The sequence below is a fragment of the Esox lucius genome, chromosome 11 (assembly GCF_011004845.1).
Source record: "Esox lucius isolate fEsoLuc1 chromosome 11, fEsoLuc1.pri, whole genome shotgun sequence".
Taxonomy (NCBI): Eukaryota; Metazoa; Chordata; class Actinopteri; order Esociformes; family Esocidae; genus Esox; species Esox lucius.
In genome coordinates this window covers 44,606,805-44,749,177 of record NC_047579.1, presented here as the reverse complement: position 1 = coordinate 44,749,177, position 142,373 = coordinate 44,606,805, and the positions used below count along the sequence as shown (strand labels likewise).

The 142,373-nt window shown below is 39.7% G+C and overlaps 10 protein-coding genes across 26 annotated transcripts in view; 6 read left to right on the top strand and 4 right to left on the bottom strand.

The window, feature by feature from the left end:
* Nucleotides 1–8,966, top strand: part of kdm8 (lysine (K)-specific demethylase 8) — a 12,385-nt gene extending 3,419 nt beyond the window's left edge. Inside the window, exons 1-8 of one of the 4 annotated variants that reach the window (XM_020050624.2) lie at nt 4,858–5,052; nt 5,192–5,650; nt 5,824–5,990; nt 6,076–6,205; nt 6,326–6,373; nt 8,151–8,300; nt 8,399–8,491; nt 8,686–8,966. In XM_020050624.2, coding sequence (XP_019906183.2) covers nt 5,201–5,650; nt 5,824–5,990; nt 6,076–6,205; nt 6,326–6,373; nt 8,151–8,300; nt 8,399–8,491; nt 8,686–8,850 — 1,203 coding nt within the window. In that variant the 5' untranslated portion in view covers nt 4,858–5,052; nt 5,192–5,200 and the 3' untranslated portion in view covers nt 8,851–8,966. Of the gene's footprint in view, nt 1–4,857; nt 5,053–5,191; nt 5,651–5,823; nt 5,991–6,075; nt 6,206–6,325; nt 6,374–8,150; nt 8,301–8,398; nt 8,492–8,680 lie in introns of those variants that run through there. The other 3 variants (XM_010874911.3, XM_010874909.3, XM_010874912.3) reach the window with 3 other exon arrangements.
* Nucleotides 8,967–11,451: 2,485 nt separating this feature from the next.
* On the bottom strand, nt 11,452–18,815 carry nsmce1 (NSE1 homolog, SMC5-SMC6 complex component). 2 transcript variants are annotated; one of them, XM_010874913.4, is made up of 8 exons: nt 18,679–18,815; nt 15,374–15,504; nt 14,812–14,933; nt 14,613–14,690; nt 14,287–14,433; nt 14,083–14,199; nt 13,391–13,517; nt 11,452–11,755 (listed from the first exon to the last, which is right to left on the bottom strand). In XM_010874913.4, the coding sequence occupies exons 2-8, from the start codon at nt 15,489–15,491 to the stop codon at nt 11,652–11,654; spliced, it is 813 nt and encodes a 270-aa protein (XP_010873215.1). In that variant the 5' UTR covers nt 15,492–15,504; nt 18,679–18,815; the 3' UTR covers nt 11,452–11,651. The 2 variants fall into 2 exon arrangements, with proteins under 2 accessions (XP_010873215.1, XP_019906199.1); XM_020050640.2 differs by lacking the exon at nt 14,812–14,933 and having other exon boundaries at nt 18,679–18,814.
* Nucleotides 18,816–41,619: 22,804 nt separating this feature from the next.
* Nucleotides 41,620–50,029, top strand: il4r.1 (interleukin 4 receptor, tandem duplicate 1). 4 transcript variants are annotated; one of them, XM_013135937.4, is made up of 10 exons: nt 41,620–41,749; nt 42,133–42,234; nt 46,377–46,497; nt 46,593–46,759; nt 46,876–47,021; nt 47,113–47,257; nt 47,354–47,447; nt 47,573–47,651; nt 47,763–47,842; nt 47,971–50,029. In XM_013135937.4, exons 2-10 carry the CDS (start codon nt 42,177–42,179, stop codon nt 48,989–48,991), a joined length of 1,911 nt encoding a protein of 636 aa, XP_012991391.3. In that variant the 5' UTR covers nt 41,620–41,749; nt 42,133–42,176; the 3' UTR covers nt 48,992–50,029. The 4 variants fall into 4 exon arrangements, with proteins under 4 accessions (XP_012991391.3, XP_012991390.3, XP_019906879.3 ...); XM_013135936.4 differs by having other exon boundaries at nt 46,590–46,759; XM_020051320.3 differs by lacking the exons at nt 41,620–41,749; nt 46,377–46,497 and having other exon boundaries at nt 42,149–42,234; nt 46,590–46,759.
* Nucleotides 50,030–55,031: 5,002 nt separating this feature from the next.
* LOC114840419 lies at nt 55,032–61,947 on the top strand. Of its 5 annotated transcripts, none has more exons than XM_029123781.2 (10): nt 55,032–55,246; nt 55,631–55,732; nt 58,182–58,302; nt 58,398–58,564; nt 58,681–58,826; nt 58,918–59,062; nt 59,159–59,252; nt 59,375–59,453; nt 59,565–59,644; nt 59,773–61,947. In XM_029123781.2, exons 1-10 carry the CDS (start codon nt 55,162–55,164, stop codon nt 60,797–60,799), a joined length of 2,046 nt encoding a protein of 681 aa, XP_028979614.2. In that variant the 5' UTR covers nt 55,032–55,161; the 3' UTR covers nt 60,800–61,947. The 5 variants fall into 5 exon arrangements, with proteins under 5 accessions (XP_028979614.2, XP_028979613.2, XP_028979615.2 ...); XM_029123780.2 differs by having other exon boundaries at nt 58,395–58,564; XM_029123782.2 differs by lacking the exon at nt 55,631–55,732 and having other exon boundaries at nt 55,033–55,246; nt 58,395–58,564.
* Nucleotides 61,948–65,230: 3,283 nt separating this feature from the next.
* LOC105013234 (UNC93-like protein MFSD11) lies at nt 65,231–72,958 on the bottom strand. Its single transcript, XM_010874618.5, has 13 exons — nt 72,513–72,958; nt 71,850–71,905; nt 71,642–71,749; nt 71,442–71,521; nt 69,388–69,484; nt 69,239–69,297; nt 68,889–69,036; nt 68,698–68,747; nt 68,478–68,543; nt 68,269–68,394; nt 67,987–68,161; nt 67,734–67,869; nt 65,231–66,336 (listed from the first exon to the last, which is right to left on the bottom strand). Exons 1-13 carry the CDS (start codon nt 72,600–72,602, stop codon nt 66,187–66,189), a joined length of 1,341 nt encoding a protein of 446 aa, XP_010872920.1. The 5' UTR covers nt 72,603–72,958; the 3' UTR covers nt 65,231–66,186.
* Nucleotides 72,959–73,028: 70 nt separating this feature from the next.
* On the top strand, nt 73,029–77,098 carry ubfd1 (ubiquitin family domain containing 1). 2 transcript variants are annotated; one of them, XM_020051246.2, is made up of 7 exons: nt 73,029–73,223; nt 74,029–74,316; nt 74,410–74,618; nt 74,739–74,804; nt 75,011–75,116; nt 75,203–75,285; nt 76,545–77,098. In XM_020051246.2, exons 1-7 carry the CDS (start codon nt 73,160–73,162, stop codon nt 76,653–76,655), a joined length of 927 nt encoding a protein of 308 aa, XP_019906805.1. In that variant the 5' UTR covers nt 73,029–73,159; the 3' UTR covers nt 76,656–77,098. The 2 variants fall into 2 exon arrangements, with proteins under 2 accessions (XP_019906805.1, XP_010872919.1); XM_010874617.4 differs by lacking the exon at nt 73,029–73,223 and adding an exon at nt 73,230–73,309.
* Nucleotides 77,099–80,412: 3,314 nt separating this feature from the next.
* snn (stannin) lies at nt 80,413–90,547 on the top strand. 3 transcript variants are annotated; one of them, XM_013136117.3, is made up of 3 exons: nt 80,413–80,848; nt 80,938–81,059; nt 89,690–89,804. In XM_013136117.3, the coding sequence occupies exons 1-3, from the start codon at nt 80,554–80,556 to the stop codon at nt 89,750–89,752; spliced, it is 480 nt and encodes a 159-aa protein (XP_012991571.1). In that variant the 5' UTR covers nt 80,413–80,553; the 3' UTR covers nt 89,753–89,804. The 3 variants fall into 3 exon arrangements, with proteins under 3 accessions (XP_012991571.1, XP_010872918.1, XP_034151222.1); XM_010874616.4 differs by lacking the exons at nt 80,413–80,848; nt 80,938–81,059 and adding an exon at nt 88,727–89,236 and having other exon boundaries at nt 89,690–90,547; XM_034295331.1 differs by lacking the exons at nt 80,413–80,848; nt 80,938–81,059 and adding an exon at nt 88,727–89,168 and having other exon boundaries at nt 89,690–90,541.
* On the bottom strand, nt 85,191–88,601 carry litaf (lipopolysaccharide-induced TNF factor). Its single transcript, XM_010874615.3, has 4 exons — nt 88,479–88,601; nt 87,553–87,765; nt 87,076–87,232; nt 85,191–86,968 (listed from the first exon to the last, which is right to left on the bottom strand). Exons 2-4 carry the CDS (start codon nt 87,749–87,751, stop codon nt 86,860–86,862), a joined length of 465 nt encoding a protein of 154 aa, XP_010872917.1. The 5' UTR covers nt 87,752–87,765; nt 88,479–88,601; the 3' UTR covers nt 85,191–86,859.
* A 4,441-nt stretch (nt 90,548–94,988) lies between the features above and the next one.
* zc3h7a (zinc finger CCCH-type containing 7A) lies at nt 94,989–104,973 on the bottom strand. Of its 3 annotated transcripts, none has more exons than XM_010874613.4 (23): nt 104,846–104,973; nt 103,939–104,034; nt 102,471–102,510; nt 102,163–102,366; nt 101,668–101,826; nt 101,484–101,564; nt 101,351–101,404; nt 101,215–101,251; nt 100,761–101,125; nt 100,129–100,405; nt 99,942–99,967; nt 99,689–99,830; nt 99,264–99,422; nt 98,974–99,179; nt 98,193–98,293; nt 97,126–97,307; nt 96,941–97,014; nt 96,714–96,850; nt 96,523–96,628; nt 96,297–96,405; nt 96,073–96,206; nt 95,808–95,971; nt 94,989–95,720 (listed from the first exon to the last, which is right to left on the bottom strand). In XM_010874613.4, the coding sequence occupies exons 2-23, from the start codon at nt 104,004–104,006 to the stop codon at nt 95,531–95,533; spliced, it is 3,015 nt and encodes a 1,004-aa protein (XP_010872915.1). In that variant the 5' UTR covers nt 104,007–104,034; nt 104,846–104,973; the 3' UTR covers nt 94,989–95,530. The 3 variants fall into 3 exon arrangements, with proteins under 3 accessions (XP_010872915.1, XP_010872916.1, XP_019906789.1); XM_010874614.3 differs by having other exon boundaries at nt 100,162–100,405; XM_020051230.2 differs by having other exon boundaries at nt 104,868–104,973.
* A 9,846-nt stretch (nt 104,974–114,819) lies between these two features.
* zgc:92162 (PLA2c domain-containing protein) lies at nt 114,820–119,790 on the top strand. Its single transcript, XM_010874610.3, has 4 exons — nt 114,820–114,916; nt 115,505–115,673; nt 116,805–116,911; nt 119,619–119,790. The coding sequence occupies exons 1-4, from the start codon at nt 114,880–114,882 to the stop codon at nt 119,765–119,767; spliced, it is 462 nt and encodes a 153-aa protein (XP_010872912.2). The 5' UTR covers nt 114,820–114,879; the 3' UTR covers nt 119,768–119,790.
* The last annotated feature ends 22,583 nt before the right edge of the window (nt 119,791–142,373 follow it).

The following is a 142,373-nucleotide window of genomic DNA, read 5'->3' as shown; positions in this document are numbered from 1 at the left end:
GTAAAGTCTTCTGAGGATGGTAGTGGCTGTCACATCCACCCCTGCTTCCTGGAGAGTGTTCCACATCTGTCGGGTAGTTGTTATTTTTATTTTTCATTATGGTGAGTTTCATTATGGCCACAGGCTAGCTCTTGATTGCTCATGAGTGCGTTCCCTTTTTATGTTCAATACCTTTGTTTTAGTAAGCCTAAGTTCGTGATAGATTATACTAACATTTTTTTCATTGACACCTATTTTGTCTCAAGGTGACATTAGATTAGATTCAACTTTGTCATTGAACAGTACAAGTACAGTACAATTAAATGCAGTTAGCTGTGCAATTATTGCAAAATGTATTACATATGGCAATTTTAAATGTGCTTTGGAATATTTAAAATGTACAGGTATTAAGTATAATGTATGTGCAAGTGAGAAATAGTTGCGGCAATTACAGTGGCATTTCTAAATGTGGGCAAGTTTAAGGTGCAAGTTTAAGTTTTAAGATCCAAGTCGGCATGTGCAAATGAAATGCATGAATAGCAGCAATGACACGTAAGTGTAAAACCTTATCAGACTTGTAAGTTAGTGACAGAGTCCAGCAGTACAAAGGGTGGGCATAGTTAGTGATGGAAAGTTTCAGAATTCATCAGGGTTAAAGCAGATGGAAAGAAATTGTTCCTGAGCCTGCTGGTGTGAGAACAGAGAGACCTGTACTGCCTGCCAGATGGGAGGAGGGCAAACAGTTTTTAGGCATGGGTGTGAAGAGTCCCTGTTGATGCCGGGCGCCCTGCGCAGACACCACTTGACACCGACATATACCAATAGCAGACATATTCCAAATGCAAACCCAAGCCTATAGTCCAGACCAGACATTGACAGCTCTCTTATGACTAAACAAATAATATAATGGAACACACATGATCAACCAAAAACACATATCAAGCAACTGTCCCAGGATTGCCCTTAAATAGGATTATTTATAGGAAGTGTGTCATAAGGTGATCCAGTGGTGTAGGCTGTTACCACAGTTGCAAATTTGCTGCTACAGCATTGGTTCAATTTTGGCCAATTGTTCTTAGAGTAAAAACTCCTTCTGCACTGTATCTTACAAAGTATAAAAATGCAAAATGCAATCGCAATTTATTATGAAGAGTCTTTCGTATAACAGTTGATTATTTCAGTTTCATTACGTGGATCCACGGGAACAATCACTTTTACAAAACCGAGTATAAGTCCAGAGACCCACAGAGTAATGTCATAACAATTGTTCTGATCATACATTATTACTTTCACCTCTTTATACCCCTCCTTGTCAGCTCCCAAAAATATTATCTCTTCAGCTATGAGATGCATAAAAAAACACGTTGTCATACTAATCGGAAAACAAGATAGAAACCTACATTGTCATGGCAACCATAGTTCTAGATCAGGGTTAACAGACCTCCTGGTCTCTGTCCGGCCCAAATGGAAGGATACAGAGGAGACGCAAGCAACTTCACCTTGGAGCCATCTGAACAGGGCCGTAGATAAGAGAGGTTTGAGGCCTGGCACCTTCGGATGTGTCCATAATCACTTCTAAGAACAGTGCGTAGTGACCTAGGTCTTCTTCTATATGTAGCAACCATAAACAGTCTAAAGCAAATTCAGGCCTAATCTAAAACAGTCCATTTATTACAGTTAATTTGCAGAATAATGGATAAATTAGGATATGGTAATAAATTAATCCTTTACAAAATCATAGCTGAGATTCTATCATTTAAACTCATAATAAGTTTATATTTAAATATAAATCTTTGGACTATTAGAACAAAATAAAATGAATGCTTCCCTGTCCCAATAATTACATAAGGCACTGCCAGTTAAACATTTTCATGAGCTTATATCCAACTGTCATGCCCTATCAGAACCAAAATGTAAAATACAGGGTTTTATCACTCTTTGATTTGCTTTTCAAATAATTTGTTGGTCTGTATGTATCTCTACTGTGATGGCAATTTCTAAAGTCCAAACAATTTATGAAAATGGTAGGTAAGACAGAGGAAAACTCAATTGCACAATAAGCAGTTTTATTCTTGCAAGGAGACAGGTTAACAAGTTACAGTGAATAATCTCTCAATTAATACAGGACGATCAACAGTATTTAAAGAGGGAAAAAGGGGTGTGGTAATATACTATCTGACCTAATTCAATAGAACACATTCCCTTTGTTCTATTACTACCTAGGCTTCACACAAGGGGCAAGCTGTCCTCCCACACATGGGTAACCTTTTCAACTCTAAGGTCTTACAGCATCCGGACAGACAATAGAATGAGTTATACAGATGCACAGATTAATGAGTAACCTCATAATCTGCCGATACCAGTCAATGATGCCCCCTAGGCAAATACCAGATCCCTCACTCCCACATTCCTTTTCTGATTTGAACATGGGTATTCAGACTCTAATCAGTAACAATACATCGGTTAGAGACATTTCCCGGACACTACTCAACATTGAAACAATGGTGTAAAAGTCTATGATTTTTACAATCATAGTCAAGTTAGTTAAATGGCTAGGGATAAGGGACAATTTACTTGCAGTAATTTCTCACAAAAAACAAGTATCTAATTTTGCATCGTATGCCTGCCAACCCATTCAATGGATTTTTAAAGCACAGCTTTCAATGTGGAAAAGTTATGTAATGCTGAAAAAAACCTGGTGGAACATCTTGGAACTAATTAGGTTAATTAGCAACAGGTCAGTAACATGATTGGGTATAAAAAGAGAATCCCATAGAGGATGAGTCTTTCAGAAATAAAGATGGGAGGGGTTCACCAATCTGTGGAAGACTGCGCTGGCTAATAGTGCAATAATTGTAAGTTTCTCAATGTAAAATTGCAAAGAGTTTGGGGATATCATCATCCCTTAGAGATAGGGTGAGAAGCTCGGTCACCCGGGAGGAGCTCAGAGTAGAGCCGCTGCTCCTCCACATCGAGAGGGGTCAGCTGAGGTGGCTTGGGCATCTGTTTCGGATGCCTCCGGAACGCCTTCCTGGGAAGGTGTTCCGGTCCCGTCCCACCGGGAAGAGACCCCGGGGAAGACCTAGGACACGCTGGAGGGACTATGTCTCCCGGCTGGCCTGGGAACGCCTCGGTGTCCCCCCGGAAGAGCTGGAGGAAGTGTCTGGGGAGAGGGAAGTCTGGGCATCCCTGCTTAGACTGCTGCCCCCACGACCCGGCCCCGGATAAGCGGAAGATGATGCTATCATCCAGGGTACATAATATCACTAAAATATTCAGAGAATCTTGAAGAATTTCTCTTCATAAGGGACGAGGCCGAAAACCAACATTATAAAAAGACAGTTCTGTAGTGGGCGTCACTGCATGGGCTCTGAAACCCTTCTGAAAACCACTGTCTGTGAACACCGAATGTTGCAGCATCCACAAATGCTAATTAAAACTCTACCTTGCAAAGAAGAAACCATATATCTTAAGATTGACTGAGGTGAAGTGGAAAACCGTAAGCGGAGCCGGCCAAGAAGAGTGAATGTCTCTTGCCGCGTTTCCACTGGTGCCAAACACTGAGCGGAGCCCACTCATATAACCGGAATTATCTCATATAACCGCCGTTCTCTGGCCTCACGGGTCCTTTATAGGGGCAGGCGTGCCCTGATTGCCTGTTGCATCTTGCATAATGAGTTTTCAGTATGGTCGCTGACGCGTCCAGGGTAAACCTCTATGAGCTAAAGCCCCTCTAAGGGGCAGAGCTCCACAACATATAACCTATAACAACACAAAATTACCTCAGAATTCTCCCAAAACCTTCTATTAAAGGTAGATCGTTTTGACAAAATGCGTATTAAACTAGTTGCAGTGTCACAAGTGTAGGTGGAGAAGGAGCCGGTCGCACGAGTTTGAGGAAGAAATTATTTATTAAGTTCAAACGCCATATTGTAAACAAACTGAGCATGGCTTTATTGTTTATTTTACTACCAGAAAAACATCACCTTCTATTATTCGTAACCGGAAAACCAAATTGCGTTGATAGTTTACTCCTCCCTCCCCACGTGAGCCCCTCCTTAAGTCCTTGGTACCAAATGTATAGTGGAAACAGAAAAGCCAACATTAGCATAAAGCACCGGTGTAGCCCTGGTACCGGGGTAAAGCAACATACTGGCATACTAGCGTACTATATACAAAACCGTACGAACTTCATAATCATCCGCGAAGTACATACTTGTAGTATGTGATCTGAGATTCAGCCAATCCTTTTGATTTCCTCGTCGTTCACATAGTGTAGTTACCCTACGTGGGCCGGAGCCTGCTGGTTTTCTGTTTTACCTCATCATTAATAGGACCCACCTGGTGTCTTAAGTCTAAGTCCCTGATTAGAGGGTTACAATGAAAAAATGGAATTGGAATTTGAATATCCCTGGCGTAGTGGCTATTCAACTGTTATTGTATGGACGACCATCTACAGCAGTGTTTCTCCACCCTGCTTCTGGGCACCCCCCTGCCCTGCATGGACTGCCCTGGACAAGCTCTGTGGTCTTTTAGGAACATCCACAAGCTTTAATATTTTTACCCCGGTTCAATTCTCCTCTCATACGTTCCAATTTTTGACTCTGAGAAATATTTATCCTCTCAAAACTTTTCGGCCGTCGCACAATATATCCAATCTGTTATACCATGAATCTCATATTTAAAATGATAATTGTAGTATGAGACCCTTTTATATTGTTATAGTTTTCTAAAGAAACAAACCAGCCGTGGAGTGATTGAAGTCATTATTTTCATTATAGTTACATGTATAGTTATTAGCTAGCCATCTACAGTAATCTTTGTACAAGAGCACACTTTAGTTCCGCTAATGAACGTTCTGTTGTCCACGTTATTTCAGCAAAAATGTAATGGCTGAGAGAAGTTACATTCCCGCTGTTTAAATGGCGTAATGGTTAAAGACACAGTCTGCCACATAGAAAACTGTGGATCGAAACCAGGCAGGGACAACAACATTCATCCCTTCTAATCACAGGCTGGTTGAGCTAGGCTTGCCTGGTTCCATTTCTGGTTTCAAAAGACATTCTAACTCCTGTGAGTCATCACATTACATAACCACAGTTCATTGATATTATGAGTGCTATAACTTACCATTTTGCCTACTTTGCAAGAGGAAAAACAAATGTTAATACATTTTTATTGGTTGGATCCCACTGTTCTTTTTTTTCCACAGCATTTGCCTATGGCTGGACTGTGGTCTGCTATCTTTGCTGCTTTACCTGTGACAGAGGCAGACTTTCCACTTGACTTCAGCGAAAAAATTGAGCCCAGTTTGGTGGAGGTGCTGAAGCAATGCAGGCAGCAGCTCTACAGTGGACGCTGCCAGTGGATGCAAGATGCCCAGATTATTTTAGACTTTTCCTGGGAGAAGCTCAACACAGGAACTTGGCGTGATGTTGACAAGGAGTGGAGGTGTGTGTACTCATATGGTTGTCTGTTCAAAGTGGCATCCCTGTGCCGTGAGGATGCCTCAGCAGTTAAAGTGCAGGAAGCCATACGGACTTGTGACATGGGTCTTCTAATGGGAGCGTCCATCATGGACAATGTTTTACAACGAATTATAAGGATCCTGCAAAACAAAGTCTGGAAGAGCCACTACAAAGAGGATCCCAATGAAGGCGTTAGTCCTAAGGTGAGTCAGACAGCTGTGTGTATGTTATGGCCTATTGCTGTATAACCAGTCTGAGTCTGTCCCATGTCATAATGCTATTAGAGGCTGCATATATTTTGTGATTCTTGTTTTGCAACACAGACAGTGTTGTTAGCCTATCCTAATATGATTAAAATGTATTATCTCATCAACAGAAATTGAAAGTAGACTGTGACCCTGTGATCAAGCAGGCTCTGGCAGTACCACGGATACGCTGTCCGTCATTGGAGAGGTTCAAGAACGATTACTTGGATACCCAAAAGCCAGTCATATTAGAGGGTATTATAGATCACTGGCCAGCCTTTAAGAACCACCCTTGGAGGTACTTATTACATTTTTTGGGTCTCATTCATAGTCCGTTACCCTTCCATTCTTACTGCTAATTCAGTTCTGTGTTCTTGGCCAAGCTTGGAATACCTGCAAACTGTTGCTGGTTGTCGGACTGTACCTGTTGAAGTGGGTTCAAGATATACTGACGAGAATTGGTCACAGACACTACTAACTATCAATGAATTCATTGATCAATATATTGTCAAGGTAAGTCATTTTTTTTTATCACCCATTGTTTTTCCAATCATTGAAGTAAAATGTTCCGCCAAAAAAAAGGCAATAATGAAAGCACTTCTCTCAATGTCTATCACTCTCTCTATCACACAGAACACAACAGATTTGGGATATCTTGCTCAACATCAGTTATTTGATCAGGTTAGTCATTTCCCTATCCTCTTTTTACAGGACACATTTGGTTTGGTTTATGGCCTATAAAAATATGGAAAGCCAGTAAAATTATTCTTGTTGGTCACATTGTCCGGATAAAAAAAATAAATATATATATTGCAGTTATGAAAACTTCCAAACTACTTGCAATGTTGGCTCATATGCAGACAAACTATGCAGATTTCAGTGGCCTATCAAAAGTTACGTGACACAAACAGATAAATTGGCATTGTGTTACTATTGTTAATGGTAAATGTCTGCTTATGCTTTTGTAGATTTTTCTATAAACATCTTTGTTCTCTGGAACCCTCAATATGCTCCCCTCTTGTGGATACACACTGCTCAAAAATGGAACACATAATCATCACAGTACAACACCAAGTCAGTTAAACTTCAGGGATATCAATCTGTCCAGTTAGGAAGCATAAGCAAGTGTGAATCAATGTGACCTGTTTTGGTGCAAATGAAAGTGACAATAAGTGCACTGGAGAGGCAACAGCAAGACACTCACATTATTGAGTCACATGAGTTGCTGTGATGAAATATACACAACTTGGAACAGTCTGATTTCAATTGTTTACTTAGATTTTCCATTGACTGTTATGTTATTTTGTTCTCAACGAGATACACAATGTGTAGTAAATATTTACTGCATTTTCCAATGTGTCTCAATGAACGAGTGTTCCCTTACTTTTTTTGACCAGTGTACTACTTGGTGGACACTGGTAATAGTGCAACAACACTTGTCAGAAACAAAGGTGTTCAGAGTCCCCTGCACAAAAATAGTTTCCGTCCCAGCGTGTCCTTTTTTTTTTGGTCTCAGACACTTAATATATTACTACAACCTACAAAAAGATATGACCAAATTCAATGTTAAATATGCAAAAATTATTTAAAATATTTTAGTTTCCACATGGAAATTGTGTTATTCAAAAGTACAACAATATCATATTGTTTATTACTATATTAGATAGAAATTCTAAGTAATCAAGTAACTTAGTTAAGGCCTTTGACTGTGTTTCTGCTCTGCTCACTTGTACTGGATGTGCCTACAGCAAATAGGTATAGCTTTGGGTAACTTCAAGGGCTGTAGACATCTTATGCCGAAGTTCGCAGAGCAGCTGGTGAGACAAGTAGACTAACCATGCAGAGGGGGACACAGTGGGCTGTACTGAATGTAAATAGGCCTGAGCTTAATTTTCAACAGGGAGCTCTTGACCTGACTGCTGAGTGTTTTTAACTGCTCCAGGTTTTAATCTTAAGCAAGCAGGTTTATATAGCACAGTTCATACATAGATGCAATTCAATGTGCTTTACATGGAAAAATATAAAAATGCAATAGAATTAAAACAGATTTTTACAATTCTCTAACCCGGCTGTCTCCAGGGGGAATGTACATGAACTTCAACACCCCAGTATCTCAGTCCTCGCACTCCAGTGCTAGGATGAAACTGTCCGTCCCTTTGTGAGATAATCTTTGCATCAGTGTCTTACTTGGTTCTCACCAGGGGGACATTTATGCCATGTCTGTACATGCATTTTGACTGTTTACTGAACTACCCCAGTATCTCAATCCTCACACTCCAGCGCTTGAATAAAATTTTACTTGTGAAAATAATCTACAGTCTCTGTGCCTTTCCCATTTAGTGATTTCCACAACAAGCACTATACAAGTATGTTACAGTGGCTCTGCACAGGGTCCAAATGAAGCCCAGACTACTTACCAGGGACAAAACTGTATTTTGTCAATGTAATCTTTTCCAAGATCCCTGAGCTGAGAGATGACATTCTTATCCCTGACTACTGTTGTCTTGGTGATGGAGATGAAGATGACATCACAATCAACGCTTGGTTTGGGCCAGGAGGTACAGTGTCTCCCCTTCATCACGATCCTCAACTGAACTTCCTGGCACAGGTAAGTTTAATTCACATTCACCAAGATCAGCCTCGTTGAAATGTGGACCCTGTCTAGAGATGTTTTGGTGATTGTGTGGTTTTCCCATTGTGTTACAGGTGGTTGGTAGAAAGTACATCCGTCTGTACTCCCCTGAAGACACTGATAAACTCTACCCTCACCAATCACAGCTCCTAAACAACACTAGTCAGGTAAGGATGAGTTAGAAAATTGCTTTTTTGGCACTTAAGAATGTTCAGTTTTTTCATCCCTGCACTTCCAATCACCTTAAGCAACAAGTCTTCTATGTAAAAAAATATTGAGCATCTAATTAATCTACTTAATCCTTTAAATGTTACATGCTTTGAATGGGAGACATTTTCTCAAACACCTTTCTTCAGTGCAGGTGGAGGTGGAGAGTCCAGACATAGAAAAGTTCCCAGAGTTTGTGAACGCTCCTTACCTAGAGTGTGTCCTGCAGCCTGGGGATGTCCTGTTTATCCCAGTCAAGCACTGGCATTATGTGCGTTCTTTGGAGCTCAGCTTTTCTGTAAGCTTCTGGTGGTCATGATTCATAGTAACATATCCGGAGACCGGGTGTTTTTACAATCCTGTGCCCACATTTTTTGTAACTTTTGTTTGAATGTAGTATTTTTTTAAACTATAAATAAACATCATCTTCTTATAGATGTTTGCACCCGTTAATAAAATTAGAAATTTTATTAGAAACTCAGGAGATGATTGGCTTAATGGTTAAATCTACATGACGAACTTTAGCAGTACTCAGTGTAGGGTAAAATTCAGTTGGTGGTACAATAACCTAAAAGGGTTGGAAACCACTGGCCTAGGTGGATATGTGCCAAAATATTTAACAGGCCAGTTTGTTAGGTACACTCATCAAGGAAGTAGCCTGGATTATTCAAGGCGTGGATTCTTGGAGTCAGATTCCACACAGGTGTTCAACGCAGGTGCAACATCTACTCGCAGTTGCTGCAGATTGGACAACGGTACATGCAGCAACAGCTTTGTCTATCTCATTGCAAAGGTCATCCATTACGTTGAGGTCTGGGGACTGTGCAGGTCACTCAAACTGTACCACGATACATTGGACCATACATTTTGTCCATTGACTATAATTTAACTGGAGCTGCTTCTTGTTTTTTGGATCAGACCAGTGTGGTTGTCTGCTGCAGTAGTCCATCTGTGACGAAAACCAGCGAGCTGGGTATTCAAAGATGCTGTTCTTCACACTACTGTTGCACTGCGTTATTTGCCTGTTTATGGCCCACCTGTCACAATATGTTTTATACATGACTGCTGCTGACTAGATATTTTCTGTTTAACCATTCTCAACACTAGGCTGTCCATTAAAACCCCATGAGGGTATTCTAATGTAGGTTAACCGGTACGTATGTTACGGATGATCATATAATGCTCAAAGACACTTGTTTTGCCCATTCTAAAGTTTAGTCCAACAGTAATGGAATGCCTCTGCTTGTCAGCCTGCTTTATATGGCAAGACACGGCCCAGTTATTCGTTCTATGTAAAAGCAATTCATTTTCCATGAATAGGGTGGTGGACTTAATAAACTGGCAACTGAGTTCATATTCACAGGCTACTGACATCACACACAAAGGTTTTACCTGACCAACTTCCAATCAATACTGATATAAAAAATACAATTCAAAGGGGCAGGTCAAGCCATACTATGGACATGGTAAAACAACTGTATGTTGTTGTTGGGACTTACTTTAGCTCCTTGAAAATAGTTATTGTATGGAAGATAAGTGTGAGTCAAAGTTGGTGTAGTGTCTGTAGTTTGAATGGTTCAAGAGAAAGAGACTCTTCATACCCCATTAATGTCATTTTTTTTTAAGTAGAAAAGACATCAAAGTTTAATAAGTGTTATAAAGTTTGAACAGCGTCTTTAGCTATTGGTCCAAATAAGATCTATGCATTTGGAAGATTTAAACTGCAACCTTCTGCTACGCAAGCCCCAGTAAGAAGGATGTTGAAGTTTTAAGAAATTATAAAAGATATAATTAGAATGCCAAGAATTTACTCCCAATGCCCCATAAAGATACAAACAAAAAACAATTTTAAGTTTGCAAATTTATTTAAAACATCAAATGTAAAAATTTACCGTAATGCCCTGTTTAAAACCTGCATTGTGTATAAACCGCACCATTCATTTTGTAGCTTTGTGTTTATACAAAGCCAAGTATTAATCGCACCTATTAATCACATTTGCCCAGAGAATTATGACTTTGGTCAGGGAGGTGCCCAAGAACCCAATGGCTACTCAAACAGAGCGTCAGAGTTTCTCTGCAGAGATGGGCGAACCTGCAAGAAGGAAACCCGTATCTGCAGCATTCTATCAATCAGGCCTTTATGGTAGAGCAGCTGGATGGAAGTCACACCTGAGTAAAAGGTATACGACATCCTCCCTTGAGTTTGCCAAACGGCATTTAAAGGACAGAGAGCATGAGGAAAAGCACACAAGACCTCAGACTAGGGTGAAGATTCATCTTTCAGCAGGAAAATTATCCAAAGCACCCAGCCAAGACATTGCTGGAGTGGCTTTAGGCTAAGTGTGTAAATGTCCTTGGGTGGTCCAGTGAAAGCTCAAACTTGAACCCCTCTGAATATCTGTGGTGAAACCAAAAGATAACAGTACCCCAGTGCTCTCCATCCAACCTGACAAACCTTGACAAGACCTGAAGGATGAATGGTAGAAACCTAAATCCAGGTGTACAAAGATGGCAGAGGCATACCCAAGACTTGAAGCAGTGACTTTCAATAAATTGGAACAAACTTCTAAGAACGTGTTTCCACTTCAGCATTAAGGTGTAATGTGTACACTGATGGCAAAAAAAATCATTCTACATTTACTCTATGGCCAAAAGTGGTCTGAATACTTTCCAAAGCCACTGTACTCAGAGATTAGGTAATTTTCAAAATGTATTAACATATGACTTTGTTCAATAAAGTAATATGTTAATACATTAATAATCTAATAAACTGCATGTACTAATGACAGGAAACAGTTTTCCATTTAAATTAATGGTCTGAAAGAATGAGTCAAGTTGTTTCCACCTTTCGCCAAACTGCTACCCTAAAAAGCCCATAGTAATCATGAATGTAACCATGAGTAAAGGTCAGGAGACAACCGACATTTCATTAAAATGTATTACTCTGACAGAATCAAACAATAGCATTTGACATACATTTATTACAACATATTAAATTATAAAAAAATATTACATTTGAGTTAAATGTTGATGATAAACTATACATTTTAAGGACAAAAGCTGTACTGAAAGTTCTGAGAGCAACACAGTAGTTTATTGAATGCACCGTGGGATATGAGTTTAAGACCTCCTGGTCTTCCTGCTCTGACCCGTAGCTCTAGGGGTGGGTGTTGTTTTTTCCGTGGCAGCTGACTGGCTCTGAGAGGATGGGGGTCTATAAACCTCTGTTGGCAAGATAAGGAAAGATTTAGTCATATGATTAGCGAAAGTAGGTAACGTTTTATTTTTGCTAAAACATTTGAAAGTGATAGCTTTGACTGAGCTGAACAAACGCTGCCTATTCTTTAGTTGCAGGATGGCCAAGAGACCCGTATAAAATGAAGAGTAGACTGAAGTGGGTGGAGTAAGGTGTAGTTTGAGCATCGCATGAAGGATCGGCATAGGCAGTTTCATGCAATATGTTGCATGGAATCAATGTGTGCAATAAGGTAATATGATTTTGAAAGTACAGTTTAAACGCTGTACTCCACATAGTCAATTCATATTATTGGCGCCATTGATAAAGATGAGCCAAAAGGCTGTATACAATAAACACAGGTCATGAGCTATATTGTAATTTTCCCAAAAGGGGATAACAGCATTGAACCTTAACAATCATTTATTCTGCGAATGGACAACACTTTTGTTTTCAATACTTGCGGGGACCCTTTAACGGTTAACCTTCAATTCTTGTGGTCAATCAAATGTTTATTTATGGATTTTAGGGTGCTTAGGGCCAAAATCTTACTTTTTGGCTAAAATCTTACTTGGTAGAGTTCATGATGCACTTTACTTTAGGAATGTCCCATGGACGAGTGAAAGCAAAAGATCCCAACATGTTAAGTTATTTTCTGCTTATTCACACTGATCTGCATGTAACCCATCCCCTGGTATATGTGGCCACAATTGTTTCTCCATGTCATTCAACAAATGCGAACACCTGGATTTTGCTGAAAGCCATCGGCACTTCAGTTGGATCCACCATCATATTTGACTGTAGGTGTGCCCCATTAAATCCCCCTTTGCACAACTGTTTGTGTGCCCCATTAAATCCCCCTTTGCACAACTGTTTGTGTGCCCCATTAAATCCCCCTTTGCACAACTGTTTGTGTGCCCCCATTAAATCCCCCTTTGCACAACTGTTTGTGTGCCCCCATTAAATCCCCCTTTGCACAACTGTTTGTGTGCCCCATTAAATCCCCCTTTGCACAACTGTTTGTGTGCCCCATTAAATCCCCCTTTGCACAACTGTTTGTGTGCCCCATTAAATCCCCCTTTGCACAACTGTTTGTGTGCCCCCATTAAATCCCCCTTTGCACAACTGTTTGTGTGCCCCCATTAAATCCCCCTTTGCACAACTGTTTGTGTGCCCCCATTAAATCCCCCTTTGCACAACTGTTTGTGTGCCCCATTAAATCCCCCTTTGCACAACTGTTTGTGTGCCCCCATTAAATCCCCCTTAGCACAACTGTTTGTGTGCCCCCATTAAATCCCCCTTTGCACAACTGTTTGTGTGCCCCCATTAAATCCCCCTTTGCACAAGTGTTGGTGTGCCCCCATTAAATCCCCCTTTGCACAACTGTTTGTGTGCCCCCATTAAATCCCCCTTTGCACAAGTGTTGGTGTGCCCCCATTAACTACCCCTTGGCACTATTGTTGGTGTGCTCCTTTAAATCTCCATTTGCAATACTTTTCTAATGCAAGAAAATATGGAAAAAAAGTTAGAAGTTGAATACTTTTCAAAGGCACAATGTGTACACAGGTTTTTAAGTAATAATGTAACCACTAATGTTGCAATTCTTTCAGCAGTGTAAGGTTACCTGGGATCTCATGTGGCCAGAAGTCTTCACAGGAAGGGCATCGTGGATCAGTCCTTCCTTTGAAGTATCTGGCAACACAATGTGTGTGGATTTTAATACCACAAGTAGGATTTTCACACATCTGGCACTAAGGGCAAAAAGATAAACAGATTATTACAAAAATGAAGCATGAAACCAAATGCTTTGGCTATTAACAGTGGGCTACATCACATATGAAACCTATTTTATTAGGGAACATATTTTAATAGAAACATTAAGCAAGTCCATGATTATTGAAAATGTCATAAAAAACATTGAACATGCAACCAATGTTGCCTCATATTTTTTGGGGTTACTGAGCAAATGGCGGGTTTCCAGAGAGAAAACCTTGAAGTTGTGAAAATTGTGTTCAACTTCCAGCACGCAATTACAGTGAACACAAACGATGAACCCAATTGAAGTTTCTGTTTATGCAATTGTGGCTATCTGATTATAATTTAGGCCTTTTAGTCTGCCTGACAAACAAAACCAATGGAGCAAATCAACATTTAGCATTTTCATATGGAAAGAGATATATATTTTGAATAATGTAGCCTTTCTGTGGTGTTCAATGCAGGCCTACATTCAATCAAATGTTTTTACATTGGACTCTGACATTTGCCTCTGTCTGATTTAGCCATTAGGTGGGCAAATCTTTTTTTTTTTTTTTTTACCTGTAAGGCAACATTGTGACAGATATGGCAGACCTTGACCTGGTCTTGGTAAATCCTCCGAATGTATGGTTCCATCTCCATTATACAGCGAGTGGAGAGTGAGTATTCACCTTGTTTCTAAAGAAAGAAAACACAGATTGTAAATGTATCAGTGACCGTGTCAAAGCATTTCCAGACAGTATAGCATGTGCCCAAAGACTGTACCTCAATGAGCCACTTATCCTGAACAAGCCTGTTCAGTACGTGTTCGGTTTCTTTTTTCTTTAGCTTCTTAGTTTGGAGACTGTCGGCACAGTTGAGAATGTCCGTAGATGAGGCAGTTCCATTATCAGAGTCCACAATGAGATCCATCTAAAATCATACCAGGTGTTACTGATATGATCATAACTGAGCTGGCCATGAAATTCCAAGTTAGGAAACGAGGAGTTTGTATGTCAGATGCACACATACATAACACAACCTCTTTTGGCTCAACAGTGCTACTTTTTGGCCAGAAATCACAGAATGCATCTTTAAAAAACAGCACTCACAGTTTTTCTGAACAACTCCAACTCGTTGTCAGCATAATCAGCAGACATTCTGGTCACATCCGTTTCAGCCATGTTCACCTAAACGGGAGAATAGAACCACAGCAGGAAATAACAGTAGAGAACTAAGGTTAACAAACGAATCATGATTAGTCAGAGTAGTAAATGAGCTAAAAAGAATAATTTGATTAGTGTTACAAACCAAAGCATAGTACTGAAGACCATCCTCCTCAGACAGCCCTTTTCTTATTTGCATGAACATGGGCTGCAGTTGGGCATTGATAACCTCAATGAATTCATCCAGTTTATCAGGAGTATACTGTGCTGTATAAAAGAGGTAATTGTGGGCAAGTGACCCTAAGACATTATATGCTGATTTCCTGAACCTAGATGGAGACAACATTTTAAATTTTAATCAACCAGCAGTCTTGTCCATGACTAACAGTTAGTGACTAGTAAGCTAGGTCCTTGCCATGCTATAACTCAAACATTCATAACATATTTAAATACTGTAGCTTTTCATAAAACATCATTCTTTCTGATTTTAAAGTGAAGCCAGTTTGCCTACACTAGTCACCTTTCAAAACCATTATAGGGTTAATATTGCCTGGTTAGCTTAGTCCTAGAGTAGAAAAAACAGAACATTTAATATAGAAATGTAATTGCGTCTGGGAGACCCAAAGTTTATTGTGCCTAAGGTTTGCCATTCAGACATTTTTTCCTTGGGAAAAACAATTTGAAGAATGTAGGTATGCTATTCTCACCCCCATGTGTCTCACAGCAATGACGATGTAGAGCCCTTGCTTTGTCACCATCAACAATCCCATTAGCCATCATAGTTTGCAGGAACCTTTTATGGCTTTCACCCAGTGGTCGAGCCATGACAGGCCAGCCCCTGAAATATAGTCAACACCAATTTTGAAAATCAGCATTTGACTAAATTCACTGGACGTAGTTGACCAAGATTAGCAACTTTCTGGGCAAAGGTTCACACTGTAAAGAGTAACAACATGACGATGTCCCAGAAAAGGGTAAGGACTCCAATATTAAATTGCTCACTTTACTCATAACCCATCAACTGTTATTTTATTTGGTACTTATTTCCAAATGCTTAGTTGGTCATTTTGAACATTCTTCCATGCAGTCCCAATCAAAAAACAACATCATACTCAAAAACGCATTTATCCAAAATATATGTTACAATATAACAGTTGACTGACATGTACATTTTCGAGAGGCTATTGGTCTTTTTTAACGTGTGAAATGGTGTTCTTTAACATGTAGCTTTTTGACACGCATTGACCCATTTTCAGAAAGTCAACTAGTTAGTTGACTAGTTAATGGAAACTCTGGGTTTAATATACATTTCCCATTAATGATATTCTAACTAACATTTGCATGTCACTAATAGTCATCAGGATCACAGTTGAAAAACTGTTTCACAGATTAATTTTTGTTTGGGTTAGAAGTTAATGTATAGCAACGTATTCTGTTCAGAGGAAGGGAGATCCAGTTGTTAAATGTTTCTTTTTTTAATTATGATACATTTTTGATCATTGAATTACTTTATTCTGAGATGAATGGGCTAATGACTAAATCTGTTTTTGAAATTATTCAGAATAATTCCGAAAAATCTCGCTTAGAAAAAGAAAATACTGTATGTTGATGTTCATTTACCATAAACTATAGTTGACAAAAGTATTTTGGCTACATAGTACAGCCGTTTTTGTGACTTTTACACCCGTTATTACTCTAAAAATACATGATGAAAATATGTTTTGGGGAGTATGCCTAGACCCCCCAAAACGAGGCTTAGCCCCCCACTACAGTACGTACTTTACCATCATACTTGTACGTAGTATACGATTTGAGATTCAGCCATAATCTATGTCAATTAACTATTGCATTTTGAAAACAATGAAAGTGGTAAGACATGCTTTTTTAACTTGTTTATTTTCATTTGCATGTTCTTTGGAACTACATTAAAACACGTCAATTCATGCTTGGTCACAATGACAAAAAAAAAGTCTGAATTTATGTTTTCTGAACACAGACAGGACAAAAGTAATGAGAGTTTTTGGGGGATTCTGTTTCCGCCTTTTGGACATTCCTTGAAACACAGCTAAATTAAGCTTGAACGTTAGCCAGCGGGGGAACAGGCTAGTTCAGATGTACAGGTGCTGGTCATAAAATTTGAATATCATCAAAAAGTAAATTTATTTCAGTAATTCCATTCAAAATGTGATACTTGTATAATGTAAACATTCATTCCACACAGACTGATATATTTCAAGTGTTCATTTCTTCTAATTTTGATGATTATAACTGACAACTAATGAAACTATCTCTGAAAATTAGAATATTGTGAAAAGGTTCAATATTGAAGACACCTGGTGCCACACTCTAATCAGCTAATTAACCCAAAACACCTGCAAATGCCTTTAAATGGTCTCTCAGTCTAGTTCTGTAGGCAACACAATCATGGGGAAGACTGCTGACTTGACAGCTGTCCAAAAGATGACCATTGACACCTTGCACAAGGAGGGCAAGACACAAAAGGTCATAGCTAAAGAGGCTTGCTGTTCACAGAGCTCTGTGTCCAAGCACATTAATAGAGAGTCGAAGGGAAGGAAAAGATGTGGTAGAAAAAGTGTACGAGCAATAGGGATAACCACACCCTGGAGAGGATTGTGAAATAAAACCCATTCGAAAATGTGGGGGAGATTCACAAAGAATGGACTGCAGCTGGAGTCTGTGCTTCAAGAACCACCACGCACAGACGTATGCAAGACATGGGTTTCAGCTGTCGTATTCCTTGTGCCAAGCCACTCTTGAACAAGACACAGCGTCAGAAGCGTCTCGCCTGGGCTAAAGACAAAAAAGACTGGACTGCTGCTGAGTTATGTTCTCTGATTAAAGTACACTTTTCATTTCCTTTGGAAATCAAGGTCCCAGAGTCTGGAGGAAGAGAGGACAGGCACAGAATCCATTTTGCTTGAAGTCCAGTGTAAAGTTTCCACAGTCAGTAATGGTTTGGGGTGTCATGTCATCTGCTGGTGTTGGTCCACTGTGTTTTCTGAGTTCCAAGATCAACGCAGCCATCTACCAGGATGTTTTAGAGTGCTTCCTGCTGCTGACCAACTTTATGGAGATGCAGATTTCATTTTCCAACAGGACTTGGCACCTGCACACAGTGCCAAAGCTACCAGTACCTGGTTTAAGGACCATGGTATCCCTGTTCTTAATTGGCCAGCAAACTCACCTGACCTTAACCCTATAGAAAATCTATGGGGTATTGTGAAGAGGAAGATGCGATACGCCAGACCCAACAATGCAGAAGAGCTGAAGGCCACTATCAGAGCAACCTGGGCTCTCATAACACCTGAGCAGTGCCACAGACTGATTGATTCCATGCCACACCGCATTGCTGCAGTAATTCAGGCCAAATGAGCCCCAACTAAGTATTGAGTGCTGTACATGCTCATGCTTTTCATGTTCATACTTTTCAGTTGGCCAACATTTCTAAAAATATTTTTTTTGTATTGGTCTTAAGTAATATTCTAAGTTTCGGATATACTGAATTTGGGATTTTCATTAGTTGTCAGTTATAATCATCACACTTAAAAGAAAAACTTTTGAAATATCAGTCTGTGTGTAATGAATGAATATAGTATACAAGTTTCACTTTTTAAATGGAATTACAGAAATAAATCTACTTTTTTGATGATATTCTAATTTTATGACCAGCACCTGTATTACGTTACCTTAGTTAGTGAGCGGGGACTCCTATAAGCCACAGTAATGGAACGGAACTCTCACTTAAATTAGCCAGACTTACATTAGCCTGGATTTTCCTTTGGACAGTTTCCGTTAAATAAATATAAAATAAAACATCCATAACAAAGGGTCAGAGTGGACGTGGATCTAGTCGTCAGCTATAACAGTACTGTACAACAACAGTACAGTAACAGAACGAAAGTCTTATGTTCCGGCTAAAAACAAGCGTAGCTACATTAAATTAATACAATATGTTTGTTTTTTTAAGCTTCCAAAAAATGCACCCACTTACCAGCCAAGTCAGTCCGTGGTCTGTTTTGTTATGATTATGCCTGCTCTTTTGCTTTTGTAGCACGTTAGCCAGTGAGCTAACTAAGTAGCTCTGTTCTAGTGGGTTTGAGCCTGGATAACTTGCGCGCGCATACGTAAACCTTTTCCGCCTCAAACAGACGCAATATCCGTTGTAGTGTTCAGATTGACTACTAGGCAGGCATAGACCCAAAACTCAAGAAAAATCTATTCATAGAAAATAACTTGGCAGACCACCAGTTGATGGGTTTTTGCATTGGGATATGCTTATTTGACCTGAAAAGGATTGAGTAACTAATGGCAGAGTAGCTGCTTGACACAGTCTAACCTTATTGGTCACTGTCCAACAAGATTCCCAGTAATATAGGTAACAAGGAACGTTTTTATATTAAATATCTCAGGTTCAAATGCGATTTGATGCATGTTTTAAACCCCAAGGAGGTCACTAGTAATGGGCATTCCCAGTTTTTACAATGAGCCGGCTCTTATGGCTCATTTCACCTGAAAGAGATGTCTTATTTGGCTCTGAAATTGCTCTTTGTTTGAAATGCTTAAAAATAACCCCAACACAATGAAAGGTGCAAATCACAAATGTTAAGGTAAAAAATAAACCACATTTGTCTTAGAATGTAGGGGTGGAATTAACTGTATGCTAGAATGAGGACAGGACCTTGGGGTCAGTAGGCCCTGTCTGTAGCATAGGTCGACATGTGGCCATAAAATAAGGTCATTTAGGCATCAAATGTATCAATGTGCACAGCTGCCAGAATGGTTCTTGGTAAAGTTGTTTGTCGCTTTCCTGGTCCTTGAATCAGAACAGAAACACATATAGTAGAACAGTCAGGGGGTCCATGAACTATGACCAAGAACTATAACATTTGTGGTTATGACGGTGATAGAACAGTAATGATGTCATAGAGCTCCTATACATCAGAATGGATCAATTTGGCAGCCATCTTACCTGGGACCTGGTAGAAGTGGCATATTAAGTTCAGTTATATTTCCTTATTATTATTATTATATAAATAGCCACTGTCATGCATAGCATAATGCATAAAATGACTCGTTTTCAGAATATTAACAAAGAAATCATTGTAAAAAGTGTTCAATAATTTAATGGTGATATGAAACCAGAACAACATTACAATGGTGTGGAAACCAAATAAAGACCCACAAAGTAGAACTTAAATAGGTATAGTAAACAGGAACACAGGTGAGTGCAATTACTACAAACTGGGGTCCATGCTCTTAATGTGGGAGAAGTGGGCGTTGACTCTCACTGGCATAGCGAGCCATGTAGTTAAGCCCAAAATTAGAATACATTTTTTTGATTTATAAGGAACTTTTAAATGGCCAATATATAAGTGTCATCCGGCTGGAAATGACATGAGTGAAAAAGTAATTAGAGTCCATAGAGACAGAGCTGTTGTACTCAAGGGCGGTCTCGGTCTCGAGTCCGGTGTTGAGACAACTTTTTGAGGATCTTGGTCTTGTCTCGGTTGCATTTGTACTCGGTCTTGACTTGGTCTCGGACTGTTAGGACTCGTAAATTCTTCCCGAGACCAGTCGAGAGCAGCCTGTAATAATCAGCCAAAATTATCCAAATATCCCCCTCGATATTCATGAAAGGCCAATTTGTCGTTTATGAATTAAACCAATCTCTCTTGAAATCCATGTCATGGTTTAACCTTTACCTTTATGCTGGAGTCATGTGAGTGAATTTGAAGCGGGAGATGCGATCTCAGACATACCTGACTTCGCCTTATATATGGATGGTAAATATCCACATTTCACTTGCATTTTGACTTAGTTTTATTTGTTCGAAATTTGATTGGAATACAATACAACTGGGATGGATGGATGGATGGATGGACTTTAGACAAGCATAGAGACTAAAGCATATTGACCTAGTGCTAATATCCCGAACAGGCTAGCTAGAACAGCCTCCAACGGTAACTGCAGTAGCTAGCCATGTTGGGATATTAACCCTTGTATTATGTTAACATTTTGGTTAAACTCTTTATGTTAGCGGTTTAAATTTACAACCCAGTACATATTATTGATATTTTTGCCCCCAACAAATGTTTGACATCCGTAACCAACCCATTACAAATCATAACATGTACTAGTTTTATTTTATTATGTAGTCAATTAAGACCATATTTACCATATGACGGACACTCGTTTTTTATCCCAAAAACAGAAATGTATCTCTATTTGCTATGATGGACATAATTAACCTAGGGTGACCACATTTTCAAACCCCCAAACCTGGACCCTTACCGCACGTTAATGTTGGTCATCATGTGTGCTTCTGGTTGGTAGAGCTGGGGGGCGCTCTGAGCTTTGGTGAGAATTTTTGCTTTGCTACGCGGTTCTATACAGTTGTTTGTTTGGCTCCGACTCGTATGTGGAACATTTCATTATTATTATTATTTTAAGTGTGGTGAAAACCGGGGGGCAATTTGGTAGTGAATATCTGAATCCGGGACACAGTGTTTTACAAATATTTGTCTGGACCCGGGACACCCTGCTTGAAACCGGGACAATCCCGGGGAAACCGGGACGTCTGTGCACCCTAAATGTTCTAGACAATTTCCTGCTTACTAATACGTCAAGATATTATGATCATAGTGACATCAATGTTTCAGGTCAAAACATGTTACACACAAATCGAAAGTTAGGGAATCAGGCTCAAGTGACAAGGTTGCATGGCATATTTCTATCCCTGACTTGGTATCCCACAAGCTAGCTGCTGATTAATTTTTTTTACTGTAGTCTGCAAAATAACATATGGACAGGGTCCTTAGCAAGCCCTATAAGTGATATCACCAGAGGAATATTATGAACAAAGGCTTCCCATCCAGAAAAGTTCAGTTCCAATAGTAACCGATAATAATAGCTTGTGTTTGTGAAAGGTGAAGGGTGATTTAACTTTGAGTGTATGTGATGGTAGACATTACAAAGTGTCTCAGTGGGTGAAATATCTCTAACGTGACAATGCTTTACGTCATACGACCTGGTAAAGAAGTACTGCAACAAACACTTACCATGGCAGGCATAGTTTGCATGTGCAGTGTGTGTGTGAGGTGTATTAAGACAGTTTCTGTCTTAGTTCCCCTATATCTGCACTCAGTAGGATTTTCAACAAGCATTTTCATTGATTTGCCATCACCAGGTCATTTTGACCCTAACATTACAAATGTAACTAGGCCCTTAAAAATTTTAAATTTGGTCGCCTTTCGTTTTATATGTTAATGAAAACAAACCTGAGGATATCATCAGGTTTCATGCAGATCAAAATAACCTAAACAGACCTATCAAAGTCTTAAAACGGGTCAATTTGACCCTAACTTAACTTAAGGGTTAACAGTTAGAGGCCAGTATGTCAAAAGTCCAATCCATCCCAGCTGTCAGATAGCTTGTTGTTCCATTTGTTCTTTGAATTGAGTTACTAAACGCTGGCTATCTTGGATTGCTCTGAAATTGTGGTATTTTTTTCCTCCATAACTTTCTTCTTTTTCTTTGTTTTGGGATGGTGTTGTCATTTTATTTTGCCACAGTGCACGACTGATCATGAAGAAGATAGACAGCGGCTGATATCTGAAACTGCTAAAAGTTACTGGAAACATTAGGCATTATTAACCGAGTAATAGTTTATTCAGGAGACCACCTTGGCAGTAATAGAGCAGACATTTCCATTTTATGGTAATGTTCACTATGTATGTCTTATTGTATTATATCACTCATTTAGCAATGAGTCTGAACCGGAAGCAGAGTGTCAGAGAGATGAGAGGGTCAGTAGGGTGGATGCTGAGGTGAGTGATAACAAGGATACTACAGAATAGACCTCTGGCCTAAAATATGTTGTTCTCCATGTGGCTAAGTTATGCATGTGACTTAATTCTACATAACAAAAATTTGCACAAAACTGCAATTGCTCCCACTTCGCTGCCAACTATTACTGAATCTCTTTGCTCTGCTGATGCTTCTCGGCGTCTCCATGACAACGCTTGTTTACCTCTGGCTCGTCCCCCTGAGCCTTCGCTTTCTAACGGTGAGAATTCTGCTTCTGTTGTACAGCTCGGTGGCCTAGCAGGTAGCGCTCCCATCTCCCAATCGGGAACACTAGGTTTACATCCCAACACCTACACTCCTTTCTTTACGTTCCCTGCCCCCCATGGGCCGTGTGATGTCTGTTTAACAAACAAAGCTGATGTTTGTTAACGTAGTCATAGAGCACCTTTAACTAACTGCAGTAGCTAGTTCGCTAGGTATACTTTAAAAGAACTTGCGCTACCTGGAGTGGTTAGATAGGTATACTATAATGTAGGCTACATGACTAAATTAGAAAAAAGCTAAATTGGAAAATTGCTAGATAAGAAAAATGAAAGTATAATTAACATCAATGATTACAATATTTCTAAATAGCAATAACTACTACTGTAGGCTAACCACAGTAGCAGAAGAGTACTGGTGAAAACTCAGACACAACTAAATCAGAATTAAACTGGACTAAAATAAAAGTACTATATTGCTACCGGTCATGTCTGTTAAGATACTGTAAACTCCTGACTATTTAGGAGTACAAACTATAACAAACATGAAATGGCGGGACGCTCGAGCTGTGGCACAATTTGTGTACGCATTCCATCTAGTAATGTGGGAAATTATATAATTATTTGAACTGAGCTGAATTACAGAGATTGGGAAATTCTTGTTTCTCTAAAAAACTTTAGGTGAACTTTGAAATATTTGGAATACATGGTTTCCAATATGATGGCATTGTAAGCAAAGTTGTAGCAACAAAAATAGGAGTTACTATTTCCTGTTTTTAGTTAAATAAGATCATTTTCAAACTGGTAGTAATGAACAGGGGTGTAAAAAGTACAAAGTCGAAATACTCGGCTGTGTTCACCAGTTTTGGGAAGTTCCTAAAGAAGGGTTAAATGACCATGTCAACAGAGTTCATAACTCATCAGTGTCCTTAATTGATCATTTACACTCTTAGCATAGCATCATCTTCCGCTTATCCGGGGCCGGGTCGCGGGGGCAGCAGTCTAAGCAGTGATGCCCAGACTTCCCTCTCCCCAGACACTTCCTCCAGCTCTTCCGGGGGGACACCGAGGCGTTCCCAGGCCAGCCGGGAGACATAGTCCCTCCAGCGTGTCCTAGGTCTTCCCCGGGGTCTCTTCCCGGTGGGACGGGACCGGAAACACCTTCCCAGGAAGGCGTTCCGGAGGCATCCGAAACAGATGCCCAAGCCACCTCAGCTGACCCCTCTCGATGTGACCCCTCCTCCTCCACATTTACACTCTTCCTTTTTATTTAATTGATCACTAGTTAGTTTTGAACTCCCTTTACATGGTTATTTAGATCTTAATTAGATACTTCCCAAAAGTGGTGAACACAGCCGAACCCAGTTGAGTACTTTTACTTTGTACTTTTTACACCTCTGGGAATGAAACACAGAAATCCTTCACAACCTGCATAATTAATAATATTCCCGCAGGAGTCCTGCAGAGCGAAATCCTGCAAGATTTTAAAGTTCCCGCAGGAATGAAATCAGACCTGCAGAAATCCTTCAAATCCTGCATACTTCAGAATATTCCTGCAGGATGTTAAGAGTGCCTGAAGGATTTAGATGACCAGTGTGCTGTAGTGCATCATAGTCTAAGAGTGTTTTTTTCTTTCAGCGCATAAAGCATTTTAGTGAAAAGCTATACAAATAAATAAAATAATACAATCCAATAAGACAATACATTATGCCAATTGATTGATCAACGTTAGAACTACACATTTAGTTAAAATTGTAAACATTTGTTTTGTATTTGTCTTATTACAGTCAACTGCAAATGTGTAAAATAAGATTAGCAAACAAATGCATTCAACATTATGAGCTGTTTCCTTGTTCCTTTTCCAAGATGATACGAAAAACTTTATAGTCTACTTCCCATTTGTTTGGCTGTAAACAATGTTCCCTTGTAAACCGGGGATGTCTTTGAGATAGACACAGGAAGAATGGATGTTTGTACAATCTTATTAGTTGAACTTCATTTGAAATCCCTAACACTTCCCGGACGCATTGCAATCTGTTTCTCTGTCTCTTACCGCCCACCTGGCTGTCAGTACTGGGTCTGTAAAAGCATAGCCCACTTCACTACCAATGTCAACAAAAGACCTGACTGTCCCAACACACCCATCATGGGTAACCACAAAATGGTTTATTTGCTTGGATAGGGTGTTTTTCTTTTTAAGTGAATGTGATTCCCATTAACAATAGCTTTTTGGTGAAAGTTACATGTTTCTTGGTAAATAATGCCAGACTCCGCAAGAAGGAAAGCCTCTTGGTGTTGGTTTCCTTACAACTGGACAACCTTGGAAGAACTACCCATTTTTGTCGCATTTCTTGGTGAGTTTGTAGCCTCTTAGCATTTCCTCTACAAATATTTTACTTGCTTGGTTTGAGTCTGTGTTGTATGAAAGAGCTAATAATCTTGGGATTTGTTGGTAGATCGTCAACATTTTCCATACAGCTGTTGCAAACCTCAACACAAAATCAGACAATATCCAGGCAATATCATCAGAAGTAAAATGATCTTTCAACGGAGAGTAGGTACCCTGTACAAGCAGTAAGAAATGTTCCAGGTATTGTCTAGGTAGAATACCATTCAGACAAGGGAGACTGTAAAATATCAGGAAGTGTCGAAACTCTGAGGCTTTCCAATATTTCAGTATATTGATTGACCGTGGAAGTCGTCACATTCAATGGGGCTTTAATTGCTAGCAATCTTTTGTTTATGCAATCTACTGTATGTTTCTTCCAATGAACCAGGGCTCAAGGTGGTATTTGGATTCAAACCACAATGCTGTCATTTGCTGACATACACCAAGTAAAATGGCATGCATGTAATCATAGAAAAAATCCAACATTCATGTTAAAACATGTAACATTAAGGGAGAAGGGCCCTTCACACCATGTATAATGTTTCTGGATTGTACGGCCTCTTCAGCCTCTATGCTGTGTTTTCTGTCTGTGAGTAGCTCTGGTTCCTTCTGATGGGAATACATTCTTGTGAACCTGTTGCCTTTTTCCACAACTTAACCCTTATGACAGCACCATTTGCACACATGTTCTCCATTGAATTCCTTAGTATTCTGAACTTTGCAGCGAGCAACAGAGTAAGTTATACAAAGTAAATTGTCAACAGTTCTCTTTGTTGCTGTCCCATTCAGCTGGCATGCCAAGCCTTAGTTTTCCCGCAGTAAACATTCATCCACAAAGGGTTGCAGGAAGGAATTCATTTATGGGCATGTAGGCCCAAATCACAATCCTCCAAGAATGATGTGCTTAGCTTTGAATTTTGGAGGAAGTTCATTTATATTTACTTCCAGTCACTTTCATGGTCAAACGTTTCATGAAAGTGACTGGTAAACTAAATCAGGATCATTAAGGGGCATCTACTGACTTGTAGAATGCACCATCGTAAATGTAATGTATACTGTTTGGGTCGATCTTGGATCTGGTATATTTATAGCCTAATGTTTCACAGAATTTGGGGTCTGTTAACTTGGTTGTTAACAACCTGTAGTTGTTTTGTCAGTGACAATTTCATGAAGACTGATCCACTCCTTACATCCCCTGGGCTATTTCCGCATAACATGCAGCAATCTGGAACTTCACCACCTAATAAGTACTTGCATGTTAGGCATGTATACTGCACTTCAAAAGTGTCATTAATATGAAAACATTTCATGAATCTGTACAGGCTTCTGGGGACACCATTTGTTCCCTCTGGGCAATGAAGGTTTAGTTGTAACAAGTCATCAAGAGCCAACTTAGTGGTTGTATGTCTTAGACCAAAGTTTAATAAGGAAAGTAGAGACTCATCCTCATTTATCTAAGCATCTGGATATATTTTTACAGAAGACTAAGGTTAGCGTCCAGGGAATCCACCTTGCTCCACGTCACTCTCAGAATCGGCTTCCTAGCGGGAGATGAAAAACCACTATTGAAAAAACCTATAACAGTTTAAAGTGACTTTGGTGTACGTACGTCATTAGATTGCCTGCTGTGTTGGCTTACCTGAGGAGACGAATGTGGGCGTCCAGAGGATCCACCTTGCTTGACGTCACTCGGAATCAGCTTCCTAGTGGGAGAGGAAAAACCGCTATGGAAAAAGGGTTACGATAATTTTTCAGGACGCCACGGTTGTCACTAAGCCTCTGTGAAATACTTACTCTTAACCATCATTTATATTTCCTCGTCCTTTTCAGACCTATTGAAAAACAGACAAGGGTCAGAAATAAGTGATTTTCAATCAGTTTCTATAATTATTTTATTCATAGGCCTACTGTTTATATCAACAGCAACATGGCATTGTAATATCAGCCACTGTGCATGCTCAGTCTATTTTCAATATCCGAGAATATTGTGAAGTGTCACAGAACCTCAGACATTTCCTAATATCCTATTGTCTCTCCCCATCAGACCGACCTTACAATGTGGGCACTTATTGAATGGTGTCAGGAGGGCTCCCCTTTGAAAATAATACATGCAAAGTATATTTTACAAAAAAAGTGGGTTATCCAAGACACATTACAGAATAGAGATTGTTTGATATGTAGGACTAAATGTGCCATAATATGAAATAAATATATATAAGTGGGACTTTCAGTAAGGTTGAGGTGATCCCATTCCATTATGTCCGTGCACACTGAAAACACTAGGAAATTGACACTCTACACTACTCTGCAACCAGCAATCCTGATCTATGATCATAATGATCACACATGAACATTCCAGATTATGTCTTTTAATGTACATTAGAATATTCCTTTGTATCATTCACATGCATACTACACTCATATTGTATCTACAATATTCAATACTTCTACCCATATTGTTCATATTCCTCATCCTACTCTTTTACATTGTATATTTTTGCTATATTTTTTACTTTATATATTTCAGAATTCTTACTACGTAGATGTTTGAACTTGAAGTACACTAGTTGAAAAACGTGTAATAACCCAGAGTAATATCTGACTAGGAGTAATCGCGAGATTGCCAGGTTAACAGATACACATATTGAATGTGTTTTAGACAACATTTGCAGGGACAATAACCTTGGATGACAAGATATGAAATACTTCAATTTCATTCTACTCAATGTTATGCCACGAACAATATGACTGATAGTTTTTCTCTGTAAAACATGCAAGGCATTTCTCCGAAATCACAAAGCACATCTTGCTCTCTTTCTAAACAAATTAGCTTAATATATTGGGCTAGTTTTTGGAGTTGATGGAGAAAATTTGCAGTATTAAGCCTATTCAAATGTGTAGTTTCTAGGAGGCACCACAATTAGAGAAGGGGTGCATATGAACATAATACAGTAGGTTCAAGCAGGCCTATTCAGTTAGGCCTCTTGCCTTGTCCTCCAACATTGACAACTGACCAACAGTAGCAACCGGTCAATAAATGATAACAATATTTCAGTTGCACAACGCAACCCTGCACGCTTGTTTTGCCTGCATAAATGGTGACTAAAACGCAGTAATCCTGTAGCCCAACTCGCGGAGAGTAGAAGGGAAAAGCGGCTCTCTCGTTTCAGTAGGCTCTCTCGTCAGCGGCTGCTCTGGAAACAGCATGTCAGATTGCTTAGGTCAATGTCTACTTGTATTCTGCCTGCTACATTAAGGCCTATTTTTTTTTTGGAGGGGGTGTCGGGAGTAATGTGTTATTATGAATGTTAAGTTCAATTATAACGGGAAGGGAACAATGTGACTTGAGTTGTGTGTTTTTTGTACAGCCTGCGCAACCTGGCCCAACCTGTTTAACACCTTGCGTCTATATTTTATCGCCAACGAAAAACATTGCTACGGTGAATTCTTTATCTTTATGGACGTTTACAAACGACTCTAACTTGTCAAGGCTTACGCCTACTATTGAGCTATAGAATGGAGCTCGCAGCTGGGCACAACCAAGACACAAACACTTCTCCGGTCCTCCACTTGATCATGCGGTTGCTGCAATGAAAGTAACAGAAAGCAGGCCACATGCAAACGAAATACATTTTCTGGTTAAAGAATTCTCAAAGCAACCCAAATGTGTATCATAACGGACAAGGAAACAATGGAACTTTATCGTGTGCTACTGATTGACAGCACTCATGGGATAGTTTGCACTCAAGTGTCCAATCACAGTGTTCAAGCAATAAACCACTGCAGTCCAATGAGGACAGCTCTATCAAATGGGTTAGGTCATTGCATTTGGACGATGTACAACTTCACACCATCCAAATGAAATGTCTATTTAATTTGGAAGACACATAAGTGTACACAATGCAAATGTAATGTGTATTTATTTATTTAAGTTGTGATGGTAATTCTATCGATCGACACTCTTAAAGGAGTAAGAAACAGAGACAAAAGTCTCTTGGCACAATTAACAGTTAAAATTATTTGCAAATAAGAGAGACGCGTCAAACGCTTACCAACATAATCGTCCGAGGAGTCTCTGCCGTAAGACATGAACAATCCGTATTTATTTCAAATGTTAGATGGAGTGTGGTAAGTTGTTGCCCATCTGTCTTGTGTAACATTTAAAACATTTTTATCGTATCTTGTTACGTCCTCTGTGTACAGTCTCTTTTGTGTGTACTGTCTCTGTGTGTGCTGTCTCTTCTCTGTACCCTCCCCAGATGCGGTAAGTTGCTGCTGATGATGTGGGCGTGGCCATCGATCTCCACCAGCCAATCCTGAATTACTCACCGCCCTATAAAGTCCTTAGTTTGTGTTTGGTTAGCTTGGCATTTTGTTCCAGAGAGTGAGAGATCTTATGTATTAGAATCAGAGTTTGTGTTAGGGTTAGAGTAGGTTAGATTGATTGTTTGTGTGAGTGGAAGAGAGGTGTTTATACCTGTGTATGTGTAAACATTGTCCTTATCCCAGACCTCTATGGAGTAGGGTAAAGAAGACACCCTGAGGTTTACATATACCCATAGGTAACCTGCTGTTATACACAATAGGTTAGACGCCAGCAGCTGTTGCCCAGTGGTTTTTGTAGCAGACAATAGATGCCCTGGTGAGTTTATACAGATAAGGAGATAAAGAGTAACCATTTCATCAGCTGATACCAGTCAATGATTACCCTACTCCTACCCCTTTCACCTGCTGCCCTCCTTCCCTTGTTTAGCTGTGTTGTTTTGTTATCCATTATATCATTTTTACATACATAGACAATAAAACCTCCTTTTCTATCCTGGTTAAAGCTGAAGACATCAAAACCCGAAACCTTGGTATAAGTTTTGATACGTTGTTGGCCTGTGGCAGAGGAGGAAAGTCATGGTCGACCATGGTAAAATTTTGGGCATGAAGTGTTTATTCCAATTATTGTATCCCATCATGATATTTTTGTAATATTTTATTACTGGTATCTCAACATTTAGTTTTTGTGTTTATGTTGTACAGTGGGGCAAAAAAGTATTTAGTCAGCCACCAATTGTGCAAGTTCTTGAAATAAAGTATTTAGTCAGCCACCAATTGTGCAAGTTCTTGAAATAAAGTATTTAGTCAGCCACCAATTGTGCAAGTTCTCCCACTTAAAAAGATGAGGGAGGACTGTTATTTTCATCATAGGTACACTTCAACTATGAGACAAGATGAGAAAAGAAAATCACTTTGTAGGATTTTTTATTAATTTATTGGTAAATTCCTCTGTAAAATAAGTATTTGGTCACCTACAAACAAGCAAGATTTCTGGCTCTCACAGACCTGGCTCTAACTTCTTCTTTAAGAGGCTCCTCTGTCCTCCACTCGTTACCTGTATTAATGGCACCTGTTTCAACTTATCAGTATAAAAGACACCTGTCCACAACCTGAAACAGTCACACTCCAAACTCCACTATGGCCAAGACCAAAGAGCTGTCAAAGGACACCAGAAACAAAATTGTAGACCTGAACCAGGCTGGGAAGACTGAATCTGCAATAGGTAAGCAGCTTGGTGTGAAGAAATCAATTGTGGGAGCAATTATAAGAAAATGGAAGACATACAAGACCACTGATAATCTCCCTCGATCCGGGGCTCCAAGCAAGATCTCACCCTTGGGGAACCTAGTTAATGACCTGCAGAGAGCTGGGACCAAAGTAACAAAGGCTATCATCAGTAACACACTACCCCGCCAGGGACTCAAATCCTGCAGTGCCAGACGTGTCCCCCTGCTTAAGCCAGTACATGTCCAGGCCTGTCTGAGGTTTGCTAGAGAGCATTTGGATGATCCAGAAGAGGATTGGGAGAATGTCATATGGTCAGATTAAACCAAAATTGAACTTGTCGTGTTTGGTGGAGAAAGAATGCTGAGTTGCATCCAAAGAACACCATACCTACTGGGAAGCATGGGGGTGGAAACATCATGCTTTGGGGCTGTTTTTCTGCAAAGGGACCAGGACGACTGATTCGTGTAAAGGAAAGAATGAATGGGGCCATGTTTCATGAGATTTTGAGTGAAAACCTCCTTCCATCAGCAAAGGCATTGAAGATGAACCGTGGCTGGGTCTTTCAGTATGACAATGAACACACCGCCCGGGCAACGAAGGAGTGGCTTCGTAAGAAGCATTTCAAGGTCCTGGAGTGGCCTAGCCAGTCACCAGATCTCAACCCCATAGAAAATCTTTGGAGGGAGTTGAAAGTCTATGTTGCCCAGCGACAGCCCCAAAACATCACTGCTCTAGAGGAGATCTGCATGAAGGAATGGGCCAAAATACCAGCAACAGTGTGTGAAAACCTTGTGAAGACTTACAGAAAACATTTGACCTCTGTTATTGCCAACAAAGGGTATATAAAGTACTGAGATGAACTTTTGTTATTGACCAAATGCTTATTTTCCAGCATAATTTACCAATAAATTCATAAAAAATCCTACAATGTGATTTTCTGGATTTCTTTTCCTCATTTTGTCTCTCATAGTTGAAGTGTACCTATGATGAAAATTACAGGCCTCTCTCATCTTTTTAAGTGGGAGAATATGCACAATTGGTGGCTGACTAAATACTTTTTTGCCCCACTGTAATTGTAGATATTGTGCAAGGAAAATTTGAGGGGATACCAAGCAAGGTGATCCGAGCTTCACTCAGAAAGAAAATGAATGATGAGCATAAACGCCGCTTGATGTGAACAATACAATTAAAATAATATACAGAGAAGAACATTACCACCAAGATACAGTGGATATTACAAAAATGTAAAAGAAGAAAGGGAAAAAACCTGAGGCACTCCCACAATAAGTATAAAAGACCTGTATTAAACACTGGCTACATGTCTGTTTCGACTACAAAATCTTCATCAAGGCATAAGGCTTTTTATACTTATCGTGGAGTGCCCCAGATTTTTTCAAATTGTTAATATATAATTTCATTGATTGAAAAAGTAATTGAAATATTTTTCAAATATATTTCACCCCAAACTTATTTTGAAATAAATATACAAGCCTACTTGTTCTGAATAGCCCCTTCAGTAAATCTTCATATGGCATATGTATGCACCAAGTTTGTTTATTTTAAAAGAGGACTATGAAAAAAAAATAACACTGAATTATTGCTCAAGAGAGTAAATGCCATTACAATTTTTTACTATTAGTACTCAGAAAATATACAGCTCCGGAAAAAATTAAGAGACCACTGCAAGAAAGGTTTTGAGTGAGGAACAGAAGGTTTAAAATTAAGAGACCACTACATATTGAACGCTTCTGTTCCTCACTCAAAATAATTATCCTTTTCATCTTTTTTGGAAAGGAAAAAAAAAGGGGCAGTTTTCTCTTACATTTTTCCGGAGCTGTATGTGATCCAGAATGTAATATTGTATATCCTTTTCAGGTACATGAACATCACTGAACTGTGAAAAGCATGTACAACGTTGTACTGTATATTATTTATTTGAGTGTTTCCTTTGAATTGTTCAATTGTAAATTCAATTAAATGCATTTTGATCTTTCATGTTGAGTTCTTTGTTTATTTATACTCCATTTATCTCATCTTCATCCGCTTATCCGGTATCGGGTCGCCGGGGCAGCAGCTCCAGCAGGGGACCCCAAACTTCCCTTTCCCGAGCCACATTTGCCAGCTCTGACTGGGGGATCCCGAGGCGTTCCCAGGCCAGTGTCGAAATATAATCTCTCCACCTAGTCCTGGGCCTACCCCGAGGTCTCCTCCCAGCTGGACGTGCCTGGAACACCTCCCTAGGGAGACGTCCTGGGGCATCCTTACCAGATGCCCGAACCACCTCAACTGGCTCCTGTGATGGCAATTTCTAAAATCCAAATTGTTCTATGAAAATGGTAGGTAAGACAGGAGAAATCAATTGCGCAATAAACGGTTTTAATAAAACTTGCAAGGAGAGAATACGCAGGTTACAAAGTAACAGTGAATAGTCTCTAACTCAGTATAGCTCATTCAACTGTATATATCACATAGGAAAAAGGGGTGTGGTAAGATGCTGCCATCTGTCTCATGTCAATCAAACACATTCCCTTTGTTCCATTATAACCAAAACATCACACAAAGTCTGGGCATCCCTGCTTAGACTGCTGCCCCCGCGACCCGGCTCCGGATGAAGCGGAAGAAGATGATGATGATGATGATCACACAAAGGACAGCTCTCCTTCCTGCCCTAAATACCTTCTTCAACTCTAAGGGTTCCAACTGAACCCGAACAGACAATAGATGCCCTGGTGAGTTTATACAGATAAGGAGATAAAGAGTCACCATTTCATCAGCTGATACCAGTCAATGATTCCCCCTTGGCAAATACTAGATCCCCCACATTCCTCTACCTATCTAAACAGTGGGACTCAGTCCTTTAGTCAGTGAGAATACATTGTATAAAGAAATTTCCACAACACTCCTTTCGATGCAAAGGAGCAGCGGGTCTACTCAGAGTTCCTCACGGATCTCTAAGGGAGAAGCCAGCCAGCCTTCAGAGAAAACCCATTTCAGCTGCTTGTACTCGCGATCTAGTTCTTTCTGTCATGACCCAGCCTTCATGACCATAGGTGAGGGTAGGAACGAAAATTGACCGGTATATCGAGAGCTTTGCCTTCCGGCTCAGCTCCCTTTTCGTCACAACGGTGCGGTAAACCGAATGCAATACCGCCCCGCTGCTTCGATTCTCCGGGCCAATCTCCCGCTCCATTGTCCCCTCACTCACGAACAAGACCCAGAGATACTTGAACTCCTTTACTTGGGGTAACGATTCATTCCCTACCCGGAGGAGGCACTCCATTGGTTTCCTGCTGAGAACCATGGCCTCAGATTTAGAGGTGCTAATCCTCATCCCAACCGCTTCGCACTCGGCTGCGAACCGGTCCAGTGAGTGCTGAAGGTCACAGACCGATGATGCCATCAGGACCACATCATCCGCAAAAAACAGGGATGAGATCCCCAGCCAACCGAACTGCAACCCCTCCCCACTCCGACTACGTCTCGATATCCTGTCCATAAAAGTTACAAACAGGATTGGTGACAAAGTGCAGCCAACCCCCACCTGGAATGAGTCCGACTTACTACTGAACACAGCTCTCACTTTGGACCTACAGGGATTGGATAGCCCTCAGAAGGGACCTCCTCACCCCATACTCCTCACCTCCCACAGAATCTCCAGAGAGACCCGGTCATACGCCTTCTCCAGATCCACAAAACATATGTAGACTGGATGGGCATATTCCCAGGCCACCTCCAGGATCCTTGCAAGAGTAAAGAGCCGGTCGGTTGTTCCGCAACCAGGACGGAATCTGCATTGTTCCTCTTCAATCTGAGGTTCGACTATCTGCCGAACCCTCTTTTCCAGTACTTTTGAGTAGACTTTCCCAGGGAGGCTGAGATGAGTGATAACCCTGTAATTGGCACACACCCTCTGGTCCCCCTTTTTGGGGAACCACCACCCCGGTCCGCCACTCCTTTGGCACTTTCCCTGACTCCCACGCAATGTTGAAGAGGCATGTCATCCAAGACAAAGCTTTCAAAATTTCTCGACGGATCTCGTCAATCTCCAGAGCTTTGCCACTGTGGATTTGTTTGACTACCTCAGTGACTTCTGCCATGGAGATTGACGATGCTTCCCCATCAGCCTCCAGAGGTGGCAGACGGTTTTCCAGAAGCACCTTGGTGCCGACCGAAAGTCCTTCTCCATGGCTTCCCCAAACTCCTCCCACACCCGCTGTTTTGCCTCTTTCACAGCAGAGGTTGCAGCCCTTCGGGTCTGTCGGTACACTGCAACCGTCTCCGGAGTCCTCCGGGATAACATCCCGGAAGGCATCCTTCTTCAATTAGATGGCTTCGCTGACCACCGGTTTCCACCAGGGTGTTCGAGGGTTACCGCCCCTTGATGCACCTAAGGCCTTTAGACCACAGCTCCCCGCCGCAGCTTCGGCAATGGAGGCTTTGAACATCGACCACTCAAGTTCAATGCCCCCAACCTCCACAGGGATGCCAGAAAAGCTCCGCCGGAGGTGTGAGTTGAAGATCTTTCGGACGGGGGCCTCCTCCAGACGTTCCCAGTTCACCCGCACTACCTGTTTGGGCTTTCCCGGTCTGTCCAGAGTCTTCCCCCACCCCCTGACCCAACTCACCACCAGATGGTGATCGGTTGACAGCTCCACCCCTCTCTTTACCAGAGTGTCCAAAACATACGGTCTCAGATCCGATCACTAAATCAATCATCGACCTTCTGCCTAGGGTGCTCTGGTACCACGTACACTTATGAGCATTCTTATGTTCGAACATGGTGTTCGTTATAGATAATCCATGACTAGCACAGAACTCTAACAACAAACGACCACTCGAGTTAAGATCAGGGAGGCCGTTCCTCCTTATAACGCCTCTCCGGGTGTCTCCATCATTGCCCAGGTGTGCGTTGAAGTCCCACCCCAGAATTATGGAGTCCCCTACTGGAGCCCCATACAGGACTCCATTCAGGGTCTCCAAGAAGGCCAAATACTCCAAACTGCTGTTCGGGGCATATGCACAAACAACAGTCAGAGATTCCTCCCCCACAACCCTATAGGCATAGGGAGGCGACCCTCTCATCCACTGGGGTAAACTCCAACATAGCGGCACTCAGTCGGGGGCTTGTGAGTATCCCAACCCCCACCCGGCGTCTCACACCCTGGGCAACTCCATTGAAGAATAAAGTCCATCCCCTATCCAGGAGTATGGTTCCTACGGAAGAGGATTAGTGCCAAGCAATAATAAAAAAATAAAACCATCTCGACATTAAAGTCATTATAATGCAAGATTAAACTCGTAACATTTTGAGAAAAAAAGTCTAAATACAATCTTGAGAATAAACTCATTAAATATCGAGAATAACTTAGTTGTGTTTTGAGAAAAAACGTATGTTTTGAGAAAAAAGTCTAAATACAATCTTGAAAATAAACTCATTAAAATATCAAGAATAAATTATTTGTGTTTCGAGAAAAAACTTGTTATGTTTGGAGAAAAAAGTCTAAATACAATCTTGAGAATAAACTGATTAAATATCAAGAATAAAGTCGTTGTGTTTAAAAAAAAACTCGTTATATTTCGAGAAAAAAGTCGAAATATGATCTTGAGAATAAACTCATTAAATATAGAGAATAAAAGTCGAAATTAAATGTAGAGAATAACGCATTCGATCAGTGTGCATTGCATAGCCTACTGATGGAGGACATGGCAGAGTTGGATCAATTAGTCAAGCTATATTATAGACTTTCTTTCAGTAACAAAGAAATACTATCAACTTTGCTAATTATGATTATGATGAATTATAATTACCATACAAACTTTAAAGAGAATTTGTAAGCGGCTAGGTCTTTTTAGAAGAAAAAATCTATCCAATTTGCGTGATGTACTCGCTTTTGTCCAACATGAATTGACAACCAGTGGACAAATGCAAGGTTATCGCTGGCTTCACCTACGCGCGATTCATTGAGGTTTTGTGGTTTCCCAGGATACCATAAGACGGATTATTAAACTTTATTCTCTATATTTAATTAGTTTATTCTCAAGATTGTATTTTGACTTTTTTCAAAAAAATGTAACGAGTTTAATCTCGCATTATAATGACTTTAATCTTGAGATGGTTTTATTTTTTTTATTATTGCTTGGCACTAATCCTCTTCCGTAGGTTCCAGAACCGAGACTGTGCGTGGATGTAAATCTAACCGATAGCGCTCCACCTCCCCCACAAGTTCCGTCTCCTTCCCCCACAGGGAGGTGACGTTCCACATCCCCAGAGCCGGCCCCTGCCGCCCGGGTCTGGTCCGTTGAGGCCCCTGGCCTTCACTGCCACCCATATGGCAGCGCACCCGACCCCATCGGTTCCTCCCACAGTGAAGACAATCATCATCAGTGGTGGGCCCATAGGATGGAGAGGGGGGTGCCACATTGCTTTTTTGGGCTATGCCCGACCGGGCTCCATGGCAAACCCGGCCACCAGGCGGGCAAACCCTCCCTCTGGGCCTGGCTCCAGACGGGGGCCCCGGGCTTCCTCTGGGCAGGGTAATTCCTCCTCTTCCTCGTTTGTACATAGGTTTTTTTTTACTTTCACTCCATATATCAGAAATGTAATTTCACATTGTGCATGATTTTGGTTTCCTGCAAGATCTTATTGATCTGCATAATATTTTATAGTAGTATACAGTGGATATAAAAAGTCTACACACCCCTGTTAAAATGCCAGGTTTTTGTGATGTAAAAGAATGAGACAGATAAATCATGTCAGAGCATTTTCCACTTTTAATGTGACATAATGTGAACAACTAAATAGAAAACAAACTGAAATCTTCAAAAAATAAAAACCTTACAATAACCTGGTAGCATAAGTGTGCACATCCTCTGGGGCTGTGGCTGTGTTCAGAATTAACCAATCACATTCAAACTCATGTTAAATAGAAGTCATTACACACCTGCCATCATTTAAAGAGACTCTGATTCATCCCAAATAAAGTTCAGCTGTTCTAGTAGGATTTTCCTGACATTTTCTTAGTTGTATCTCAGAGGAAAACCATGGTCCACAGAGAGCTTCCAAAGCATGAGAGGGATCTCATTGTTGAAAGATATATGTCAGGTGAAGGGTCCAAAGAATGTCCAAAGCATTAGATATACCATGGAACACAGTGAAGACAATCATCGTCAATTAGAGAAAATATGGCACAACAGAGACATTATAAAGAACTGAACGTCCCTCAAATTGATGAAAAGATAAAAAGAAGACTGGTCAGGGACGCTTCCAAGAGGCCTACAGCAACATTAAAGGAACTGCAGGAATTTCTGGCAAGTACTGGCTGTGTGCTACATGTGACAACAATCTCCGGTATTCTTCATATGAATGGGCTATGGGGTAGGGTGGCAAGACGGAAGCCTTTTCCTACAAAGAAAAATATACAAGCCCGTCTGAAGTTTGCAAAAACAAACATTAAGAAAATGTGTTATGGTCTGATGAAACCAAGGTTGAACTTTTTGGCCATAATTCCAAAAGGTATGTTTGGTGCAAAGAAAAAATCACTGCACATCACCCACAGAACACCATACCCCCAGTGAAGCATGGTGGTGGCAGCATCATGCTTTGGGGCTGTTTTTTCTTCCGCTGGAACTGGGGCCTTAGTCAGGGTGGAGGGAATTATGAACAGTTCCAAATACCAGACAATTTTGGCACAAAAACTTCAAGTGTCCGTAAGAAAGATGAAGAGGAAGTTCACCTTTCAGCATGACAATCACACAAAGCACACAACCAAATCCACAAAAGCATGGCTTCACCAGAAGAAGATAAACGTTTTGGAATGGCCCAGCCAGAGCCCAGACCTGAATCAATTGAACATCTGTGGGGTGATCTGAAGAGGGCTGTGCACAGGAGATGTCCTTGCAATCTGACAGATTTGGAGCGCTTTTGCAAAGAAGAATGGGAAAATACTGCCACGTTAAGATGTGCCATGCTAATAGACTCCTACCCAAAAAGACGGATTGCTGTAATAAAATCAAAAGGTGCTTCAACAAGTTATTAGTTTAAGGGTGTGCACACTTATGCAACCAGGTTATTGTAAGTTTTTATTTCTTGTTTTTCCCCCTCAAAGTTTTCAGTTTGTTTTTTAATTGAATTGTTCATGTTATAGGTCACATTAAAGGTGGAAACATTTCTGACAAGATTTATCTTTGTTTAATTCTTTTACATCACAAGAACCTGGCATTTTAACAGGGGTGTGTAGACTTTTATATATCCACAGTATATGTGATACAGTATAGAGCCATCATTAGGAGGTTGATGGTTGAGAATGCTACTTATTGCAGTTACATTATAGTTGATCTGAGCTCTACATGTTACATAGTGAAACAGGCCTCCCTTGCGAACATGTTTATACAGGATTATCATTTATGCATTTTCCATAGATTCAACATATTACACAAATGTGAACATGCTGTGTAAGGTACATTGTGCAGTGGACCTGTGAGCAACAATTTCAGTGTCTGGTAAACTGTTCTGAAGGTCCTTTGCTGAGACCTGTGTGTTCTGCTGTGTAGATCTGACCAGTTTTCATACAAATCATTGTAATGGATTCTCCTTCCTTTGACTTGCACTGTTAATTTAACAGTTATGTTCTAGAAAGTTGATTGGTAATTGGTAACTGAAAGTGTTGAATTTTCTGTAGCCTGTTGCAGAATGGTGGCAAAGTTTCAATTTGCATCATGTAGATGTCAGGTCAACATCTGTTTACAGAAATATATTTTTTTCCTGGGGCTGCCTGGAACAAGCACATTTTTATTCCAGAATAATGACATGGTTATGGACTTAAAACATTGTTGGGAGGAATATAAGTGTTACATGTCTTGGAATTGATTATCTGAGGTTTAATTTAACCCTTATCCTAAAAATTGATTCAATAACATAAATTACAAGTAGAACAGTTCCAAAAGAACACAACAGACATTTCTAAAAGTAAATTAATGTAGTCCAAAAGCATGAAGTTAATTGCATAACCAAAAAATACAAAATTAAATGATATGCCAGTTAGATAATTAAACATTTAATCACCCGATCAAATATTCAAAACATTATATTCCGACACCGACAAAACTGTACGGTTTCTTTATGTAATGTGTATTCAGCTTTGCCCAGATTCTGTAGGCATTGGTTTCATCCTATCATGTTGTATGGCCAGGTGAACACTTCTGAAACACTGTCCAGTTTACTCTGGCTAAACAACTAATGTTTCTTGTCACATCAAACTATATTGTATTTTCTGGATCTTGTTATTTTTGTTGTGTGGAAACCAGCATTAGCTGATGGTTTAAAGACAGCTTATAGGAATCCTCATCTTTTGTCTATTTCATCCATGAATGTCTTCAACAGTATTAAACATTGCGTAGCTACTTATCTTAAAAAGCAGCTATAAGAGATGTGTTTTCTGTTTTCAAGCTATTCGAATCACAGATTCAAGAATTTAGTAGATAAGCGATCTTAGTGAAGACGTTAACGATCCCTAAATATATAGCTAGAGTTTGTAAAATGGATGCACTTACCGAAATCTTCGTAATAGACCCTGTAATTCTTCCTTCATAAACGCATGCACTAAATCAAAAACAACACACTAATGGAAACCATCAATGTGCGTAACTTAATATTACGGAACCCCCATATTAAGTTATGCCCCCGAGTTGCAGTCTACAGATAACCTCCTCTAATTCACCAAACCACCAAATGATGGCTAATTTTATTTCCACACATTTGGTTGCCACTATTCTTGTTCATCTAGAAAATGTTGAATCATCTTTGAATTCCTTTGTAACCCAAGGAGAGGCTTCCTTTAAAAAAATATCTAACACACAATAATAATTCCAAAGAAATATGGCTCTACAGTCCAGGATTATGCTAGATACTCAGAACAAAAGCCCCAGAATCAAAAATTCCTTTAACTGTATATTAACTATGTAGGGCTATAAGGTTTCATTATAATTAATCCATTGTTTTTTGTGTCTTGACAAAACATGAATGAATCAGTTTTCTTGTACAAAATGGTTTGTAACAACTTTGTTGATAGAGGAACAAATTAAAAACCCGGATGGTAAGAAGAGTACATTGAGATTTTACATATGCCTTTGTTGAAGACGATTCCTGACAAGTTTTGATGGAACTAACTTTTCTGTCAGTATAGTTGCGGTTGAAGCTGGGGCACTTTGAGAGGCTTGCTCCATAGGCTTTCACTGGCCGACCACGTTTGCACCTTGAGTGAAGACCGGGTTTTTCAGATTTAGACATCCGGTGGGCTATCTGGGTCCCTGTTTGTCTGTGGACGTGCCTGGCTCTTTCCGCGAATCCCAGCGAAACGCATTACCTTTCTCCTAGCAGCAGGATATTATGCAGGCAGCACTAACTCCGATTTAGTTTTTCAGCAATATTGTTCAATTACAGGACTAATATCTTTAGTATTGGGAAGGAAAGTGAGATGTGGAGTCGTGCCTAAAATTACTACACATGAGTATGTTTTCTTTAGATTTCACTCTTTCAGGAATTCCGATTAGAGGAATTACTATTTTATCATTTTAATAAGGCAATTTGCATAAGCCAAATTCAGGTATACAGTCTTGCACATTTTATGCTTTAATATTGTGGTTTAAATTATTTCATTTTAAACCTATATAAATATTTTATTATTTGCTCTTTGCATTAATTAGAAAACCTATAAAAAATATCTTTACACTTTACGATCTTTAGAACGAATTATACAATGCAATATATTGACATTGGCGCCATTATTCTGAAAGTTTCCTCATTAAAATACGAAGGTGAAGTCATCGTTAGTGCAGCTGGCAGAACACTAGTGAGAAACGCTATGGGTAAACTACGCCCGGGTATGCCACGCCTTCGGACCTTATTGCTTTATAGTGTGAAGCGGAAGATTTTATCTGGAGACGTCATCAACGCAAGGACGGTATGGACTGCCTATTCAATGACTTTAATTAAACATAGGAAAATAAGGGACTACGTCTTCTCCGAATCCTATTGGGCTCTGGAACTGTAATTTCCAGTAAGTAATGACGAGTTTCTCTGTCGCAGCTTTTGTAAAGTGAAACTAACTACTGTTATCTCTTTAGATCGTTGATAAGTATTTATATAATTATTTTGTTTGTTATTTTAGTAAACGAATGACCACTTACAAGCCGTCTTTGTGCGGGCGAGTGGCGTATGTTAGAAATATCCGTGTCTTAAGCCAATGAAACTAGAGAAAAAGTAGAATATATTGGCAATTTTGTGGACACATTAAGCAAAGTCCTGTATTATATTGATTTCACTGGCCTGTACTGATATTGTTGTCGAAACTGGATAATCAAATATAGAATAGCCTAAAAACTAACACAAAACCTTTTTGGCATTTCAACTAACAGAAAACATTTCTCTCTCTGATTGCAGATTTTAATTACCCTATATGCTTTACTTTCGATTATTCGTCGAAAATGTATTTCTTATTTCTTATGATGCTCACAAACTCGGATACTGTGAATGCTGATGATGGTAAGCAGCCTTGCTATATCTTTGTGGGTAGATTTTAAGAGATTTTTGTATACTCTATATTGTGCCTTTCTGACAAATCCACAGAATGTACGCATGTTAGAACTTTTTGATAGATAGCCTGCTATAGGCAATAATGAAAGTCAGATTTTGTCCATTCACATCTAACCTAAACATCATTATTATTCCACAATACTGACGATGGATCAGCTCGTAGGCTATATTTATATATATTTGCTTACCCTATGCACTAAATCAAGATGGGCACATTGCGCACCTACAGCTAACATCATGAAATATATTTAGGTATATTCTAGACAATTAATATGAGTAATGTAAAATATATTTAATTACTGTGTATATGCACTGTGTGTGTGTGTGTGTGTGTGTGTGTGTGTGTGTGTGTGTGTGTGTGTGTGTGTGTGTGTGTGTGTGTGTGTGTGTGTGTATATATATATATAAATGAAGAGACCTATGCACCTTTTTCTTTCCTTTCCAAAAAAGTTGAAAAGGAAAGTTTGAGTGAGGAACAGAAGCGTTCAATTTGCAGTGGTCTCTTAATTTTAACCCTTCTGTTCCTCACTCAAATCCTTCCTTTTTGACTTTTTTGGAAAGGAAAGAAAAAGGTGCAGTAGTCTCCAATTATTTCCTGCATATAGCTCCAGGAAATAAATTGGATACCACTGCACCTTTTTTATATATATATATATATATATATATATATATATATATATATATATATATATATATATATATATAATTTTTATAGATATATATAATTTCATTTGATCCCACAAGACTTAGTTGACCAAGAATACCTAATGTTTGGGCAAAGGATCACACAGGTGCACACGGTTAAGTGTAACATAACATTACATACTGTGTATATGCACAGTGTGTATATATGTATATACACTCACCTAAAGGATTATTAGGAACACCTGTTCAATTTCTCATTAATGTAATTATCTAATCAACCAATCACATGGCAGTTGCTTCAATGCATTTAGGGGTGTGGTCCTGGTCAAGGCAATCTCTTGAACTCCAAACTGAATGTCAGAATGGGTAAGAAAGGAGATTTAAGCAATTTTGAGCGTGACATGGTTGTTGGTGCCAGACGGGCCGGTCTGAGTATTTCACAATCTGCTCAGTTACTGGGATTTTCAGGCACAACCATTTCTAGGGTTTACAAAGAATGGTGTGAAAAGGGAAAAACATCCAGTATGCGGCAGTCCTGTGGGCGAAAATGCCTTGTTGATGCTAGAGGTCAGAGGAGAATGGGCCGACTGATTCAAGCTGATAGAAGAGCAACTTTGACTGAAATAACCACTCGTTACAACCGAGGTATGCAGCAAAGCATTTGTGAAGCCACAACACGCACAAACTTGAGGCGGATGGGCTACAACAGCAGAAGACCTGACCGGGTACTACTCATCTCCACTACAAATAGGAAAAAGAGGCTACAATTTGCACGAGCTCACCAAAATTGGACAGTTGAAGACTGGAAGATTGTTGCCTGGTCTGATGAGTCTCGATTTCTGTTGAGACATTCAGATGGTAGAGTCAGAATTTGGCGTAAACAGAATGAGAACATGGATCCATCATGCCTTGTTACCACTGTGCAGGCTGGTGGTGGTGGTGTAATGGTGTGGGGGATGTTTTCTTGGCACACTTTAGGCCCCTTAGTGCCAATTGGGCATCGTTTAAATGCCACGGCCTTCCTGAGCATTTTTTCTGACCATGTCCATCCCTTTATGACCACCATGTACCCATCCTCTGATGGCTACCTCCAGCAGGATAATGCACCATGTCACAAAGCTCGAATAATTTCAAATTGGTTTCTTGAACATAAAAATGAGTTCACTGTACTAAAATGGCCCCCACAGTAACCAGATCTCAACCCAATAGAGCATCTTTGGGATGTGGTGGAATGGGAGCTTCGTGCCCTAGATGTGCCTCCCACAAATCTCCAGCAACTGCAAGATGCTGTCCTATCAATATGGGCCAACATTTCTAAAGAATACTTTCAGCACCTTGTTGAATCAATGCCACGTAGAATTAAGGCAGTTCTGAAGGCGAAAGGGGGTCAAACACAGTATTAGTATGGTGTTCCTAATAATCCTTTAGGTGAGTGTATATACAGGTGCTGGTCATAAAATTTGAATATAATCAAGAAGTTGATTTATGTCAGTAATTCCATTCAAAAAGTGAAACTTGTATAATGGATACATTCATTCCACACAGACTGATTTATTTCAAGTGTTTATTTCTTTTAATTTTGATGATTATAACTGACAACAAATGAAAAATCCAAAATCAGTATCTCAGAAAATTTGAATATTGTGAAAAGGTTCAATATTGAAGACACCTGGTGCCACATTCTAATCAGCTAATTAACCCAAAACACCTGCAAAGGCTTTTAAATGGTCTCTCAGTCTAGTTCTGTAGGCAACACAATCATGGGGAAGACTTCTGACTTGACAGCTGTCCAAAAGACGACCATTGACACCTTGCACAAGGAGGGCAAGACACACAAGGTCATAGCTAAAGAGGCTGGCTGTTCACAGAGCTCTGTGTCCAAGCACATTAATTGAGAGGTGAAGGGAAGGAAAAGATGTGGTAGAAAAAAGTGTACCAGCAATAGGGATAACCGCACCCTGGAGAGTATTGTGAAACAAAACCCATTAAAAAATGTGGGGGAGATTCACAAAGAGTGGACTGCAGCTGGAGTCAGTGCTTCAAGAACCACCACGCACAGACATATGCAAGACATGGGTTTCAGCTGTCGTATTCCTTGTGTCAAGCCACTCTTGAACAAGACACAGCGTCAGAAGCGTCTCGCCTGGGCTAAAGACAAATGGACTGGACTGCTGCTGAGTTATGTTCTCTGATTAAAGTACACTTTGCATTTCCTTTGGAAATTAAAGTCCCAGAGTCTGGAGGAAGAGAGGAGAGGCACAAAATCCACATTGCTTGAAGTCCAGTGTAAAGTTTCCACAGTCAGTAATGGTTTGGGGTGTCATGTCATCTGCTGGTGTTGGTCCACTGTGTTTTCTGAGGTCCAAGGTCAACGCAGCCATCTACCTGGAAGTTTTAGAGCACTTCATGCTTCCTGCTGCTGACCAACTTTATGGAGATTCAGATTTCATTTTCCAACAGGACTTGGCACCTGCACACAGTGCCAAAGCTACCAGTACCTGGTTTAAGGACCATGGTATCCCTGTTTTTAATTGGCCCGCAAACTCGCCTTACCATAACCCTATAGAAAATCTATGGGGTATTGTGAAGAGGAAGATGCGATATGCCAGACCCAACAATGCAGAAGAGCTGAAGGCCAATATCAGAGCAACCTGGGCTCATAACACCTGAGCAGTGCCACAGACTGATCGACTCCATGCCACGCCGCATTGCTGCAGTAATTCAGGCCAAAGGAGCCCCGACTAAGTATTGAGTGCTGTACATGCTCATGCTTTTCATGTTCATTATTTTCAGTTGGCCAACATTTCTAAAAATATTTTTTTTGTATTGGTCTTAAGTAATATTCTAATTTTCAGAGATACTGAATTTGGGATTTTCATTAGTTGTCAGTTATAATCATCACAATTAAAAGAAATAAACATTTGAAATATCAGTCTGTGTGTAATGAATGAATATAATATACACGTTTCACTTTTTGAATAGAATTACTGAAATAAATATTTTTGATGATATTCAGATTTTATGACCAGCACCTGTATATAGCCCATCTGGACATAGCCCATGTGTATTTATTAACCTGCAGGTCATCTGAACATCTGACCTGGCCTAAAGATGTAATGTGCTCTTTTAATGTTCACCTTGGACCGCCAGAAAAGTCCTGTCCACCCCTTAGAGTCCAACTCCTCTCTAGGTTTCTTCTTAGGTCCGACCCTGCAAGGGAGTAGGTGTTAATTCAACTACCATGCTGTTCTTATAGACTCACATTTGTTACAATTATGCTACCTGTAACTACACTCCTTCTGGGTGCAGAGCGATAACTTGTATATAGCATTTTATTGGGGAAGGGGATAAAGGTTTTCAAAGTTCAGAAATATGCCTTTAATCTCAGAATGCTGCCTAATCAAAAAATAACATAGTTGATAATTTTCTTGATTACTTTTTTGTAGCAATGAGTAATGGAAATCTTCAGTGCTTCAATGACTATGACAAAAGTATGGTTTGTCTTTTAACTACTGAGTCTAACTGTAGTGGATACAACTTGGAATTGATTTTGGATGAAAAGAAAATGTAAGTTTATAATTTTAAAATGTTTCTGTTGTTTATGTTTATCAATAGACAGCCATTTTAGCTTTCAACATTGCATTATTCTACCTTTTCAGCAGATGTAAAGAACTTTGTGCTTTTGAAGACAAGAAGAGTTCCAGTGTGGTTTCCAAATGTAGCTGCTCTATTAAGAACATGACCCTAATTATTGGGGAGGTGTTTATAGCAAATCTTTCACATTCTGGGAAGCAACTGACTTCTGGAAAAATCTATATCAAAGACAGCAGTAAGTTATTTACTGTACATTACATGTGCAGGTTCCTATTTGCAACTGAATTACTGTTACAAAGAATATTCATGTGCACCACCTTTTAATTGAGATTTTCAATGTTTCCCATACAGTAAAACCCAAAGCCCCCACCATCCAAGAAGTGATCATAACAGAAAATAAGAATATCTGGGTCAAATGGAAGACAAACTATAAGGATATACCCTCTAAAAATTTTATTGCCGAAATGAGCTACAGCAAGAAAGGACAAACTGATGGGGTAGGGTGATATGAGAAATATACAATATTACAGCATTCTACCGTTTCCTTTTCTATAACAAGATGTTTTCCCTCTGACCTTTTACCTACAGTTGTCCCTAAATATCTCATCAACTTCCCATGAAATACTTGGCAGTGACTTGGAACCAAACACCGTTTATGCTCTGAAGATCAGAACCTATTCCGACTTTAGTAACCGTTTCAGTGACTGGAGTGAAGACTTAGAATTTAATAGTCGTAAGTGATTAAAGAGCATGTACCATGGTACTCAGTTTATCAAACCTTATTCATGCTTTCACCATTTACCTTATTGTACTTTTTTCTGATTCACAGCTCCATCATCTCAAGGAGTGTTCAATGTTGTTATTGTTTTAATTTGCATTATTGTTGTGATCATCACAACTGCTCTGTTTTGGTGTGTTGTGAGGTAAGTTGTCTTCATAGGTGTGTAGATGACGCAATGTCACTGTTTTAAATGCTTGTATATCTTTATGTTCAATTCATCCTCATATTGGCACTACAGTATTTTGCATCCTGCTATTCTCTCCTCAGACTCAAAACCAAGTGGTGGGATAACATTCCTAAATGTTCAAACTCAGTGATTGGGCATATGGTTCCAGGAGTACCTAAGGTCTGTCTTAGACTCCTTAAAAGTCTGTTCAGCATCAAAACCTTGATTACATTCATATTTTAATAACATTTCATATGTGAACTTGCATTTTGTAATGTTTATCTACCACAGGTATTGGATGCTCCCAAACTTCTTATATCCCCCATCCATTTAGATTCTTCCGAAGTGGACCAAACAGAAGGAAAATCATGGTGAGCATGTAATGCAATAGCCTATATTGCAATATCTGCATTGCAATATGAAAATATATGTATGTTCAACTCATTAAAATAGTAAATAAGCTTTAATTCACTGCATATTGCTTTTTCTAAACCAACAGGAAAAAATCCTTTATGGAGGATGGCAGCAGTGGTGGACACCAGCAAGGCAGTTGCTCTGAGCTTGACTACTCTTCACTGGGTTATGCTCACGTAGACCCCACCAGTCCGGCCCTTAATAATGTGCAGATAATCAGTCTTTGTCAAGAGGCCCTGAGACAAGTCTTTCCCAACCTTGATAATTCCTATGGGAATTCCAAGAAGCCATTTGTCTTAGACCCTCCGGTAAATGCTGTCAGTTTAATGAAGGATTCTGGAGGCTCGTCTTGCTACAACAACTTGACCTACTCCAGCACAGCAGCCCCCAGCAGCTTCAAGGAGTCAGAACCAAGCAAGACCTTTCCATTTTCTACTCAGCCGTGCCATGTTGACATCTCACGCCATGCTCCACAAATGTGTCTTGGTACTGGTCAACCAGGCCTCCATTTGTCTACAAATGGCACACCTGCTTTGCTAACCGATTTTTCATATAAATTGTCTGACTGCTCTGATTCCAAGACCACCAGGTCAGCGGAAGACACCTGTCTGACCTTTGGCTCTGACGACAGCAATGTGTCTGCACCTCTCAGTCGTATCAGTGTTGTTACTAGAAATCAGCGCTTCAGTGAGGCGGTCTGCAAGGGTAGTGTGAGAGGGACTGATGCCACCATGGACATGCCACTGCTACCAACAGGCTTACAGGATGTGGACAGTGGAGAGACGCTGATTTATGATATGAATCCATGCTACCACAGCACTCAGGTCCCTGGATGTAGCCTAGCCCCAAGTGACGATAGTTATCAGGCTTTACAGAGCCTGGGGCCAAATAGCCTAGATCCAGTTATTGCAGGGCAGAGTGCGGATCAGGGCAGGCACGTCAACGTGTCTGAGGTCCCCCATACTTCTGCAGGGAACACTCCTCTACATTTCCTACCCAACTCCCAGGGAGGACAATGTCTGACACTTGGAAGTCCTTTTCTCACTGCTTTCTGTGCAGACCAAGCCATGCAAGTACAGTGTGATAGCTCTTATCATTGTCTGTGATGACTGTCTGTGATCATTGTTTGCACTTTTCCAATTTTACATCTTGGCGATTTGAGATTTCTTCATATTATCATAGATGATCTTTCAATATCATACAAAGAGTGAAAACTATTTAGGCATGACAATGTTGCAGTCTAAGCAATGTTCCACAGTTTGCATGTACAGTTTCTGTAAAATAGCATTTGTGTGAAAACCACAGTTTATGGTTGAACAAACATTGAGTGGATAAACTGACTTATGCCAGCTTTTGCCTTGTCTGTCTGACACATGTACAGGCACGCTGTTCAAATCTAGAATGAAAAAATGGGGTGTGTACTTTATTTGGAAGTACTGATGTATCAACATGTAGATTACATCTAAAGTACACTAGGTTGTCACACTAGTCTCTCTGGCCTTTCAATGTTCCTCCTTTTCCTACACTTTTAATGGCTTCCCAAAATACTCAGATAGTTTGAAAGCATCTGACATTTGTTTGGCTAAAGATTATAAACGGCACAACCCCCTGTAAATATGGAGGTTGAATTTCTGAAAACAAAATAGGCCTACTTCCTCATTGCTGTTCCTGTCTGGTAGTGAAACAATGTTGGTTTGTCATTAATTATGATGAAGACACAGTGGGGTGTTTCCCAGCGTTTCATTTCAGTGGGAAATGTCCCACTGTGTATTCATTAATAATAAGATATCATTGAAATTATGGAGGAATTCTAAACAGTTTTTTTATTACAGTATTGTTGCTATTTTATGACAGGTTGTTTATGAAAAAATGCCAAGTAAAGAGACACTAGAGGGAATTGTGAAAGGCCATTTTCACAGAGCCGTTCAGTAGGTCTGTTTAACTATATTAGAATGCTTTTACTGAGCAAGCATGCAGGACATACTTTAAATGCTTTGGGCAGGCTATCCAAGTTATGGAAATTACTTTTCACAGGTACCATTATTAAGAATAATGGCAGCCTAAAGGTTGATACTTGAAAATGTGAATTAGTTTAGTTATGCTGTCACTTTTCCATTTAAAAAATGCCACCAAAAAAAAAAAAATGTGGGAAAAAATACAAACACCCTTACACTTAAAAGCAAATGTGAAAATGTGGTCTATAATTTTGGTTCGGCAATATTAATTATTTAAGTACTATTGTCTAATTTTGTTCTTTATTAATGAATGAAAATACTAGTAAACTTACATTTACATAAAAACTTTTCTCAGTCTCCTCCAGTTTAAAATTTTAGGAGGAGATGAGGTCCTGGTCCACACTTGCGGAGTACCTGGTTTGGGGGGCCTGTTGCTGTCCCTGTCCTTGTCCACCTGGTCATACTTTTCACCTAGTCTAGAATCAAATAGACTCTGGATTTAGCACAGAGAAATGTGTTTATTATTCCAATTGGACTCTTAATATCTCACCCGGCACAGCCAGAAGAGGACTGGTCACCCCTCTGAGCCTGGGTCCTCTCTAGGTTTCTTCCTAAAATTCGGCCTTCTTAGGGAGTTTTTCCTAGCCACTGAAATCCAACACTACTGTTGTTTGCTCCTTGAGGTTTAAGGCCGGGTGTCTCTGTAAAGCACTTTGTGACAACTGCTGTTATAAAAAGGGCTTCATAAATAAATTTGATTGATTGATAAAAATGGTTCTGCTGTTTTGATTAGTTGTTTAAAATGTTAATGTATTTTAGAAGCTTAGAAATGATTAGTTATTAAAGACCAATTTATGGGTATTTATACATTTGGCCGCATCTGTTAGCACTTCTTGATATGTTTTAAACTTCAGTCCATTTAGTATTACAAAAAACAACTGAGCAGTCATAGATGCATTTGCATAACCTCATGACATATATCACATATCCTTGTTTTGGTGTGTAGTGAAGGAAGTTGTGCAATTGACTTAGTGCAAAGGAGGAACATGCTAGGCTTATGATAGCATATGATGCAGTCAATACAGGATAACCTGTGAAGTACTGTAGCAACCTTTGGCTGCTCGTTCACTTCTCTGATTTATGGACACCACTTTTGAATCTGGCTTGGACAACAAAATTAAAATGAAAGTTTCATGGCATCTTCTGTCCAGTGATCAACATGAAAATGTCCTTGTTGGAGGGATTATATATACAGTATCTCACAAAAGTGAGTACATCCCTCACATTTTTGTAAATATTTGAGTATATCTTTTCATGTGATAACACTGAAGAAATGACACTTTGCTACAATGTAAAGTAGTGAGTGTACAGCTTGTATAACAGTGTACATGTGCTGTCCCCTCAAAATAATTCAACACTCAGCCATAAATGTCTAAACTGCTGGCAACAAAAGTGAGTACACCCCTGAGTGAAAATGTCCAAATTGGGGAAAGGTTGAGGAAAGGTTGCAACGCAGGATAGTCCTGATGGTGGATAAGCAGCCCCAAACAAGTTCCAAAGAAATTCAAGCTGTCCTGCAGGCTCAGGTTGCATCAGTGTCAGTTCAAACTATCCGTCGACATTTGAATGGAATGAAACGCTATGGCAGGAGACCCAGGAGGACCCCACTGCTGACACAGAGACATAAAAAAGCAAGACTACAGTTTGCCAAAATGTACTTGAGTAAGCCAAAATCCTTCTGGGAAAACGTCTTGTGGACAGATGAGACCAAGATAGAGCTTTTTGGTAAAGCATATCATTCTACTGTTTCCCGAAAACGGAATGAGGCCTACAAAGAAAGGAACACAGTACCTACAGTCAAATATGGTGGAGGTTCAAAGATGTTTTGGGGTTGTTTTGCTGCCTCTGGCACTGGGTGCCTTGACTGTGTGCAAGGCATCATGAAATCTGAGGATTACAAAGGATTTTGGGTCGCAATGTAGGGCCCAGTGTCAAAAAGATGGGTTTGCGTCCGAGATTGTGGGTCTTCCAGCAGGACAATGACCCCAAACATACTTCAAAAAGCACACAGAAATGGATGGCAACAAAGCGCTGGAGAGTTCTGAAGTGGCCAGCAATGAGTCCAGATCTAAATGCCATTAGAATTGCTGTTGGGAAAAGGCGCCCTTCCAATATGAGAGACCTGGAGCAGTTTGCAAAGGAAGAGTGGTCCAAAATTCCGGGTGTATGAAGTTCATTGATGGTTATAGGAAGTGATTGATTTCAGTAATTTTCTCCAAAGGCTGTGCAACCAAATATTAAGGTAAGGGTGCCAATGATTTCGTCCAGCCCATTTTTTGAGTTTTATGTGCAATTATGTCCAATTTATATATATATATATATATACCCCGTTCAAAAAATTGGGGTCACTTAGAAATGTCCTTGTTTTTCATAAAAATATGAATGAGTTCGAAAAGGAAATGTAGCAAGAGGTTAGAAATAATTATTTTTAATTGAAATATTGTCCTATTCTTTCGCCAAATAATCCTCCATTTGCAGTACTTACAGCCTTGTAGACCTTTGGCATTCTAGGTGTCAATTTGTGAAGGCAATCTGATGCTCATTGAATCACCTCCCATAACTTGAATTGCCTTGATGGGAACTTCTTATGTACCATACAGTCAAGTTGCTCCCACAACAGCTCATCAGGGTTGAGATCCAGTGACTGTTTTGGCCATTCCATTATAGACAGAATACCAACCGACTACTTCTTCCCTAAGTAGTTCTTGCATAGTTTGGAGCTGTGCTTTTGGTTTTTGTCCTGTTGTAGGAGGAAATTTGCTCCAATCATGCACTGTCCACAGGGTCCAGCATGGCGTTGCAAAATGAGTGAAATCCTTCCTTCAAGATCCCTTTTACCCTGTACCATTCTGCCAATTTTCCACCACCAAAGCACCCCCTGATCATCACATTACCTCCACCATGCTTGACAGATGCTGTCAAGCACTCCTCCAGCATATTTTTATTTGGTCTGTGTCTGACGAATGTTCTTTGTGATCGGAATACCTCAAACTGAAATATGTCCATAGCACTTTTTTTCCAATCTTTCAGTCTAATATTTGTTCTTTTGCCCATCTTAATCTTTTGTTTCCATTGGCCAGTCTGAGATATGTATTTTTCTTGCCAACTCTGCCTTGAAGAACAGCATCCTGGGAGTCGCCTCTTCACTGCCGATGTTGAGACTGATATTTTGTGGGTGCTATTTAATGAAGCTGTCAGTTGAGGACCTGTGAGGTGTCTTTTTCTCAAACTAGACACTAATGTACGGTATTTGTCCTCTTGCCCAGTTGTGCACCGAGGCCTCCCAGTCCTATTTCTATTCTGGTTTGAGCAAGTTTTCGCTGTTCTGTGAAGGGAGTAGTACGCAGCGTTCTACCAGATTTTCGGTTTCTTGGCAATTTCTTGTGCATAGAATAGTTATTATTTCTCAGAACAAGAATAGACTGATGAGTTTCAGAAGAACGTTCTTTGTTTCTGGCCATTTTGAGCCTGTAATCGAGTATCCAATCCTCCAGATATTCAACTGGTCTAAGGAAGACCAGTTTATTGCTTCCTTAATCAGCACAGCAATTGGCAGGTGACCTAACATAATTGCAAAAGGGTTTTCTAATGATCAGTTAGCCTTTTTAAAATGAAAATGTTGGATTAGCAAACACAACATCCTATTGGAACACAGGATTGATAATTGCTGATAATGGGTCTCTGTGCACCTACGTAGATATTCCATAAAAAATTTGCCATTTCCAGCTACAATAATCCTTTTCAACATTAACAATGTCTACACTGTATTTCCGATCAATTTGATGTTATTTTAATAGATAAAATTAGCTTTTCTTTCAAGAATGAGGACATTTCTAAGTGTTTAATCACTTTAATGGACTATGTAAGAGTAAAATCCATTTAATCAGAATCACAGAGGGTTTTATTGCCAATTAAGTTTCACAACAAACAATGAATTTTTTCTGGACATTGGTGCAACAATCAATACAATACAAAATGATTAAGGGAAGTATAAACAAATAAAAACACCTGGAAAAATGTGTGGACTGTGCATTAATAAAGTACTAAAAATAACAGAATCCAGTTAAAGGTTGCTTATTTATGTGGGGAGGGGTGATAGATTTATCCAGTTGAGGATTGTGTGTGTATGTGGGAGAGGGTGATAGATTTGTCCGTTCAGGGTTGTGTGTGTATGCTGGGAGTGGGCTATAGTCAATTTGGTTCCAGGGGCATGTTCATGAGGCCTTCTGTTGTAAGAAAGAAACTTCTTGTGGTATGAGGTTTTGGTCCTGATAGACCTCAGCCTTCTGCCAGACGGGATATCACTGAATAGTCCATTTCCAGGATAAGTGGGATCAGCCCCAATCTTTGCCGCTCTCCTCTGTGTCCTGGAGGTGTGTAGGTCATGTAGAGAAGGCCTATTTCAGGCAATCACTCTCTCTGCAGAGCAGATGTTAAGTTGCAGCCTGCCCTTGTCTTTGGCAGTGGCTGCAGTGTACCAGGCAGTGATTGAGGAGGTCAGGATGGACTCTAAAATGACAGTGTAGAAATGCACTCTGTAAGAAGCATCTCAAGGTCCTGGAGTGGCCTAGCCAGTCTCCAGACCTGAACCCATTAGAAAATCTTTGGAGGGAGCAGAAAGTCATATTGCCCAGCAACAGCCCTGAAACCTGAAGGATCTGGAGAAGGTCTGTTTGGAGGAGTGGCCCAAAATCCCTGCTGCAGTGAGTGCAAACCTGGTCAAGAACTACAGGAAACGTATGATCTCTGTAATTGCAAACAAAGGTTTCTGTACCAAATATTAATTTCTGCTTTTCTGATGTATCAAATACTTATGTCATGCAATAAAATGCAAATTAATTACTTAAAAACATACAATGTGATGACTTCTACATGCTTTGTAAGTGGGAAAACCTGCAAAATCATCAATGTATCAAATACTTGTTCTCCCCACTGTAGACTACTAGCTCAAAGACAAATGCCAACAAGTTCCAAAAAAATATTAAAAACGTATTAAAAATATCTTAACACTTGACCATCTTTAGAACGAATTATACCCGATGCAATATATTGACATTGGCACCATTATTCTGAAGGTTTCCTCATTAAAATACGAAGGTGAAGTCATCGTTAGTGCTACTGGCAGAACACTAGTGAGAAACGCTATGGGTAAACTACGCCCGGGTATGCCACCCATTCTGACCTTATTGCTTTATAGTGTGAAGCGGAAGATTTTATCTGGAGTCGTCATCAATGCAAGGACGCTATAGACTGCTTATGCAATGACTTTCATTAAACATGAGAAAATAAGGAACTACGTCTTCTCCGAATCCTATTGGGCACTGGAACTAACCATGGAACTAACCAGTAAGTAATGACGAGTTTGTCTGTCGCAGCTTTTGTAAAGTGAAAATAACTACTGTTATCTCTTTAGATCGTAGATAAGTATTAATATAATTATTTTGTTTGTTATTTTAGTAAACCGAATGACCCACTTACAAGCCGTCTTTGTGCGGGCGAGTGGCGTATGTTAGAAATATTCGTGTCTTAAGCCAATTAAACTAGAGAAAATGTTGAATATATTGGCAATTTTGTGGACACATTAAGCAAAGTCCTGTATTATATTGATTTCACTGGCCTGTACTGATATTGTTGTCGAAACTGGACCATCAAATATAGAATAGCCTAAAAACTAGCACAAAACCTTTTGGGCATTTCAACTAACAGAAAAACATTTCTCTCTGATTGCAGATTGTAATTACCCTATATGCTTTACTTTCGATTATTGGTCGAAAATGTATTTCATATTTCTTGTGATGCTCACAAACTTGGGTACTTTGAATGCTGATGATGGTAAGCAGCCTTGCTATATCTTTGTGGGTAGATTTTAAGGAATTTTTGTATACTCTATATTGTGCCTTTCCGACAAATCCACAGAATGTACGCAATAGATAGCCTGCTATAGGCAATAATGAAAGTCAACTTTTGTCGATTCACATCTAACCTTAACATCATTATTATTCCACAATACTGACTATGGATCAGCTCGTAAGCTATATTTATGTATTTGCTTACCCTATGCACTAAATCAAGATGGGCATATTGCGCACTTACAGCTAACATCATGAAATATATTGAGGTGTATATTCTAGATAATTAATGAGTAATGTGAAATATATTTAATCACTGTGTATATGTCTGTGTGTGTATATATGTAAAAAAAAGTTGAAAAGGAAAGTTTGAGTGAGGAACAGAAGCGTTCAGTTTGCAGTTGTCTCTTAATTTTAACCCTTCTGTTCCTCACTTAAAACCTTCCTTTTCGACATTTTTGGAAAGGAAAGAAAAAGGTGCAGTGGTTTCCAATTTCTTTCCTGGATATAGCTCCAGGAAATAATTGGAGACCACTGCCGCTTTTATATATCAAATTTTTATGTATCAAATTTTATTTGATCCCACAAGACTTAGTTGACCAAGAATACCTAATGTTTGGGCAAAGGATCACACAGGTGCACACGGTTAAGTGTAACATAACATTACATACTGTGTATATGCACAGTGTGTATATATGTATATACACTCACCTAAAGGATTATTAGGAACATCTGTTCAATTTCTCATTAATGCAATTATCTAATCAACCAATCACATGGCAGTTGCTTCAATGAATTTAGGGGTGTGGTCCTGGTCAAGACAATCTCCTGAACTCCAAACTGAATATCAGAATGGGAAAGAAAGGTGATTTAAGCAATTTTGAGCGTGGCATGGTTGTTGGTGCCAGACGGGCCGGTCTGAGTATTTCACAATCTGCTCAGTTACTGGGATTTTCACGCACAACCATTTGTAGGGTTTACAAAGAATGGTGTGAAAAGGGAAAAACATCCAGTATGCGGCAGTCCTGTGGGCGAAAATGCCTTGTTGATGCTAGAGGTCAGAGTAGAATGGGCTGACTGATTCAAGCTGACAGAAGAACAGCTTTGACTGAAATTACCACTCGTTACAACCGAGGTATGCAGCAAAGCATTTGTGAAGCCAAAACACGCACAACCTTGAAGCGGATGGGCTACAACAGCAGAAGACCCCACCGGGTACCACTCATCTCCACTACAAATAGGAAAAAGAGGCTACAATTTGCACGAGCTCACCAAAATTGGACAGTTGAAGACTGGAAGAATGTTGCCTGGTCTGATGAGTCTCGATTTCTGTTGAGACATTCAGATGGTAAAGTCAGAATTAAACAGAATGCGTAAACAGAATGAGAACATGGATCCATCATGCCTTGTTACAACTGTGCAGGCTGGTGGTGGTGGTGTAATGGTGTGGGGGATGTTTTCTTGGCACACTTTAGGCCCCTTAGTGCCAATTGGGCATCGTTTAAATGCCACGGCCTACCTGAGCATTGTTTCTGACCATGTCCATCCCTTTATGACCACCATGTACCCATCCTCTGATGGCTACTTCTAGCAGGATAATGCACCATGTCACAAAGCTAAAATCATTTCAAATTGGTTTCTTGAACATGACAATGAGTTCACTGTACTGAAATGGCCCCCACAGTAACCAGATCTCAACCCAATAGAGCATCTTTGGTGGAACGGGAGCTTCGTGCCCTGGATCGTGCATCCCACAAATGTCCATCAACTGCAAGATGCTATCCTATCAATATGGGCCAACATTTCTAAAGAATGCTTTCAGCACCTTGTTGAATCAATGCCACGTAGAATTAAGGCAGTTCTGAAGGCGAAAGAGGGTCAAACACAGTATTAGTATGGTGTTCCTAATAATCCTTTAGGTGAGTGTGTATATATAGCCCATCTGGACATAGCCCATGTGTATTTATTAACCTGCAGGCCATCTGAACATCTGACGTGGCCTAAAGATGTAATGTACTCTTAATATTCACCTTGGACCGCAAGAAAAGACCTGTCCACCACTTAGAGTCCAACTCCTCTCTAGGTTTCTTCTTTCTTCTCTTTCTTCTTAACTACCACACTGTACTAATAGACTTACATTTGTTGCAATTATGCTACCTGTAACTACACTCCTTCTAGATGCAGAGAGATAACTTGTATATTTTAAATATTTTGAAATCCAACACTACTGTTGTTTGCTCCTTGGGGTTTAAGACAGGGTGTCTCTGTCTTTATAAATACATTTGATTGATTTAAATACATTTGATTGATATAGCATTTTATTGAGGAAGGGGATAAAGGTTGTCAAAGTTCAGAAATATGCCTTTAATCTCAGAATGCTGCCTAATCAAAAAATAACATAGTTGATAATTTTCTTGATTACTTTTTTGTAGCAATGAGTAATGGAAATCTTCAGTGCTTCAATGACTATGACAAAAGTATGGTTTGTCTTTTAACTACTGAGTCTAACTGTAGTGGATACAACTTGGAATTGATTTTGGATGAAAAGAAAATGTAAGTTTATAATTTTAAAATGTTTCTGTTGTTTATGTTTATCAATAGACAGCCATTTTAGCTTTCAACATTGCATTATTCTACCTTTTCAGCAGATTTAAAGAACTTTGTGCTTTTGAAGACAAGGAGAGTTCCAGTGTTGTTTCCAAATGTAGCTGCTCTATTAAGAACATGACCCTAATTATTGGGGAGGTTTTTATAGCAAATCTTTCACATTCTGGGAAGCAACTGACTTCTGGAAAAATCTATATCAAAGACAGCAGTAAGTTATTTACTGTACATTACATGTGCAGGTTCCTACTTGCAACTGAATTACTGTTACAAAGAATATTAATGTGCACCACCTTTTAATTGAGATTTTCAATGTTTCCCATACAGTAAAACCCAAAGCCCCCACCATCCAAGAAGTGATCATAACAGAAAATAAGAATATCTGGGTCAAATGGAAGACAAACTATAAGGATATACCCTCTAAAAATTTTATTGCCGAAATGAGCTACAGCAAGAAAGGACAAACTGATGGGGTAGGGTGATATGAGAAATATACAATATTACAGCATTCTACCGTTTCCTTTTCTATAACAAGATGTTTTCCCTCTGACCTTTTACCTACAGTTGTCCCTAAATATCTCATCAACTTCCCATGAAATACTTGGCAGTGACTTGGAACCAAACACCGTTTATGCTCTGAAGATCAGAACCTATTCCGACTTTAGTAACCGTTTCAGTGACTGGAGTGAAGACTTAGAATTTAATAGTCGTAAGTGATTAAAGAGCATGTACCATGGTACTCAGTTTATCAAACCTTATTCATGCTTTCACCATTTACCTTATTGTACTTTTTTCTGATTCACAGCTCCATCATCTCAAGGAGTGTTCAATGTTGTTATTGTTTTAATTTGCATTATTGTTGTGATCATCACAACTGCTCTGTTTTGGTGTGTTGTGAGGTAAGTTGTCTTCACAGGTGTGTAGAGGACGCAATGTCACTGTTTTAAATGCTTGTATTTTTTTATGTTCAATTCATCATATTGGCACTACAGTATTTTGCATCCTTCTATTCTCTCCTCAGACTCAAAGCCAAGTGGTGGGATAACATTCCTAAATGTTCAAACTCAGTGATTGGACATATGGTTCCAGGAGTACCTAAGGTCTGTCTTTGTCTACATAAAAGTCTGTTCAGCATCAAAACCTTGATTACATTCATATTTTAATAACATTTCATATGTGAACTTGCATTTTGTAATGTTTATCTACCACAGGTATTGGATGCTCCCAAACTTCTTATATCCCCCATCCATTTAGATTCTTCCGAAGTGGACCAAACAGAAGGAAAATCATGGTGAGCATGTAATGCAATAGCCTATATTGCAATACCTACATAGCAATATGAAAATATATTGATGTTCAACTCATTAAAATAGTAAATAAGCTTTAATTCACTGCATATTGCTTTTTTTAAACCAACAGGACAAAATCCTTTATGGAGGATGGCAGCAGTGGTGGACACCAGCAAGGCAGTTGCTCTGAGCTTGACTCCTCTTCACTGGGTTATGCTCACGTAGACCCCACCAGTCCGGCCCTTAATAATGTGCAGATAATCAGTCTTTGTCAAGAGGCCCTGAGACAAGTCTTTCCCAACCTTGATAATTCCTATGGGAATTCCAAGAAGCCATTTGTCTTAGACCCTCCGGTAAATGCTGTCAGTTTAATGAAGGATTCTGGAGGCTCGTCTTGCTACAACAACTTGACCTACTCCAGCACAGCAGCCCCCAGCAGCCTCGAGGAGTCAGAACCAAGCAAGACCTTTCCATTTTCTACTCAGCCGTGCCATGTTGACATCTCACACCATGCTCCACAAATGTGTCTTGGTACTGGTCAACCAGGCCTCCATTTGTCTACAAATGGCACACCTGCTTTGCTAACCGACTTTTCATATAAATTGTCTGACTGCTCCGATGTTGATTCCAAGACCACCAGGTCAGCGGAAGACACCTGTCTGACCTTTGGCTCTGACGACAGCAATGTGTCTGCACCTCTCAGTCGTATCAGTGTTGTTACTAGAAATCAGCGCTTCAGTGAGGCGGTCTGCAAGGGTAGTGTGAGAGGGACTGATGCCACCATGGACATGCCACTGCTACCAACAGGCTTACAGGATGTGGACAGTGGAGAGACGCTGATTTATGATATGAATCCATGCTACCACAGCACTCAGGTCCCTGGATGTAGCCTTGCCCCAAGTGATGATAGTTATCAGGCTTTACAGAGCCTGGGGCCAAATAGCCTAGATCCAGTTATTGCAGGGCAGAGTGCGGATCAGGGCAGGCACGTCAACATGTCTGAGGTCCCCCATACTTCTGCAGGGAACACTCCTCTACATTTCCTACCCAACTCCCAGGGAGGACAATGTCTGACACTTGGAAGTCCTTTTCTCACTGCTTTCTGTACAGACCAAGCCATGCAAGTACAGTGTGATAGCTCTTATCATTGTCTGTGATGACTGTCTGTGATCATTGTTTGCACTTTTCCAATTTTACATCTTGGCGATTTGAGATTTCTTCATATTATCATAGATCTTTCAATACCATACAAAGAGTGAAAACTATTTAGGCATGACAATGTTGCAGTCTAAGCAATGTTCCACAGTCTGCATGTACAGTTTCTGTAAAATAGCATTTGTGTGAAAACCACAGTTTATGGTTGAAGAAACACTGAGTGGATAAACAGACTTATGCTACCTTTTGCCTTGTCTGTCTGACACATGTACAGGCACGCTGTTCATACCTAGAATGAAAAAATTGGGTGTGTACTTTATTTGGAAGTACTGATGTATCAACATGTAGATTACATCTAAAGTACACAAGGTTGTCACACCAGTCTCTCTGGCCTTTCAATGTTCCTCCTTTTCCTACTCTTCTAATGGCTTCCCAAAATACTCAGATAGTTTGAAAGCATCTGACATTTGATTGGCTAAAAATTATACGGCACAACCCCCATGCAAATATGGAGGTTGAATTTCTGAAAACAAAATAGGCCTACTTCCTCATTGCTGTTCCTTGGAAGGATTACAAAACAGCTATGGTGGAAATCCACAGCCACCAAGTAGTGCCATTTTCACCCAAGTTTTAGATATGAAGTTAAAGGTTTTGTAGTGTTTGTTACAATCACTTCATTTTTGAAAAGTGTTCCTGACTGGTAGTGACACAATGTTGGTTTGTCATTAATTATGATGAAGACACAGTGGGGTGTTTCCCAGTGTTTCATTTCAGTGGGAAATGTCCCACTGTGTATTCATTAATAATAAGATATATCGTTGAAATTATGGAGGAATTCTAAACAGTTTTTTATTACAGTATTGTTGCTATTTTATGACAGGTTGTTTATGAAAAAATGCCAAGTAAAGAGACACTAGAGGGAATTGTGAAAGGCCATTTAAACAGAGCCGTTCAGTAGGTCTGTTTAACTATCTTAGAATGCTTTTACTGAGCAAGCATGCAGGACATACTTTAAATGCTTTGGGCAGGCTATCCAAGTTATGGAAATTACTTTTCACAGGTACCATTATTAAGAATAATGGCAGCCTAAAGGTTGATACTTGAAAATGTGAATTAGTTTAGTTATGCTGTCACTTTTCCATTTAAAAAATGCCACAAAAAATAAAAGATGTGGGAAAAAATACAAACACCCTTACACTTAAAAGCAAATGTGAAAATGTGGTCTATAATTTTGGTTCTACAATAATAATTATTTAAGTACTATTGTCTAATTTTGTTCTTTAATACTGAATGAAAATGCTAGTAAACTTACATTTACATAAAAATGGTTCTGCTGTTTTGATTAGTTGTTTAAAATGTTAATGTATTTTAGAAGCTTAGAAATTGAGTTATTAAAGACCAGTTTAAGGGAATTTATAGATTTGGCCGCATCTGTAAGCGCTTCTTGATATGTGTTAAACTTCAGTCCATTTAGTATTACAAAAAACAACAGAGCAGTCATAGATGCATTTGCATAACTTAATGACATATCACATATCCTTGTTTTGGTGTGTAGTGAAGGAAGTTGTGCAATTGACTTAGGAAATAGTGCAAAGGAGGAACATGCTAGGTTTATGATAATGCAGTCAATATAGGATAACCTGTGAAGTACTGTAGAACCTTAGGTGCCCTCATTGCTCTTCAAGGCTGCTTGTTCACTTGTGCAGGTGCTAGTCATAAAATTTGAATATCATCAAAAAGTCTATTTATTTCAGTAATTCCATTCATGTGGATCACCACATTGGTCCTGACAGACCTCAGCCTTCTGCCAGATGGGATATCACTGAATAGTCCATTTCCAGGATGAGTGGGATCAGCCCCAATCTTTGCCGCTCTCCTCTGTGTCCTGGAGGTGTGTAGGTCATGTAGAGAAGGCCTATTTCAGGCAATCACTCTCTCTGCAGAGCAGATGTTAAGTAGCAGCCTGCCCTAGCAGTGGCTGCAGTGTACCAGACAGTGATTGAGGAGGTCAGGATGGACTTAAGATGGCAGTGTAGAAACGCACTGTCATAGTTGGCAGGTTGAACTTTTTCAACTGTTGCGGGAAGTACATCATCTGCTGTGCTTTCTTTGCAAGCGAGGTGGTGTTCAGCTCCATTTGAGGTCCTGGGTGTTGGTCATGCCCAGAAAGCGAAAGGCCTCTACAAAGTTGACTGGGGAGCCACCCATGGCAATGGGTGGGGTGGTAGGGTTGAGCTCCAAGTTCTGATTGGCAGACTCGTCCCCATCAGAAATAAGTCTGATGAGGGTGGTGTCATCTGCAAACTTCAGGAGCTTGACAGAGTGGTGACTGGAGGTGCAGCTGTTGGTGTACATGGAAAAGAGTAGGAGGGACATTACACAACCTTGTGGGAAGCCGGTGGTGATGGTCAGGGCAGGTCGGACAGGTGCTTCCTCAGCCTCATGTGCTGCTTCCTGTTGGACAGGAAGGCTGTAATCCACATACATGTGGACTCGGGCACTCCCAGTTGAAAGTGGAACTGAAGCCCACAAACAGGATTTTGGCGTAGGTTCCAGGGGAGTCTAGATGCTAGAGGAAGAAGTGAAGAACCATGTCGACCGCATCATCCCCAGACCTGCTGGCCGGTGGTGGTCTTTAGGTGGACAGTACAAGACACTCAAATGATTTCATGGCCACAGAGTCTGTAGTCGGGTCTTTAGTCATTTAGTTCTGCGATCATTGGTTTCTTGGGGACTGGGATTACGAACAAGCCCGGATGCAGCATGTCTCCAAGTGAGGTGTTGAAGATGCTCGTAAACACAGCAGAAATCTGATCTGCACAGTGCTTGTTCCTTTCAGCGGTCTACACTTTTGCAAGCGTTAAGATAAGACAAATAAGACACCTTTAGCAATACGTATGACATAGTTGCAGTGCCGTGTAGCACCAGTAAGGACATGTAGCACCAGTAAGGACATGTAGCACCAGTAAGGACATGTGGCACCAGTAAGGACATGTAGCACCAGTAAGGACATGTAGCACCAGTAAGGACATGTAGCACCAGTAAGGACGTGTGGCACCAGTAAGGACGTGTGGCACCAGTAAGGACGTGCAGCACCAGTAAGGACATGTGGCACCAGTAAGGACATGTGGCACCAGTAAGGACATGTGGCACCAGTAAGGACATGTAGCACCAGTAAGGACATGTAGCACCAGTAAGGACATGTAGCACCAGTAAGGACATGTGGCACCAGTAAGGACGTGTAGCACCAGTAAGGACGTGTGGCACCAGTAAGGACATGTGGCACCAGTAAGGACATGTGGCACCAGTAAGGACATGTGGCACCAGTAAGGACATGTGGCACCAGTAAGGACATGTAGCACCAGTAAGGACATGTAGCACCAGTAAGGACATGTAGCACCAGTAAGGACATGCAATAGAAAACCACACAAGAGTGCATTATCACGAGGATGTAAATTTGTCTTTGTTCAGACTGTGTTTACCCCCAAGAAAAGGAGAACAGCAACAATATGAGCTACCTTAAAGTCTTTAGAAAGGAATAGGAATTAATTTAGATTTTATTATCCATGTTTCGGTTTCCTTTTTTCTAGTCAAAATGCAGACCTGCGTACTTTCTGTAAAAGGTACAATACTGGAATCTTAGCACCATCGTCTGGATATAACGCATATCGCATGACATTGTCCCACAGAATAACCATTATTGTTTCAAGTTCAACTGCACTGTGATTAGTCTGAATTTTTTTAATGTTAAATGATTGTTGCCATGGAACTCTTTGTTCCTTAAATATAGATTAATAATATCAACAACAAAAAAGCTGAGACTTAACTACTTACTACACAGTTATTGTATTATTTCCTAACATTACTGGATAGTCCTTGCAAATATTATGGTGGTTCCAATTTAAGTGTAATTGTCTCCTGAAAACACCATGCATTTAGATTTTTCTGGATGAAATGAAAGCACTTTAGCCAAACACTAGATGTGGTTTTGGGCACTGCAAATTAGAATGCATAAACAAAATAAATATGTGGAAGTTATGGTTGTTGTTTTTTTTTGCTTCTATTGATCCTGAGTCTCTGGCATCTTGAACTCTCTGGCACCAGGACATATTATTCAAAAGCATGGATATCTATGCCAGGAAGCTTTGATTTGGCTGCAAGTGGCTCTTCATGAAAATGAAACCCACAAGCACAAGTGAGTATCAACAAAGAAATAGTTAGTCTCAAAACTTAAAATCAGTGAAGAGGGTTGTCATAAGTATCAATGACCTAAAACTATTTTGCGCCAATGAATGACTTAAAATGTCTTCCAACTTAGAAAAAAACGAATTTCCGTTATCCATGCGTGGTAAAGAATTTTATCTAAATTTGACCCGTATAATAACTGGACAATGAGATTTTTCAAAACGTACATATTTATGACATACTTTTTGCTGGGTAATTGTTTATTTTGAGCATACAATATAGGTCAGTACTTGTATTACTGAGTTCAGTTTTATTTGATAACCTTCTTCCACTTAAAAAAAATTTAAATTAAAAAATATATATATATTCCACAAGTTAAAAAAGAATGACATGTATTACTACCACAGAATTTGCAACTATTATCTTAAAAACCAACCCTGAGAGCAATTGACTAAAATAGTATGAATCATAAGCCCAGGAACACTGGCAAAAAAAAAAAAATATTTGTAGACCCAATTGAAATGAGATCTGTGTTTCATGTTGGCTTAAACCTTCTTGACGTTTTGATAACTACGTAAATATCTATAGGAAAAGTTGACTTTTTATCAATATTGGCTTAATTTATGCCAATACACTATTTACGTTGAGTTACTAGTAGCAAATATGTTGGCAAACTTCATGAGATTTACAGGGTCATCAAAACGATGAGCTTGGGTACACCTAAGTGTTTCTTAGAATTTCTAATGGGAAAAATGTATGGTGTAATGCAAAAGAACCAATATCACGATTTGCCGCTAGGTTTTATAGGGATCATGACACGTAGACCATTTCAGTCTATACACAAAGTGAACAAAGAGTGGCTAAACAGCCAGGCTGGTTCAATTCCTAAATGCTGTGCTGGCTGAAATCCGTGCCACATCAGAACATCTACCACAGTAATGACCAAAAAAGACAACTTTTGAATAACATTGATGACCAGTTTATGAAAAGAATAAGGCACCTTTGGGTTTTGTGGAGTATAACCAATATACCATGGCTAAAGGCTGTATATATCCAGTATCTTTGCTGTGTAATGCCTAACAACATCTTGCACCCCCCCCCATGGTTCAAGGCAGTTTAGGTAAATCACATTCACTGATAAAAAGCTAGATATGTAGAAATGACACGCGTGACTGTGTCAGTGTTTAAATTATGGGTTGTTAAGCTATGGTTGTAAGTCAACAGAGAAGGTCTGTATTCGTTCCACCATGAAGAAGCTGAGTGTTCCAGTGAAGCCCAGGATGACCATAATGAGTAGCTGCCATGTCAACAGCAGGTAGCCACTGTAGAAGAAGGCTACTGCTGCAAACACAGACTGGGAAAGGAGAGAAGACAAAAAAATGTTTTAAAGAAATTAATTCAACATATCTTTTGTAAGGTCTTACACAGTCCAATTATCAGAAACCAACTAGTGGCTGCGGATCTTGATTTGTCCAGATAGTAATCCAGAACAGTGGATCTAGAAAATAGCATGAGAAAATTCTACCTATTCCAGACCACAAAGTGTCATCAAGGGAGAGAAAGGTCCAATGGCAGATAGGTAAGAATAGTTAAAGGAGAGGGCATTTTCTTACGTTAAATGATCCCATCAGACAATGGGAGGTGGGGGGTCATGGTGGGAGGGCCATTATAATTTACGCAAAAATGGTATAGGGAATAAACACATGCACAGATAACAATCTGGATCATAAGCGCCAGAGACACTTCTAAGAAAAAGATCTAAGAGCCATGTGGTAACAACAACAGCCAGTTTTACCATGTGGTAAAACTAGGACATGCCATTGAATACGGTAATATCAATGTTATAATATACACTATAGTAAACTAGAACTGAAAACCAATCATGAAATATTTGAAAATAATTAACGAATTTCAAGAGAAAACTATGCAGAATTTATCATACTGAGAAATGAATTATAATGAATTATATTCAAAAAATTTTTTTTTTTAAACAGTTCTGGCTTGTCCAACACTATCACCAGCTATCATGTTATTAGATAGCTCGTCTAGCCTAAGGCCAAAAGTGGGGCTTGAACAATGAAGGCCACAGCAACATACCCTAAACCACCAGTGGTAGGTTGTTAACACACTCTTAGTGTATTATTTTAAACACACTGCAGTGTGAGACAACAGTAAATGTGTTGTTACATCAGAAGATGGTAGCATTTGTAGCAAAGAGCATTGACAAAACATAATTAAATTAATAAATAAAAACAAGTACTACAATAATCTAGGAAGGAACAGCAGTATACTACAACTGAAAAAAATTATTAAACTCAATCCAGAAATGTGAAACTAAACTACATTTCAAATAAAAACTAATAGAAAGTAGGAAAAATACTGTATAAAAACACAAAGCAATTATTGTGTAACATAAAACAGCAGGGGTTGGCAACAGACATAATTGTTTTTACCCTGCATGGTTTGCTTGGTAAGAAAAAATAAAGTAACTCATTAGAGAGTAAGCTAAAAAGTTGTTTAAATTTGAACCTTTGTGCCTACTCCTGGAAAACTGCCTTCAATTGTTCTCTCCCTTAGTTATTCTTAGTATAACCACACAAGGGATGCAGTCTTTTTGTACCCATTCAACCCTAAACAAGCCATCATAAATTATTAATGAACTACACTGCAATGAACTGCACCCACCACACCAAAGTTGCTGTTAAACATTTGCCAAATGTTCAGCATGTATAAAGCTCTCCTGGGGGTCACCTGGATGAATTTAAAGATGGCAAAAGCAGGTGCACTTTGCTCAGCATAAACACGTCCCAAGATGCTGTACAGTTGAGTGTTGAAACAGCTGTCGCCAAGTCCAAGCAGGAAACTACACAGCAGGGCGATGGGAACACTAAGAAACAAGCAGGTGAGGGGGTTCCAAAATTATTATTTTTAACAGACATGGTCTTGGATTAATAGAAAAACAATACACAGCCTTTTTGCATTTTCAGTGATATTAAACCAATACCTTGGTGTCAGATATGGCTTGTTCAGTGTGCTTGTTTGTAAAACCACAGGCGCATCATCTGGGATGTTAAGGAAAATCAAGTAGAAGGCTATAAAATGGACAACCATCCCCAGGAAGACCACAGATGTTCGTCGGAAGCGGTTGTTCTTACACACTAGTCCAAATAAACCTCCTCCTGGCAAATAACAAGAGATATTACGGTCAAACTAGTTTCCGGGTTAGTTACCCCGACATAGAAAAAATATTTTACTTCAAGTCATACTGAAAGCAACACAAACCTACCAACTATCTCTCCAATCCCCACCATGATTCCTGAGATCCCAATCAAGCCTTTAGCTGCGGTTCCAAACTGTGTTGTGGCTCCGATACAAGTCCCATAAACACCACTGTAGAAAGACAGCTCCAGACCTTAAAAGGACAACACACTGTCAGAAAACTTCTCCATTATGAAAATCCCCTGGATGTTTTGCTGTGGATGTTTTGCTACTTACCACTGTATGCCATGCAACAGCTCAGAAGTAGTATTGTTTTAGTTTGGAGCAGTTGCAAGATTGCCTCTGAAGAGACGAAAACAAATATGGCATTTTGTGGATGCCTAACAGGACAGTAAATACGGAAACAACATAGGCGAGGTAACAGAGCTGTCCTTTGGAGAAATAAAAAATGAGAGTCAAACTATTGTATAATAATATCTGTGCTACATTAACTTACTGAATTCTGTCTTTGCATCATGTACTGCAGAGTTGGCTCTTTGTTTATACCTGCAACGCATTAAGGACAATTATCCAAGAAGCAATACAATTTAATTATTATTTGATAATCAAGTTGAAAACGTTAAAAAAACTAAGCAGTGGCATGGCCTCCCATTGAAATACGTTCAATTAATAAGAAATGTAACTAACATAATTCGAGTTGAGAGCAAAGACTGCCCTTCCTCATCACTGAGCATTTCTTCCTCCGGTGGATTACTTTTTCTCAGAGCCAGGAAGCTTAATGTTCCCAAAACTGAGGTGACCAGCATACCAATAAAGATTGTCTTTCTGCTCTTGTCTAAAAGGCACATGAGAACAAAACATACAGTGATAAACAGCAAACACACTGCACCTAAAATTAACGCAGCACTATAGGAAGGACACATGAGAAACATCCTTTCAGCATTAAAATGATCATACATTTTCATGTGCTCAACTGTGTTAGATTTAAAACATCATTGGTCCATAGTATGAAAATGATCAGCTTAAAATACACATACCTGAAATATCTGTACTTCCATTCCAATCAAAATAAATGTAAAGATTGCCAAATACCATGCTGAAAAAGAGAACACATCAATACAGCTTCCGTGTCCGGATAATGTAACGATTGTCATTATTAGTTAGCCTTAATAGGGCTCTACTGTACCTGCACTGCAAAAGGGCCCAAAACATCCCTGTATTCCTATTGATGGTGGATACATCAGAGTTCTCCACAAGGAAGTATCCTTGTGCTGTCCAAAGCACTGATGAGGGGAGAAGGAAAAGATTTATGTGAAAAAGAGAGGCTTGTTGAGAAATACTGAAGCAATTAATATTAATGGATGCTATTTGATTACATGATCGATTCAAAATCGAATAACGAAGGATTTAGGGACATTGTGGATTTTTATTTCATGTAACTCATTAACATGCTGCATTTCAGATATAATAAAGCTGGTAACCTTTGTCCAGACTCAGCATGTGACACGGCAGATTCAACATTCATTATCAAGCATGCAGGAAATGTGCTTGTCTTGGATTTGACTCAAAATATAATTTAGTGAGAACAAAAACTATTTTGATACTGAAACTTGTATTTTTTCCATTTTCTATCTATAGACCAGCACTTTGGATTTTAAAGAGCCACTCTGGTCACATGATCATCCATCCAAAATCCCCTTCCAACTGAAATAGCATTTCAAACCAATAACAGGTTTAGAACATGTAACGAGTGACAACCTACTCTCTTATTGAAACAGACATAGCCTAACATTATCTTCCCCAAATTTCAGGGATTTTCCTGCAAATAAAACTCAAAGGCCACCGCCTTCCCAAAATCTCACACCGACTCTGTATGTCAGCATGGTAAAACATAATTTTGCACTCATACGTGAAACACCAGAGAAATACAGCAGTAAATGTGACCATAGGAGAAAACTATATTTTTTTTTTATATTGGCAGTATTGACAAATGGGTATTGGGCTTGGGCTGGTATATTGAATGGGCTTGAGCAGGACGATATACTACAGAGCCCCTGAACCATAAGGTGAACCTTTTTTTTGGGGTGCTGCATCTTTATGTTTATCTCGTTATAATGAGAATCTTGGAGATACAGCAGCAAAAAATAAGTTTGGTTTTATTTAAAGATAAACCGATTCATTGATATGCAAAGCAACTCATGCATCAGTCTTGATTTTCAGAAAGTAGATGATTGTATTCCTTTCATTTTTTAGAATCACAGTTTGCAAGATAGCTGAAGACATTATATATGCAATATATGGTGTAATTAAACCAATATATTTAAGCCACTAATAATATACATATGAACATGAAGACTCTGGATCAGTGCAAGCTGCGTAGCCAAATACAGATGAAGGAACTCAAGAGAGGAAGATAAATGATGTGATGTCACAACAGGGTTGCAGAAAAAAAACATATATACAGCACTGGTGTGTATTTAATTCAAGTCAAATAAATAAGAACAACCTATGACAACAAAAATAGACAATAATATTGATGGTGATAAATTATAAAGCTTGATGAGTGATTTAATGTTTTTTTATGTGATTCCTAGATCTTCTAATACATTTGGTTTTGACACTGAATGGCTAAATCTTCTCAGGTGGCTCAAACATAATGAAGAGAGAAGGATATGCTCTGTATGCTAGAAGCATCATGGAGCCAATGTGTTTGGGGGCTTAGTAAAACAGCCAAGCAGAAACTATAGGCTGGATGCACTAAATGTCAACTAGTCCTGGACAGGCAGAGGAGAACAAAAAACACAATGAGGCTAAAAACCTACATGTCAAATATACATATATGTAACATGTTAATACGTAAATAATCAATATATCGCTTGTATATTTTGGTTGCTATAAGAGAGGACATTGTAGTGTGCATTAGCTCCTCAGGTGGGCATTGACAACAGAGCAGATTTAACACCTTAGTAGTTTTCTTTTTTCAAGTGTGCAGCCAGATGTTAAATAAAGTATTTCACAGAGGGGTGTCCGGTGGAGTGAGGGGAGCGGGGGTTGGGGTACCACTTTTGCCAAATTTTGAGCCAGGAAAAACCCTGAATTGTTCTTCTGATAAATTGCATCTGTTATTTTTAAGAGCTGATATGGTTGGTCAAAAAGAGTAATTAGTGAAAAGAGATTTAAATGAATCTGCCTGTGTATACCGCCATAGTCTAAAGAGAGATTCCATAAGACTGGACTTACTGGCTGCTCCTATGCCGATTAGTACTGAGGACAAGTAAAATGACCATGTTGATGGGTTGATGAACACAGCTATGTACCCACTAGGGAAAATAATGAAACCATAAAAACATTAGACAACTACACCAGAAATCAATAACAGATCTTTAAATTTTTGATGGACATTCCAAGTCTTTTTTTTATTGTGCCAGCTAGATACTCACCTATAAAGAATTCCACTTAAAAACATTGAAAACTGAGGTCCAATTATTGTAACCACAGCTGGAGCTAACACATTTGCAAAAGAGAAAATTCCATAGATGATTCCAAGGCTGTTGTAAAAACAGAAAAGACACAATACAGAGACAAGTTTAGTGTCAGATTTATGGGTCAATGTTTATATTTTGCCCATGGAAGCATCATCCAACTCACCTGTGATAACCACTTCCAGTGAAGGTACCATTGTCCAGGCTTTTAACTATGGATTGCTTTAATACAAAGGGGAAATTGTATATTTTTGTCAAGCATAGAAAAATATAAAATGCGGTCTCATATATTGCTGCCACAGAACGTGTCCTGTGGGTACTAACCTTTAAATGCATTAATTTGAGTAATTGTGTTGGCATGACAATCTATTGACAATGAAGAAATTGGAAACACGAGATTGCGCATGACCCAGGATTCCAACAACACATTACTGATATGGCTTCTAAGGACATCATGTGAGAGGGAAGATGTACAGGCAAATAAACAGCTGCAAATTCATTCATGGGGTGAAATTACTAAACTTCAGCGTCAAAAGCAATGTGCTACAAAATTACAGAAAATGATGTACTATGATAAACACATGACTGAATTAGATTTTTTTATATCAGAGTCAAAATGACCTAGAATGGAAACATCGCATACATGTGCACATCGCTCTGAATAAAAAAGCTGCTCAATTACTTTTACTTCAATGAAACTACATTAAACTAGCTAATGGAGTCAGCTTGATTAGTCACTATAATATGAACGTATCAATCAAGCGTGGATCTATTGAATAACCAGGCAATAGTATCCATAACAATTTCTGGTTACGGTACTTTGACTTACTTCAATGTTTCCACAAGTAGTGAAGGCAGTGAAAATGAACAGAAACCCTAGTCCCAGAATGATAACGTTGTAAGTCCGGAGGTCTGCCATTATTATATTATTGCACTACCTCGTCCTGATAGGTGTCCAAGTTCGATGGAAAATACTCAAAGCAAATATTATATACGATTTTTCTTATAGGTGTACTTCTTGCGTGGACCAGACATTTCTGAGATGGCACGTTAAGCTAAGCAAACCCCCGGGTACAGCTAGACATGAACTTTTCGGTTGATCTGTTTCAATTGTCCTTCCGGCACGCTCTGTCAAGAATAAGCTCGAGAGAATTCAGCTAACTACAGAAGATAGTTCAGGCTGTCACTATTTAGATAGCTAAACTTCCCTACATCACAAATATACCAAGTTGATTCTCCTGTGCTGAACGTCGTAGTTGTGGGTGGAAACAAATGCCATGTGACTCATGAGAAAGTTCGAAACCGTAGAATTGCCATAGGGTGTATTAATTTCTCCATCCAAGCATTTTAGGTGCGAAACGTTTCAATAAACAGAACGAAACGGGAGGAACCTACTCCAATTTTTTTGTTGCAATTATACGTATTTTTATTTGCAAAACGCGTACAATACAGCAGCTCAGACAAAGAGAGTGAAGTATGGTTAAAAACTACATTGAAGTGGCTCCGATTTATCAATCGCTCTATCTGCTATGGAAGCCCGGTAAGTTCAATCCATTTCAGAGCTTTCGTATCCCAGCAGGCTCAATAGCAAGATATTGTACACAATCATCATGGCGACCCAGGATGGTAGGTATTGAGAAAATATACTTCTACGGCTTCCAAAAAGTCTATGCTGGTCACTTGCTGTATTTGTAATTCATTGACATAGGCATTTAATCGTGTTTCTGTTGATAGTGGACATTTAAAATGTCAATTTGATTTTCAATCATATTTTATTCATATTCGATTGTTCGCCCGGTTATCCTAGTCACTGTTGCTAGCTTCTTGCTAGACAACCATATTTAGCTAGAAAACGTTAGCGCTTTCGATTTTGACCCAGAGCCAATTTAGCTCTGGTTATTTACATAAGTTATCATTGGATCCAAGTAACACAAGAACATGTAATAGCTGTAGCTATCTGTATGTTCACATGTATATATTATCGTTAGCAAATGCCAACGTTAGCTAGATTATGCAGTTATTTACAAAGCAAGTTATGTTAGCTAGCTCTCTGACGGCAAATGTAGCCTACCTCGCAGGCATGTGTCAGCAAACGTCGCTAGCAAGCAAGCTAGCGTTGTTTGCAGACAAGCTAGCTAGCTGGCTTAGATAGCCATGTGAGATGTCAAACTTAGTTTGCTAACGTTGATAGCCTACCTATGATACCGACGACATTCAGCCAGTTGCTTACAGCTGCTTTGTTTGTCATATATATTTTTTTTAAACGAAAAGCATGAAAGGGTACCTAATGCCACCTCACTGTTGACGTAGCTATGCCTGAATATTTATTCATTATTCCTCCTTAGGAAGTGAAGAAGTCATAATGGAAACTGAAGCCAAGGTGAAAGAGCCAGAAGCACTGTGCGAAAATGTTGGCAAAGGGGATGCTGAATTATCAGAAACTGTGTATCAGACAGACAATGCTGGTGAAAGCTCCTCAACTCAGGAACCTGCTGTCAGCAATGGGGATGACAGTGATGAGGGAAAAGAGATGGTGGATCTAAAGATTATTTGGAACAAGAATAAGTACGATCTCAAAATTCCTTTAGATGGCACTGGAGCCAAACTGAAAGAGCGTATTCATTCACTCACTGGTAAGTTGTTTTTTCGTTGTTTAGTCTACTTCAGCCCACACAGGTCACACTATTTATTAATATATATGTTTCTCTATTACACGTACACACTAGGTCTTCCACCCGCTATGCAGAAAGTTATGTACAAGGGACTGCTACCGGAAGATAAGACTCTACGTGAAATTAAAGTTACAAATGGTGCAAAAATAATGGTGGTTGGATCTACAATAAATGATGTATTAGCTGTTAATACTCCAAAAGAAGTTATTCAGCAGGAAGTTAAAGCTGAAGAGAACAAAAAAGAGCCTTTGTGTAGGCAAAAGGTAGGACAATTGAAAGCCTTGGGAAAAAAATATGTACAACTGGTTCTTTGCCGAAAGTATATTAGTGGGTTTGGTATTCTTATTTTCAATTATGCACCTAACAAATGTATTGACTTTCAGCAACACAGAAAGGTGTTGGACAAAGGCAAACCAGATGATATAATGCCATCTCTTAAAGGAACAAAGGTGAGTATTTTTTAACAAATCCCAAAGATTGTTGGGAAAGCATACTTTTAATAGTGGTTTTGTATTGCCCTGTTTTATATATATTTTTCTCACAGATATTTCAACTGGAACACTGTCACTGTCAGGAGCTTGGAGATGGTTCGCTGTGAATGACTTCCTTGTTCTTCCACTAATGACCAGCAAGTGATCTTTCATTTGTTACACAGGAACGCTTACCAACAGTGCCTTTAGCCGGAATGTACAACAAATCTGGCGGAAAAGTTCGTCTCACCTTCAAACTGGAACAAGATCAACTGTGGATTGGGACAAAGGGTGAGGTGATCCCTGGTTCTTTTGGATCCTGTATATGAAACGAGTCATCTGGGACCCAACATTTTTATTTGTGTTTTTTCTTACAGAGAGGACAGAGAAAATCCCAATGGGCTCCATCAAACATGTGGTGACTGAACCCATTGAAGGTCATGAGGACTATCACATGATGGTAACATGTTTTCTTACTGCAAAATGTACAGTGCTATGAAGGAGTAAGTGAATTAGGGCTGTCCCGGACAAAAACAAATCTCGGTTTTCACACGAGTACCTAAAAGTACCTAGGTACCTAGTAGTACCTAAAAGAACTCTGGGAAATAGGCCTGAGAACCAGAAGTTATTTTTGTTTTAATCTTGCTGTAGTACACCAGACAGATTTTGGTTTTATGGCGTTATGGCCTCAACTGACTTGGCATAGAAAAAGGTTATTTTAACTTCACCAGTGGTTAAATGTTAGATTCAACTTTTAAGCAAGCAATTGAGCAGTCCATTAAATGGGGTCAGCCCTAAAATGCACCCCCTGAGATGTGTAGTTATGATTGTCAATCATTTTGTATCTTCATTATTGATACAGAAAAATGCCACAGATCCTTTGGTTCTTAAATTACTTACTATTTATGCCATTAAGATAAACAGAAATACAATTTCCTCATGCAGAATAAGTACACCCCTACCTTTTATCATTCATCCCATCAAATGAATAAAATTAGATTTTGGCATGTGAAGAACCAGTGCTGGTAATACTTCTGGCCAGCCATGTAGTCCCACTCCCTAACCGAGTCTGGGGTGGAATCTCTGCATCCACGAATCCTAATGTAATCCAACTTGTCTGTCAGAATAATGTTTCAAATATAAAAAAGTCAGGTGACCCAAAAAGGTAGCAAATTATTACAGAAGTCATAAGTGGAACATTATTTTGGTCTTTAACATACTATTTCGTGCTGAGATCAACAGGGCTTTCTGAGGCCAGCAAGTTAGATGCCTCCACTTTCAAAAGAAAATATAAGTTTGCCTGACAAACCCAGGGGGAAGACTACTTGAACAATATTCTGGGCACTCATGTCAAAAGGCATGTTGGTGGGCTGCAAGAGACTGAGAAAGAATTACAAGTAACATCCAGATTAAGTTTCTACCAAAGGGCTACACCCATTACTGAAGCAAAAGGTGTACATATTTGTTCTGTACAAGGTAATAGCATTTTTGTTATGTGTTCGATGATTTTCCTGTGTAATTATAGTTTGTTTAAAATTAGGGAAGCTTTATTTTTCAATAGTGTTTTCAAATATTTACAAAAACACATATGCCATAGGGCAAAATAACTTTTAAAGGGACAGAGTTACTTCCTCTTGGTACTGCCCATACCAGAATTTCTTCTTCAGTTACCTTACTCTAAATTATGATGAAACATGTTTCTTTCATTTACTTTCCTAGGCATTTCAGTTGGGCCCAACAGAAGCCTCTCAGTATTGGATCTACTGGGTGCCAATTCAGTTTGTTGATGCGATCAAAGACACAGTTCTTGGAAAGTGGCAGTATTTTTAATGTGCCTCTATTATTGACAATGAAGAACTGGGATCTAGAACAGGAACAAATTAAAATGGGGATTTGGAGACAACAAGAAGGCCCATGGAACTTAACATTGAAGCATATTAGAGAGGCAAACTGAAGGATGCCTTTGGACTAATCATTATTTTGGGTTTCAAGTGCACTAAGAAGCAGCATTATATTTCTCAGCCCAGTTCAATAATGTTTGAGCTAACCCAAGGAAAAACAATGAAACTAAATGTACAGAGATTTCTTACGCATTTCTGTTATTAAAGAAATAAAATGTATTTAAGGAAAAAGAAAGCTGCACTAGGACATTTGTGGTAACCTATTTATTCTGTGGATTAATACAAGCAAACCTGCCAAAGTGGAAATAGTTTCTAATGGCATCAATGTATTGGGTTCCCTGTAATTATAAATGTTCTTGTAAAAAAAAAAAAGGGAGAAATAGCAAAAATATTCATGAATGTCCTCACCAGAAATAGATGACTATATTATTTAAAAAACACCATAAGCATCTTACTCCTTTTAAGGGTTGTTATTTACAATTCTTATTTAGAGTTGAGGTGGACTTTGTTTTATTTAAACAGTGTGGGCATTTGTGGAATAGTCTGTTACAGATTAATCAGAAAATGTTACTATTCAGCATTAGGACAGACATTCAAATTGCATGCCATCATAAGAACTATGCCACACGAAGAGGGAATTGTTCCTACAAAAGAGGGGCATAGTGTCATACTGCAACGTCTTGTTCATAGCTATATCAGTTACAGTAGGTAAATTAGATTGGTTTGAAATGCAAGTGTTTTGTCACACAGCAATACACTAATGTATTTATATACAGTAAACGTCAGTGTGGTTGTCACCCAATAATGAAATCATGAGGAACCTTGGAAGTCATTGTAAGTCATGTGATGCATCAAAACAGCACAGTATTGGCACGGTTGAATGATGTGTGTCATATGCATTCTCAGACATCACTGTCCTGATTTTGATTAACTTTGGTGAAGAATTATGCATCATTCCAGATGCAGCATAAAAAAAAATCATACTGATTGGCCCTAGAGGGGGCGTTGCATTGGCAACAATGTTTTACTGTTGCCTTGTTCCATTTTAGGCTTTTGAAAAACATAATACCTTCAAATCTGCAGGCGATTCTAAGTGCCGATAACTACAATACATTTATTGGGAAAGACGTAGTGATACTGGTTAAATCTTTCCCTATTAAGGTTGATAACTGAGCTGATAAGAGCTAAATATCAATTAAGTAACCAGCTTAACTTTTCAGTGTCATCTCCCATATGTGTATGCATATACATTCATATCGCACATAAAGACATATCAATTTAAAACTAAGTTCTATGAAAGGTGAAATAGCGCCACTAGTTGCCCAATTTGAATTTAGAATTTTTTAAGGAGCTAGATCAACAAAAACATTTATCAGTAAAGATACGTACTCCGTTCTATCGCACAGGCAGTGACATCCAAGGGAATAAAATGAGTATTGTATATTGCAAATGGATGTTGCCATTTGGCCATAGTGGATTCTAACTTTAAACGTGGTACTTCGCCTATTAGTTATCTTAATAATGATGGTATTATAATGGTTATAAGTGCTATACTAATACCACTGTTTTTCCATACTATAAGTATAACATTTCGATGGAAATGCCTGCTCTTTAAGCAAGGTGGCTCCAAGTGACATTGACATTTTACTGGCTTCTCGATGTGTTATTCCTCATTAGTTGTTTGTCAGACCTTATTTAAAAGAAATATTGTCCAATACAAGTATATCAACAAATGCAGTCAACATATTTGCTTAATGGTTAAATCTGAGTAAACAGATCTCTCTCTTGATATATATTTTGACATTGCACCTGTTTGTTTTTTTCAAGCTAGAGCATTTCCTTTTTAAAATATAGAATCTCTATAACATGGTCTCTGCAACAAGATTGAGTTAGTTTTTACACCATTGATAAAGATGAGAAAAATTACAAAATTAATAATGAAAATATTGAGCTATATTTTTTTGAGCAGAAACATAGTTTCATAGTTTGTATTCAAAAGATTGCTCACATTTTGTTTAACAATTAAAAATAGTACACCTGTTTTATACACCTTTCAGTTCTAATTGAATTTGAGCAAAGTATCAAATCCAATGCAAGTGCCAATGCTATTCAACAAACATTGTGTAAAATATGAAATGTATATAAAAGGAACTGAAGCTGAATGAAAGCTTGTAAACATGGTAAATATAAGCCATCAATTTAGTATATATAATTGGTGTTTAATATTAGGGTTGTAACATTAAATCATTCTTTTTTTAACGCTGTGTCAGTGTTGTGGCATCAAATTAGTGGCAGTGGTAACATTTTTATAATTGGATGATTTGTATAAGTTGCATATTTAAACATTTTAGATTTAGTTTTTTTTATTATTTGGGCTATTGTATAGTGTATATATAGTATATGGTGTATTTCTAGAAACATGATACATTTATATATTTCAAAGGAAGTTATTTAGGGTTGAAAAATATGGAGGACTAAATGTGCCATGATATTTAATGAAGAAAAAAAGATGGTGATAACTTTCAAGTTTTCAGTGCCTGTGCTGTGGTAATTCCTGGTTTGGAGATATGAAAGGATTTAACATGAAGAGGAGACAATTACCTTACCATTGGCCTCGCCCCCTGTGAACCAATAAAGGTGCTGTAACAAATTTAGGCTGTGTCAACCAATCAACCATTTTGAGAGTTCTGCGTCACACTGACCTGTAATATGCAATGGTCATAAGAAAGAAGCTGTTACTCAAAAAGTACCACGTCAAAGCAAAATACCAGGAAATACGGCAATTTGAGGAAATGTACCTTTCACCTGGACAATGATCCCATGCACAATGCCAAAGCAACATTGGCATGGCTCTACAAATAAATGTGGTCCAGTCCATCTTAATTTCAATCCTATGGTGAAACTGTGAAAATATGTTTATAATGGCCTTCACCTAGAATCATCCAGCCAACCCGAACAGCCTGGAGCAAATCAGGCTGGAATAATGGTCCAGAATCCCTCATTACTGTGTGCAAAGCTGGTATACACAGACGTAAAGCTATTAATACAGCAAAAAAGACCCAATACTTATGCAAGGGACTGCATTTAATTTTATATTTTAGGTTTGCACTTACTATGAGCTATAGAACAGTGCTGGCAGCCTGGTACAACCAACACACACACTTCTCTGGTGCTCAAGTGTCCAAACAGTGTTCAGAGCGTAAAACACTAATATAATACATAGACATTCATGATTCAAAAAGTATCTGTGTCTCTTGACATTTGCAATGCAAAGTAATGTGTGTGTCTATTCAGTCTTTCATGACGCAAGGACTTCTCAATTTGCAGTCCGAGGTCCTGTGCAGTCTAGATGTGGTTTTCTTCACACCTCTCTGCATTATACTCCGTTTATCCTTAAGGTGCATTTCAACGGTTCAGGAGTTACCTTTGATGAGGTTTCTGACAGATATCCAGTAGGTGGCAATAGAGGAGCCTGAGATTAAATGTCAAAAACGTCTGCTGCTGTTGAAATAAAGCACAATGCTCTCTAATAAACTACGCACAATGGCTTTAATACCAAGGTAACAGTATTTATATAGACTCAGATTATACTAAACGTATGTTTACACTGTTAGAATCCAATATGGGAGACGACACCAATTTAAAGCGCAACTATAAAACCAAGACGATGGGCTTTTATTTTAAAATGAACATCCGGGATATTCGTGGGGATGACGTCATAGACAAACGCCGTTTCATCTTTGGTTTTACAGTGCTCGGTTACTAAATTGTAAAACCCAACAGACGTTTTTACTCAATGACCCATAAAATAAAGATCCAATATCCTCATGAACTCCACAGCAATAATTTCAGAAGAAAAAAAGAAAAGTCCTCCTATCAAAGTTCTTTCTAGCCAACTCCGTGAGGGAGAAGAGAATAAATCGAATGGCAAGTACGAATGCACTATACAAAGACTTGGTCAGGAGAAAAATACTTCACTTAAAGTCTCTGTCGTTTGGATGCAAGGGACAGTTTTGGATGTTCGGTCGGATCAAAACGTCGTTCTACTTATGGACGAAACGGGGACATTCGTTGTCAACGGTGTCAACAACATTCCTAAGGGCAAACCATGTCTTCTTCGGGGTGAGAAGCTCTTTCGTTTTTCTTCTGGACTCCGCTAATGTAGAACGTTTCATAAAAACGCTGGTGGGTTCTTACTCTGATTTTCCCAGGTAACTATTTAATGGTGATGGGGCTACTCCAGGCCGTCTCCCCAGAACCTGTTCTACGCGCTGTAAAGATGGCAGACCTCTCTGAACGCGCGGCAATTTTCAGAAGAATGTGGAAATTTGAGGTGGAAGATCTTCAGCAAACGTTTACGTAGAGAATTTGTCGTTTAATGCCATACTGTTGTTATCATATCTTACTAGCTCCGAACAATTACTGGCCTGTTATTTCATTGAACAAGTGAACGTCATGCCCTATATAGTTCGTTATAAATATATTGTTTGTTTTGTTACTAAAGCTTTTCACATGAATACAATTTGAACCTTTCAATTATAGATGGTAGATAAAAGTAACATACACCACATCAACTGCTGATAGACGAAGCAATTTAAAGTGTATTTGAAACGCAATACTCCCTGAATGAACACTGCTTACGAACTGAGCAAAGGACGTTGATATTCAAATAATTTTGCTCAGTGGGTAGTCATTTGGTAGGAATTGTTTTGCTCAGTGGGTAGTCATTTCGCTAAATGCTGCGAAAAAGATAAATTAATTAAATAGTATCTCCAGTTAACCAGTTCTTTCAGAGTGAAACATTGTGACCATATTAAAAACAATATATTGCGTCCAGGGGTGTATTCATTCCAACATTTAAGTTATGACATTTCTGGTGCTGTGTCGTATTTTCCTTTCAGATTCTGATTATTATTGGCATAGTTTGGCAAGAAATATTGTCTGATGAAAAACTTGAATAAACATTTATGGAACAAAGAACTGCAACCCCTTAACATTTAACACTGCTCTTTTATAGGGCCTGTCACCACTGGGTTTAGTTTAGTGGTTACCAACCCTTTTCAGTTACTGTACCTCAGACAGATGTAGCTCTGCTTGGAGTACTTCTGAAATACCCCCTCATGTTGTTTTAATAACACTGGTAAGCCTATGGAGTCATGAGCGTTTAAGTTGGCCTACCCCCCTGTGAAGAGGTGAAATATCCTGTGTCTTAGTTCCCCTGTTGGGAACCACTGGTTTAGACAGTGTTGGCCGTTCCAAGCTATGATAGCTTTTCAGAATTCAAATAACAGACCGTTGTGCTCAAAAGTTTGCATACCCTTGGAGAATTGGTAATATATGTATCATTTGTGAAGAAAACGAGTGAGCAGGCAAAACACGTCTTAATTCTTATGGGATTCACATTCAAATAGGTCATAACAGAATGGCAAAACAAAACGTGGCAACAAAGAAAAAAAATGAACTGACCCCTGTCTGCATACCTTTAGTTCTTAAGTGTGTATTGCGCCGTTTAGCATCAATGACAGCATGCAGTCTTTTGTAATAGTTGTCTATGAGGCCCCAAATTCTTGAAGGTGCTATAGCTGCCCATTCGTCTTGTCAAAATGCCTCCAGGTCATACAAAGTCTTGCATGAACCTCATGTTTCAGATCTCCCCAGAGTGGCTTGATGATATTAAGGTAAGGAGACTGTGATTGCAACTCCAGAACCTTCATCTTTTTCTGCTGTAACCATTGGAGGGTCAACTTGTGCTTAGGCTCATTGTCGTGCTGGAAAGTCCAAGAGCGTTCCATGCGCAGCTTTTGTGCGCAAGAACGCAATTTGTCTTCAAGTATTTTCTGAGAACACGCTGCATTCATCTTGCCATCAATTTTCACAAGATTTCCCGTGCCTTTAGAGCTCACACACCTCCAAAACGTCAGTGAACCACCACCATGCTTCACAGTGGGGATGGTATTCTGTTCTCTATAGGCCTTGTTGACCCCTCTCCAAGCATAGCGCTTATGGTTGTGACCATAAAGCTCTATTTTGATCTCGTCACTCCACATTAATGTGCCAGAAGCTGAGGCGTGTCAAAGTGTTGTCGGGCATATATTAACCAGGCTTTTTTGCGGAATTGGAGCAGTAAAGGTTTCTTTCTGGCAACTCGACCATGCAACTCATTTTAGTTCAAGAATCATCGTATTGTGCTCCTTGAAACAACCACACCGTCTTTTTCCAGAGCAGCCTGTATTTCTCCTGAGGTTACCTGTGGGTTTTTCTTTGTATCCTGAACAATTCTTCTGGCAGTTTTGGCTGAAATCTTTCTTGTTCTACCTGACCATGGCTTGGTGTCAAGAGGTCCCCGAATTTTCCACATCTTAAGTGATTGAACAGTACTGACTGGCATTTGCAAGGCTTTGGGTGTCTTTTTAAACCCTTTTCCATCTTTATGAACTTGTTATGCAGGTCTTTTGACTGTTATTTTCTGCTCCCCATGGCTCAGTATCTAGCCTGCACAGTGCATCCACGTGAAAGCTAACAAACTCATTGACTATTTATACACAGACACTAATTGCAATTTAAAAAGCCACAGGGGTGGGAAAATCACCTTTAATGACAAATTTCACCTGTGTGTGTGTCACCTTGTGTGTCTGTAACAAGGCCAAACATTCAAGGGTATGTAAACTTGTGCTCAGGGCCATTTGGGTGATTTCTGTTATCTTTATGATTTAAAAAGGAGCCAAACAACTATATGATAATTAATGGCTTCATATGATCACTTTCCTAAAATACCTTTTTTTTTTTTGCATGATCAGTCATATTTTCAAAATTTTCTTACCTGTAAGCGAAACACATGCATGCATGTGCAGTGTTTGGACAGACTTGATTTGGAAGGTGTACAAACTTTTACACACTTGAACTGCACAATGGTGCTGTGTCAGAGTTCATTTAGTACACTGAACTAATTAAATGTCTCGTGTTTTCACTGTTCTTTGGTGAGCAATAGCATACCTGGCCTCTCTGCTGTTCCTTTTTACGAGTCTGGTCCGATGCACTGGCACTGAAATGAACCCATTTCAATGCATGGACACCTGGGACAGACCCACAAAGACGTGCCGTTCTCCTCTCATAATACCATTCTCTGACACTGGACGGCTGACCACAGAACAGCTTGTTTTGCTTTGCTGCACAAGTCACTTGTCCAATCAGAAGTCCTCTGTGTTTTCACGTCACCTTTTGGTATTGCCTCAGCTCGCTTGGAACCTCAACGGAGCAGGTACTAAAAAAGTATTTGGTACCAGCTACTATCCTAACTTTTGCCCGATGGAAAAGCAAAAAAAGGCGAGTCGAGCTGGTACATAGCGGAAAAGCTCCCAAAGTGGGTGGAGGCGAGGAGAGTTCAGCTGGTGCCATGCAGTGGAAAAGGGCCATTTGTCCTTGTTCATTGAGTGTAAAACAGGTGCAGATTTTGTGTTATTGTTTCTTGTTAACCGTTTGCAGATAATGTACATGATCTGCACATGTGAAGAGGATTCCATAAGCTCTGGATTTTTGTTTTGACAGACTAAAGAAAACAAAAGGTGGATTCGTAGCCACTTTGTAAAAAAGATAAACAACACACAACCCACCCCAAACACTGCATATTTGCTTCTGTAACAAGGCCTATCTCATTCCAAACAACGTTTGGCAACCTTCAATGTTGTACCAGCACCCTGTTTCATTCTAGTATTAATGTAACCATCCCTTAAGATCAGTCTAAGGGAAGGATCAGGTTTGGAGTGACAGAGAACATTGAAAAAGTTCAATTTAATGTAGAAATATAGCATTGTTAACCCATTTAGTTACTAGCAACTATTGTAACTAGATTACAGACACTGGGTTATTTGCTAAATTGTTTATTAATTCAGAAAGGATGTGTAAACATCGACACCTTGAGTGGTATTAAACATAACTTATTGTAATCCGATAGGCCTATTTTGCTTAAAACATCAGAAAATGTAATAGCCTACCTAAAAAGTTTTTTCTGTGACTTGCATTTGAAAGTCCGTCCCTGATACTGTAGGTCTGATCACAGGCAACATTTGTGCAGCAAATGTGTTTGGGTATTCATGCAGTGTCCATTGTGTTCCCTGGGGGGGTCACAAGGTGTAAACAACTCAATATTCGGAGTCATGGGGGCAAAAGTGCAGAGAACCACTGGTATATGGGAGTTTAAGGCTACAAATAACACAGGGCCAATTACTGATACAATTATGTGAATCACTCTGCTGCCTCAATTGTTAGTACTTTGATTGTGAATGGCTGTTTCTAAATGTACAGTAGCTTTTGTAACTCCTAGTTGAGTTAAACAGTAGTCTAAACTACCTGTTTTATCAATTTTGCCACCTGTAGACAAACACTGAAATTTGCTTTTGTAAGTTTGGATCCCAGCCCATATGGACGCACTTTCTAATCTTGCTCAAAATCACTTCAGAAGACAGTGTGGGGAATTTTATTGCTTTAATTTGTGCTGATTAAATATTTATTTATACAGGCCTAACAGACAAAAGAAATCAGAATTTCACTTGAAATATATAATGTTTTTAAACAATGGTATAATAAACTCTCATAATAAAACCATTAAATGTAGTAATTCCTTCATTTTGAGGTGATCAAGTAAAACGAATAATGTACAATTATATTCAAGAACAAGGGATATTTCAGTAATTGGAATGTGGAAATATGACTTTAAAAACACACGTTTTTAAACACATAAACATAAAGTGCTCATCAGAAATAATAAGCAAGTGTTGAGTCAGAAATGAATTGAATAGGAAATATTTTGACAAACAAAATTTAACAAAAACAAATTTTTGCTAGCTAGCTTGCATAACATTGACAATGGTCAGATTTTCTCCATTACCCATACTGATAATTGTCACTGTTTCACTGAAAGGGCAAGGTCAACAATACTATTTTAGGATTTCCCACTTGTAATTCCATTTTACCTTGAATCTTATTATTCAAGGTAAATTAGGACCTTCCGAAAATTCCAACACCACAAGAATGTGGCAATTGCTCAATTGTATTGTCTGTGTTGAACTTGAAAGCAATGGGTTAGAAATACCTTGAACTAAAATAAAATGCAACATCCGTATGGCTTGCTAGAATCAGTATAAAATAATGTTGAGTTTGCAATAGTTGCTATTCAATTGCTTCCCTTTTGTCTTCTAACTCCTCTTATCAGGAAAGTAATCAAATTGTAACTTAAGTTTGGCTAATCCAGAATTTACATTAATGGTTACAATTTGGAGCCGTAGCTACTAAAAGTAACAGATTATATTTAGAAATTAACATAATCAACATAGTGAGAAGTGTCAAATGTTGCCCCAGAGCTGCATTTGATCTTAAAAGCAGTTTGAAGGGCTGTACAAAATCACATTTCCTTAATGGTATGATTTGCAAAAACTATGCCTTGTACTATCTATGGAATCTGGAAAGCTGACTTGCTTTTGTTTTATTTAGCTGGACGGTCAAGAAAGTATATGAATGTAAAATAATTATGTATGCAGGGTGTATGGTTTGTTTACACCTGGCCTGCACTTATAAAATCACTCATACCCTTATGAATCCATAAACTTAGAAAAATATATTACTATTTTAAGGAAACGCTCAAATGTTTCCGGATTCCAGTCTATCAAAACATCCTCAAAGTGACTGTTTGTATAACATGATTTATAAAGCCACGCATTCTTTCAATCGAAAGCCAGGCATTTAGGCCTAAAACAAATTGACCAAAATGTTGTATTATCAGCTTGCTTTTAAATTTGCTAGTAAGTAATAAAGATAGTTGAAACATCAGGTTGCAGATTAGAAAAGATACAGTTTCTAATAATGTACAGTAAGAACATCAACCAGTCTTAGCTCTAACATCACTATTCAAACTGATTGCGTATATAATATAAAGTAATCCTTCATTTGAAAGTGCAATATTGGCAAATTATCTTTACTGTCATTTAGTGGACAAAGATCTTAAAGGTTATACTGTAAACTACACAATGACCATCTAAATATGCATGTTTAACATGATTATTTAGCCTGACTGTATTTGCAATTATACGATTCAAAATAGAGACATGCTCCAAGGATGCATGCTCAGTAGGGAATTAAAATTAAAGTCGTTTGTGTTCTCCTAGAATGTTGTTGCAATTGGGACATCGATGTGTGACATCCTTCAAACCGTCCACACAGAAAGGAAACAGGCAACAGCCATAGATGCAACTACAAAAATAAAAATACACAAAATTAGATTTTTCAGGACCACGTGAGCACACCATGCACTTATAATAAAGTGCATCGCTGCAGGGGGCCTCTGAATTTAATCTTACCCAAAAATGAAAAGGCCAACGCATGTTAACCAGGCCATAGTTCCAGAAGTGTGTTCCAGCCGAGTAACCACCATCTGGGCACATGCAGGGCAATGTGTCTGCACTGGAAGATCCCCAAACACCACACCCGGCTGGACGTAAATAGTTTGAACTGACACTAAGAAACAAAAAAGGTTGAACACCACAGGAAATTCAAAGCTTACACATATGTAGACAGCTAGTTAGAAGACCCACACTCTTGCAAAATACACCATATATTTGCTTCTGTAACAAGGCACAACATATTCCAAGACTGTTGATGTACTCAAAGTGCAATGCAAACGAAGTCTAAAAGACAAGTTTGTTTCTAATTGACTCAAGTGGTCTAAGAGGAAATTCTGGATGGAGAAGGTATATCTTTCTCAGGAAAGTACAGTTTCTTAGACCTCCAGAGACCAGCATGGAAAGTAGACACAATGTGATCAAAGATTGTCTTACCTATTGGACTGGTAGCACTGTGAGCTGTTGGTTGATATGTTTGGTTGTATGACTGTGTTGGGTATGGATATTGTGCAGCTTTGGTGTAGGCAGGAGGGAGCACAGGACCCTGGTACTGAGGACCCACTGCCTCTTCATATGAAGGTGGCTGAGGGAGCCCCACAAATCCACCGGTCTCCAGGGGAGGTGCACTTGCCATGTCTTATCAGTCAGCTAAACAAAAACAAAAGGGGGTGGGGGGGTCACTCAACGTCAAGTTTTAATCAGTGGGAGGCTATAGAACAATACGTTAGCACTTGTTGTAAATTAAAGTAACTACGATCATTCAGCCACGCCTACCAGATAGACCCATGTAAATATAGCGGTGACGTTCGCAAATAATACCGAGGCATAATCCTATTACATTGCTCCCTTTTAAACCGTTATACAACAGCAGTCATGATGAATATAAGAGCATGTTTAATACAATTATGAAATAGCACACATTATGCTAATAAGATCATAGTGTAATGTAACTCGCGAAACACATTAACTTAAAAGGAAGTAATTTCCAACTCAAGCTGATGGTAGCGTCTTAAATTGTTTTACTGTACAAAGTGAAAGAGAGGCTAATTAATCTTGCCAGAACAAAATCAAACTTAGAAAGCGAGGCAACAAACGTGTAGCCACCTTTATGGAACATTTATGGAACCACGGTCTTATACTACACAGACTAATTAGCAAGCAAACTAGCTAATATCTTGCTACAAGTAACAACTCAGATGTCATAGCTGAAGTAGCCGGACGTTAGTCAAAACGAAAGCAATTTGTCGAAAATGACAGCTCGCTAATAATTGCAAAAGCGTATCGGGGATTCCACATAAATATAGAAAACAAACAAAGCCTAGCAACATAATGTCAGCCGGCGGTGGTTAGCTTTTCCTCACCTAGCTACAGCAAAGTTGGCTGGTTAGCTTCTTGACGTCCAAAATAGCTTGAGACAACTTATGCTAACTTCCAGGAACAAGCAACCTGTCACGTGATATTTTGTAACGTCTAGAGCGCCTTTGTATGACACAGAGAACCCATGTTCAACGTCATAGAAAAAATACGTTGCCAGCTGGGTCGTAGCTATTTTACGTCAACACTAATAGTAGCACGTGGTAATGACCATGTGTAGATACATTATTTTTACAGTCTACGTATGTGTGAATAGATCCTCGACTTGTTGGTCGGCTTCTTTTGGTTGCATTTTCTTAAATATATGTTAGATTAAAAGCATTACCGCTAGAGTGGGTGTGGCCACATGGCTCATCTCAGGGATGATGTCATGCCACAGCTTCCAGTCAATCAGCACATCCCTGGATGTAACAAACGTAGTCAAATTTGTCCTCTCTGGAAAATGTACTGTTGTATTTTTCATGTGAGCACCTTTATGGTTTTGTATGTTGGTATGAAAAGTGTTATAAATGTCTAAGCGGCAAAGTCGCACTGTCACGATGTGAGCAATGAACAAATATCGGTTTATTCGAAATGCCGTGGCGGCTAGCGGTTCTGGCACATGCGCAGAAATCTCCGTATGAAATATTTCATCCAGAAACTCCGGAAGCACAGCAACTCGCTTTAGTCATTATCAGGTATTATTGATACAGATTACAGGGTGGTTGATACATTGCGTGACCCCATCGTCTGCTTCCATGTACTGGTGAGGAATCTCCGCTATTGCGGATTGTCTATGAATAATCTCCATGCATGTGATTCGATAATGCAAATCCTAAATAAATGTGGTGCAATGAACGCGTGCGGTTATAGCATACATTTGACAATGATAGCGGTATTCAGTTAATTGTTTTTAAACGCTGCCTGCACTATATAGGAAACGTCCATGCGTTATACAGAATACAACCTATGTACGTTTATCATAATAAAGACTTCATTTTATATTAAATCATTAGGCTTTTTCAGATATGTTGATGCTTGTGGAAAAAAATATGTGAATTATAGACTTGGGCTGTCTGTGGTTAAGTCGGTAGCTTAGGTATCTCCAGAAAATGTATTGGGAAAATAAACTCTCAGTGGCACACCAGCTTCACTGACACAGTGTTTTGTAGTTTTTTTTAATAGTTTTTTTTTTGTCTTTGCTTTATATATCCCTCAGGTGTCCAAAGCAGAGCTGTTGAACACCATATGTGAAATGTATGCTATCACGCAGTCTTATTAAATCACCCCTTCGATGCTGATCCGATTGCAACATCCGATTGCACCTGAATGCTTCCGATTGCAACATGTACATCACCGACCACAGCCCTTCTACTGGTGTTGTGACAATTGGTGTCATCCTAATTGCTGTCGCTGCCCTCAGCGTTCTAATCTGCATATGTTGGTGCTATTTGCGCCTGCAGCGGATTGTCCAGTCTGAAGATGAGGAGAGTATTGTGGGAGAGGGCGAGACCAAAGAGCCCTTCCTGAGTGTAAAGTACTGCACAAGGGTCCCTAACATCGAGCACAAATCCAGGCTCTCCCACAACAGCACTGAGATTCACACATAACTGAGCCATCAAATACTCATCTTCAAACACTGACCAATAGCTTTCAATCTCCTAATGTACATTTCCTGTTGATCATCAACCAAATGTTTCATTACTGCATGGAAGGATAATGGACTGCAGCTCAATGTCGATGTCATATAAGGAAATGTGACATTCTTGTTTGTCACTGAACTGGGTTGATAGATTCCAGTCATGTTTGCTGTGAAAACGTAATTGTCACTTTATAAGGTGTAATGAGAAAAATATATATTTTCTAACATGACTGTTTTTTTGTTTGTTAATTCAGCGGCCCACTACTAAAATGCAAAGGTATGCAGACACTACACTGGTTGTTCTGTGCCAAGCTGGAGAAATCTGCTCCATAATTTGTTAGAAGAATTTATCATTGATCTTATAATAGCATTGTAAAACTGTATTTGTATTACAAGCCATATACTTAATAAAAGAATAATCACTGTTTTCAATACAAAGTATATTTCTTTGTGAAATTGATGGTATTTTTTCAAACAACTCTTACATAAAAATGGCATAAACAAATTATAATTTCATAGTGTTATGTCCACCTTATACACTTCATTTAATATCCATGCAAAATCTTTGTACAGGAATCACATGTTATCCTACTGGATTTTGGGACCTCTTTCCTGTAAGGGTCATATGTAGAATTCCCCATGGAACAAAAACCCATGCTTTCTAAAGAATAGACAGAAAGTACAAAATATCAGATTGCTTTCCGATTTTATAATTCAATGTGGCTTCAGTGGATGTCTGACAGTCCATTTCTGCTCCATGGATTCATAAAAGGTGATCCGTAGGATATTTGGCTGCTTTGGTGTCCAAGGCTGCCCTCTGTGATATACAGTCTCACGGTTGTTCATAGACTTGGTCTAAAAGGTGCAAGAATTTGCAAGTATCAGAAAATGTTTGTAATATATCTGCATTACTTCCATGACACTTTTTCACAACAATATTTTGGGTGAAATGTGTATCATAAAAAGCAGAATTATTCTGTTGGTCAACCAAAGCCGTTAAAGCTGCATCCTCTTCTCTGTTGGCTTCACTAAGACACGTGATCATCTCCTCCCAATGAGCAATCAAATGAACTTTTCAAAACTTTTACTTAGTTTTTCTCCTGATTCTGTCATGTCCTATTTGTCAATTAAAGCCCTGCTTCATTACAGCAACTCCTGGCAGACTTGGAACAGTTTAGATATGCGTCTTCCGAAGTGGTTCTGGTTGGTATTATACTCATTATACTTTTCACGAATAAATTAACCCCTTAAATAACAGTTTGACACTTCAAATAAGAAACAGATTGTAGAACTATCCTGATAGCAATTAGGAGCAACTACACTCACTTTTGACTTTCTGAGCAATGATTTTGCTTCATATGCAGTGTGAAAACAGTTGGACGTAAAAATGACTTCATATATAACAAATTAACAAAATAATCTAGCCAACTTGTTGTCCCAAGCAAAAGCTAACTGATGTTTTTAGAGCAATTTACAGCCAGCATGTTAACATCATACTTGTGTGTTGCAAGGATGGAACAGATCCAACCATGACCAACGATGAAAATGTCTTACACATTAGGAGTATTGAAATGATGACACCTTGCTATTCATGCAACTGAAGCAGACAGTTGTTTTGATATTTGTTATGGAGAACATTGTTCGCATCATCAGCTAGCTTTTTTGTGGTTAGCACTCCTAACTTAACCGAAGACATATCAATGTTTTTTTAGGGATAATCTTTGTTTGGATCTATCAAAGTTAGCTTTATAGCTAGTTTTTTATGTCCAGCAGTCCTAACTACCTTGAGGAAGGGAATGGGGGCTTTATCGCTTCCTTTTCACCACAACGATGTACTGTCCCTGCATCATTGCACGAATGCAATAGTGCACAAGAAGTGTGGTATATGGACAATACTCCATGACTAACAGATGTTTGTTCCATCTGTAGCCATGGTATATTGCCAATATACCAGAAACCCCCAAGATGCCTCATTGCATATATAAACCAGTTACCAATGCAATTAGAGTGTACCACAGGTATTACATCACATCCCTTTTTATTGCTCTAATTTGTGGGACACCAGTTCATTAGTGCAGTAAGACAACTTGGGTGTTTGTGATATACTGCCTGTTCAGGCACTCCGTAATGCTCTTAGCTGGCGAATATTGGCCAAATTACTGCTTACTTATACTCTGGGTGGTTTAAATCCTGAATGGCTGATAGCTGTGGTACTGTATATGTAATAAATAAAACTATGTATCCTGATAATTGTAGCATATGAAACCTGAAAGTTATCAGCAACCAGGATTCAGATCACCTGGTTTATAAGTACCAATGAATAATCACTGTGATATTGTGCTTTTGGAACATATTCTGACCCCATTAAACTAATATTGTTAATAGCTTCAGTGTGCTTGGCACAATCTGCAAGCCTCTGGAACTCTAGTGGAGAGATGGAACATCATTCTTCCACGAGTTATTCACTCACTTGAGGTTTTGATGACTGTGGTGGGGAGCTGTCTAAGACAAATCCTTTTCTCTTGCCATCTTGATCCAAAATGGAGGTCAACTGGGCTTGCTAAGCATCTTCATACATGCCACAGAGCATGACAGGATGTTAATTGCATCGTGAAGTTCACTTTTACAGAAGCATCTGCATTCATTGTTCCTTCAGGATTTACCGGTCCTTCAGGTTTTACCTGTCACCAGTAATGAAAGTTAAATAATTACAGTTACTACTTACAGTTCCCGTAAAGTTACTAGTGACTATACTTAGTTACTAGAAAGTAAGGCATTAAAATACTTAGCCATTACTTTAAGATCAGACCTTTTCTCTATTCATGTGTTGGTCACTTATGCCCAGAAGGTACATATTTAATGGGTTATCATATAATTAGGTAATCAGGTACTGCATAGTCAGTGTCACTCACTAGCATATAAAGCTATCAATCATTATATAGGAAGAATGACCAATCCTATTATCTCAAGTAATCATATACCATAATGACAAACAGTACATGCATTTAGTTCTTTAATCAATACATTATTTTGTATTGCAAGGGCCTCCACATTTTCAGGCCAGGCTTATTTAACATCTTACTGTATATGTACAGACATCAATACTAGATAGATCCACAGTGAACAATGAAGAACAAAAATAACATCTGTAGCCTAGTACCCTGATAAACATACCTTCTCAAAAAGAAAACCGTAATTTCAAATTTCTTTGCAATTATGTGCATAATCCATTCATTGTTTCATGCCTTTATTCAGAGGTGAATAATTAACCCACAGGTAACCTCAGGAGAAATACAGGCTGCTCTGGAAAAAGATGGTGTGGTTGTCTCAAGGAGCACAATATGACGATACTTGAACAAAAATGAGCTGCATGGTCGAGTTACCAGAAAGAAACATTTACTGCGCCAATGCCACAAAAAAGCCTGGTTACTATATGTCCGACAACACTTAGACACGCCTCACAGCTTCTGGCACACTAATTTGGAGTGACTAGATCAAAATGGAGCTTTATGGTCACAACCATAAGCGCTATGCTTGGAGAGGGGTCAACAAGGCCTACAGAGAACGAAATACCATCCCCACTGTGAAGCATGGTGGTGGCTCACTGATGTTTTGGGGGTGTGTGAGCTCTAAAGGCACAGGACATTTTCTGTGAAAATCTTGTGAAAATGTATGGCAAGATGAATGCAGCATGCTGAAAATACTGGAAGACAATTTGCGTTCTTCTGCATGAAGGCTGCGTATGGGACGCTCTTGGGCTTTCCAGTGCGACAATGAGCCTAAGCACAAGGCCAAGTTGACACTCCAATGGTTACAGCAGAAAAAGTTTAAGGTTCTGGAGTGGCCATCACAGTCTCCTGACCTTAATATCATCAAGCCACTCTGGGGAGATCTCAAACGTGAGGTTCACGCAACACTTTGTATGACCTGAAGGCATTTTGACAAGACGAATGGGCAGCTTTAGCACCTGCAAATATGTGGGGCCTCATAGACAACTATTACAAAAGACTGCATGCTGTCACTGATACTAAATGGGGCAAAACACACTTAAGAACTAAAGGTATGTCGACTTTTGAACAGGGGTCAGTACATTTTCTTCTTTGTTGCCACGTTTTGTTTGTGCCATTCTGTTATGACCTAGTTGAATGTGAACCTCATAAGAAATAAGACGCGTTTTGTTTTCTTCACAACTGGTATTTATATTACCAATTCTCCAAGGGTATCCAAACTTATAGCACTTCATCTGGGAGAGCTGGTGCTGCCATCTTTGCATCCTTTGTTGCCATTCGCTACTATAGAAAAATAATTATATGGAATTCTACTGAGGGAAACGGAGAAACGCGTTATTAGAAAAAATATCTAAAGGATTACTTAAAAAACATGTTACATTTCTCATTAACTTTTAAAAGTAGTCTGACTACTTCATACTTTGTAACACGTTACCCCCAGCACTGTTGGTCACCTCTGTATATTCAGTCTATAAATTGTGGAGAAAGGGAAGGGGACAGTGTGTTCTGCAGGCACTACAAATTAGTGTAACTACGTACAATTGTGAATACGTTTAAGAATTTATGTTAAGTAATTTGAGTGCAAATTGGTCAGTATTATTTAACGTGTTAAATAACGTTATTTCACATCGGTGTCATGGCATAGGGATATTTGTTGACACAAAGACCTAAACAGCCTTTCACACTCACTGGCCTTCTACCTCAATTGCAGTCACAGGCACCCAAGCTGCCATAATGACTGAGAATGAGGCAAGCCAAGCACATTGAATAACCCCTACAACTGGACACTGTCAGCAAATTGCCCCGTCCGTCACAAGACCACTGGGCTAATCCGCAAGTAGAGTCAACGCAATACTTAAAACTTCTTATAAGATATTAAGCTTTTAATTTGGTGGGTCCATATCTTTCAACGGGCTTAAATGTTAAACATTATGGAGAGAATGAAAATGACCTATGTGAACAGAATTTGTAAATGGAATGATAATTCCTTTTCAAACAGTCCAATATTTAAAATGAATCGTACAAAACAGAAAGACGTCACCAGCCAGTCTTAAATGGAAAATAAAAATACAAAAGCCTTTTAAGTCACTTTTCTGTTCTCTGATAGTGTCTGCCCCTGCTTTGACTTCTGTGAGCAAGTCATCGCTCCATGTCCTGACAAGCGATCGCTGTGATGCATCAATGATTCCTACGTTACGTGAAAAGCCACGATGCATTTCTTCATCTATGATAAAGGTAACACAGCCATGATTATTTGGACCACAGTCTTATGTGCATTCCATCAAAACCAAGCAGTGATCTGCATCTATCCTTTCAGCGGACCAGACCAGAGCCTCCCACGGCTCACCTGAACTTGTACTTCTCGTTTAATGGTGAGGAAGACATTTCCAACATAATCGTGATCAAAATATTAATTTATATCTTTAAGCAGAAAACTATATTTGCCAAAGTCATTGTCATTTGGGGCTATGAGATGGTCTTTTCTTGCTTTGGCTAGTTTCATCAAAAGGAACTCCCTGCGCTCCTTCCATTCTTTCAGTTCCTCATTTCCATGAGCCAGCTTACACGTCTCCTCCTCCGTGCAAGTGCCTTTAAGGTATCTGGAAATGAATGCAGTAACAGTAATGTCAGCAATAGGTCACCGTTGTCAAAAGATGCCCAAATAGACTTTAGATGGAAACCCTTACCTCTCGCATACTCTGAAGGTGCCAGTGGGAAAGCGATACTGCCAGCAGTTCTGATCATCTTCAGAGTTGAATACCTTCTCTTTATGTTTCTCTGAAGTGATGTGCTGCTGCCACTGTTTGTCACTGTTGGAGTTCTTACCACACAGCCAACAGTGATTGCCAGCCTGCATGGCGGACCACACAAATCATCGAGATGGGTGTTAGCATGGTGTCACTTAAAAAGGTCAGCTAACACTTAGGATGTAGACGAACAACATTGGATTACCACTTCCTCCGCATAGTCTGTGGGCATGTGGATGTGCTTTGTGTTATCTTTGACAGCACTGTTGGAAGCCTCCTCACTCCAGCCTGGCTTTTGGGACTGCAGCCAGTGCTCATAAAGCTGCTCCATGTCTACAACTGAATGGACACACAGCGTAGTATTTGATGTAATCACAGAAGCATGAACGTCTATAAAATGACTGCCATCCATCTGTAGCACAAACTCACTGTTGTTGTCCTTCATGTATGTCCACAGGTCCTTTTCCTCTGTGCTGTGGGCAAACGTGCAGTTCCCGATGTACTGGCACTTTTTGCCAGCAGACACATGCATGCAAATCTGTAAGTGAAAACACACAGAAAACCTCAGCACTTTACACGGTCCCCTCTGGGAGATTCCCATACGAGTTAACTGAATGTGGTCAGACTTGATGATTAGCAGCACTCCTACACCTACTTCAAATTGAGAAGGGATGGGCTTCTTTGTTGGGAGAGGGCGAATTGAGGTCCATTTCTTGCGTTCAATGGAACTCACCAACACCACTCGTTTGTCTTTCGACCAGCTGCAACAAAGATCAGATGCAAATCTGTATGCAGACAAGCAGTATTCAAATCATCACAAGGTTTCCAGGAGAAAGAGTGACTCACGAATGCCTGGCTTTGGCAGTGCAGTACTTCTTGTTCTTGTCTGCCTCACTAAGTTGTCCGTTCCTCCAACACTGTCCACAGACAAACTGCATCTTCAGATTTGGGGGTCCAAACTTCTTCAGTGTTGTGGGGAATTGCTGGAATGGCACCAAATAAAAGTTTTTTTCTTAGGTAATGATGATAAATCTGCAGTCAATAGATTTAAATACATTCAGCAATGACTTTACCGGAGTTCCTTGGGAGCTCGCCTCAGTGTTCCAAAACCTGTTTGCCTCCTGGACAATATTTTCAGGTGTGATGCCTATGATTACAAACAGATGGCAGCGTTTTAAGATCAACGTTTAGTCAGAAACACTACCAAAAAAACAAGTAACCAGAAAAACTTAAAGGCAACTTCAATAAGAGTGTTTACCTAGCTGGTGCTGCATCAGCCACACTTTCAGCTCAATCAGGCTGTGGGCATAAAAGCACTCATCCTCACGCACGCAGCCGTAGCGCACCTCATGTCGGCAGATGTCCATTTGGTTCTGCGGACTGTAGGGACGGATTTTGGAGTAGCACACAGTGTTCTCCTTCAGAACGTGGACCAGACACCTGAAAACACACCGGCGCGTGAGACGTTCACGAGCACACTGCGGCCGCATAGAATACATACACCCTGTGGCCAGTTTATTAGGTACACTCATTAAGCACCGGATTGGACAGCTTTGCCTCCAGAACAGCCCAAATTATTCAGGTGATGGACAGTACTATGAGTCAGAAACCGTACACAGGAATGTCTGTCCTATCATCACTCACCTGCTGCAAATAGGTTGGTGGTACATTTATCCCAAATATGCTCTATTGGTCTGAGGTCAGGGGAGTGTGCCAGCCACTCAAATAAATGACCAGAATGAGTTCTCTACTCTGTCCAGTGTCACTGGCATTGCTTCTTGTTCTCAGCTGATTTGAAGTAGGTGTTCTGCTGCAATTGCCCATATATGTGACACGGGCAGACTAGTTTTGCTTTCTGAGATGCTGTTCTGCTCACAACTGTTGTTCTGCATGGCCTGTCTGTTAGCTGGCATACTTCTTGCCATTCCCCTTTTACCTCTCTCATCTACACATTTTATGCCCACTGGACATTTCTTAATATGGCGACAATTCTCAGTAAACCCTAGACACTGTAGTGCCTGAAAAGCCCAGGAGTGCACAGTTTGAGACAACTGGAACCAGAGCTCCGGGCATGAACATCACACTATACTCAACGTCCCTTAGGCCACGCATTCTTCCCCATACTGACAATCAAACAGTAGCTGAACAGTCCAATGCATTTTATATAAAAGCCATGGCCACGTAACTCACTGGCTGCAGGAGCAATCCAATTCATTTTTATGGGGAGGTGTACCTAACACACTGGCCAATGACAGTTAGAAAATAGAAAAGGTTTTCAAAATACACTTGTGGCCTCATTCAAAGACCAGCTGACAGGTGGCTTACTTGTGTTCTTCAAAGGCATGCTTTGTTACAGAGTGAGAGCAAAGAGATGGGTCGTCCTTATTGGTTTTGCTGATTATTCTGGGTTTGTGATCAAAACACACCTGGCGATCAGAGAAGACGTATTAGAGGGCTGGACACTCACAAGGCATTATACATACATTGAGTGTTTTACTAAAGGGCTTCACAGCTCCCGTTCATAACAGTGATGCTGGAGGTCATACGCCAGTGTGCAGTATTCACCGCCAATGCCAGTGTTAAGGACCAATGAGGTTGTAGGATGTAGTCAGGTGTTCAGCTGCAGGTTAATTCACAGAAACTCCAAGTCAAACTGTCTCTCTATAACAGGGGTTCTCAACTCCTGTCTGAGTGGATCACAGTCCTGCCTCCAGAGCTCAACAAATCCCAATATGAATGACTCTGGAATTCCAACAGTGTCCTCTGGATGCACCTTTGTAGGCAAGCCTTAAACAATAACCTCATTAGTGGTTCTTAGCGGCGGGGTGTGCTTTTGTGAGAGGTGAGTGCGTGGGGGTAGGGGCAGGCCATTTACGGGACATGATGTACAAAAAAAGAACACGCTTCAACCTCACACACAGAATTAAAAACGAATAACATGATTAAACAATGCATGGGGAAAATACTGTAATTGACAGCTCCTTCAATGGTGGTAAGGCTTCCAGGTCCTTAAACCACAAACCACCATCAAAACAGCACACTAGCATCGCCATGCCTGACCTCTGACACGGGGTTACTACCTATTGACTCATCAATCCCAACTTACCCCGCAGAGGAACATGAATATCCCGTGATGCTCCTGCAGAATCTTTGGGACAGTCAAATGCATTTTACTACTGGACCCAAAGGGATCGAAGAGCAGATCTCTGCAGATGAAGCCTTTGCGCTCCAGGCTCCACACGTCGATCTCCTCTTGACAGTAGGCAAACGTGCAGTGACCGGGGTACCTACACACCTCCCCCATGGACACGTCTACGACGGCGTCGTTTTGGTTAAGAAAAATCAGAGGCAGCTGAAGGTCAAACTATTAAAGGCAGTGGTTACGTCAAGCCTTACCTTTGCAGATATAGTAAGGCCCTACATACTGGGATTTTGTCGGCCTGGGTCTGATCGGTTTCCATGATTTTTCCAGTTGATTCTTGATCCTTCCAAGTAATATGTCCTTTTTGCATTTGTGGTCTTTGGAATAGAGTGTGAAATCCAACACTCCATGCCCTGTGGATAGGCCATAGGCATTTTACATTTAAGTGATTTAGACCAGTAGTGAGTGCATTCATTTACATGCACTTTCCTAATGGGGGTCCAACACACAACCCTGGCGTACAAGTGCCATGCTCTTTCTAAGAGCGCTACGCCAAACCTGCTTCCACATAAGGCTTTTCACGCCGCACACCCATTCACCAGCCCAGTTTTGCCCTTATATAAAGTTGCAAAAGCTTCCTCAACCGCGTTGAACCCAGTCATTTATGTGAAGCTCTTACCGGTTTTGACGTAGCAGTTTGAGCATGCCTGTTTGAATTCATGGGTTTCAGCGAGGGGATTGTTGGTCAGATCCACTGCTGGAGGGGCTGGCGTTACATCCGGCATGCCCAAGGCCATTCCCATTGGCTTATCACTGCTCAACTGGGGGGGGGGACAACAAATGTCATCATTTGAAACAGATTAGATTTTTTTTTTAATGCTAATTAAAGTATACTGAAAATATCGTTGAGGGGGGGCGCTAGCCAGGCTCACCTGCATGAACGGATGTTGACCATATCCTAGATGGCAAATGTCAGAATAGAAATTGACCACCGTTATGAAAATCTAACCAAAAGTCACATTTCAGTAGATTGCTTTTTTTCCACCGTTGTGATTAAGAGACCACTGCTCAATAGAGAATCATGGACAACAGATGTTCAAAACGTTTGAGTTGTTTTACCGTTAAACTGGCTGTATGCATGTCCCTGCATACCTGTCTGATGCTCTGATAGGCTGAGGCTGTCCAGTGAATCCAGTGGTGAGGAAACCCCGAAGGTGTCCAGGCCTAGCGAGTAGGCACCGGCTTGGGGCTCGTGGTAGGGAGGAGGCAGGTTCACAGTGCACCGTGGTAACATGTGCATGAAGTGGTTCACGTGAGAGGGCATGTGGAAGTGAGGGGGCAGATTCGAGGGGGCACTGGTTGGTAAAGGGATGGGCCCCTTCATGGTGGGAATGACCTATAGGACGGAGGCCGGCAAAACATTTGCATTGTTTAATGTGACAGTCAGAAGGCCAAAATTAAAACAAGACTTGAAGAATTGCTACTAAATGAGCAGGAATGCAGTTCTGGACAAGAATGAAGAGACCGCTGCACCTTTTTCTTTCCTTTCCAAAAAAAGTCAAAAAGGGAGGTTTTGACTGACCAACAGAAGCCTTCATTTGCAGTGGTCTCTTGATTTTAACCCTTCTGTTACTCAATCAAAACCTTCCTTTTCAATTTTTCTGGAAAGGAAAGAAACGTGCAGTGGTCAAATCTTTTTCCAGAGCTGTACATTGTTTTCCCACATCAGCTGCAATGGCCCACGAACATACCATGGGAGAGTCCGTAGGGACATTGCCTGCTTGGTCCAGAAGATCATCCAGGTCATCGCCAATGATTTCTGCATCAAAGTCCAGACGAGACTCTTGCATTGGCACATGGTAGGACTGGGTAGGACTGGCTCTGGCACCATTGACCAACGTAGGCAAGGGCATCGGCTTTGAAATGGGCGTAGGCATGGGTACGTGGACGGGCTCTGGGGTATGAACCTCAACAGGCGAGACTGAAGGGATGATGCAGACGGAGGGCGATTCAGCATCAATTCTCTCATTCTGAGAGGGGTGCACCTTCATGACCATCACTGGCCCTGTGTTTGGGAGGGCTGAGCCGCTGTTATCCATGGGGACCGGATTCACTTCTGAAACACATGTGGGATTTGTTATGTTTTTTTTTCTCAACACGACCTTCCAACTTTAAGTCTGCAAACAAATGAACAGAATGGCTTACCCATTTCTATATCTTCCACAGATGTAGATCCATGAGACTGAAACAAACAAAAAAAACTGAATACTTCCTTCTTACTATGTCTCATTCCCTTACTACAACTGATATGCACTGTGTTCAGATCAACAAATAGATTCACCTTCTCATTGGATGCCCCTGAATAACTTGATCCAGACAAAACATTTAAGGCTGGCTGTTGAAAAAAAGATTTTACATGGTTAGGTACTAAACAAAATTGTGAAATACTGCCACACAACACATTATACTCTCACCTTACTCCTGACATAAGCTTTACGTATTTTCAACCCCAACAGTTTGGCTAGGTCCTGGGTCAACTGAATGACACTAGGATCCTGAAAATAAAAATGGAAAAAAAATCCCTCATTGACAACTATAAATTTAAGCCAAGAAAACAACCCGAAGCACTCAAGTGGTACATTTTCTCTGGGGTCTCACCTGAGGCACAGCAAGTGAGCACTTTGCTACCGCATCATAGGCCTCTTTATGCCTCCCCAATTCTTTCAAGGCTCTGGCTTTCCTATAAAGTGCTCTATGGTTTCCCTCATTCAACTGTAGAGCATTTTCACAGTCTGCTAGGGCCTCGTCATGCAGACCCTAAAATGCAATTCACAAATTACATGATCATTTTAAAAAGGAAGGAGAAATGTTACATTGACAAATGCATAGAAATTAATGTATACACCTATAAAGGTCTTAAGTTGTTCAAGTGGATGGGACTTAGGGTTAGGGTTAACCCTAACCCTAACATATTTCCTGTTAACCCGGTCAATTGGATGGCTTTCAGCCATAATTGATTAAAGCCAGCCCTGTTGACCTGGTTTTACACAAATCCAACAGGCTCAGAATGATAAACTTGGAAGTCCCAAAACGGAGAAATACAGGGAATGGTCCTCTAAACTCTACGTAATACATCATTCTTTCTAGACTTACTGGAACAATGTTTAAGTAAGCAGCAGCTCGATTGGCATATAACTTTTCCAACAGTACTGTAGACACAGTAATGTCTTCCGAGTTTGCATATTCTGCTATACTCAAGGCCTCCGTGTACATTTCTATTGCTCTTGTCCATTCCCCTTCATTGAATATGTCGTTTCCTTCACCAAACAGATTCGATACAAGGTCCAGAATGAACACCTGAAAAGATATATTCAACTTCAATAACACATTATTTTTTTATTATCCTGAGCTTTATAGGTAATTAATGTTAGTGCTGCCATGTGGAATGACAGCATACTCACCTCATATTGTTCCTGATTCCCAGGAAAGGGCAGAGTCGACCTAGAAGAGAACAAGTTTAAGCTTAGATCTCCTTCTAGTGAGTAGAGCAGAGATACGAATTAGTGTTCCCCTATTTTTAGCAGCACTGCAAAATGTTGTTTACATTTGTAGAATTAAGAGTCACCCCAGATGTGAACTTAGAGAAGGGAGGTCTCTTAGGTGTACTTGGTCATATACCACAAGGGGAGATTGGAGATGATTTGATTGGTATGTGTCAGTGTTTCCCAATCCTGGTCCTGGGGGCCCCAAGGGGTGCCCGTTTTTGTCTTTGCCTTTGCACTCACACCTGATTCAAATTAATGACAGGTAGATTACATCGATCATGTGTGTCTTTTTTTGGCTGTAATACAGGGCTCATACTCATGTTTATGTCCAAATACTAGCCTAAATGTAGGTACATTTTGCTGGGGTCAATGGGGAGATTCACAAGCTTTCCCTGATGTGTTACCATGACATTTCTAAAAGTTGGGTAGAGTTCCATTAACCTCTTTACCGTACCAATTAAAACGCTGTCAGACTCGGCACAACACCAACTCCATCATGAAGTTGTCTGACGACACCACAGGTGTGGGTAGGCCTTATTAACCTGATGAGTCAGCTAACAGGGAGGAGGTACTGTCATGTAGCCCCAAACAAAAGTTACGCCACAAATAAAATACCAATATGTAAAAATGAAGTTACAGGCAGAAAAGAAAATTGTTTGAAGGAAGAAAAAAAAAAAGTTTGATTTTATTTATTTTTCCAGAAGTCAATATCAAAACTCACCATCTCAGTTGTTCTAGAAAACGCATATTAGGTGTGACTGACATGCTTTCGGGATCCGGGTTAAGAATGACAACACTTTATACACAGTCCCCCCATTTCAAGGGACCAAAATGATTGGGACAATCTGTTTGACAGTTAGTCTGGTGTTGAATAAAACATTGTGCAGGCATATGAGATCTGTCTTGATTCTAAGCTTTGCCTTTGACTTGAGTCTGCTATTAATGTCTGTCAAAATGAGGACCAAAGCACTATGACAATGGTTCTGTTTAGCTCAGAAAAGACAAGTTCCAGATATTGCTTAACAACATATGCAGTTTTGTACAGCATAGGCCATTTACAATACACAAACACTTAAGGCAAACCTATTCAACTCTGGTCTTGGAGGGAGAAGTTAGTGTTAGATGTGTGGTTTTACCTCAAGGTTAATTGCACACATCTTGTGTCCCAGGTCTAAATCAGTCCCGTATTAAAGAGAGATTATGAAAACCAGAAGTGGAATTGCAAGGACTTGTCTTCTGGTAAAATTCATTTCACTTTTCACTTCCCCCAAGACCATCCCTTTGTGGCTGTGAACGGCTGCATAGCTAGATTTCCATATTTGCTCAAACTATTAGGATTCCCTTTGTATGTTTGATTGGACTGGAGAGTTCTGATGGAACTTACTGGATAAACTGCAGCCCATTCTGGATATCCTGCCAGCGACTGCTTCGGTTCTGACACAGGATTGACATGTTCCACTGTTTCTTTAGGTCCTGTTCCCTGTACACACAGTGTGATACACACAGTAAGAACAGTTCCTGAAATTTCTCATAGATTACATTACTGAAGCTATTAGAATGAAGTTCATATCAGTCGATTAAGTATAAATTATTTGAGCATTTGGAACATCAGAACCCATAGCAAAACTACCAAGCTAATTGTAAACGAATATGGCTTTAAAGCTCGTCAATCAGAATGACCAAGTACTGTCGATCGACAATAGACAAACGTCATTTGTCTAGACTTGAAGAGACAAAAAGAAATTTCTAGCAAGCTACTTGACTTAGTCTGCCGACATCTGATAACAACTACTGTGGCTATAAAATCAACAATACGACGATGGTGGAGGAGTTTGTCCCAGATTTTTAACAGTCCTGTAGTACATCATCACAAGCTAACATTGAGGAAATACTCAGTATGCATGAACATCTGTAAACGTCAGCTATTCATCTACTGTAGCTAAGTTGGCTTGTAAAATTATTAGGCTAGTCTAACACGAGGAAGTGTTTGTTTTAGAAACGTATTCTTAACACTAACAGTATTCATTACAGTTTCTAGTTAGCTGGGTAGTTTGAGAGTACCTTATCATGTGGTTTGGTGACTTTGTTTTTTAATATTTTAACTAAGAACGTTAGGTTGCTAGCTGAGTTAGCTAACTAGCTAGGCAGGCACACGCGGGAGATGCAAGTGAGCTTTCCTATAGACAATATCGCTAGCTAACATGGATAGCGTGAGACTGTTGTCATTACAGCCTTATAATTATTCAATTACCTAGATAACATACAGATAAGGATATACAGAACAAGCTCACCGTTACGAAAAGTTTGACGTACAAATGTCCACACCTAAATCAGTACGGCTCAACATTTGTGATATATTCCCCCAGCCAGATTCAGTACTTTCTGGAATTGTGGACGTGAATCACAATGTCGTCTTGTCTGATCCAGCGTTTTGTGAGCAACATTAAAGAAACACTTCCGGGTCACGAAAATCTGGAATTTTTCACAATAAAAGAGATCAACGAATTATTTAAAAACTGAGATAAATTGAGTTTATTGTTTGAGAAAAAATCTATTTGTCCTTATATTGAAAGATACATGTTTTGAGACGTATAAAGTCTTGTATTGTACAGTGAGTCCATGTCAGGCTGACCACTGATGGGGATCTGGGTGTTGCTGATGATGCCACCATTGACAGCACATTGTAAATTATTTGAATATTTGAGGTTAAACAGTGGATATTTGTAAAAGTGGATTATATTGAAACTTGCATTACTAGTAAGCAAAGAAATGACCTTAAATTATGAGATAGCTTACAGTTTGAACCCAGCACAACGAGGTCTAGTTGTACCGATGACCTGTATTTCCTTAAACAAAGTGTCCTTGATCAGGGTAGCCCTGATTGGCATCTCAAAATCATTGCTCAAATGAATCTTTTCAGCCACTACTCATAGGGCCCGGAAGGCCCTGGACGTCTCTTTGAAGCCAAAAGCCATGGTAGGTCGACCAGTGGAATCAGCCTGATTTGGCATGGGGACAATGTTATCCACCAAGGCACGGAGATGAGAATTACCAATGACCAGGACCAACTATAAGGAAAGAAAGTTAGAGATTTATCAGCCACTACTCATAGGGCCCGGAAGGCCCTGGACGTCTTTTTGAAGCCAAAAGCCATAGTAGGTCGACCAGTGGAATCAGCCTGATTTGGCATGGGGACAATGTTATCCACCAAGGCACGGAGATGAGAATTACCAATGACCAGGACCAACTATAAGGAAAGAAAGTTAGAGATTTATCCCAATAACTACGTTTTTTAAAAATATATATATTGTTTTGAAAATATGTGCACATCCTAAAACCTTCATAGTAAATTCTGAATGTGGGCTGTTAGGTATAATCTAAATACAACTAATATGGGGCGTTACAACTCAGAACTTACATCAAACAACATGCAATATAAAAGATGATGTACTAAATGATAACAGGATAGGGTACGCAGCCCATACAGTTAATCAAACCAGTTACTCAACTTTCTACCCAAATTGATCTCCTTCCGTCTTGGCTGTCTTAGAGTTTATGATGCTTAGGATGGGCATTGTATTATGAATGTGGCCAATTCTTTGCAGTCATGACATTCCTGTCATGACTGAAAAGTCTATATTATTTCCGGCTGTCTAGAACGAGAACATTTGCTTGGAGACAAATATATTACAGGACTGCACAATGTTGGTCCTGGAAGGGCAAAACACTTCTCTGTTTTGTTTCTTAGAGGAAGTTAGCACTCAGACCAACTCAACTGTACTCAGATGGTATCCCCGGTCAAAATAAGTCAGTAATGTGAAAATGAAGACCTGGGTTTTGGCCCTACGCAACCAACATTCAGGGCAGACATATGCTATAAATTTGTTAACATAGAGATGTCCATGGTGCTTTAAAGACCTCTCTGGGAATATTCCTAAGAATACCTTTTAAGAGTTTTATTGTAAATAATCTAAATAGGCCAGTAAGGAGAAGCTGTGTGTATTGATTTTATGCCTCTACATTTTGGCTATAAGAATAATTCAATCAATCTGAATTTTGCCAAGGCAAATGAAATTAACAACATATGCATACCAACATGAATCAAACAGCAAAACCAACAAATTGAGAAGAAATTGCCAACCTGATAAAGAAACGAAGACTCTTCAAAAGTCGCTGAGGGAATTTATTTAACAGTGATTCAGTACAAATGTAAGCTGATCCAAGCAGAGTCCAAACAAAGACTGTCTTCAAATGGGGTTGGTCCTACTAACCTGGTTGATGGGACAAACGCTCCCATATTGCAGGCCTATCAAATGAGAGATTTGTGAACTAGATGCTACCTGGCAACTGAAAGGACGATTTGGATAACTATAGCACAAGTTAATTATATAGTCAAATGTATAAAAGTATAAAACTGATAAAAAAGTCTTACACTTTTTATCAGTTTGTATGCATTTTGTATGCATAGAACTGCAAACAGTTCTACAGATGATCAAAGAAACGCAGCAATGTAGCTGAAGTAATAACATTTAACATTTTCTGTGCAGTGGGATACACTACATATTGCAGAATAGCTTAGTTCTTTGGTGGTTGGAATATAATTACATGTTGGTGTTTTCAGTAGCTAATGCATTTTAGTACTGTTCTGATGGAGCTAAAAACTGGAACAACAACACATTTCTTACAAAGAAAATATGCAAACATACCCTCTCTTTTCAGTATCACATTCACACATTAAACATACATTTTATATTTTTAGTATATTTTATATAATCCTACATCTACATCTCTAAAGGTGATACAGCAGGCTAATGGCCAGTTAATATAAGTAACTGACAACTACATTAGATCATTGGCTGAATTGTTAAATAATCACCAAGTGGTGATTATCACCTCAATTAACCAAAGGAGTAATGGATCTAAGTTCCCAGGCCAGCCGGGAGACATAGTCCGTCCAGCGTGTCCCTAGGTTGGGCAAACTCCCATGAACCCTCCAGCACCCCGTAGAGGGTATAGAGCTGGTCCAGTGTTCCACGGCCCGGACGAAAACCACACTGTTCCTCCTGAATCCGAGGTTCTACTATCGGCCGTATTCTCCTCTCCAGTACCCTGGCATAGACTTTCCCGGGGAGGCTGAGAAGTCTGATCCCCCTGTAGTTGCAACACACCCTCCGGTCCCCCTTCTTAAAAAGAGGGACCACCACCCCGGTCTGCCATCCCAAAGGCACTGTCCTCGACCGCCACGCAATGTTGCACAGGCGTGTCAATCAAGACAGCCCTACAACATCCAGAGACTTGAGGTACTCAGGGCGGATCTCATCCACCCCCAGTGCCTTGCCACCGAGGAGTTTCTTGACTACCTCTATGACTTCAGCCCGGGTGATGGACGAGTCCACCTCTGAGCCCTCATCCTTACTTCCGGTGTCCACCACCGGGTTCGGGGATTGCCGCCTCGACAGGCACCGGAGACCTTACGGCCACAGCTCAGAGCGGCCGCTTCGACAATGGCGGTGGAGAACATGGCCCACTCGGACTCAATATCTCCAGCCTCCCTCGGTACCCACTCGAAGCTCTGCCGGAGGTGGGAGTTAAAGATCTCTCCGACAGGAGACTCGGCCAGATGTTCCCAGCAGACCCTTACAGTACGCTTGGGCCTGCCGAGTCTGTCCAGCTTCCTCCCCCGCCATCGGATCCAACTCACCACCAGGTGGTGATCAGTTGACAGCTCCGCCCCTTCACCCGAGTGCCCAAGACATACGGCCGCAGGTCAGATGAAATGACAACAAAGTCGATCATCGACCTACGACCTAGGGTGTGCTGGTGCCACGTGCACTGGTGGACACCCTTATGCTTGAACATGGTGTTCGTTATGGACAAACTGTGACTAGCACAGAAGTCCAATAACTGAACACTGCTCGGGTTCAGATCAGGGGGGCCGTTCCTCCCAATCACGCCCCTCCAGGTGTCACTGTCGTTTCCCACGTGGCCGTTGAAGTCCCCCAGTAGAACGATGGAGTCCCCAGTCGGAGCACTTTCCAGCACCCCTCCCAGAGACTCCAAGAAGGTCGGGTACTCTGCACTGCCGTTCGGCCCGTAGGCACAACAGTGAGAGACCTATCCCCGACCTGTAGGCGCAGGGAAACAACCCTCTCGTTCACCGGGGTAAACTCCAACACATGGCGGCAGAGCTGGGGAGCTATAAGCAAACCCACACCAGCCCCCCGCCTCTCACCATGGGCAACTCCAGAGTGGTGAAGAGTCCATCCTCTCTCAAGGAGTGTGGTTCCAGAGCCCAAGCCGTGCGTGGAGGTGATCCCGACTATCTCTAGTCGGAACCTCTCAACCTCACGCACAATCTCAGGCTCCTTCCCCGCCAGCAAGGTGACGTTCCACGTCCCTAGAACTATTTTCCGTGTCCAGGGATCGGGTTGTTGAGGCCCCCGCCTTCGACTGCGGCCCGATCCTCTACGCACCGACCCCTTATGGTCCCTCCTGCAGGTGGTGAGCCCACGGGAAGGCGGCCCCACGTCGCTCCTTCGGGCTGAGCCCGGCCGGACCCCGTGGGGAAAGGCCCGGCCACCAGGCGCTCGCATACGAGCCCCAACCCCGGGCCTGGCTCCAGGGTGGGGCCCCGGCTGCGCCATACCGGGCGACGTCACGGTCCTCAAAATGTTCTCCGTCATTAAAGGGTTTTGAACCGCTCTAGTCTGACCCGTCGCCTAGGACCTGTTTGCCTTGGGAGAGCCTACCAGGGGCATATAGCCCCAGACAACATAGCTTCTAGGGTCACTGGGAGCTCCTAGGGTCACAATATTTCATATTCATTGAGTTACATTGCGGCCGATGTTATGGGCGGAGTAAAAAACCATCAGCAATTTTTTGCATATAATTACTCTATCCACTCTCCTGAACATTTCCTACAATACATTCACTGTGGCATATAGAATCGTTTTTTATTTAATAGGGCAATATATATATTTCATAACCATTGAGTTACATTGTGGCCAATGGGATCTAGGATGGGTAGAGTAAAACACTAGCAACAATTGCAAATACACAGTGCCTCTTGATTTTTTTGCATATAATTATTCTATCCACTCTCCTGAACATTTCCTACAATACATTTTTACAATATACACTAAGCAAAGTGTCAAAATCTATACATTTAATTTTATTAAACTCGCGTTTTACCGCAGACTTCTATTTTGAAGGCAAATTCAGAAATCCGGAAGTCTTATTGTTGCTACGGAATCTCTAATGTTGCCAGCATGACGCTAATGCTTGTCTGGCCTGACATTTTTCATGTTTGCTGGCATGACTCACTTGTTATTCGAAGAAACAGTGCCCCCTGGTGACACAAACCGTGTGGTATGACTTTTGACAGGCGTTGAAATCCCCATAAAGCCCCACGGCAAATGGTGATACTATTTCTTTTCACATTTGGTCGTTCTTTTATTAAATCAGGAATTTTACAAATCAAATCTAATAAGTACTGTTTCGTTTAGGCTTACTCCGGCTGACCTTTTTGAAAACCGTTTAAATCTCGTCAGGACAAGGAGACGTTTGCCAATATAAATGCTTAAATTAGCTCTACAAAAAATATATTTGCTTATATTTAGCTAATATTAATAAAAGTCAACTTCTCCTATAGAAATTTCAAAATATTCAGAATTATGAGGCAGTGTAAGCCTACACAAAATACAGACCTTACTTAAAGTGGATCTAAAAATCCACTACACACAAAAATGGAGGTACAAGAACAGTTTTGTACTTATAGGTACACTTTTTAAGAATGTTCCCTCCAAGGTACAATTTTAGTCTTTATGGAAAATAGCACCCTTTGATTAACAGAAATGGTACAAAGTGAATTAAAACAAAAGAACACTAAAGGGTACACATTTGTCATAAAGGTATAATTGTATAATTGTTGCATGTTGCATTTTCATTCAGTGGAAATGTCTGTCAGTCTCTAATAAAAGTGCAACATACATAATGCAACATTTACTCTACAGATTATTTCCAATAAATACTTATCATGAACATCATTTACATATTCTCAACCAATAATTGAGCCACAATACCTTTTTATAAGTATTTACATGTTCTGTAAATATTAAAAGCATACGAGTTTGGTATGCTGCACAAAACAGAACATATTTACTGAATGTTCGTTTGAACCAAGATCCAAGTCATTCTTTGTATTGTTTAAGACATATAAATATATAATATCTCCAAAGTGTGCCCATGATAGGTTACTTTAAAACTCCTGGTTTGGCCAACAGACTGAGGCACACGCATGGTCCATTCAGTAGCATTCCGGAGCTCTGTTATCAGTAGAAACAGAAAACAGATGATCAGAGGACTGTTGTATTGCCACCCACAACTCAAAACATCTTTTCAACGGCCACACTAGCAATAGAATAAGCCAGATTTCCTCTCCCAGTCAATACTGTATGTTGGCTAAACATTAATATAAAGGCCATGGAAAAAACAAATAACTAAAAGTTGGTTCTCACACTTTTTCTGTATTTAATTATCATATTATAAGTATAACTGAATGTCAATCTCAATGTTCAGTCCTGTTACCTAAATTATTTCTTAGATGTTATTATGATTTATGTAAAACAGTTTTGGTAAACCACTTTATACTATCATTGATGCCATACAAAAATAATGCTCTAAATGACTATTTGGCTGCGAACGACAGATTTTTAATGGAATATCTACACAGGTGGAAAGAGGTCCATTATCAGCAACCATCAGACCTGTGTTTCAATGGCACATTGTTTGCTAATCCAAGTTAATCATTTTAAAATTGATCATTAGAAAACCCTTTTGCAATTCAGTTAGCACAGATGAAAGCTGTTGTGCTGATTGAAGATGCAATAAAACTGTCCTTTAGAGTAATTGAGTATCAGGAACATCAAAGTATTTCTATTTGTCAGATGCACCAAATAACATAGCGTCATTCTGAATAGTGAAATTATTTAGACATGGCATGTGACATCTAGGCAGTTGGCATTAAGAAATATCTAAAGTACAAATAAAATATATAATAATATACATAACAACAGAAACTAGTAGCAATTCCAGAGAATATTGAAATGGAAATAATGACAGTATGAATATGAATCTTAGTGTAGTAGTTCCAATAAATGGATACGTTAAGATGTGCTAATGTAAATTGACACATAGAAATCGTACATAGAAAGTGACCAGAGCATATGAAGGGTCCATGTGATCAATGTTGCTAGTTGAGAAGCCTCATGGCTTGGGGGAAAAAAACTGTTTGTGAGTCTGGAAGCGTGTGCTCTGATGCTACGGTAAAGTCTACCAGATGGCAGCAGTGTGAACAGATCATAGCCTGGGTGGCTGTAGACTTTTATGATGTTCTGTGCTTTCCTTAAGCATTGTGTTTGGTAGATGCCCTGCTTGAAAGAGGATGGCAGCTGATGATGCACTCTGCTGACTTGCGATCAGCAGCGGAGCAGCTGCTGCACCAGACAGTAAAGCAGCCAGAGAGGATGCTCTCAGTGGTGCACCTGTAGAAGGTGGTGAGATTTTTTGCAGACATGCCAAATTTCTTAAGTTTACTTTTGGGCAGGTTTTACCGCCGTGTCTGCTTGCCTGGACCAGGTGAGGTCATCTTTGTTGAACACACAGAGGAACTTGAAGTCAGAGACTCTCTCCACTTTAGCTCCATCGATGTGAGGGTGGGGGGTGGGGGGGTACTTCCCCTCTGCTGCTTCTTGAAGTCTGCGATCATTTCCTTTGTCTTGCGTTGAGAGAGAGGTTGTTTTTCTGGCACCATATTGCCAAGTATTGGCCGCAAACTTAAGGATGATGTTGGATCAGTCATGCGTGAACAGGGAGTAAAGGAAGGGTCTGAGTACGCAGCCTTGGGGGGCTCGGATTCACAAGGTCAATGCCGAAAATGTGAGGTTGCCCAGTCTCACCACCTGGGGTCTGCTCATCAGGAAGTTCAGGATCCAGTTACAAAGGGAGGTGTTAAAACCCAGGGTACTGAGCTTGAGAATGAGGATTGTGGGTTTGATTACTTGCTCAAAATGGCCATAAACAAAAAAAACTGACTTCTGAAACACATCAGTCTATTCTCTGAGAAATGAAGGCTATTCCATGTGAGAAATTGCCAAGAAACTGAAGATCTTGTACAAAGCTGTGTACTACTTCCCTCCCAGAACAGCACAAGTGTTATGGACAGATGAATCAAGGGTTTGAGGTGTTCAGATCACAACGAATGACATTCGTGAGACGCAGACCAAATGAAAAGATGCTGGAGGAATGCTTGACGCCATCTGTCAAGCATGGTGGAGGCAATGGCCCTCATTTATTAAAAGTGCGGACACCAAATTTCCAGCGTACAGCTGGCGTACACCCAAAACCATGGTGACTTTGAGATTTATCAATATGGACATTGGCGTACGGCACTCTCAAATCCTACGCCAGCTCAAGAGGTGGTGTACACACGTTTTGAGTTAGTGCGGAAATGCGCAGAAAAAAAAATCCTAACACACTGACAAACTTAAAGATATATTATGACCCACTGTAAAAAAAACAACAACATAATAATTACAAACTTCAGTGTTTATTTTTGTGCATCATGGTCTTCAATGTTTAATTTGTGTGACTTTACCAAAGCATTTGATTTATATGTGTTCCTTCAGGTGCGAGCCTGTGCGCTTTACATGACGTTTCAGGGTTAGGCCCGGCAGTTGCGCACGGACTGGGTTCAGTAATAAAAGGCTTTTAATGACCAAAATATAATTCAGACTGACAAAATAATAAAAATGACATTCTTCTTCTTTTAAATAATAATAATAGAAATAATAATAATAACGATTCTTTTTCTAAATAACAATAAACGTCATTAATAATAAATATCATAAAATAAGACGAATATTACAAATTGTCATGCAATTGTCATGCAATTTTATTAATGTGAATGAATGGTACTCCACATCACATCATCATCTTTACTTCTGCTTTTTAAACTGCCAAATAAAACAATATTATTTCTTTCTACCTCCCTGGTGATCGTCTCAATCTCCACGTCAGAGAAGTTTCTCTTTTTTGCCATCTTCCGTGTGTCCAAGGCGTAAAATGAGGGCGTGGGGAAGCAGAGACTTGAATATATAGGGGCGTGTTATTCTAATGACGATCGTTTTCAGCCGCGGCATTTATCAAAGGCAGGTATTACATACACCTGGGTTTTAAAGGTACACACAGCTTCATAAATCAGGCGGTGAGAGGAGTGTAAGCAAAATCTTACGCCAACATATACGCCCGTTTCTACGCAAGAATGATAAATGAGGGCCAATGTGATGGTCTGGGGTGCTTTGGTGGTTGTAAAGTGGGAGTTTTGTACAGGGTAAAGGGGATCTTGAAGAAGGAAGGCTGTCACTCCATTTTGCAACGCCATGCCATACCCTGTGAACAGCGCTTGATATTTAAGAGTTTTGGTAACAGGACTGAGAAAAATGCAACCATCTTCCATTAAGAAACCTTGTAAAAATATAAATACAATTGCCTGAGATTGACCTTAACACTTTTTGAATAGTTAAACCTGTTGTTAGATACAATGCTGAACAAAGATAAAGAATGAAGTTTAACACTGCTCTCCCAAGGTTTGTGTCCTCAGGTCACTGCTTCAGTCCTGTTCAATCGGGATATTGTGGCTCGGCACAATTGCAACTCCATCATCATGTAGGCCTGATTAACCAACAACGATGAGTCAGCTAACAGGGAGGAGGTACTGTAAGCAAACAGGCAACACGGTGCCGGGGCAGCAACCTCTCCGTCATCAACTGCAGAACAAATAAGGTAATTGTCATGAAGCATAGGAGGAGTCCATTACAGAGAGTACTCAGTTATAAGTTCCTCTAAAATGCCACCAATGTTGTTAACAGTGGCTCTGACTTTGCTCAAGTGGGAACACACACACTGTATAAATATTCACGTAAATACACTCAGATTATTACTAAAGATACTAATTATATGTTATTTTATTATCTTCTTATGATTGTTATGTTGCAGAATTTGTATCTAAATTTGATTTGTTTAAAACCGCTAAGATACCTCAGGTCTCACTAGGAACCTGCTAGTGAGACGTGAGGTATCTTAAACCCAGTTCAGATCAGTATGCAAGGATTAGGCTATAGCAGAGCCTCCTGAGAGGAGGAGTGAGTGATGCACAGGAGATTATTCAAACCAGCCTCTAAAAAAAGCTTTCCACTAAATGCCTATGTTCACCAGAGTGTAAATAAGCAGTAGTTGCGTGCAGACTGCCTGTTTCACGTTCTACACCATGTCTGCTCTTTATCGGATAATTTTGCTGTTCCCCGGTAAGTGAACTGGCTGATTAAATGTCTTTAACTTTCTAACTGAGTTTCAGAAAATAATAGAGGAATTGTTATTCTGAAAATGAAACGTCTTGACCTTACAAAGCAATTCAGCCTTATGATCATGGGATATTGTAACCTTTAATTTTAACAAACTTGTGCTCTTTATATCGAGATTTTGATGGTACATTATATATAATAATTTACTGTAAATGTCACTTTTATTCACAATACAATGCGAAGAGAGGTTATATAACTAGACGAGAATATAGGAGTAACCATCAATCTTGGAAAATATGAGGGACTTCTCTGGGCTTGCAATTGCTCACTTAGGTCATCAGTGCATGAATAGACTTGTGGTAACACAGTACTCTAGAATGTTTTTCAGCTTAAAGTTTTACGTTTTATCTTGTGTGATCGGTAGGATAAAGCAAAGCGCAATGACTGACCCCTATTCAGCTATTGCCTTCTCTTGAAGTGAAACTTCTCTTGAAGTGAAACGTAAACCTGCTTTCATTAATGATTGGCAAATTGTGATGGCACTGATCCAACTCAGACACATTGCGGCCATTGTCGTTTTTGCTTTTGTAGTGGTTATGGCCTCGCTGGCGCTGCAAAGTTCCCCGCGGACTAAGAGGGGGCTACTGGAGCTGGCGGGAGTCATCAAGTGCAGCACAGGCAGATCAGCCCTGGCATACATGATGTATGGTTGCTACTGCGGACTAGGGGGTCAGGGCTGGCCCAGGGACCAAGCAGACTGGTGAGGCAGTAGCACAGAAGTGTGATGAGAGTTTCTAGCATGTGAAAAAGCCTGGCGGTTTATGTGAAGTTAATTGTTACTTGTATTGCTCACTGGCTATACAAAGTTGTGTTTGTGGCGAGGGGGGGGGGGCGGGCAGTGAAAATCCAGATATAATCCATATTATACCACGGGAATATAAACTCCCATGTCAACGGTTCAGTCTGGTAGAACCCACAATAACAACCTGCACTATGAAAGGCAGTGCAAGCTACAAAGTGTATAATTTTGGATGTACTTGTTCTTTTGCCCTCCCCTCAATTGGATATTTGAAAATAGACACGCACAACCAGTTCTCCCATACCCACAAGCTTAACCATTACTTCCTTACGTCCCCTTAATCACAGACTTTAAAACTCCCAAAAATGTTTTAAACTAGCAAACCTCCTGCTTATCTTTCACAGGCATTCCCACTAACAAGTTAAGCACATCCTCCTTCATCTCCTACTGTTTTAAATAGAGCTGTTGTTTGTAAACGCAGTTGATGGAAATCACTCTGGCTGGAAAACCACCCAGTCTCTGCCTTTGCAGTTAGTTCTTTTTTCAATATAGATTTGGCTTCTGCATTTAACACAACCTGAATTGAAGAAATTCAGTGCCAGCCACAACGAGGGTTAACTGCTTTGCTCAGTTTTTTTTTTACCTTGCCAGCTCAGGGATTCGATCTAAGATGTTCTAACCACTAGGCTTCCTGCTGCCCCTAAGGGAAATGGGCACCTGGCTAAGGTAGGTGGGGACTGGCTAAGTATTCCTGGTTTCACCAAGCTCTAGTGACTCCTTTAGGGAGGTCGGACGCCAGCAAGCTAAACTAAGGTTTGGCTAGCAGCGTAAAAAGTATCATAACAGGTATATTTCAGGTGACTTATGTCCCAGCATTCCACTCTCTCAAACTTGTTGTGGGAGTTGCTGTGATCAGACATGGTCGTAATTATTAAATTAACTTCATGTAATTGGTTGGAATAAGGTGAGTAATGGGTAAAATATATTAGGATAAAATGAAAACCCCAATCTAGAATAAAAAGCTACATCACTGAATTTTTTTTTTCGGTAATGCCGTTTCAACCATTACATGAAAGTGTCTCTTTATTTAAGGTGTTGCCACAAACATGACTGCTGCTATGGAGACGCAGAAACTGCAGGTTGCCATACCAAGACAAGACAGTATAAATGGAAATGTGATGACAAGACCGTAGAATGTGGTATGCCATATTCCTTTCATGCATATGTTGTAAATTAAACACTAATTTACAAACATTTTACTAATGAATAAATATAGCAAAATAAGGTATATCTGAGAAGGAAAATACTAGGATATACAGTACCTCGCAAATGTTTTAGACACCTGAAATTTGGATAAGAGACATTTATTTGGGTAGTAAGTGTTTGTGTGTATATATATATATGAAATATTAATATAAAATATTAATATATTTGTTTTACATACAGTATCTCACAAAAGTGAGTACACTCCTCACATCTTTTCATGTGACAAGAAATGACTCTGCTACAATGTAAAATAATGAATGTACAGCTTGTATAAAAGAGTAAATTTTCTGTCCCCTCAAAATAACTCACACAGCCATTAATGTCTAAACCGCTGGCAACAAAAGTGAATACACCCCTAAGTGAAAATGTTCAAATTGGGCGCAATTAGCCAATTTCCCTCCCTGGTGTCATGTGACTCGTTAGTGTAACAAGGTCTCAGGTGTGAATGGGGAGCAGGTGTGTTAAATTTGATGTCATCGCTCTCACACTCCCTCATACTGGTCACTGGAAGTTCAACATGGCACCTCATGGCAAAGAACTATCTGAGGATCTGAAAAAACAAATTGTTGCTGTACAAAAAGATGTCCTAGGCTATAAGATTGCCAAGACCCTGAAACTGAGCTGCAACACGGTGGCCAAGACCATACAGCAGTTTAACAGCACAGGTTCCACTCAGAACAGGCCTCAACCATGGTCGTCCAAAGAAGTTGAGTGCACCTGCTCAGTGTCATATCCAGAGGTTGTCTTTGGGAAATAGACGTATGAGTGCTGTCAGCAATGCTGCAGAGGTTGAAGGGGTGGGGGGGTCAGCCTGTCAGTACTCAGACCATTCACCATACACTGCATCAAATTGGTCTGCATGGCTGTCGTCCCAGGAGTAAACCTCTTCTAAAGATGATGCACAAGAAAGCCCGCAAACATGTCCTGTGGTTTGATGAGACCAAGATCAACTTATTTGGTTCAGATGGTGTCAAGTGTGTATGGCGGCAACCAGGTGAGGAGTACAAAGACAAGTGTGTCTTGCCGACAGTCAAGCATGGTGGTGGGAGTGTCATGGTCTGGGGCTGCATGAGTGCTGCACTGGGGAGCTACAGTTCATTGAGGGAACCATGAATGCCAACATGTACTGTGACATACTGAAGCAGAGCATGATCCCCTCCCTTCGGAGACCAGTATTCCAACATGATGACGACCCCAAACACACCTCCAAGACGACCACTGCCTTGCTAAAGAAGCTGAGGGTAAAGGTGATGGACTGGTCAAGCATGTCTCCAGACCTAAACCCTATTGAGCATCTGTGGAAGGTGGAGGAGCGCAAGGTCTCTAACATCCACCAGCTCCATGATGTCGTCATGGAGGCGTGGAAGAGGACGCCAGTGGCAACCTATGAAGCTCTGGTGAACTCCATGCCCAAGAGGGTTAAGGCAGTGCAGGAAAATGATGATAGCCACACAAAATATTGACACTTTGGGCCCAATTTGGAAATGTTCACTTAGGGGTGTACTCACTTTTGTTGCCAGCGGTTTAGACATTAATGGAAGCAAATGTACACTGTTATACAAGCTGTACACTCACTACTGTACATTGTAGCAAAGTGTCATTTCTTTAGTGTTATCACATGAAAAGATATAATCAAATATTTACAAAAATGTGAAGGGTGTACTCACTTTTGTGAGATACTCTATAAACACTTACTACCTAAATAGGTGCCTTTGACTTTTGCACAGTGTTGTATGTTATGTTTTACATTCAACCCAGTTTCCAAAAAAGTTGGGATGCAGCATAAAATGCTAATAAAAAATAAATGCCATGTACAAATAATTTATCCCTATATTTAATAGAAAAACATTAAACCAAATGATGAAACGTTATGAAACAAAAAGTACAACAAAGGAGACCCTGAACTGTTGGGCAGTTGAAATCCTATATCAAGCAAGAATGGGAATACATTTCACTTTTAAAACTACAGCACTTGGTCTCCTCAGTTCCCAAACGCTTACAGGGTGTTATTAAAAAAAGAGATGATGCAAGACAGTGGTAAACATGCCCCTGTCCCAACTTTTTGAAATGTGTTGCTGGCATCAAATTCAAAGTGGGCATATCAAATGTTGAAACTGAGGGATCTTGAAGAAGGAAGGCTATCACCCAGTCTCTGTTTCAACATTTGATATGTTGTCTTTGTACTATTTTCTATTAAATATAGGGTTTAGATGATTTGCACATCATTGCATTTAGTTTTTATTTAATTTTTATGCAGGCTCCCAACTTTTGTCCTATTTTAATGTTGGAAATGAATGGTAATTTCTGTGAAATAATGTAACCATTGATTTCATAACCCTGGGAAATGTCTTATGTGAACCATGACAATTTTTGTAGATTACAAACATTGCATACATTAGAGAAAACGTAAGGTCAGGATGGAATGAGCAAATACATTCTTAATCACATTTTGATGTACTTTAAGCCTAAAATGTTGAGCCCAAATGCACATGGGACCAACAACAGCCATCAGGGTGATTACAGTGTTTGTACAAACATCAGACATTACCTCACAACTTTAAAATTGTATCCAAACGCAACTCCTTTCACATGATCTGCAACTGAAAGATACTCACTAATTTAACCCTCTTTTCATTCCAGATGATCTCAAGGAAAAATGTGAGAGAATTCTCTGTAAATGTGACAGAGAGGCAGCCAAATGCTTGAGAAGAGCACCATTCATTCAGAAATACGCTATGTGGCCAGACTTTCTCTGTGGTTATACACATCCAACATGCAATTTATACTAATTCAATAAATGTATACTTTTGGGTTTTTCAATTCACTGTGCCAATCATTTATATAAATAGAATTCTCAGAATTTGCGTTATTTAATACCGTAGTAATATATGCATAATACCCTTTTAATTTTTATTACAGGAAATATATGTATTACATTGCCCAGAGTCACAATTTGACCTGATTAGAAATTATCAAAAAGTAATGAATTATTCCCTTTTTGGCCCTATTTTCACTCGTTAATTTGATATTTTATTTTGGTTTGTTGATAAATTATATTGTCACTGTTTGGATAGCCATCCCATACAATAACTCCAATGTCTAAACCTGGTTGAAATGCTCAAACAAATCCCAAAACAACTCAAATTACATCCAAATCACATTTTGGATGATGTTTCTAAATTTGTTTAGAAACATATATCACTCTCCCATAACTACTAACATAACCGCATCTGGTTTTTTAATTTATAAGAAACATTCAGCCATGTATTTATAAAATGAAAATATTTGCACAATTTGGTTTGCGGAGACATTATACTGTGTTTACATAATATATAATTGCAGTGGTCATGCTTCCTATCTCCTCGTCATTATTCTCCATTGTTCACCGTAAAAAAACAAAATATAAAAAAAAAAAAACTTTGGGATTATCGTCTACCAGCACAGAAAGGGAAATGACAATAACAACAAAATGTAATTACACTGTAAGCTGTTAATTAATGATACGCAAATACATGCTTCAGTTGTATTTCCGTGGCAGCATTTCCAAATGAAAAAAAAAGCCATGCTACTGTTGCGAGACAAGACAGGCTTGTCTAACATCCTACACATTAACCCCAGACAGTCAATTTGCAGACCACCAATAACTGTTGGCATGTTATGGTTATAATTTAAACTCCTGGCAACAATGAAGCAGCTGTACAGCAAGGGCGCCAGTGCGCTCAATCATGGGTGATTGCATTCCTGGCATGATAGGATTCAGGTGAAGACCTTCTGTTTGACTGAGCAGCATGATAAGAACCAGAATAGCATTGTGCTTTGGAAGACACCGACCGGGAGTTGTTTTGATGAGGCAGGGCCTTAACCACTAAATCAATAACCTCGAATATTGGTGAAACTTTTGATAAAACCATTTGATTAAAAAAAAGTTCCAAAGAATGAACTCCAGGCCCTGACATTCATGTTTTGATGAGAGAAGAGGGTCTATTCTGGCAAGATGTCAAAATAGCTTGTTGGCATGAAGGAAAGTCTCATTTTGGAGACTTGGTGACCCAATTTCTGCAATCTTCTGTGATAAAATGTTTTAGCTCTCAAACCATTGTCCAAACGGTGCATGGTGGCAAAATACAAATGAGTCCTTTTCTAAAATGGTGAATCTCATATCAGCTTTAGTTTATTTACAGCATATGGCATCACATAATTGATTTACTTATAAGGAGAGATGGGAATCTTAGACCCTCTAAAAGCCCTCTTGCTCTTAGAAATTGGTTACTGACACAAGTGAACCAGTAAAAAGTGATGTAATGTCATAACCATGGTATACGGTCTCATATACCACAGCTATAAGCCAAAATGCATTCAGGATTCAAATCACCTTGTTTAGTTAAATATAAGGGATACTTATTAGATTTGGTTTATAAATCTTTCTATGGGTGCCAGTATCATTGATACCGATGTTTTTGAGGAGATTCTTTTGTTGATTTGATTTATTATTATTTTCAGTGTATGAGCAAGCTGATAAACAACAATGACATTATGGCATATACTTTGGCTTATTTATACCCAATGGGGCAATAATTCTGAAGGAAAATCTATGTAAGAATAGCATTTGATTTTGAAAAGATTTATGAAAAGCAACACCTTATTTAAAAAAAATATTCTTTGGCCAACATGTCATTTATATTTTGTGGGTAAAAATGTATTCCATGGTCAATTCATTATAGTTGACTTTATCTGCTTAAGATATGAGCATTATCTTATGGAATCCAGCCCAACCATGATTAAGTTCAGACCAAATAAAACAACTGAAAATACCCTGTTAAAAGCTCAATTAAAGTAACCACCAACCAAAAATGCAAAAGCAATCGATCGTGGGAGGTGACGCCGGTTTGCTCATTGTAAATATTGTGAAACTAATCGCAAAAAGAAAAAGCCAAAAACTACTTTTGGAAATGCAAACCATTATTATATAATAAAAGTGCTTTTTATTGTGAAATCATCAATTAAGAAAATATTTCCACCAGGAGGGGAAAGTTGCAGGGAAACACTGATAATCTAGCCCAAGTCCTTACTATAGTTTACTTATATCCTTAATGTTCTCTGAGGTTTTGATCTCCCGAGGCCTCATTTGTCCAATCCTATCAAACCAACTCAGTGTTATATTAGAGCTTAAACGATTTCTAAAAACATCATAAGGTTTGTTGAGTTTGCTGGAACTTAAAATACATCATGATGACCAACAGATGGCAATGTTGAATGTTAACCGAAAAGCGTAGCTGCATGTCTTTGTTGTATACAGTTAACTTTACACCATTAGTGTAATACAGAAAAATGTACACATAGTGACATGCTATTGAGCTGTTTGAAATGTTTGGTATTTCTCTGTGTTTGGGTATGCTCTTTGATATTATTGACAACATTAACAGCTTGACTAAAGCACTACAAATATATCGATGTCGAGAAATCATGCGAGCCCCCAAAGTCATGTATAAAGCTGGCTACTTCACACAGATGCTTTTACGATAGTTGTCTGTATAAAATAATGATCTCATCTACTTGTTCAAATTCTAGTAAATGTTGAGCATTCTCTTATTGGCAGTGCAAATGCAGTTCCACAGATGCTCATGAAAGGAATCTGGCTACCCCCTTGCACAGGAAAAACAGGCTCAATCTAAATAGTTATTTATTGATTTGACACTTCGTCCCAGTCACTACCAGCATATCCCTGTGTATCCCAACAGTGAGATCACTAACATGCCCTCACTTAGACCTGCACATGTAGACATTATGTTACACATGTGAGGATAGTGTGGAGGAGGGTGTTGCCCCCAGCTGTATGCTTTACTTGTTTAACTGATTATACAGAAGCAATAAATAAAATGCAACAATGACCGACAATACACATGAACAAGGAACTTAAATAGGGACGTGATCAGGAACACAGGTGAGGGTCATAAGGACAATGAACAGGTGTCTGTGCTCCAAATCAGAGAGAGAAGGCGTTGTGCCTCATGTGCCAGGACATTACAGCCCCCAACTGTGCGAGGTTGCAGCCGCCGGCTGTTCTGTGAGATGGAAGTACTGCTTTTCAGTGTTTTTACTCAGTGAGCGTGTTTACATAATAGAATAGATTTTGTCTATTTGACAAGCTTCATAAATACGCCTATTAATTGCTTGAATATCTGCCAGTCTGACTTTGATTCGGTCTTCCTACCATTGACCCATGCCAAATTGCAGTTCTTATATGGTGCATGGCTGTCAGCAACTGAACACACTGGTGAATTTCTCTAGGGCCAGTTCGACCTCTGGAATAGCATAAATGCTTGTCAAAGGCACTTAAGTAAAGATCATGTAAGAAGGCTTGTTCATGACAATGTTAAACATTATATTTTTTGTCCTGATGTCTCTGAAATATGCAGCGCTAACATCTAATGGAAATACACCACTCGCCAAATTTGTATGGGACATTTTTAAGTATGTTATCAATAATTGTAGACTTAGAAGGTCTCTTTTGAATAAGGTTGTGTTGGGTTTGTGATTATCCATCAATTTGAACTAAAAACCTAAATTCTTTAAATTTTTGTAATCATGTCTTTTCCTGTCCAGGTTCAAGTCTCCCAAGATGATTGCTTCTGATAATATAAATTAGGCTAATAGCTTGGTTAGCGGATTAAGCACAACTTTCTTAGCAGAGGCTAGACGATATACACTTGTAATGGTAACATGACAGATGTTTCCTAATTTAAGGCTTAGGGGAAACAATTCAGATTCTTTAGGTTATTGGATGAACTTTAACAGAGACTGATAGATTTGTTTCTGTGCAACACCAACACCAAAACATCTAGAGCAATTTCTGCATCAGTACAAAAAACTGCCCAAATCTTAATCTGCAAAACAATGGTATTTAAATTTAGCTTTACCCCATCAGGCCGAACGTTACATCTTGTGAAGAGCTGAATCAGTCTTACAGACACGTGAGAAGGAATTATGAAATGTAACACACTAGGGGTGTTTGATGAATAAACCTTATGGATAGTTACATCTACATGCTGTGTTTGATCATTCAATCTCTGAAGGTTCCTTTGAAGTGCTGAGACAGGATCCAGGCTCTCATGTGATTCGGGTGAATGCCATCACAACTAGAACCAACTAAAGTCCTTTGTTTCCAGAATGTGACAAAATTCTATGCACAAGTTACCCTGATGGATTTGCAGTTTGCTGAAGCCACATCTGAAAAGCTAGTAGCCTACAGAAATGTTTGATGGCACGATTGACCAAATGCAGAGGATTGGAAATAACAGGTAGATTCTTTGATGCTAGTAGTGGATCAATCAGTGACCTACAATCAATTTTAAACGGTTCAGAACAGCACTCCATAATGTAATTTGATCAGTGTGATTACACTGGGTGTTTGAAAGCAATGCAGTAATATCCATGTTGTGAGCCCCATGGTAATAGAAGGGTTTTGCTCTGTGGAGTGTGATATTCCTTAAAACAATCTCCCTGTGATGATGGCCGACAAAGTTAGAGAGGAAAATCTCCCATTCCCATGGCCTCCGATGCTCTATCCCAGACCTGCAAGCAGTCTCTGACACCCGGTCTAGTCCAATCACAGCCCAGCTGGCGCTATCCTTAGGCTACGGAACTCCCATTAGTCCCCAGAGAGGCAATCGTAGTGAAGGTGCCAGGAGCTCGGGTTCCAGGGGTGAGAAACTATTTTAGGTCAATATTTGCTTGTGGACTCTCCTTGTCAGCCTTTTGAGTGTTTTTACAGTTTTCCAGAATTTGGCCGGATTGCCAAAACACTCAGATATTGTTTTTACATAATAGACTGATTTTGCCTATTTGACAAGCTTCATCCATACGTTTATTAATAGCTTAAAGTCACAGGCACTTTGCAGATTGGGGACAGCAGAGGCTTTCTTCTGGCAACCCTTCCAAACGATGTGTTGGCATGTATGTGGCATCTAACAAGTCATGCAATTAATGAAATGGAGACCACCTGTTAAGTTGTTTCACATGATTTCAGGTTAAACACACCAGTCTTTGGGAGGTCCCACATTTGATTAGTACAAAAATGATATGAGGACATAAGGACATTCAAAGTAAATGCATAATAAGGTTCTTCAGGAGCACCAATCAGGGTTACGATATAATAACATTTCCAAGACATTGAATATCCCCTGGATTTCATTACTAAGAAATGGAGAGAATATGGCATAACTGTGAATCTGTTTAGAAAAAGGTGTCCTCAAAAATAGTCTATTGGGGCAAGAAAGGTACCAGTCAGGGAGGCCACCATGAGTCCTACAGTATGACAACTCTAAAGGGGTTACAGTCTTTCACGGCTAAGCTGGGAGACACTGTGCACGTTGCAACAATTTTGCTTCACAAAAGTGAACTTCATGGGAGACTGGCAAAAGGAAAAACTAAATCAACATTAAATCTCAACTATGAGACCAAGTGAAAGATGATTCCACAGCCTGATGAGACCAAAATACAGCTTTTTTTAAGTGCAACATTTGGCGCAAGCCTAGCACCGCTTGGTATCCTCAGGATGCTATTGTACTGTGAAGCATGTTGGTGGCAACATCATGCTGTAAGGATGCTTCTTAGCGGAAGGGACTGGGAGACTGGTCAGGATTGAGGTTCAAGGATGTTCAAGGCTGAACTGAGCAAAACACAAAGAGGTCCTAGAAGAAAACCTGATCCAGAGCACACAGGAACTTAGACTGTGGTGAAGATTCACCTTTCAATGACCTGAAGCACACAGTCAAAAAAAAGGTTAAGTGACTTCGGGACAAGTCTGTGAATATCCTTGAATGGCCCAGCCAAAGCCCAGACTTGAACCACATTGAACATCTGTGGGGAGACCTGAAGAACACAGTATATCAATACTTCACATCCAACCTGACAGAGCTGGAGAGGATTTACAAGGAAAACTTAAAACTTCTGACTGCAACCACAGGCACTTCTACAATGTGCTAACTAAAGGGTGTTCATGCTTATATACAAGAGATTTCATGAAACACATTTCTAAAGACTAGCTTTGTCATGATGGCACTGTGTAGATAAATGTCAAAAAATTTAACCAATTCTAAATTAATTTACTGGGAGTCAACCAAACATAGAAATACAGTGTATATACCTAGATGACCCATTACTTTAATAATCAAATAGGTTCCACAACTGTACTAGAGCAGAAGTCTTTGAACCTCTCCTCGGGGAGCTCCAGCTTTCCATGTATTTGATCTATTTCAGAGCTAGCACACCTAAATAGACTTGTCAGCTAATCAAGCCCTTGATTACTGAAAATGATGTGCCTGTACCTCTGGGGGTCGTGAGGAGAGGGCTGAACAACTGGGTGGTTAAATTCAAACCCTTTTATGGATTCTGAATCAAATGATGTGCCTGTACCTCTGGGGGATGTCATACCACTCTTTCTTATCCAAGAGCAGGGGTGAAAATTTGCATATCAAGTTTGGAGGGGACAATTACATAACATTTTCTCAAGAGAAATTTTGAGGGGGACACCAAAAGTAGTGCTGTAATACTGTTTAGTTTGTACCATCGTTTTGCGTGCTACTGTAGCTCTGAAAATTCAGCTATTGTGTAAACCCTACCACCATGAAACACATTTACTGGATATGCCTCACGTTAGCTACGTACACTGAGGGCCTTTCGCACGGTAGACACAAACACTGTCACCTTGCCAGCTAAGGAACACTACATACACTGCACTGCGAGCTTCTCCCATTGACTCGAATTCAAACAGCTGCAAAAGCTGGTTGATGTTACTGTAGCTTGCTAGCTAACTTCAACTAATTAGCTAGCATAACGAGTTACCTGTAATTCAATGTAGAGAAAATTAAGGATGGTGACGGTTAGAAAGGTTTTTTTTATTGTATTGAGTGATAGAAGTAAAGAAAAGTCTAATATATCCTTTGTTTGACCTACTCACTGAAAGTCAACCACCAACAACAGGCTGTCAGATTCCCACACATGCACTGTACCTGCTCCACGCGCCACCGCTGAGGGCTGGGGGAGTGGATCAAACCACTATGAGGCAAAGGGCGGGGGTGTCGCAATATTTCTATACTTAAACCCGCTAGTAAGTGTCCGTAATCAGCACAAGTGCTTTCATTGCGTCTTATTACTATTATTTAAATTACATAGTTATGTTTACATTTATATATTTGGGGGACAAATCATAGTTTTACTTACGTCCAGCCCAAACAGCAAAGTCCCTCAACTGTAGGTTGAAAGAAATTAAAAGAAAAAAGAAATAGCCAACTTTTGGAACCCACACAGCCATGTGCCAAATGGCTTCAGCCCTGGTACACCCCTGCAGTGACATACATTGGCTGGTTTGAGCTCTGAGTTGCTTGTCTGAAGACCTGGTATATTGGTCCAGTTATTCACTACTCCTCCCCCACTAATTTCTCACTCTCTGTTGGTACCATCGACCAAGAATGTTAGTGTGACTGTACACAACTCCTCGCTGTTGAAGGTTGTTGCTCCAAAACATTTAAACACTTATCTCAGAATTATAATAAATCGTTTTTAATGGATCCAACTTGAAGCTACATGGACTCACACAGTCTGTTTTACTCACACTCTTTCACTCAAATAAACCCCTGTTTTGTTCACACTCCACTGTATTGCAGTATGAAATTATACCTATGACCCAATCTGTCACAACTGCCAACAAGCTCAGGAGAGTTGAAGGTTAGGGAATGCCCACCTCCTTTGCATGTGCGCCAAGGACTTTTATTCCTTTTATTTAAGACAGGTATTTGCTGGAGTGATGATCTGAGTGAGCTTTTGCAGGCACTCGACTGGCCTGATGGAGGGCTAGTGTGCGATGAGTGCCAATCAGACAAGTTTTGTCCACTATGCAACACCCCATGGAGCTCCAACGCAGCTATCAAATGTCGCTCCACTGAACGTAAAGCAACAACGTGAGGCATCACACCATACTTCAGCCATAACTATTGATCAAGTGGACTTTGTCTGATAAAAATGATATTTAAAGTATGCAGATAACATCTGAGATAACATCTCAAAATACCAATAAAGAAATGCTGAAAAAGGGTTCTGAACATAAACCATTCAAATTGGCCCCAGAAATGGTATATGAACACTACTGAGGATGAAAACCTGCAGAATTAAAAGATAACTGACCTACATAAATAAACTAGACTTTCCTTGCATCATTCTAGTGTTACTGAGAGATAAACTTGGTGACGCTTTCCATGATTGTGCATGAAGGAAGAGTTGATAAATGATAGTGCATGCTTTGTTATCCAACTGACCTTTTGCCCTTTCTGTCATCATATGAACCCTGTTCACTATTGTTGCATAATTGCTATATTATTTTAACCTGATTACTCAGTGAGTGAATCTAATGACATAATACTAACACTGCTCATCGTTACCTAAAGTCAATCATAAAAGGCAGCTATGAGGTCTGTGTGCCCCATTTTAGAGTTCACTCGGGACACTCAGGGTACCGCTATACAGCAGGCAGATAGAACAGACGACTGGGAGAGACAACTATTTAGGGCATGGCCCACAAACACTCAATTGTATTCGGCCCTTCACAGGGTAATAAGCGAGGAAGTTATGGAAGTCATATGCTATGGTCGTCACATGGCATGATAGAATGAGATAGGGTTTTAATTCCTCATTTTCATGTTGGCTTCTCACAGTTTTAAATGACTAACAGAACACATTGTGGTATCTGGTATATTGGTTGATTTCTTTGTTCATTTTCTAGTCTTAAGACTAACAACCATGTTAAAAATACTATTAGGGTCTACTGCCATTAGCTTTTTTTTTGTACCTCTCACATTTGGCTGGATGTATAATATATTGTTTATATCTATATAATCAGTTAGTAGAATCACTTAGATACCAGAGATAGCATTCAATTCCAAGTTTGAAAGCAAGTGGTTATGATTACATGAGGCATAAATTAGCAAATACATGACATAATACACTATTTTCTGGGAACTTTTTGGCTCGACAGTGCCACTTTCACAGCCAGTGGGCAGAAATTGCAGACTGCACATTTTTATTATTGCTTCTGAGCTAAACCTCAACACTATATTCTGCAATTTCTCCAAAATCCAATAGTCTTTCCGAAAGTTATGCTAGCATGTGGGCCTTGTACTCCACCACCACTGACTGCCAATGAGTTCATTTCTTTGAGCTGAGCAGCTGTTTGAGTGATATGAGTTATTTCGTCACTAAATGTACTGTCACATGGTCCAAGACATGCTCTATTGGAAAACTGTTCCCATATGCTTCCAAATTTTGAATATTACTGCAGCTGATTTTCAGGGACTGATGTTTCTCATAATAGCGGACACAACACAAATTGCTCATAGTCATACATAATTAAACTTTTGGATCAAAACATGTTTAGTTCTGTGAACTGTGCACATATTACATAGGTAGACCATAGGTAGACATTAGTCTAGAGGAGCCATTGTGAACATTAAATGCCACCTTTACCCACAAAATCTGCCAGGCAGGTCAATACAACAGCCTGCTGAGTCAGATTGACCTACTATAAAGATCCATTGACTGGAGTTAACGTAATCTGATAAAAAAAATTCGAAAGGGATTGGTCTCTTCTCTTTCATGCCTTACAGATTAGTATCTTTATTATTGATACATGTACAATGTCTATGTGGAAATCCTTAATTGCAAAGTGTGTTTTGAGTGACAGTGGTTCACACTAGATGAGAATGTGTGATGATCCACGAGGGAACTGTCCTGACTTGCTGCAGAAGGTGAAAATGATTTTGGAGCAGCTGAAGGTTTTGCTGTGTGCAGTGACACGTCTTAACCAGTTTTGTGGGAAATATGTTTTTTATGTGTGTACCATGAGAATTCCTTTAGGCTGTATTTTACTTCACTTTAATACTTTAATAAGGGATTAAATCAAACCCTGTAGAGGTACAAATAGATGGGTCAAATAGATGGTTCCAAACAAGAGGACTTGCAAAGAGGTTTGTACAAAATATTGTCTGTTTTGCTCCGTTCTAGCTCTCTACCCAAAATGGACTTTCAATAATTTGGTTTGGCTGCAAAAAGCCTCCATGTGCTTCTAGTTAGAGGCTGTTATGCACTGCAGAAATCAACTGCAGAGGCGTGGTTAATACTCCCCCCATATACACATACAACACTTCCTTGACCCCATGACTCATGAGAATGAGGAGTATGGTTGTATTGACTAGAAATTATGCACTCCCACTCAGGAAATACTAAAACAAAGAACGCAGACCACTAGGTCGCCACACAATTATCCCATTTGAGAGAGGCAATGAAAACTTGGGCATTAAATGTAGCCTAGGTCTTGGAGGTATTACGCAATAGCCGGGTTGGCTGACAACGTCATAAATATTTTTGCTTACTCATCACAGCGGTAGAAGGATGTGTGTTATGATTTTGACTTATGGTGCTTGTTTAAGCAGTATTTATCTTTTTGTTTAAGGGTTATAAAATTTTTTTTACATGTTAGACCTCATTTTACACTTTTACGGTTAAAGTAGCATGCAGACAATAGTGTAGGTTGAAGTTCCATTTCTGAATTATTTGACTTTGAGTGTGCACAAGCCATACACTGCAGTCACTGGACACATTACCACAATAAACTATACAACCATCAGTCCAAAGGCACTTTGCAATATCCACTATTACAACATGTGTGTCCCTCAAACTGTTTGTATCCTGCTTTGCCGCTGTATCAATCAATCAATCACATTTATTTATAAAGCCCTTTTTACAACAGCAGTTGTCACAAAGTGCTTTACAGAGACACCAGGCCTTAAACCCCAAGGAGCAAACAACAGTAGTGTTGAATTTCATCGTAACATTGTATCCTACTTTGCGGTTGTATCATAACTTTGTATACTGCTTCACCATTGTATCGTAACTTTGTATCCTGCTTTGCCGTTGTATCGTAACTTTGTATCCTGCTTTGCCGTTGTATCGTAACTTTGTATCTTGCTTTGCCGTTGTATCGTAACTTTGTATCCTGCTTTGCTGCTGTATCGTAACATTGTATTCTGCTTTGCCGTTGTATCGTAACTTTGTATCTTGCTTTGCCGTTGTATCGTAACTTTGTATCTTGCTTCGCCGTTGTATCGTAACATTGTATCCTGCTTTGCTGCTGTATCGTAACTTTGTATCTTGCTTCGCCGTTGTATCGTAACTTTGTATCTCGCTTCGCCGTTGTATCGTAACTTTGTATCTTTCTTCGCCGTTGTATCGTAACATTGTATCCTGCTTTGCTGCTGTATCGTAACATTGTATCCTGCTTTGTTGTTGTATCGTAACTTTGTATTCTGCTTTGCCGTTGTATCGTAACTTTGTATCTTGCGTCGCCGTTGTATCGTAACTTTGTATCTTGCTTCGCCGTTGTATCGTAACATTGTATCCTGCTTTGCTGCTGTATCGTAACTTTGTATCTTGCTTCGCCGTTGTATCGTAACTTTGTATCTCGCTTCGCCGTTGTATCGTAACTTTGTATCTTTCTTCGCCGTTGTATCGTAACATTGTATCCTGCTTTGCTGCTGTATCGTAACATTGTATCCTGCTTTGTTGTTGTATCGTAACTTTGTATTCTGCTTTGCCGTTGTATCGTAACTTTGTATCTTGCGTCGCCGATGTATCGTAACATTGTATCCTGCTTTGCTGTTGTATCGTAACTTTGTATAGGGTTAGGGTTAGGGGATAAACACCATGTTAACTATAGTTTGTCTTCTTTGAATGCACAACGAGTGATGTTGGTAGGAAAGAAACATTAGATTTTTTTTTTTAAAAGCTACATTTTTACAATTTTATGTGGAGACTGTTTAGAACTTGTTTTGGGGTTAGTCTGACCATTGCAGTATATGGCTCTTGCATGTAACTACACAGATAAACACATCTCAGAAATGGAACATAGACAAAAAAACTATTAGCTGATGAGGAAATGAAAATGAGGACTATCGTGCTAAAAAATTAAAAATCCCTTTAATAAAATGTTTTCAGTTGGAAGTTGAACCTTCACCCCATTCTGAGGTCCTGATCCCCCTGGAACAGGTTTTCATTTAGAATCTGACTGTACTTTGCTCTGTTCATATTTCCCTTGATCCTGATTGGAATACTCCCAGTCCTTGCCGCTAAAAACAGCCCCACAGCAATATGGTGCCACCACAATGCTTCACATTGGATTGGGCAGGTGATGAGCGGTGCCTGGTATTACCCAGATGTGATGAGTGTCCTTTAGGTGTCTTTTTGAAAACACTGTTGGGCCACCCTACAATTGTAACATGTTTTTAGAAACTTTTACTCATGTCACGTATGCAAAGGTGCCAAAAACTAGCTTGCCAGTTAACCAACACAATAACAATATATTTGAGAGACTAACAAGTGCTCATTGTGTACATGTATTTATGCCCTCCAGGAATAGAAATAGTCCAAGCCATGCAGCGCTATCTGTCTTGCCCTGTAGTTGCGCATACTTCTGTTTTGTTACCAAGCAACCAATCCATCTATACAAAAGCTAATGTTAGCCATTGAGTCAATAAAGGCCTTTAGTTTCTAAAAAAACTATTTGAGGCTTTTCACCATTTTAAAGTAGTCAGCTGGTTGGGATGCCAAATTTAACACACTTCATTGGCTGATCCCTAATTTATGCTGTGGCATAAATGTATGTATGTTTTTCTGTGGTATTTGTATCTTTTTTTTGTGTATAGAAATAGAGTCACTATCATACCTCAGTTAGCAATTAGATTTCAAGACATGACATGGGGCACATATGGACAAATTCATGACATTGTACAGTTTTTTTGGGACAATCTTTGGCTCATCAGGGTGACTTTTACAACCAGTAGCCAAAAATCCAGGAATGCATGTGTGTTTCATGCCACGACTCATGTTGTTTGCTTGCTTCACCTTTTTTAAAATTATTAGAGTAGATAACTAAAAAGTCTTGTAAACATAATTTGCATTGCCCTGTATAGCTCTCAATAGGTTGAACGTTTATATGAGAATATATATTATCAATCTACTACAACTCTTTGCAGGCCAAAGAAGTGAAGATGGAACTAGCCTTGAATTTGATAGGTTGCTTACTCCTATATACCTGCATTCAAGACCCTGGTCACATGCTGATATCTATTAAATAGACGTATGAGTTAGAAACCACGTAGCTAGGCCTAAAACCTTTGGGAGAAAAAACTTCGCAATGATAAGACACATTTTGTGATGAACGGTGGAACCAAGGCAGGCTTTCATTACATTCTGAACTACTTGATGGGAAAAAAGAAACCATAATACAAGTTATAAGGATAAATGACTAAGAGATTCTGTCTTGAAAATGGAACACATCTCTCGTGAATAACCGTCATTTTGCAGTTTTGTTTACATTCTGCCAGACAGCCAAAGCACAGATTCAGATTGCCTGCTTCTTTCCACAATCAGAGAATAGTGGACTCATAACAGTTGGCAATCCCTGGAAAGACAGCTTGCCACTGACTCACACTAAAGTGGCTACATCCCAGTCATAACCCCACCAGCCAAATTACTCTGGGTGATATCCTAACCAATCAAGAGGAGGACCTTTTTCTGTGTCTGTTCTTCTATCCGGGATGATATTTCTGTCAGCATTGCCTAACGTTGATACCTCCTCAGGTACATCTTTGAATGTGGCCATTAATTAGGCTATGACTGGGTTTGCATGATAGAGAGCAGGCAGCAAGGTTGGATACTGATTCTTCTAAGGGCTTCTCTCCCAGGCCTGGCAGTCATATGGCAGAGCTCTCACAGAGCTGGGCTCCCCAGGGAAGCCTGTCAGGAATTCTGGATTTAACAAGTCAAGAATCATACAGTAGATGAAGTTGTTGGAAATCCTATTTATTTCTCAGCAAGGAAAATATGTTGCTGTGAATTTATACTTTATAGTTTAGAATATTTTGTTTTGTTTGTGAAGTATACATCATTTTGGGTTTCCTTAACTATTTGTGTTTTTTGACAAACACAGCACAATTGTACACAGTCAGTACATTCCTCTGCTGTCCCTGTTTCAGGAAGAACACTTTTGGGTTCCCGGTAGAACTTGAGTAGTGGGTACTACATGGAACCCCAGAGGATCCTGCTTGGAATCAGAAAGAGGAAACCAAAAGCAGATATGCTACATGCAGAACCATTTTCCTTAAAGAGCGTATCGTTCAAAACTGATGCAAGCAGCATGAGAGTGAAATAATGACTTCCAGGTCCCTATGTCTAATAATTGCTAATTGGTCTACTTAATTTCCCTGTTGATTATTACGTTGCAGTACAACATTCAATTATGGTTTATAGTATTTTCTAAATATGCTTAGATTAAAGTTTATTGTCACTGAAGTACAGTACAATGAAATGTAGTGATGCTCAATGTGAAGGTAAATTTGTCTTCACAAAACCATCTTAAAAACGAGACCTAAGATAAGTCATATTTAAATTTTTGGTAGTTAAAGTGATAGTTCCAGATTTGTATTTAATTCCCCAAAGTCATATTAATTTGGATGTGGATAGAATTAGATGTATCTGCATACAGTATGAAAGAAGAGGTATCCCTTTAAAATGGGACCTTGGCATGGCAGGTAAACAAATACTGTATATGTAGATTAAGTAAAAGAGAAAAGGTTGCAACATTTTGCGGAACACATTTATATGCCATTTCTACCAGCAGAGCAATCTCACAGTCACAACTCCATCTGTGCTCTTCATGTTCGGAGTCTGTTTCGAGCATAAGCACAGAGAATTATCTCACATCTCTTCCGTACAGCTTCAAATGAATCACAAAGTCCTCTGTTCATGGGTCCTACTGTAGCTCTAAATATAACTGCATAAGGAGAACGTGTAAATGTATCTCCCTCACGCTTGCTGTGTGAGGGTTGCCTGTCATGTGAGATTTTCAACGTGCTTTACCCTGCCGAGTTCCCCTGCACAGTCTGTGTGAGTCCCTCTAAGATTCCGTCTTTTTTATGTATTGCTGTCCTTCAAAATTGGACTTCAACAGTTACTGCAGCTCACAGTGAATGACAAGGGAACAGTAACAGCTGACTTGGGAGCTCTCCTTCAAGTGGATCATATGTGGAAGGAGGACTAGCTGCAAAGGTTTTATACTGTGTCAGTTACCTAATGTTTTATATCTTGATGTTTTGGACAAATAAATATGCACTGATGGGCCAAAACATTCTGACCACCTGCCTAAAATAATGTTGGTCCTCCGTGTGCTGCCAAAACAGCGCCGACACATCAAGGCCTGGACACCACAAGAACCCTGAAGATGTACGGTGGTTTCTGTCACCAAAATATTAGCAGCAGATCCTTTAAGTCCTGTAAGTTGTGAGGTGGAGCTGCTGTGGATTGGGCTTGTTGGTCCATCATATTTCACTCAATCGAATTTAGATCTGGGGAATTTGGAGGCCAGGACAACAACTTGAACTCTTCATTGTGTTCCTCAAACATTCCCGAACAACATGTGCAGTGTGGGAGTGCGCAATATCCTGCTGAAAGTGGCCACTGACATCAGGGAATACTATTGCCATGAAGGGGTATACCTGGTCTGCCACAATGTTTAGATTGATGGCACGTGTCAAATTAACATCCACATGAATGCTTTGACCCAGGGTTTCCCAGCAGAACATTGCCCAGGTTGGTTTTCTTCCCACACTGTATCCCAGGAAAATCACTTCCCCAGGTAAACAGGGCACACGTACATGGCTGTCCACGTAATGTAAAAGAAAACGGGACTCATTGCATCAGGCAACCTTTTTCACTGCTCCAAGGTCCAGTTCCAATGCTTGCGTGCCCAATGTAGGCACTTTCGATGGTGGACATGGGTCATTATGGGCACTCTGACCAGTCTGCGGCTATGCAACCCCATACACCGCAGGGTGTGATGCATTGAGTGTTGTGACACATTCTTCACCTAACCATCATTAATATGTTCGGTGGCTTGTGCCACAGTAGGCCTTCTGTCAGTTCGGACCAGATGGGATAGCCCTCATTGCCCTCGTGCATCGATTTGACTTGGGTGCCCAACACCTTGACACTAGTTTCTGGTTTGTCCTTCCTTGGGCCACTGTTAATAAGTAGTCACCACTGCTGACTGGGAGAACCCCACAAGCCTTGTTGTTTCAGAGATGCTCTGACCCAGTCGTCTGGCCATAACAATTTGGCCCTTTGTCTAAGTCGCTCAGGTCATTAATCGTGTCCATTTCTCTTGCATCCAATACGTTGATGACCATCTTACCACTTAATCTACCCTGACCTTGGAGATGTTCAATGGTATTTGCTTCACTTATGAGTGGTCATAATGTTTTGGCTCATCAGTGTAGAATTATCCCAAATACAATTGTAATAAAGACTTCCAAAATCGGAACAATTCAACACTATCCTGGCAATGACCGAGTTGTTAATATACTTCTGACATATAAGGACAACCAGTGTAAAAACCTTGTGGTCCTGTTGAAGTATTGTGAACACTGACAGGAAAATGCACATCGCATCATGCTGTGCTACTTGGTCTGTGCAGTGGATTTGGAAAGTATTCAGACCCCTTTTACACAGATGTTACATTATGTTATAGCCTGATTCTAAGATCGATTGAATATATTTGATCAATCTACGCACAATACCCCATAATGAAAAGCAAAACAGTTTTTTTTTGAAGTTTTTGCAATGTATTTAAAAAAAGGAAAATAAAATTTTAGTCAAGTATTCAGACCCTGACACTCAAAATAGAGCTCAGGTGAATCCTATTTTCATTGATCATCCACCGGTCTACATAATGTTCCACAGTTGACAATGCATGTCAGAGCAAAACCATGAGGCTGAAGGAATTGTCTGTAGAGCTCCAAAACAGGATTGTGTCGAGGTACAGATCTGGAGAAGTATGTCTGGAGGTCCCCAAGAACATAGTGGCCTCTATCATTCTTTAATGGAAGGAATTTGTTACCACAAACACTAATACCTAGAGCTGGCCATTCGGCGAAACTGAGCAACTGGGGCAGAAAAGCCCTTGTCAGGGAGGTGACCAAAAACCTGATGGTCACTCTGACAAAGCTTCAGAAGTTCCTGTGTGGAGGTAGGAGAATCTTCCAGAAGGACAACCATCTCTGCAGCACTCCACCAATCAGGCCCTAATTGTAGGGTGGCCAAAAGGACTCTCATCATATCTGGAAGATACCAGGCTCATCACTTGGCAAATCCAATGTGGTGGCAGCATATTGCTGTGGGGCTGTTTTTAGCAGCAAGGACTGGAAGAATCCCAATCAGGATCGAGGGAAATATGAACAGAGCAAAGTATAGGCAGATTCTTAATGAAAACCTGCTCCTGGGGGCTCAGGACCTCAGAATGGGGTGAAGGTTCACATTCCAACAGAACAAAGACCCTAAGCACAAAGCCAAGACAACACAGGAGTGGCTTCGGGACAAGTCTGTAAATGTCCTTGAGTGGCCCAGCCTGAGCCTGGACTTGAACCCCTGGACCTGAACCTGAAAGTTTCATACCCAAGAGAGGTCAAGGCTGTAATCACTGCCAAAGGTGCTTCAACAAAATACTGAGTGAAGGGGTTTGAATACCGTGTAAATGTGATATTATAATTTGTAAACATTTCTGAAAAACTGTTTTTCCTTTGTCAGTATGCGGTATTGTGTGTAGGTTAATGAAGAAAGAAAAACATACTTAATCCATTTTATATTAAGGCTGTAATGTGACAAAATGTGGAAAAAGTGAAGGGGTCTGAATGCATTGTATGAGTATCAGTGTGTGTGTGTGTGTGTGTGAGTGTTTCTACATGTGATTGTAATTGTGTGTGTATGTGTGCATGCGTGGGTGTGCATCTGTGTGTAAATGCCTGCACTTGGCCTGCTAACTCTTACACCCTCAGATTGTTGGATCTGGCAGGCCATCAGTGTAGAGACGTGCCAGCAGTGAGCCCTTTTCTGTCTCTGTTCTGCCTCCTATGAAAACCACAAAAAAAAACTGAGGACTCATGTAGTAGAAGGTATCTTCTTTTCACTCTTACATATAGACCCACTCATCCTATGATGCATAGAGTTAATGGGAGATAATGGGAGATACATTTTCATTTAGAGGACAGCTCTAGAGAGAATGGTTGCAAAATTAGAAACACAATAGTTAAAGGACTAGCAAGGACAAGGATATTTTAGTCACATCTGGAATCTTGATGGTGGTTGTGACAGTATAAACTATTTCATAGGTCATTGTTTATGTACTTTGCTAATTCAGCAAAACGAAAAGAAATGATGTTCCCAAGTGAATTCCTTTCTTCTGACATTAGTTTTTTCATAACAAGATGCTGTTTGTATTTATATTTGCAATACTTGCTCGCTTCGCACATACTCATTTCATTATTTCAGTACAGCATCAGAATACTTTATCCCTCATTAGGATTTGAGGAGTCATTTTGTCTGAGTTTCCACAAAAGACAACTCCAAGGATTAAAACTATTGGCAATAGTCAAACAAGCAAGTATCTCATTACATTAGAGCCAAAACAATTGATAAGATATTTCAACTATAACTATCATAATAAAAATCTACTTGAAGCAGTAAGCCAAGCACTGCGGGACGCAGAAATTAAGCTGACAATTGAAACTGCTACTATCATTACCAATATCTTATACTATGTATTACACATTTAAGTCTCTGTTTTAGTCTAACTTTCTCATTCTGTTTAATGTTAGGTTATTATATTGAAATATATTAATGATGTTATATTAAAGGGGCTCACTTGGTAGTTGTATCTCAGTTCCTTAGAGGCACAGACACTTGATGCCATTTCCTTTAGGATCAGGCTTAATTACAACATTCTGTTGAAGGTATGGGTGTCAATAATGACTTACCCAGCTGTAACTGCCTTGGAATACGCAATGACAAACCTGTCTGGAAAGCCAGCAATTACTTTGTGATTCAATACAGCCTGACCATATTGGTCACACCCAGTGCCCTCAGTCAGTTAAGTTGTTTAGTTTGATTTCCTATGTCCATGGCATTATTACAATGTGTGATTACCTGAATTTTTTTGTATTTCATTTACATTGACAAACTACAGCATGTAGCTTTAAGAGACAACAAAATATATAGAAAAACAAAATACACTTACATGTATTTTGTAGTCCAATAGATCTGCCCCCCCCCCCCAGGCAAACCATGCGATAATACCATACTTGTACATGTTGTGCTTCGCTTACAAAACATTGAATTCCACTACCAATAACATCATAATTCAAGAACACGTACTCTGATGTCACACTTATACTTGTTCTGCTCTGATATACATCCCAATTTTCAGCAGCAGAGCATTGGGGTAAGTACATTCCTTAACATCAGTTTGTGCAACATTACAAAAAGCCACAACAAAGACAGCTGGTAAAATGCCTATGTACTTACTTCCGAGTGCCTTAGTTTCATGTCGTTAGAGTTACTGCCTTGAAAATCCCTAATTACAAGGGTTATACTAGGAGCGTGAGTATTCTATTCAGTGGCAAATTGTTATCGTGGGATGGGTCTAATTTTAAAAGTGTTGAGCAATGGCATGTGTTTGTGTCTCGTGCTCTATGTACTGATATGTGTAAAAGAGTGTGTTCTGGCCTTAGCCTAATGACCAGAATGGAACGATCTGGGCTTTGAATGAAGACATGCCTTCTTTTCAGGGCAATGCAAAGTTAAGAACTCCCTTGTGTTCATCTTCTGGTGAATTCAAATGCCTTGTAAATCTTCCTTGTATCTTCTAATTGACTCAAAACTCTAATAATTCCTACTGTAAGTTGATATGAAGCAAGGAATCACGATGAGTTGTGATAAATGCAACTTTCTTTATTCAACATAAGTGAGATAACAATATACCTAATCCATACTATCAATGAACATACACTATGACATTACATGCCTCCTGTAAACAATGTCAAAACCTCTTCTTTATCCTACTTGAAGTCAACACAGAGGTATAGCAGGGTCTCAAATATTTGACACTGTTGATAACTACCAGACATGACAGTTACCAAACATGATCTAAAAACCTGGGGACATTGTTATTTGTTATAATATATTTTGCTCTGTGTTATTTTTCTGCTGGAATATCCACTGGTGGCCACGTATATATCTCCTAGCACAGGCAATAACCTTTTTGGGCCAAATTGTCCTGGTCCTGCGTAAAGTTCACGAATTGACAGAGGAACAATTGAAACTAAATGGACAGATAACATAAAAGATCAATCACCATGTTTGATATTAGGAGTGGGGTTCTTTTCTGCTCATCCATTTTCATTTCAAAGCCAGTCAGTTCTGTCAGCTGACCAAAGCAGCAGTTCCAATTCCAATGTTGTTTAGGGACATATGGGAGTTTTCATTTGTTGGATGACATGGGGACAGAGCTCTTCAACCACATACCAGGTGTTGGCATCATATTGAGCAAACATGACCATTGTTTTGAAACAGTGAAATGGGTCAAGCAAAGGGAAGGAGTTGGACTAGTTCAACCTGAAATGTATTTTCTTCAGCCCCATATGAACATCTAGTAGATCAGTGCAAGGGCAATAAGGATTTTTAGGGGCATTATGATGGTGAAACTGAAACACAAGTGCCCCCAAAAGCCCCTAATTCTCCCTGCGGCATTTGATATACATTTTCACTGGCACCCCTGCTTGCCATTAGTTATACAATGTATTCAGTTCCAACATAATCACACGCAGCAGAACTGTATTATTAGGCAAACAGATTTTAAGATGAGCAAGTGAGTCCCAGAAGCGGGACTTTGCGGGCCAGTCGGATTCTGATCAAACTCATCTTGCCCCCAAGATCCCGTGACTGTGATCACAGTAAGGCCACTGGACATTTCACTTCACTTGTAACTTTTTTCTTGTATAGAACATTGCATCATCTTCAGCTTTTTTCATCAGCTCAACGGAATGCAGTTTGTGTCTGTGGTACTGCAGTGATAGGGTACATTTGTTGATAGTGGGAAAGTATGAACTGGGACAGCTTAACCCGGACACATTTATTTATTGATCTGACAAGTGAAAATTAAAAAGTATTGTTACAAAGCCATTTGATCGGAAACACATGACAAAATTGCTGTGACATGACATATGGGGGGGGAGGGGCAAGCGGTATATAGCGTGTGCATCCTACAAGCAACAAAAATCTGTGATATACATGTGATTTTTTGTTTTGATACTAACTTTCTTTTATTGTCGTAAATAATGTGCTGTGCCAAAATGTGACGTGAATAATTTAAAAGTTGCACATTTTATATTAACAATTTATTATGCACTAATTTTTGCAGTTGTCCAACTTTACAAATATAGCTAGTTAGTAGGACATCGATTACTACCTAAAGTGGGACTGTCTTTTATGCAGGGGACATTCCTGATAATGTATTAGTTTTATCAAGGTACAAGAAGGTAATTTCTGTTAGGCCAATTCACACCGCTATTTAAGCTAAGACATGGGCAGCGTTGCAATAACCTGGGGTACTGCACACACATTCACAACCAGTGGAAGCTCAGGAGTGACCGCTTAACATTCATCTGCCGATGTTATTGTCTGTATATTTCACATCACAGGCAAACAATAGTTATAGCCCTGCAATGCTAAGGGGTGTCCTGCAGCCATAATATCATATTATGAAAAGGTAACGTTGTTCTACTAAAAACACACATGGATCTACACAGAGTTTAATAAGGCAACTCATAGTGCTTCTAACCTGGTGTCCCAGTCTACAAAATAAACAGAAAATATGGTTTTGGCTGGTGTACATGAATGGGTGTGTCATGCCTCCAGTGAATTTTAAATCAACACTTGACCTTTTTCTGTGATTAGGAAACATATTGGGGATTTCATCTGTATCATGTGTTGGATAGATGTCAAAACAGGTTACAGAAGACGGAAATTAAAAACCTGTCACACATAACCTATTTGGTTAATGGTCTGGAAGTTTTGGACTGGCTGGCTATTAAACACACTTTCACTCACTCTTGAATGTGTCAGTCTATTATAATAAGTTATTCTAGCTACAATAAAATTTAAATTTCATGAATGTAAAGTAGCCTGTGCATTTTATGAATCATTATATTATTACTGATTTGGAAAACATGATTAAAATCACTGTGCAACCGTTCACATACAAAAAAAAAATTGACAAGCATCGATCTGATATTTTGTAGAAGATACAATTATTGAGTAACGTCCACATTAATATGATATTTCTGTATACAGTAGCCTATAGGACGTAATGCACGTTTTAATATAGACGCTCTATTGCGCATTCACTGGGCGTAGTTGAGTCCCAGACAGTGTCTGGTGGTCCCTAGAGAGTTCAGGTAGGCT

Bases quoted from the DNA above. Each gene is read 5' to 3' on its own strand.
- snn (XM_013136117.3), top strand. From the start codon at position 80,554: ATGAACTCCACAGCAATAATTTCAGAAGAAAAAAAGAAAAGTCCTCCT. The intron at 80,849-80,937 runs GTGAGAAGCTCT...TGATTTTCCCAG, and splicing joins CAAACCATGTCTTCTTCGGG to GTAACTATTTAATGGTGATG. The intron at 81,060-89,689 runs GTGGAAGATCTT...TATATCCCTCAG, and splicing joins GAAGAATGTGGAAATTTGAG to GTGTCCAAAGCAGAGCTGTT.
- ubfd1 (XM_020051246.2), top strand. From the start codon at position 73,160: ATGGTTAAAAACTACATTGAAGTGGCTCCGATTTATCAATCGCTCTAT. The intron at 74,317-74,409 runs GTAAGTTGTTTT...CGTACACACTAG, and splicing joins GCGTATTCATTCACTCACTG to GTCTTCCACCCGCTATGCAG. The intron at 75,117-75,202 runs GTGAGGTGATCC...TTTTTCTTACAG, and splicing joins ACTGTGGATTGGGACAAAGG to AGAGGACAGAGAAAATCCCA.
- LOC114840419 (XM_029123780.2), top strand. From the start codon at position 55,162: ATGACTTTCATTAAACATGAGAAAATAAGGAACTACGTCTTCTCCGAA. The intron at 55,247-55,630 runs GTAAGTAATGAC...CTCTGATTGCAG, and splicing joins ACTAACCATGGAACTAACCA to ATTGTAATTACCCTATATGC. The intron at 58,303-58,394 runs GTAAGTTTATAA...CTACCTTTTCAG, and splicing joins ATTTTGGATGAAAAGAAAAT to CAGATTTAAAGAACTTTGTG.
- zgc:92162 (XM_010874610.3), top strand. From the start codon at position 114,880: ATGTCTGCTCTTTATCGGATAATTTTGCTGTTCCCCG. The intron at 115,674-116,804 runs GTGAGGCAGTAG...TCTTTATTTAAG, and splicing joins CCCAGGGACCAAGCAGACTG to GTGTTGCCACAAACATGACT. The intron at 116,912-119,618 runs GTATGCCATATT...TTTTCATTCCAG, and splicing joins TGACAAGACCGTAGAATGTG to ATGATCTCAAGGAAAAATGT.
- zc3h7a (XM_010874613.4), bottom strand. From the start codon at position 104,006: ATGTCAATCCTGTGTCAGAACCGAAGCAGTCGCTGGCAGGATATCCAG. The intron at 96,207-96,296 runs GTGAGTTTGTGC...GTGTCCATTCAG, and splicing joins ATACATGAAGGACAACAACA to TTGTAGACATGGAGCAGCTT. The intron at 95,721-95,807 runs GTAAGGGTTTCC...ATTCATTTCCAG, and splicing joins ACCTTCAGAGTATGCGAGAG to ATACCTTAAAGGCACTTGCA.
- il4r.1 (XM_013135936.4), top strand. From the start codon at position 42,177: ATGTATTTCTTATTTCTTATGATGCTCACAAACTCGGATACTGTGAAT. The intron at 46,760-46,875 runs GTAAGTTATTTA...TTTCCCATACAG, and splicing joins AATCTATATCAAAGACAGCA to TAAAACCCAAAGCCCCCACC. The intron at 47,448-47,572 runs GTAAGTTGTCTT...TTCTCTCCTCAG, and splicing joins CTGTTTTGGTGTGTTGTGAG to ACTCAAAACCAAGTGGTGGG.
- nsmce1 (XM_010874913.4), bottom strand. From the start codon at position 15,491: ATGGCTCGACCACTGGGTGAAAGCCATAAAAGGTTCCTGCAAACTATG. The intron at 14,934-15,373 runs GTGAGAATAGCA...TCTTTTATACAG, and splicing joins TTGCTGTGAGACACATGGGG to CACAGTATACTCCTGATAAA. The intron at 13,518-14,082 runs GTAAAAAAAAAA...TTTTGCCCTTAG, and splicing joins GTCACAATGTTGCCTTACAG to TGCCAGATGTGTGAAAATCC.
- LOC105013234 (XM_010874618.5), bottom strand. From the start codon at position 72,602: ATGGCAGACCTCCGGACTTACAACGTTATCATTCTGGGACTAGGGTTT. The intron at 71,522-71,641 runs GTGAGTATCTAG...TATTTTCCCTAG, and splicing joins TTAAGTGGAATTCTTTATAG to TGGGTACATAGCTGTGTTCA. The intron at 68,544-68,697 runs GTAAGTTAATGT...TCGTCTCTTCAG, and splicing joins TGATGCAAAGACAGAATTCA to AGGCAATCTTGCAACTGCTC.
- litaf (XM_010874615.3), bottom strand. From the start codon at position 87,751: ATGGCAAGTGCACCTCCCCTGGAGACCGGTGGATTTGTGGGGCTCCCT. The intron at 87,233-87,552 runs GTAAGACAATCT...TTTGTTTCTTAG, and splicing joins CAGTGCTACCAGTCCAATAG to TGTCAGTTCAAACTATTTAC. The intron at 86,969-87,075 runs GTAAGATTAAAT...TTATTTTTGTAG, and splicing joins GTTGGCCTTTTCATTTTTGG to TTGCATCTATGGCTGTTGCC.